The 133,149-nt window shown below is 38.5% G+C and overlaps 3 protein-coding genes across 3 annotated transcripts; 1 reads left to right on the top strand and 2 right to left on the bottom strand.

The window, feature by feature from the left end:
* Nucleotides 1-16,165: 16,165 nt before the first annotated feature.
* On the bottom strand, nucleotides 16,166-124,669 carry SYCP2 (synaptonemal complex protein 2). The gene is given in 46 exon segments (XM_060032888.1): nucleotides 16,166-16,867; nucleotides 17,884-17,940; nucleotides 18,050-18,128; nucleotides 18,273-18,331; nucleotides 18,961-19,060; nucleotides 19,151-19,245; nucleotides 20,438-20,565; nucleotides 21,130-21,282; nucleotides 21,542-21,632; nucleotides 22,559-22,667; nucleotides 22,828-22,886; nucleotides 25,522-25,727; nucleotides 26,970-27,165; nucleotides 28,428-28,592; nucleotides 29,065-29,102; nucleotides 31,041-31,209; nucleotides 31,732-31,789; nucleotides 32,206-32,261; nucleotides 32,741-32,798; nucleotides 32,899-32,969; nucleotides 35,127-35,163; nucleotides 35,956-36,083; nucleotides 42,005-42,444; nucleotides 42,594-42,727; nucleotides 43,245-43,302; nucleotides 43,642-43,705; nucleotides 45,495-45,652; nucleotides 46,505-46,604; nucleotides 49,441-49,587; nucleotides 50,027-50,101; nucleotides 51,281-51,429; nucleotides 58,452-58,512; nucleotides 63,640-63,735; nucleotides 64,277-64,322; nucleotides 65,467-65,519; nucleotides 65,602-65,744; nucleotides 66,554-66,588; nucleotides 66,861-66,946; nucleotides 68,884-68,969; nucleotides 71,141-71,165; nucleotides 71,409-71,507; nucleotides 72,303-72,431; nucleotides 73,719-73,862; nucleotides 74,768-74,829; nucleotides 106,706-106,962; nucleotides 124,395-124,669. Coding segments are annotated over 44 exon segments (4,539 nt in total). The 5' UTR covers nucleotides 74,792-74,829; nucleotides 106,706-106,962; nucleotides 124,395-124,669; the 3' UTR covers nucleotides 16,166-16,792.
* PPP1R3D (protein phosphatase 1 regulatory subunit 3D) lies at nucleotides 90,888-94,182 on the bottom strand. The gene has a single exon (XM_060033319.1). It carries the CDS (start codon nucleotides 94,112-94,114, stop codon nucleotides 93,215-93,217), a length of 900 nt encoding a protein of 299 aa, XP_059889302.1. The 5' UTR covers nucleotides 94,115-94,182; the 3' UTR covers nucleotides 90,888-93,214.
* FAM217B (family with sequence similarity 217 member B) lies at nucleotides 95,124-101,239 on the top strand. The gene is made up of 4 exons (XM_060033318.1): nucleotides 95,124-95,374; nucleotides 96,231-96,342; nucleotides 96,479-96,564; nucleotides 98,158-101,239. Exons 1-4 carry the CDS (start codon nucleotides 95,124-95,126, stop codon nucleotides 99,314-99,316), a joined length of 1,608 nt encoding a protein of 535 aa, XP_059889301.1. The 3' UTR covers nucleotides 99,317-101,239.
* Nucleotides 124,670-133,149: the final 8,480 nt, after the last annotated feature.

The following is a 133,149-nucleotide window of genomic DNA, read 5'->3' as shown; positions in this document are numbered from 1 at the left end:
ACTAAATAAGTACATGACATGGCATCTCAAATCTCTCTCATCCTAGTTAGCTGGAGGAACAAAATTAAAAAGCAATTAATAAATCACATGGTACTGGTGATATACATGCATATGTATATGAATTTAAATATGCTGTATAAATTTGAAGAGAAAGTTTATATTCTTAGGAGCCTGAAGACTTAGAGAAAACAATTCTGCTTTCTTATTCATAACAATCAGATATAGTATCTGAATTATAAGAATTCTTCATGAGTGCTACTAGTAGTAGTCGTTAATGAGGTTTTTGTGCATTGACTTTATAACTTATTTTTATTTTAACAAAATAAAATGACAAAGTAAACAAAATTAAGTCATTAAAGAAATTGCTTTTAAGGAGTTTAAAAGACTTTAAAAACTTAACTGGTAATTTTGTGACAGGAAATTGAATCGCGTTTCGAAGCATCAGGTTTTAAGCCAGTGTGATAGGGAGAACAGTACATTGTGTGACTTTGTAAAAAAAGTACATTTCAAAAATTTTAAAGAGGCTTTAAAATTATGTAATTTTTGGACAATAGAAATGGATTAAAAAACACCTAACATCAAGAGGTCCACCGTGTGGAAATATATGGTAATTACAAGTCTAAATTTATTCTAATATATATTGGAAGTTTGAAAGTCAGTTTTTAGCTACATATCCACAGTTCTTCAATAGCAAAGTGCAGAAATGCAAAATTCTAATTATACTGTTAAAATTACTAGTCCCACATTATTCCAATACCCATTTACCCAGTTTTTTTTCCAGAATTTTTTTTCAGAGTTTTTCACGTGAAAGAAACATCTCAGAAGATGCTCATAAACAGCTGAACTTACGGAAAGTCAAACTGACTTCAGGTCCTTCCTGTCAGGAAGGACCTAACAGTTTGCTCCAATTTTTACATTGCTCAGACTTCTATTTTAGGTGTTTATTCATAGCACTTATGATTCTTCCATGCTTACATTTTAATTCAATATGTTAATGAACCTAGACATAAATATGAACTCACGTATGATAACTCTGACTGGGTTAACTGTTATTAGGTGGTGCTGATGGAATGGCTGAAGAAATATCTCTAGCAACTTGGAGAGCTTCACCCTAGGCCCTGAGGTGAGAGACAGCAGAATTCGTCACCCTAGACTGCCAGTTTAAGGAAGAATTAAATGCTAGACGAAAACCACAGTCTACTGCCCCCTCAAGGATGTGCTGGGCATCTATGGTATCAGGATTGGGTGGCATTTAAGTCTCTGTAGTGATGTCTGTAGAGTTTAGTATTTAAGTTTCTGCCTGGCTATACTAATGCTGCAAAATTTTTTCTCTCTTCCGTGACCCTTCCCATGTGTTCTTCTGGAACAGTTAACCATTGTACAGCTCCATTTAATTGAAGTGTCGTAAACCTGCACCAACATCGTGTTAAATTGTGATCCAGGTAAGACGTATAAGTCATTAGCAACAATGCTTATTTATTTTTTAGTATGTTTGAAATAGGAAAATCAAGAAATGTTAGCTATATTAGTTATTTAACATAATCATTAACATCTACTAATGCAAAATTGATTTAAATCACTATAGTAAGATAAATTGAGGAATAAATTTTGTAGTAAAGAACAGAGATCTGATCTTCAAAATGTTTCTTCTAAACTAGGGGTCTTGCAGACTACAGCCCACAGACCAAATCTGACTTTTTTTTTTTTTTTAATGGTCTGCAAGGTAAGAATTGTTACTTTTTTTTTTATTATCTAGAGTGGGATTTCTGGGATATATGCTAAATATATGTTTAAGTTTTTAATACATGTTAAATTGTTTTCCAAGGTGGCTGCACCACCTTGCATTCCCATTAACAATGAATGAGAGTTCCATTATTCCATATCCATGCTAGCACTTGACATTCTCAGTCTTCTTCACTTTAGGCATTCAAGGAGTTGTGTATTTGTACAACATTGTGACATTAATTTTCCATGCAAATGTCTTATTGTTGGCTCATTTGAGTTGTACTGGTTCTTTCTTTGTGTGTGTGTGTGTCTGTGTGTATTTATTTTTGTGGGGTTTTTTTAACATCTTTATTGGGGTATAATTGCTTTACAATGGTGTGTTAGTTTCTGCTTTATAACAAAGTGAATCAGTTATACATATACATATGTTCCCATATCTCTTCCCTCTTGCGTCTCCCTCCCTCCCACCCTCCCTATCCCACCCCTCCAGGCGGTCACAAAGCACCGAGCCGATATCCCTGTGCCATGTGGCTGCTTCCCACTAGCTATCTACCTTACGTTTGTTAGTGTATATATGTCCATGCCTCTCTCTCGCCCTGTCAGAGCTCACCCTTCCCGCTCCCCATATCCTCAAGTCCGTTCTCCAGTAGGTCTGTGTCTTTATTCCTGTCTTACCCCTAGGTTCTTCATGACATATTTTTTTCTTAAATTCCATATATATGTGTTCGCATACGCTATTTGCCTTTCTCTTTCTGACTTACTTCACTCTGTATGACAGACTCTAGGTCTATCCACCTCATCACAAATAGCTCAATTTCGTTTCTTTTTATGGCTGTGTAATATTCCATTGTATATATGTGCCACATCTTCTTTATCCATTCATCCGATGATGGGCACTTAGGTTGTTTCTATCTCCGGGCTATTGTAAATAGAGCTGCAATGAACATTTTGGTATACATGACTCGTTTTGAATTTTGGTTTTCTCAGGGTATATGCCCAGTAGTGGGATTGCTGGGTCATATGGTAGTTCTATTTGTAGTTTTTTAAGGAACCTCCATACTGTTCTCCATAGTGGCTGAACCAATTCACATTCCCACCAGCAGTGCAAGAGTGTTCCCTTTTCTCCACACCCTCTCCAGCATTTATTGTTTCTAGATTTGTTGATGATGGCCATTCTGACTGGTGTGAGATGATATCTCATTGTAGTTTTGATTTGCATTTCTCTAATGATTAATGATGTTGAGCATTCTTTCATGTGTTTGTTGGCAGTCTGTATATCTTCTTTGGAGAAATGTCTATTTAGGTCTTCTGCCCATTTTTGGATTGGGTTGTTTTTTTGATATTTAGCTGCATGAGCTGCTTGTAAATTTTGGAGATTAATCCTTTGTCAGTTGCTTCATTTGCAAATATTTTCTCCCATTCTGAGGGTTATCTTTTGGTCTTGTTTATGGTTTCCTTTGCTGTGCAAAAGCTTTGAAGTTTCATTAGGTCCCATTTGTTTATTTTTGTTTTTATTTCCATTTCTCTAGGAGGTGGGTCAAAAAGGACCTTGCTGTGATTTATGTCATAGAGTGTCCTGCCTATGTTTTCTTCTAAGAGTTTGATAGTTTCTGGCCTTACATTTAGGTCTTTAATCCATTTTGAGCTTATTTTTGTGTATGGTGTTAGGGACTGATCTAATCTCATACTTTTACATGTACCTGTCCAGTTTTCCCAGCATCACTTATTGAAGAGGCTGTCCTTTCTCCACTGTACATTCCTGCCTCCTTTATCAAAGATAAGGTGACCATATGTGCATGGGTTTATCTCTGGGCTTTCTATCCTGTTCCATTGATCTATCTTTCTGTTTTTGTGCCAGTACCATACTGTCTTGACTACTGTAGCTTTGTAGTATAGTCTGAAGTCAGGGAGCCTGATGCCTCCAGCTCCGTTTTTCATTCTCAAGATTCCTTTGGATATTCGGGGTCTTTTGTGTTTCCATACAAATTGTGAAATTTTTTGTTCTCGTTCTCTGAAAAATGCCAGTGGTAGTTTGATAGGGATTGCACTGAATCTATAGATTGCTTTGGGTAGTAGAGTCATTTTCACAATGTTGATTCTTCCAATCCAAGAACATGGTATATCTCTCCATCTATTTGTATCATCTTTAATTGCTTTCATCAGTGTCTTATAATTTTCTGCATACAGGTCTTTTGTCTCCTTAGGTAGGTTTCTTCCTAGATATTTTATTCTTTTTGTTGCAGTCGTAAATGGGAATGTTTTCTTGATTTCGCTTTCAGATTTTTCATCATTAGTGTGTAGGAATGCCAGAGATTTCTGTGCATTAATTTTGTATCCTGTGACTTTACCAAATTCATTGATTAGCTCTAGTAGTTTTCTGGTAGCATCTTTAGGATTCTCTATGTATAGTATCATGTCATCTGCAAACAGTGACAGCTTTACTTCTTCTTTTCCGATTTGGATTCCTTTTATTTCCTGATTGCTGTGGCTGATTGCTGTGGCTAAAACTTCCAAAACTATGTTGAATAAGAGTGGTAAGAGTGGGCAACCTTGTCTTGCTCCTGATCTTAGTGAAATGGTTTTTCACCATTGAGGATGATGTTGGCTGTGGGCTTGTCATATATGGCCCTTATTATGTTGAGGAAAGTTCCCTCTATGCCTACTTTCTGCAGGGTTTTTATCATAAATGGGTGTTGAATTTTGTCGAAAGCTTTCTCTGCATCTATTGAGATGATCATATGGTTTTTCTCCTTCAATTTGTTAATATGGTGTATCACATTGATAGATTTGCGTATATTGAAGATCCTTGCATTCCTGGAATAAACCCCACTTGATCATTTTGTATGATCCTTTTAATGTGCTGTTGGATTCTGTTTGCTAGTATTTTGTTGAGGATTTTTGCATCTATGTTCATCAGTGATATTGACCTGTAGTTTTCTTTCTTTGTGACATCCTTGTCTGGTTTTGGTATCAAGGTGATGGAGGCCTCGTAGAAGGAATTTGGGAATGTTCCTCCCTCTGCTATATTTTGGAAGAGTTTGAGAAGGACAGGTGTTAGCACTTCTCTAAATGTTTGATAGAATTCGCCTGTGAAGCCATCTGGTCCAGGGATTTTGTTTGTTGGAAGATTTTTAATCACAGTTTCAATTTCAGTGCTTGTGATTGGTCTGTTCATATTTTCTATTTCTTCCTGATTCAGTCTTGGCAGGTTGTGCCTTTCTAAGAATGTGTCCATTTCTTCCAGGTTGTCCATTTTATTGGCATAGAGTTGCTTGTAGTAATCTCTCATGATCTTTTGTATTTCTGCAGTGTCAGTTGTTACTTCTCCTTTTCATTTCTAATTCTATTGATTTGAGTCTTCTCCCTTTTTTTCTTGATGAGTCTGGCTAATGGTTTATCTATTTTGTTTATCTTCTCAAAGAACCAGCTTTTAGTTTTATTGATCTTTGCTATGGTGTCCTTTATTTCTTTTTCATTTCTTTCTGATCTGATTTTTATGATTTCTTTCCTTCTGCTAACTTTGGGGTTTTATTGTTCTTCTTTTTCTAATTGCTTTAGGTGCAAGGTTAGGTTGTTTATTCGAGATGTTTTCTGCTTCTTAAGGTGGGCTTGTATTGCTATAAACTTCCCTCTTAGAACTGCTTTTACTCATCCCATAAGTTTTGGGTCATTGTGTCTCCATTGTCAATTGTTTCTAGGTATTTTTTAATTTCCTCTTTGATTTCTTCAGTGATCACTCCATTATTAAGTAGTGTATTGTTTAGCCTCCATGTGTTTGTATTTTTTATAGATCTTTTCCTGTAATTGATATCTAGTCTCATGGCGTTGTGGTCGGAAAAGATACTTGATACAATTTCAATTTTCTTAAATTTACCAAGGCTTGACTTGTGACCCAAGATATGATCTGTCCTGGAGAATGTTCCATGAGCACTTGAGAAAAATGTGTATTCTGTTTTTAGATGGAATGTCCTATAAATATCAATTAAGTCCATCTTGTTTAATGTATCATTTAAAGCTTGTGTTTCCTTATTTATTTTCATTTTCGATGATCTGTCCATTGGAGAAAGTGGGGTGTTAAAGTCCCCTACTATGAATGTGTTACTGTGGATTTCCCCTTTTATGGCTGTTAGTATTTGCCTTATGTATTGAGGTGCTCCTATGTTGGGTGCATAAATATTTACAATTGTTGTGTCTTCTTCTTGGATCAATCCCTTGATCATTATGTAGTGTCCTTCTTTGTCTCTTGTAATAGTCTTTATTTTAAAGTCTATTTTGTCTGATATGAGAATTGCTACTCCAGCTTTCTTTGGTTTCCTTTTGCATGGAATATCTTTTTCCATCCCCTTACTTTCAGTCTGTATGTGTCTCTAGTTCTGAAGTGGGTCTCTTGTAGACAGCATATATACGCGTCTTGTTTTTGTATCCATTCAGGCAATCTGTGTCTTTTGGTGGGAGCATTTAGTCCATTTACATTTAAGGTAATTATCGATATGTATGTTTCTATTCCCATTTTCTAAATTGTTTTGGGTTCGTTATTATAGGTCTTTTCCTTCTCTTGTGTTTATTGCCTAGAGAAGTTCCTTTAGTATTTGTTGTAAAGCTGGTTTGGTGGTGTTGAACTCTCAGCTTTTGTTTGTCTGTAAAGGTTTTAATTTCTCCCTCAAATCTGAATGAGATCCTTGCTGGGTAGAGTAATCTTGGTTGCAGGTTTTTCTCCTTCATCACTTTCAGTATGTCCTGCCACTCCCTTCTGGCTTGCAGAGTTTCTGCTGAGAGATCAGCTGTTAACCTTATGGGGATTCCCTTGTGTGTTATTTGTTGTTTTTCCCTTGCTGCTTTTAATATGCTTTCTTTGTATTTAATTTTTGACAGTTTGATTAATATGTGTCCTGGCATATTTCTCCTTGGATATATCCTGTATGGGACTCTCTGTGCTTCCTGGACTTGATTAACTATTTCCTTTCCCATATTAGGGAAGTTTTCAACTATAATCTCTTCAAATATTTTCTCAGTCCCTTTCTTTTTCTCTTCTTCTTCTGGAACCCCTATAATTCGAATGTTGGTGCATTTAATGTTGTCCCAGAGGTCTCTGAGACTGTCTTCAGTTCTTTTCATTCTTTTTTCTTTATTCTCCTCTGCAGTAGTTATTTCCACTATTTTATCTCCCAGGTCACTTATCCGTTCTTCTGCCTCAGTTATTCTGCTATCGATCCCATCTAGAGTCTTTTTCATTTCATTTATTGTGTTGTTTATCATGGTTTGTTTCATATGTAGTTCTTCTAGGTCCTTGTTAACTGTTTCTTGCATTTTGTCCATTCTATATCCAAGATTTTGGATCATCTTTACTATCATTATTCTGAATTCTTTTTCAGGTAGACGCCTATTTCCTCTTCATTTGTTAGGTCTGGTGCATTTTTATTTTGCTCCTTCATCTGCTGTGTGTTTTTCTGTCTTCTCATTTTGCTATCTTACTGTGTTTGGGGTCTCCTTTTTGCATGCTGCAGGTTTGTAGTTCCCGTTGTTTTTGATGTCTGTCCCCAGTGGCTAAAGTTAGTTCAGTGGGTTGTGTAGGCTTCCTGGTGGAGGGGACTAGTGCCTGTGTTCTGGTGGATGAGGCTGGATCTTGTCTCTCTAGTGGGCAGGTCCACAGCTGGTGGTGTGTTTTGGGGTGTCTGTGGACTTACTATGATTTTAGGCAGCCTCTCTGCTAATGGGTAGGATTGTGTTTCTGTCTTGCTAGTTGTTTGTCATAGGTTGTCCAGCACTGTATCTTGCTGGTCGTTGAGTGAAGCTGGGTGCTGGTGTTGAGATGGAGATCTCTGGGAGATTTTCCCCGTTTGATATTATGTATTATGTGGAGCTGGGAGGTCTCTTGTGGACCAGTGTCCTGAAGTTGGCTCTCCCCCCTCCGAGGCACAGCACTGACTCCTGGCTGCAGCTCCAAGAGCCTTTCATCCACACGGAAAAAGAGGAAAAAGTCATAGATCTTGCTCTCATAGTCCACCTCCTCAATTTGGGATGATTTGTTGTCTATTCATGTATTCCACAGGTGCAGGTACATCAAGTTGATTGTGGAGCTTTAATCCGCTGCTTCTGAGGCTGTTGGGAGAGATTTCCCTTTCTCTTCTTTGTTCTCACAGCTCCCAGCGGCTCAGCTTTGGATTTGGCCCCTCTCTGCGTGTATGTCGCTGGAGGGCGTCTGTTTTTGCTCACACAGGACGGCGTTAAAGGAACCGCTGATTTGGGGGCTCTGGTGCACTCAGCCCGGGGGGAGGGAGGGGCACGGCGTGCGGGGCGGGCCTGCGGCGGTAGAGGCCGGCGTGACGTTGCACCAGCCTGAGGCGCTCCGTGTGTTCTCCCGGGGAAGTTGTCCCTGGATCCCAGGAACCTGGCAGTAGCGGGCTGCACAGGCTCCCCGGAAGGGGGGTGTGAACAGTGACCTGTGCTCGCACACAGGCTTCTTGGTGGCGGCAGCAGCAGCCTTAGCGTCTCCTGCCCCAGAATTGTTACATTTTAAAAAGGTTACATTTGACATGTTCAAACAAGTACCTACATGATACCCTCAAATTTACCTTTTTGACCTAAAACATTTACTGTATAGCCCTTTAAAAAAGAGTTTGCCAACTCCTGGTCTAAAAAGTTTTTTTAACTTTTAAATAAATATATAATAGAAAATGTTGAATTACACAGAACAAACAGTTAATTTTGTTTCTAAATAAGCTTGAAATTTTAATAAATCTGTTACAAATTTCAGACTCATAAGCTCACACTGACAGTAGTTATTTGACGTGCGTAGAATGCACATCAAGTTAGGTAAAACTAACACAGGCCCTGTTGGTATTAAAGGCACATGTGTCATTAGTGTGACAGTGAAGCACACTGCTCCAACTTCCGTTTATTTCAAATTATTGCTATCACAGCATAAACCAAAATTATATTATCTACAGTTCAAGATAGTACAACATACAGATCTCATTCAACACATTTGTATTCCTGAAAAAAATAGAGTTATTTCCCTCTAGATGTTGTTTTAGAATATTTCCATTGGCTCTTTTGACCTAATATGTTCTTTTGTTTTTTGTTTTGTTTTTTGCGGTACGCGGGCCCCTCACTGTTGTGGCCTCTCCCGTTGCGGAGCACAGGCTCTGGACGCACAGGCTCAGCGGCCATGGCTCACGGGCCCAGCCGCTCCGTGGCATGTGGGATCCTCCCAGACCGGGGCACGAACCCGTGTCCCCTGCATCAGTAGGCAGACTCTCAACCACTGCGCCACCAGGGAAGCCCCTTGACTTAATATGTTTTTAAAAAACAGAAACTAACCATTACAAATATGACATCGTCTTTGGTAATGCAGCCTGTGTACCTCTGATTTGCCTACACAATTCTTCAAAGGTGCCAATAAAAAAGAAATCCATATGATTCTACATGACCGCTTTAAAAACAGATAGATACCATTTTTAAGTACAAGGAGAGGGTTCATTTCTTACCTTTGTATATAGAGCTGAGCACAGTACATGTCACATAATAGATGGCTCATATGGCTGGTTGACTAATACTTTATCAATTTTAATAGAAATACCAACATTATACGGGATCTGAGGATCTGAAGAGTTTTAGGAGGCACATTGGCCCTCTCTGTACTTAGCAAATTCCTCCCTAGAAACACTACATCTGTTCACTCACTTATTCACACTGTGCAAGCCTGCTTTTCCAGGCACTCTTTTTAGGTTCTGGAAATAGTGATGAACAAGGTAGACAAGGTTCCTGTCCCCATAGAATTTTTGAAGTATACTGTACAAGAAGAAAGGAGTAGGAAATAAGAGTGAAGAAAGAGGCAGATGCTAGCTCATGTACGGCCTTTTAGGCCATGATATAAAGGTTGGGTTTTACGGGCACAGAAAACCTCTGGAGAGGTTCTTTGTTGTTGTTTTTTAATTCAGGTGAAAAGGAGATAACATGAAACTAACAGTGTTAAAGAATACAGTTCAGTGGCATCTAATACATTCACAAAGTCATACGGCCACCACTTCTGTCTAGTTCCAGAACATTTTCATCACACCCGAAGAAGACCCCATGCCCTTTAGGTAGCTACTCCTCGTTCTCCCCTTACCAAACACTAACCTGCTTTCTGATTCTATGAATTTATAATTCCTGGATATTACATGTAAATTGAATCATATGTGACCTTTGTGTCTATTTTCTTTCACTTAGCCTAATGCTTTTGAGATTCATTCACACTAACATTAATCAATACTTCCTTCCTCTTACGGCTGAAAAATATTCCATTGCATAGATTTACTACATGTTTGTTTATCTGATGGCCATTTGGGCTGTTTCCACCTTTTAGCTATTGTGAATAGTGCTATTGTGGACATTCTTTTACAAAAGTATTTGTTAAGTATCTGTTTTCAATCCTTTTGGGTATATAACTAAGAGTGGAATTGCTGAGTCATATGATAATTCCTTGTCTAATTTTTTTTTAATTGTACAATTTTTCTTCTTTTAAAAAATTTATTTTATTTTTGGCTGCACTGGCTTCTTCATTGCTGTGCAGGGGCTTTCTCTAGTTGCAGCGAGCAGGGGCTACTCTTTGTTGCGATGCGCGGGCTTCTCATTGCAGTAGCTTCTCTTGTTGCAGAGCACAGGCCCTAGGCGTGCGGGCTTCAGTAGTTGTGGCGCCCAGGCTCAGTAGTTGTGGCTCGCAGGCTCTAGAGCGCAGGCTCAGTAGTTGTGGCGCATGGGCTTAGTTGCTCCATGGCATCTGGGATCTTCCCAGACCAGGGATCGAACCAGTGTCCCCTGAATTGGCAGGCGGATTCTTAACCACTGCACCACCAGGGAAGCCCCCTTGCTTAACTTTTTGAGGAACCACCAAATTGTTTTCCAGAGTGGCTGCATTATTCTACATTCCCCCAGAAATGCACAAGCGTTCCAATTCCTGCACATCCTTGCCAACACTTACTTTCTGTTTTTTTGATTCTAACCATCCTAGCGGGTATAAAGTTGGGATCTCATTATGGTTTTGACTTCCATTTTCCTAATGACTAATGATGCTCAGTATATGTTCATGTGTTTGTTGGACATTGGTATGTCTTCTCTGGAGAACTGTTTATCCAGTCCTTTGCCCATATATTTTAATCAGATTGTCATTTTGTTGTTGAGCTGTAAGTATTTTTTGTATATTTTGGATACTAGACCCTAATGAGATATATGATTTGCAAATATTTTCTCCCATTCTGTAGGTTGTTCTTTTTTCCTTTCATGAAAGTATTCTTTGATGCACAAAAGTCCTTTTTTAAAAAAATATTTTGATGAAGTCCAAATTACATTTTTTTTCTGTTGCTGGTGTTTTTGGTGTCATATCTAAGAATCCATTGCCAAATCCAAGGTCATGAAGATTTACTATGTTTTTTTCCTACGGGTTTTATAGTTTTAGCTCTTACTTTTAGGTTTTTGATCCATTTAACGTTAATTTTTATATATGGTGTAAGGTGAGGTGGATGAGTCCAGTTTTATTGTTTGGCATGTGGCTATCCAGTTGTCCCATAACCATTGGTTGAAGAGACTATTATTTCTCCACCAAATGGTCTTGGCACCCTTGCCAAGGTTTCCAGGCACCACCTTGAAACTCAACTGACCATAGATGAATAGGATTTTTGCTAGACTCTCAATTCTGTTTCATTGCTCTGTTATGTCTATCCTTCTGTAGGTACCATACTGTTTTAATTTAGCTTTGTAGTAAGTATGAAATTGGGAACTGTGAGTCCTCCAACTTTATCATTCTTTTATCAACGTTGTTTTGCTATGTTGGGTCCCTTCCATTTCTGTGTGATTTTTAGGATTGGCTTTTTCATTTCTGCAGAAAGGGCTTGGAATTTTGATAGGGATTGCATTAACTGTGTAGAGTGCTTGAGAGAGTATTGCCATTTAACAGTGTTAAGTCTTGCAGTCGGATGGGATGACCATGGGATGTCTTTTCCACTTACTTAGGTCTTCTTTCTTTCAATAATGTTTTGTAGTTTTCAGTGTTCAGATCTTTCAACTCCTTCATTAAATATACTCCTTTTAATATGCTTCTGGATTCAGTTTGCTAGTATTTCGTTGAAGATTTTACATTTATATTCATAAGGGATATTGGTCTGTAATTTTCTTGTGACGTCTTTATCTGACTTTGGTAGCAAGGTATTGCTGGCCTCATAGAATGAGTTAGGAATGTTCCCTTTTCTGTTTTCTGGAAGCATTTGAGAAGGACTGGTATTAATTCTTCTTTAAATGTTCGGTAGAATTCTTTGCTGGGAGGTTTTTGATTACTGATTAAATCTCTTTACTTGTTGTAAGTCTGTTCAGATTTTCTGTTTCTTCTTCAATCAGTTTTGGTAGTTAGTGTTTCTAAGAATTCATCCATTTCATACAAGCTGTCTAATTTGTTGGCATACAGTCGTTCATAATTCTCTTGTAATCCTGTTTTTGTAAGGTCAGTAGTAATATTCCCAATTTTCATTTCTGATTTTAGAAAGTTTAGTCTTCTGTTGCTCTTAGGCAGTCTAACTAATGTTTTATCAATTTTCTTGATCTTTTCAAAGAATCAACTTTTTCCCCCTTTCTAAATTTAGTTTATTTTAAAATTTGCTATTTTGTTCATCTTGGATTTTTGGCATTGATTTTGATTTCTTAAAATATTGCATTAAGATATTATTTATCTTGACTGATGAATTTTTTTGGCATCCCCTTAAAATTCTGCCCCCAAGGCAAGTGCCTCATTTGTCACCTTAGTCTTGGCCCTGGGGACTGAAGCTGTAGTTGGAGGGAGGGAGGGAGGGAGGTTGGTTAGATCTGGGGGAGGGGGGAATTGGGGGTGGGAGACAGCGGTGGAAGCGGGGGGAGGCAGAGGCACCAAAAGACTTCCTTAGATTCTCTGCTTAGATGACTTCCTCAAGTCAAAGTTGGGATAACTTCCATAAGTTTGCTCATGAAGCCCCATGGCTCAGATTTGCAGTACTCCAGGAGGTGTCTTCCAGATTTTCTCCTTTTAGGGTTCCATTTCCAAGGACCTCAGACCTAGATAGGAGGGGGTTATACGCTGAGCGAACACTGACATCACGTTTCCCAAAGGACACATGGGTTTTGCGCAAACTTGGCCTTGGGCTGCCGACAATATTGACCCCATGGTTCAGGGCTGTTCAACCAAAGGGAGGCGATGGTGGGGGAAGAGGGCAGAGGTCTAGAGAGGACCCAGTCTCAGAGCAAGTACCTGCCTCTCCTCACCCCAGGCCTTCCTTTTCTTCTCCCTGTCCCACTCAAGTGGCCCTTGGCCAGTTCCAGCTTCCAGACAGGACTCCTGGTTGGAGCCCTGGGGGTGAGTGAAGGGAAGGCAGCCAGCTCGGAGCCATGCCTATGCCTCCCACCATGTGTGTGCCCACGGGTGTCGCCTACTTGCTGACTGAGAAGTGATCTGTCTCATCTCTTGGAGCGAGGGCAGAGGGAGGAGAGGTGCAGGTAAAACCCAGGTCTTTATTAGCCATAAGACCGGCAAAGATGGTTCTGGGAGGGAGGAGGGGGCCTCAGCCTGGCAAAGGAAGAATCATGATGTGTGGGATGGACATAATAGCTCAGTCTCCCTAAGGAGGCTGTGAGGAGAGAAAAGTGGGCAGGGCAGGCAGGCTCTGTGTCATCTGGGGTGTCAGTCAGGGTCCTGGCAGGAGATAAAAGACCCACTCAGCTGTCTGTGTTTGCATCACTAAGACTTAATGAAGAACTTTCAAAGAATCAGCTTTTGGTTTTATTTATTTTCTGTTTTCTATTCTTTTCAAAAAAACTCTAATATCTATTATTTCCTTCCTTCTGACAGCTTTGGGTGTAGTTTGCTCTTTTCCTAGTTCTTCAAAGTTATAAAGTTAGGTTATTAATTTGAGATCTTTCTTCATTTTTAATGTATATAAATGCACAGCTGTAAATTCCTCTGAGCACTGCTTTGAATATGTTGCATTTTCATTTGTCCCCAAGTATTTTCTAATTTACTTTGTGATTTCTTCTTTGACCCATTGGTTAAGAATGTATTTTCACTGGAGAGTTTTACATACGGAGTCAGAAGCATGGTATGATTTATGATTTAGCAAGAACATATTGGCTGCTAAGTGCATAACGGGTTGTAAAAAGGCAAGTATGAACACTGGAAAGCAATTTAGGAGGCTGTTGAAATTGTCTATGTGAGAAATGATGTTGACACTGTCAAAGGTAGTGACAGTGGAAGTGACAGAAAGTATACATATGTAGAACATATTTTTGGCAGTACAATCTGCAGGACTTGTTGATTGATTAACCGGCCAAAAGAAACGGAGCAATCAGGAATTACTTCTAGGTTTTGGCTTGAATAGTTGGGTGGATAAAAGTGACATTTACTGAGATGGAAGGACAGGTTTATTTTTTCTTTTCTCTGGTGGTGAGAGGGACTCCTGCTGAGAGAGAAATCGAGTTGTTTGGAGAATTGAGATGTTTATTAAAACTATCAATAAAGTAGTGTATATGACATTCTGATGTCCAAAGTGAAGGTCAGCATGTTTCTACATTTGGAAGTCATCAATACAAAGATGAAATTACCTAAGGAGAAGGTATAGATTGAAGTGATAGACTAGGATTGAGCCCCCTATTAAGGGAAGCCAGAAATAAGCCAAGAAAGGGTGGAAAATATGTGCCAGCCAAGGGGGTTTTTAACTGTGGAATGGCACTGAGAAGCTGCGTGAGAAGTACACAGAGATAAGATTTGGTAAAATAACTGGTGATTTTGATAAAAGCTGTCTCAGTGAAATTGTAGGGACAGAAGCTGGACTGAGGGGAGGTAGGTAAGGGGCAAATAAGAAGTGGGTTGAGATAGTAACTCGCGAAAATTCTTTTGATACGTTCTGTGTGAGGGTGAGTAGAGAATTACATAGGGAGGGCAGCAGTTAAAGAGGAACTTGTTGTCAAAGTCCTTTTTAAAAGATAAAAATAAATAAGTGTGGGCTATACACACCAGTAGAGAGAAGTCAGACAACAGGATTCAGAGCACTAGCCAGGGGTATTAGATTGTCCTGAAATAATGAGGCTATTCTGCCACTGGAACATGTGAGAAATCAGAAATGCCAGTATTGATGCAGGTAACATGTTAGATTTTAGGGAGAAGAGATGAGGAAAGTATGAGGTAAGTCCATCCCCTAAAAGGTAAAGAATTAAGGAGGTACTGATATACAGTAATACTCTGGAAACACGGCGAAGGCAGTTGAACAGGGCAGAATAAGGATTACTGAGCAATGCTGTGTAGCCACTTGAAATAGGTAGTCATAGGGCTTCCCTGGTGGCACAGTGGTGGAGAGTCCGCCTGCCGATGCAGGGGACACGGGTTCGTGCCCTGGTCTGGGAAGATCCCACATGCCGCGGAGCGGCTGGGCCTGTGAGCCATGGCCGCTGAGCCTGCGCTCCGCAACAGGAGAGGCCACAACAGTGAGAGGCCCGTGTACCGCAAAAAAAAAAAAAAAAAAAAAAAGAAATATGTAGTCATAAATTTAAACCTTGATTATACTTCTCAAGTGATGTTCAGGTTGTGGAATGAGGGGTATGAACTAGTGGATAAAGTTGAGGAGAGGAGAGAGGGCAAGAGACTTATTTTGGACTAAGGACTCTAGAATCGGTAAGGAAAGAAGGACGGACAAGAAGGGTAACTAACAGGCATAGCAGAAGAGTGGTGGAGTAAACAGCCTGGGACTACTCTAGAAAGCGGGCTGGGGTGATGATGTTTGAAGTTGAGATTCAGGGCACAGCTATGGTCATGACAGGGTCACAGCAGAACGGTTTAAAGAGCTGGGAGGAAGTAGGAACCTGGGTAGGATTACACATACAGCACAGTATAGGAATTAGTATAATGTATTATTTAGGAGTCTTGGAAGTCTGGCCAAGGATGAGGCAAACAAGGATGTGTGTCACGATGGGATTGATTCTAAAGAAGTAAGTCTCACAGGGCAACATGGAGTTTCAACTCCTGAGTAGTAGTTAATAGAATCCCTGCTACCATATCAATCAATCAGTAAATCTTAGCTGATGCTAGCAATGGGATAAAGCTAAGATGTGAAGGGTCTTCCTTTGCTTATCTAGACTAAGCAGCCTGTACCACTGTATTTAAATATCGGTAATATCCAAATACTCTGCTACCATGAAGCAGCTAAGTGCGACAGTGAGTGAGGCTGCGTGGTGGTACACTTCAGATGTCTGATTGATTGATTGGAGGATATTTTGCTTGATCCAATGTTCATAAAACAGGAAAATGACTTATAAAGTAAAATAATTGTATAAAATCCCAGTGACAGCATTTATTTCAACTTTATTATATAATTAAAGCAAATAAATGTATATTCATTTTTATACATTAATCTAGCAAAATATATTATTACAATGAACACTAGGGCTTAAAAAGTACTTGTCAAAACAGCCTGCTGCGAGTTAATACCATTTTAATTCTAGACAGACATGTTAACTATTTTAGGCTAGTTAGTGCCTTCTAATACAATGGAGCCATAACTGAATAAATATACTCTCCAACAGTGTGCTGAAAGTAGTGATTTACACTCAGGGAAGCATTTTAAATCAGACTCCTCCCCCTTCTATGCATCACTAAATTTTTATTACTTGTAGTATATTCTGAACTAGTAAATTTTAATAATACTTTAGTTCAGACTTTTAAAATACATTTTATATGATAATTTTAGTTTATTAGTTTATGAGTATAGTTAACTTGGCAATATTTGTCTCATGCAAATATTACTATAAAAACAAGCCAATTTCTTTTACTGATTGGTTTCCCAAAGCTTTCTAAAAAAAATAGTATTGTACAGACAAAAGTCTTTGGGTCTCAAGAGTCATGTTATAGTGACTGTAGGTTCTTTCTCACCCATTAGAGGACATTTCTTTGAATTTAGAGGTTCCTACAAAGGTACTCTTGCCTGGGTGACATGTATTTTCTTTGTAGAGCTACTCTGGTATTCCCCAGCTATACACACAAAGGAATAACTGGATAAAACTTGTTGATAACAACTAGACATCACACATTGTTTCTTTCATGAGCCATGAATAATGACATCAATCCTCTGCGTACATTAAGAAGCTGCTCTTCTTGCTATGGCCAAGAAAAAAAAATCACACTTTGGTAGTTTTACAGTGAAACTTTAAAATCTAATAAAACAGTAAAAAAAAAATCAAGATATTAGATACTATGAATAAAGATTATGTATCAGTGTTCATTCTATCCAGTTCACCAGGGTCCATTCCTAGATCTCTACAGAATTATGTGCTTATTACTGATATTTTAGATATATTTAGATGAATTTAGATGATCAGTTGCGAGAAGACCTCATCTTTTAAACCCCAAATCAATGAAATTTATTTTTTACTTTCTTCCTTTAAATATTAAATCTATAGTCTGGAGAAGAACTTCAGCAAGAATCAATCAGTCTAGTTAGTTAGCTTATGTGCTTTAAGCTGAACTGGCTTAGCCACACATCCTGATCCTCTGCTATATATCAGCATACTAGTTCTATTAAAATTTAATAAAAGTGTATTAAAATATCCTGTATCAAAGGTTAGTACTAAAATACATACAGAAATGCCTCCACCTTTGAGAAAACACCAAAGGCATGTTCACTTGGAGAAGTACCTTTAGACACCTTCCCCCCTCCCCAACCCCTGACTGCAGTTGCTGGTCTACTAGACCTTTGGAAAGCCAGCTACTTTAATCCCCAAATCTAAGGAAATGAAGTCTTGTCCAAGTAGACAATAGTTCTTTCTGGGTAGTTCTGCCTGACACAGGACTTCAGAAGACACATCAGGACTGTTGCAGTGCATCGTACTTAGATGCATACAAAGAAATCATGCTTCTAGCTTATTTTTAAATTTCTAAATCCATCTTTTCTTAGGAGACAGACTCATTATTTAAATCACCCCTATTTTTCTACTGTAAATTTGCTCCCATTTTAATTTTAAAAACTTAAAGAACTAAACCCCAGTGGGGCTAAAACTGGCTTCTCTCAATCCAAAAAGACAGAAGAAAAACCTGTGGAAGAATTTCCCATTTAAATATATAAAAGCATGACTGATCATTCCATTTGAAGAACCCAAACTAGATAGCTGATTTACCATTTCCTTAAGAAGTCTGTCTTGCAGCATTTTCATGTTTTCTTTCATCAAACACATCTGTGAATAAATAATTTCCCCCATGAAATTTACTATAAAATTTTCACAGCAAAAAGACAAGTTAGACTGACTAATATTGAGATTATATATAAAAATATAAAATTTATACCTCAGATGTAAAAATAGTTTCTTCATAATCAGTGTTGTAGAAGACATTCTTTTCCAATGAAGCTTTTAAAAGGTGAAGTCTAACAAATAGAATAATGAAAGTTACCTTTGTATTTTAGTTAACAAATTAAATTGCTATAACATAGTATATATAATTTTAATTTTAAACTATTGTAATAAAATCTAACGTTATAGATTCTAATCATTAAGAATGTCATACTAACCTCTGCTGTTCACTTTTATGATAGGCACTGAACTTCTGAAATACCTTTTCCCAAAAGCCCTAAATTTCAAAATACAAAACTGATTATAGTAAATTACGACTAAAAATTAAAACTTAGCAGAATTTACTATATATTATTCCTAATTTTAAAAACTTGGCTATATGCTAAGAATATTGCAGATGTCCTATACTCGTACGGCTAAAAAAAAAAATTGAAAGCAAACTCTTTCAGACTTTCTCCTTTATTATCGAAGGTATTCATCATAAACTTTATATATATATTTACTGAAATATAGTTGATTTACAGTGTTTCAGATGTACAGCAAAGTGATTCAGTTATACATACATATATATATATTTTTTTTCAGATTCTTACAAGATATTGAATATAGTTCCCTGTGCTATATAGTAGGTCTTTGCTGTTAATCCATTTTATATACAGTAGTGTGTATCTGTTAATCCCAAATTCCCAATTTATCCCTCCCCCGCATCATAAACTTAAGTCTGTATTTTTAGTGTATGTATGTATATGAAACTAACTAACTAAAAATCTAAGATTAAATTATGTTCTAAAAAACAAAAACATTTATGGTGTGGTCTACAAGCAGAAGGTTAACAGAAGTTTTCCTGAGTGTAGCTCTTTAAAAATGAGGTTTTAAAATTATTTTTAAACTCTTAAAAGCACAAACCACAAATTCCTTCTCCAAATCTTTTAAAGACTGTGAATCTTTTTCAAAATTCTCCAGCTCCTCTATGATGATGAGTTGGAATTTGTCAAGTTTTTTGATCCTATTAAAGAAACAAAAAGATTATTTTTTTTAATGATAGCACTTATAGCACAGCACTTGGAATATTTCAGAAGGGATTTTTAGCACAGACCTATACTCCTGAATCTGATGGTCCACTGTTTTTATATGTTGTTGAGCCGTTTTCCAAGACTGTTTAGTAAAATAATCCATCATTTTGTGGCGGATCTGAAAAATACTCATTTTTAACTTGAAAAATCTTTACAAAATAATAATCTAACCAAGACTATATTAAGGCCAAAGCCTTTTCCATGAAATATAAATACCTAAGAAGAACTTAGAAAAGTGAAAAATTAAAAACTCAGTGATCTCAACTGAAGTGTTAATAAATAAGCTCAGAGCAGGGCCTAGTTCCACCAGGAAGGCTCTGAGTGAGGGTTGGAATTGGTAATTACTTTCATAAGTACATGACATTCTACATTTACAAAAATGCTAGTGATTATAATTCTCTTCAGGAACACAGCGTAAGAGCCACACTCAAAGTTATTTATTACCATTTTTCATAAAAACATATATTCGCAGCTAGTCACAGATGTGTAACAGAATATATGAATCAGGGCTTCTCTGTTTAGATGAGACTGACCTTGGATAAATCAAATCAAAACAAAAGAAATATACAGAATCTTAAATAATTTCAGATTTTACCCATGAAGAGATGAAAAAGGCAAAGAAGAGATAGGGCTGATAACCTGTGCAGAAAAATATCTTAACAGGAGGGCAAAAAGAACTGCCTACTCTAAATATAGGCATGTGAGAAAAAGAGATAGGTGGAGAAAACAATAATAATTAAAAATTATTTTAGAAAGTGTTTTTGTAGGAGAAAACAATAATAATTAAAAATTATTTTAGAAAGTGTTTTTGTAAACATCACCTCGTTGGAACCTCAGTAACTAAGGATATGTAGGTACAGAACTGGTGAAACAAAGTGAAATGGATTTCTCTGAGGCTGCTCATCCTCTATACTTTAATATAGTACCCTCAACAAGCAGTCACTGCTGTGGAGATTAAAGAATGTATTAAAAAGACTAGGCATGAAAAGAAAATCGTTCAGAAAAAAAAAAGAAAATTCACAGAAGACTCAAAATGTTAAACTGAAAAGGAAAATAGGACAAAGAGAACCCATAGAAAAAGAAAGAATACAAGTAATGCACAGATTTTAGAAAAGGAACTGGGCTCATGAGATAATAAGGCTTTTCGCCTAGGAATCATTCCAATTTTTCACCAGTACATGAGGAAAGGTGAGTTCACGAAGAAGTGTTTTGTTGCCAAAGGGTCAAACTGACAGTCTAGTAGAAAGTGTGCCATATTGTCATGTTATTGGGTGCAAATATAAATCATAATTTAAAGAATGACAACTCACATGAACTTTCCTCCTAAATTCTGTATTGAACTCCTCACACATCGTCCCTATACCTGAAATTTCAGTTTCCCAGTTCTCCCCAGGAATACAAAAGTCATTTGTTGATAATGGAGATAAACTTTCAGACACTAAAAAATGAAGACAATCAGCCAAAATTAAGATATGCATTGTTATAAATTCAGCATTATTTGTCATGAGGCTGCGAACAAATCTATCTTATTTTTAGATTCTATATGTAATCTAAGGATTATAAAATCAAAGACAGACTATATTTTTCATTTAAAATATTATTTTGACTTAACTAAAAAAACCTTCTGGCATGGGAATTAAGGCAGAAACAGTAACATTAAAATAGAACATACTTGGACTGATTTTTAAAAAAAACTAGTTCTTAACTACTACATTATTAACCCAAGTATTTAGTGACACACTCATCTATCAGTAAATTCATACTCTAGTAAAACTTGTCTGTGGTAATCAGTGATAGAATGATAAGGGAGATTTATGAGTAAAAAGACCCTTACTATAACATTATTCAGGTAAAGTGAACTTTGTGATAAAGCATTATCCTTCTTGGATTTATACAAAGTTCTCTTTACAAAGGAATTTGTTTTGTGAGTAGAACCACTCAAGATCTAAGAAACCATTTTCAAAAATAAATGCATTTTGACATAGGCATTTGCTCTACCTACCTTTCCAAGTGTGATGATCTGCACCTTCTCCTTTAGACACTTTCTTGGGAAGCAAGTTTGCTCTTTCTTCTTCTTCTTCCAATTCTGCTTCACCAGGATTACTTAGATTGTCTTCTATGTACATTCGTTTGCGACTAAGATGTTGTGTAGGGCCTTAGAAACAGTTAAAAAGTAATTAACAGTGCTACAATCTTAATTACAAATACCTAATATATACTTGCTTTTATAAAAAAGGCCTTTGTTTCCATTATCTGTATAGTTTTAGGTAACTGTGCATTAAATTCTATTGTACTTACTTTCATTTTAACATTAACTAAATTGACTTAAAATATATAATTTCCTCAGATGAAATTTTACAGCAGTATTTTGGTGATTAACACGTTTTTTAAAAAGCAAGTCTTTGAATACAAACCTGATACATGAGTGGAGTCATAGGACATGCCACACCATATTTTCCCTCTTCCTTCACTAGACATGGATAATGGAGATGCTGAATGACTTTCCTAAAGTATATATCAGAAATAGGAAAAAATATTCTGTAATTACTCTTGGATTCACCTTTGACCATCTTTCTCAAACTCTAAAGACAGTAAACTGCAAATGCTATCAATTCCTTTTTTTCAGATTGTTTTGTTTCTATACCTTTTTATGTCTCATACTACCATACATTTACCTAAATTCTTATGTTAACCTCAATCTTAAATTACAGCAATAGTTTTGAGCTGGCTTTTTTAAACTACTCCTACTTTTCAGTTCTTCCTTATTAGGATTTTGATTTCTTTATTTGAGTCAAGAAATGGGAAGCCATAGAAAAGAAAAGTCTAAACTAGTTCTTTCAAGCCGTATCTTTAAGCCATATCTTTGTCCTCTAACCTTATGTCTTACTGTTTCAATACACAAGTTTGTTGTTACAGTCACATTAGTCTTTTTCCTGTTTTATGAAAATGCATGTCCACTTCCGGTAGCCTTTCTGTACTTAGGTTACTGCTGCTTCTCCAGTCAGTCTGTATATATACCAACCTATCCACTTAGGTCCAGGTCAAAACCCAGCCCACTCCAAGCTGTAAAATTCTACCTTAACATTCTGTATTTTACAGGTTATTAAAATATTTTTGTTGAAGGATTGGTGGACTTCTATAGTGGAAAAAAAGCTCACCCAAATTCCTGTATGATCATGAAACCAGAAAGTCCTAATTATAAATATGTCAGTGGTTTAGCAGTGATAGCCTATTTAAGACCATCTCATTTTAAAAATTTCAACTCCTTTTCTATGATCAAACCATCCTACATATTTTAAACATCACATTTTCAGATAATAACCGTTAAAAAATACTAAATTATTATAACTATTATTAAAGGCCCATAATCTGATTCTTATAAGAACCAACTTAGTATAAGGAAAGCTTGACAGATACACTACCATATATACCCCTCTTTTGCTTCAAATATGATTTTCATATGTGGAGGTTCAATTTCCATAAATTTTTTCTGAACTGTAACTGCTTACATCTGAATAGCTGTTGCAATTTTTGTATTTCCTGTATAAGTACACTCCTCCCTCAGTATCTGCGGGGCCAATTCGGTTCCAGGACCCTTACAAATATCAAAATCCACTGATGCTACCGTCCCATATATAAAATAGTGATCCACAGTTGGTTGAGTCCACAGGTGTGGAACCGATGGATATGGAGGGCCAACTGTACCACAGAATTTATTTTGTTTCTATTCACAATAGTATTATTCTTAACTGGGCTATGAATGAACAAGACACACAGAAACCCAAAGGAAGTTAGAAAACTAAAGTAAGAAAAACACAACAACATTAAACCAAACTACTTAAATTTTGAGGGAGTAACTCATTCCCTACTAAAACTCAACACCCATTCATAACTGAAAAAAAGGCACTTAAACAATTAGAACTTTAATCTGATAACAAGTATCTACCAAAAACTATCGATAAGCATGCATGCTAGCATGGTATCTATTTAGCACTGCTCTACAGGTCATAGTAACCTTAAAAATGAAAAGACCATGCAGTATAAGGACTGGAAGAGAAAATGCAAAAATTACCATAAAAAACAGTTTATGATTATCTATATTCAAAATACAAGAGAATCTAGGCAGGCGATTATGAGAGAATTTGCCAAGGGTGTGGGGACATATAAAAATCAATAGTGTTTCTACACAAAAGCAAAAAGTTAAAAATCCAGAAAACAATTGTTTTAAAGTTTTTTTTTTTTTACATACAGTAAAGAAAAAGGCCCATAAAACACTGCAGAAGTACAACTTTCTTTGTGGAAGATTTGACACAACTTTGTTGGAAATAAGACCAAAAAGTAGAAAAATGAAATATGTCGATGAGAAATCTCAGTAACGATACTGGGAAATGGCAATTCTTCCCTTACACAAATTTTATTGGACAAGTATAGGGCCAAGAGAATTTAGAAGCAGAATGAGATGAGGGTGAGGATGGCGGTGGTGAAACCCCTGTAAGCATAAAACTACACTAATTGAAGCAATGTTGTATTAGCTCGAAGATAGGCACTGTTCTATATTCTACTGGCCAAACAGCTGACCCATGTGGTTGCCAAGGCTGTGACCAGACTGGCATCACAAATGATGGAGAAAGGAGGGGTATCCAATGCATGATGTTGCACTAATTCACTAGCCATATGCAAAGAGGAAGCCTAGGAAGATGGAAAACCTCAAAGTTAAAACTAACATTTGTACAAGAAAGGAAAATATTTTTATGACAATAACTGAGGGAAGGATTTCTTGAAGAACAAAAGATTGGTAAATTTCATTACATCACATTTTGATTTAACTAAGTGAAAGACCGCTACATACTAGAAAAAGAACGTCTGCAATGTATATAACCAATAAAGAATTAATCTCCAGAATATAGTAAGAACTCCTACAAATTTATAGGAAAAATCAAACTATGCAATTTAAAAATTAGAAAAAACACAATTTACAAAGTGGCCAAAAAATATGAAAATACTCACTGATGCTGTTAATCTGAAAAATGCAAATTAAAGTCAGACACACTTTACACTCATCAGATGGGCAAAAAACTGTAGAAAAATGGGCACTATCACATAGCATTGTTGGAGAGTGTAAGCTGGTACAACTAATTTATATAGCAAATTTCCAATACCTAATTAAGAGTCAACAGTAAATGGGAAACACAGTGTCTCCTGTAAATGTCCAGCCAATAAATATGTTACAATTAAAATTCCATCTAGCACAGATAGCATCAAAGTAGGTGGGTGGGGATGACCTAAGGTGTTGAGATTTGCAAGATGGGATACTAAAGGGAGAAAGGATTCAAGGAAAGGAGGGATGATAGAGCAATACTGAGAAAGGACCATGGGATGATGGTCTAGTGGGAAATGGTTTCAAATTGTGGTCTGCAGAAATTAAGAGTCTTGCAAAGGTGCTTTTGGGGGGTTATCAGAGAGGGAGGGAGGTGTGTAGGCGACAGTTTAGACCCATCTGCTTTAAATAGCATAACTGCATTTTTATTTTTATGTTTGGCACACTGAAGGTTTCATATAAGATTCTGTTTGGCAATCAGTTCTGTAGCTTTATCACTACTTCAAAATTCTCCAAATTAAGCCTTCTATACAGCCCAAGCCAAGGAGGTGAGGTGGGTTTTGTAAACTGGTACCAAAGTACAAACAACTTAAAAAAAAAAAAAAGCAGAATTCAAACTACAAACTACTCCTCATAGACATTATATTTTTATCTACACTCCCTCACTTTGACCCATAATTGATTCCTTTCTCTAATACCTTTTTAAAAGACTTTTGAGCATATGTATGTATTTTATTAATAAGAAATGGTACATATAATAAATGAGCGGCAGAATAAAGACTTTTTCAATATACCATTATGTTAATATTCATGCCATTTAACTATTAAAGTTCCTTTACAAATCTGTAAAGCAAATGCTATAGTCATACTGTTTTCAACTATATTCTTTGTCAGTTTGCTTTGCCAACTTGTGATTTAGTAACTAAAAGGTTACAGACTTCGAGTTATGGTGAAACCGGAAAGAAGCGCCTGTGTTGCAGGAATAAGCCTGTTCCAATCTAGGAAATGTAGTTCTGACATGTAGACAAATAAGCAGTACCTCTTTGGAAGTGACTGTTCCTATCACAGAATTCTTATCAGTACTCTGTACTTCTCATACCACTACATCTTTCTCCTGTGTGTATCAGTCTGTTAGTTCACTGAGGCTGTTTTACTTATTGGTAGGTTCCTTCTCTCCCCCAGACCAAACTCAAAACCTTAAATAGACAAGCACTGTACATTTGATTAAGATTAGAGGCAAATGATTTACTCCCTTCAGGTATATCTAATAAAGGAAAAAATATATATACATTATTTCCTTACCAAAAAGAATGATCGTGGAATTGGTGAGCAACTTTCTCTTGTACATAGTAAATTCTTCTCACTGTTCTTGGGTGACTTTACTGGACTTCCATCTCCACTGTTTAAGGATTCAGGTGATGAAATTTTTGGATAAGGTGATACTGATTTTGTTATACAGCCATAGTCCTGAGAAAAATCCCTTTCTGTTATTTTCTCTATACCTATATTGCCTCACAAAACACAAACAAAAAGAGATGGCAGGTGTTAATCACTGACATCTTTAGAAATAGTATTATTAAATTCTAAAAAATACAGTAATTTATCAAATCCTCAAATCTTAGCTGTATTTAGAAAGGATAAATGTTCAATAAATCAAGATAAAATTAAGTGTAAAATATTTTTATAAGACTTTGAATAATATTAATGTCTCAATTTAAAACAAAATTGTAACTATAAGAACTTTCAAAACATTTTCAAACACAAATATCTGTAGTATGGGCTGCACTATAATGATCAACCTAATTATTATCTTGAGTTATTTTGACAGCAGTACTGATATATATTAAAGTCACAGAATTTTATGGTTAGAAATGGCTTGGGAAATCATCTGGTCTACATCCTTTATATATAGATGAGAAAATTCATGGCTGAAATAAGTCTTAGTATAAATGAATTCTCAGACAGTTTTCAAATCAAATCAGGGCATGTGCATCTGTCTTCTAAGTGTGTGCTTATCTGAGATGACAGTGGTCCCAAGCATTATGAAAATATTCTAGAAAAGAACAAAGTAGCTACTTTAGAGGAAATGTACATTAACTGGTGTTGAATGGTCTTGAATTTTAGCTAAAATGACAGACACTTAGAAATGCTTTAAAATAGCCATAAAGGGAAATGAAAAATATACTAAAAGTAGAAACTTATTCTTATAGTTTCTATACTAGAAAAATATATACATATGCCAGAGCTCCAAAGAATAAATTTTCTCTTTCCCAATTATTTTTAAATAAAAGCAAAACTTCAGTTGTTTATGAAGATAATCCACTACAGCTCCAAAGATTGACCATGATATTCCTTGGAGAATTTTGTCAATGAAATGTAAAAATGAGAAAATAGAAATCCCCATCATTATTTCCCTCTTATTAAATATATTTTGAGCTAAAAACATAAGTGTTTATTCAAGCTTTCACATTATAATTTTTAAGTATACATTAAATATTTTCTATATTGAAGCATTTGGTCTTTAACTTCCTAACATGTAAAACTTCAGTGTCATAGTAATATTGTTCCCAAGTCTACTTAGCAAAGACCAAGTTACTAGCATTAACTAGTTTAAAAATGAAGTTTTGACTACTGAAAATCTTAAAACATATCCCTCAAAATTAGTCTTCAAATTGTATTTTCACATAATTAGTTATAAAAGAAAGTTACTGAACATTCAACTAAAAGAAAAAAATGATACTGACATCTCATTACTTCTATAGATGACGGACTCCCAGATAAAGTTACAGGAGATAGATCAAGGTTATTATCTCTTATAGTATCTTTCAGTAGAGGTGAGTTTTTCCATTCTTTTGATACATCCTCTTGTGTTTCGGCAGTGAAGGGATTCTGCTGTTTCTTTGGCAGTTTCATGGTTTTGCGTCTGGAATGGATCTTCTCCTAAATGTATTGATATCTTTCAATTATACTCGAATACAAATAACTTATACTTGGACACATAAAACAATTTAATTAAATTACATTGAATTATTTATTAAATGCCTTGTATCACTACATACAGGCATAACAGGGGCCTCAACATGAGTAGTGAAAGACCTTCTAATACACAAGAAAGCATATGACAAATTCACAGGAAAATATTATAGACTATAATAAATATCCTAATAGATACAAATAAAATGCTATGACGGTTCAAAAAAGATGATTTCCAGTTTAGGGAAACCAGAAGGAATTCCCCGATTTCATGGTACTCAACATGCTCAGGAGTTTGTAAAAGAAGATGGCAAGGGAACATACTGAGAGTATGGAGGACGACTGATATGAGCAAAGGTAGCGAGAAGCACAGCTCTTGTTTGGCAGTCACAGGTTATTCTATTTGAATGGTACAGTTCTGTGTATATACTGGGGAAGTGAGAAAATAAGCTTGGAAAGGTATTTTGGTGTTTTGAATGTCTATTTGGAGATTTTCAGGGTTTTCCTTTGAAGAAGGTAAGATGAGAGGTGGCTTGGTAAGATTTACCTAATTATTTCCATAGTAAATTAAAGTAGGAAGCGATAAGAAAATGTGGAGGTAAGTTATGAAGTCCTTAAGTTCTTCCAGGTAAGAGATAACAGAGGGTGATGGAGGTTTAATGATTTAAAATGAGAACAAAAAAACAAAAAACAAAACAAAAAAGAACAAAAAATAATAGTAATAAAATGAGAACAGTGTAATGATCAGAGACCTGCCAGACTCTTTTGAGTTCAAATCTTTTTTTTTTTTTTTAACCTTTTCCTAGCTGTGTGACCTTGGGTAAGTTCCTTCATCTCTCTAGAAGTCAGGGGTGAACAGAGGTGGGGCAGGGTATGGAAAGAACCTCAGATCCAATATTTTTGCTTTTATTCAAGAAAAAGATCCACAGCTTCCCAACAGTCTGTAGTTTCTTGAAGCATAATTTTGGAAAGACCAAGTACTTCTCTAATTCAAAGATATTAAAGTTATAATTTTACTAGAGTCAAACATCTCTTTTGTAACAATAATGCCAACTTATTATAAATTTTAACATTATATTGCCTAAGGATCAATTTTTAGAATTGTTATATAAGTTTTCTCATATAAAAAGAAGTGACAAGATAAATCTGACATTCTTACAAAAATATATTCTATATTTAATATTTTAAAAGGCTTTTAGAAACTATTAATCTGAATTGTATCTATTTACCTTTACTATCTCTTTAAATGAATGTGAAAATTCTTGTTCACTCTCTGATTCTGAATTTGAGAGATCTTTATAATTTTTTTTGGTTTCTGCGGCTCGTCGTGGAAGTCTCATTCTCCCCTCTGGAACTGTCTCATCTACCTTTTTGGTGATGTTTTTGTTGGGTGTCTTTTAGGAGAAAAATTCCTGAATATATTAGATCAATATTTTGAGATACAAGCTATTTGCTACAAAATTGGCACTGTGACAAGATCTGTATATTTGTAGGAATAAAAAGATTCCTGATTAATACTTTTAAAATGACTGGATTTTATCTTTCCATTTCAAATATATCTTTATCACCTTTTTATCCTTATCATTAAAGCTCTGTGAGGCCTGATATATATTACATAACTAAAGTAAGAGAGAGAGAAAGGAAAAGATATCAAAAATACCTACAACCACAGAATAAAATAGACTTAAAACAAGTCAACATGATTCAAAAAGGCAGAAGGTAGAAGTAAGTGTGCAAAGCTTGGAACAATTATAGAAAACAAGGAACTGATAACAAGGATAAAATTAGGGGACAAATGATATTTTTTCATTACAAGGAGAAAAATAATTTTAAAGGGATGTTTGAACACAGACTTCCTGGTTTTACCATTTTAGATCTTGGCTGTCCCCTTTCCAAAGATGGTCCTGCAATTCAAGAAAATAAGGTTAAATTTTTCAAATAGATAAGAACTGCCATTAAAATTTGTTAGAATACTTCTGCATGTAAGTTAAAATCATAAAAACAATAAGAATATACCTTTAAATTCATTCAAAATTTTAAGTTTCAAGATAAGACTAAACTGACATTGATAAATTGTACAGTATAGTTTGGTACAACATGAATTACCAATTTCCATTCTCCTTTATTTTATAGTATACACTTTTAAACATACAATATGTAACATACATTATAAAGTTACACCCATGAATCTACCATTCCACTAAGAACCAGATTATGAATAATACTGAATCTACTTTGTGTACTCCCTCTTACACGATCCTCCATATCCCCTCTGCCAAAAGGTCATCGCTATCCTGAAATCTGTTTCTTAGTCACTTGCTCTTAAAGTTTTACTTCACAGATATATATCCCTAGACAATATAATGAACTTTGTAAAACAGTATCACATTATATGAAATATTCTATGATTTGGTTTATTTTTCACCCATCATTATGTTTCTAAGATTTACCCATATTATTAAGAGTTGCTTCAGTCCCTATTCCCTTTTTTGCATTTCCAGGACAATTTCCTCTTTCTAAATATTCACTGAAGCCTAAGAACTGGGCTTATCCCAGCCAAGGAAATAATAATGAATTGGGATTATCCAAGGTCTTCCTGGCAATAAACCAGCTCGTACATACTGGCTGTCATTCAACCATAAAAACAAAACAATTCACTCAGAAGTGTTCTATTTTAAGAGTATTTACTGACTTCAGTATTCTAACCTTTAATAACTTCCCATGTCATAAATGTCTTTACTTATACATCTTCCTACTAGACTATAAGGTCCCTGAGAGTATGTGAATCTTATCATGTTTCTCCTTGGCTTATAACACACTGCTTCAAAGTCCACACACTGTGACTAGACCCAGCCACATTTTTCAACATTTTGCCACAAGTCTGATCTACATTCCAACTACCCTGATACTGCACTTCCTAAGTACACTATGCTATTTCCTACTGTCTCTTATATATATGATAATCCTATTACTTCTCTTCCTCATGTATATGATTGAACTCTCATCTGTTTTCAAGATTCAGCCTCATTTCTAAACACACGCCAAAGTTCATTTCCTATTTCCTCTATTTTTACTTCTTTTTAAGCCATCGTTCCCTCCCCCAGCTCCCACAGGTCACTAACAATTATTTTTATCCTGAAAGAAAATAAAAACTGATTCCTTAAAACAAATATAAAAGCTCAGAGTTATGTTACCTTCTTTTAAAAATGGAATATATAAAATCTCTGTGGTTTAGTAAACACTGAAATTTATCTAAGCTATGAAAATGGCCATTATGTCTAGCCAAAAATGCATACCTCAAACTCTTCTTGTCCAGCTACTTCAAGAAGCAGAAGACTTATGCTGGGAAAACATTTTATAAAAGATTTTGGCAAAAATATTTCTGTAAGAAAATTGTTTTCCTTTCAATAAATTTTTATTGCATCTATATGAATTCCTAAAAAGCAGAGAGTGGGGTGTTGTCCAAGCTTTGATTTTGTTTACAGTGCTGGGTTCATAAGTACTTAATACATTACTCACTGTAATTAGCTAAATAACTGAATAGTAGGCCATGAGTAGAGAAATGATGAGAGTGTGTCATGAACCAAAGATTATGATAAACCATATTTTGTGTCCCTAAAGATTCCAATAAAAAAGAAATTTAAATATAACCATATTACCAAAAATAATAAAAACCGCTGTAGCATTTTGGTGTTTTTACTTTCATATTTTTCCTATTCAAAACAGTATGTAATTATAAACACTATCTACATAACAAAAACACATTTATCAACCAACAAAGTATTTCATACAGTTGAAACGGTAAAATCATTTACAGATTTCTCTAAAAAGTGATTTCTTACTTGATTTCCCACTTTTATGTTTCTTCACATTTTTATTTCTGCTGTAGTCTATTAGCTGTGGTTTTGATTTTGGTTCTCTTAGCCAGCTAATATCGGTCTTGCTGTCATCACATTTGTATTCTGTGTCACTATCACTAAAGAGATTTTTCTTTTTGTGATTAGTTACAGTCTATAAAAACAAAAAAACACAATCCTTGTAATAGATGAAGGAATCTGGCTTATTATATGTCATACAAAGGAAGTTAAACCAAAAAATAAAAAAACCCACCAAAAAACTCAGAAAAACTAACTTCTCATTTTTTTAGCACACTAAATCATCTATCTGGCATTAAGGACCTACCCAATAAAATCACTCAGAAACCCAGATCAGAGGTTGAGATTTATATTTTGCTGTCAATGTTGCTGTTAATTAAAAGTTAAATCAAAACAGCTTACTTCATAGAGACAAAACCTAATACCATTGAAGAGAGTAACTAAGGTTGTCATATTTTCTATTACTAGATGATTACAAATAGCTCAGACACTATAGGAAAAGTCAAAATAGGAACATGGATAATCTCCAGAGTAAAAAAAAAAAAAAAAAAAGTGATCCAAATATTTTTGTTTTTCAGTTCTGAGATAATCTTTGGCATTGAAAAATTAGTAAAAGAAATACTGATTTTAATAGACACATTACGATATTATAACTTACTCTTTTATCTTTTGTTTTGAGAGAAGGTTCAAGTTCATCATGATTCCTTAAACCTAACCTTAAACAAAAATATGCATTAATTTAAATCTTAATTACTTGTTTTTTTAAGGTAGCATGCAACTGGACAGTTAGACCTGGGTTTTCTGCCTTAACTCTTTTACTACGTCCCTATATAAATGTGGCCAAGTCACTTATTCTCTCTGACCTCAGTTAATTATAAAGTAACAAGGTTAGATGAAAAGACTAGAAAAGACTAAGTCCTTTCAGCTTACAACTAATATTAAGTGTACAGAATCTGCAAATCAATTTTAGAAGTAAATGCTAAAATAATAGAATAATAGTAGTTATGACAGCATTTTTATTCTCTCTTTTGATATGTTAAAATGTCAAACTGGGAGGAAATATTTAAGAAAAAGAACAACTGAGAAAACTGTATTTTAAACTGATCCATCTAATTATAATAAAAATACCTACAATGTCACTGAACTATCCACGCAGGTTTCTCTAGCTGTAGTTTGAAATTCTTGGATCTATATTTTGAATAAGCATTAAAAAAATTTTTAGTGTTAAAAGAAGGTAAACAACAATTAAATTAACATAAAAATCTTGTTTCTATAACTTCATGTAAGATGTGACAATAAAATTAATCTTACTAAAATGTTTTTATATTTAAGAAGAAAGCTAATAATATAAACTATATTAAAAACAAAATAAGATTAAATATGTTGCATCAGTAAAGAAAGTGAATTTCTTGTTGCCCCAGTTACTCATTTTTCTCTACTTCAGTCCAAAAGATTTGAAAGAAAACCAAAAATACCTAGGTTGGTACCAAATAAATTTTGAAGAATTTAATAATATATGTTAAAATATTTTAAAGCATATCTATAAGAGGATGGAAATTAGAAAACATGCTCTAATAACTGCATGGTAAATACAAAATAAATACTGAATAACTAAATACAAAATTTAGTATTTTGTACAAAATACAAAATTCTGATTTCTGGCTTACTCCAAGCTTTATAATAGGCTCATCAGCTCCATTCAAATTAAAATTGTAAACATCATTCCTGTAAAAATGAAGAGAAATATTAACTTCATTATACAACAAATACATTTATTGTCTTCAAATATGAAGAAAACTTTTAAGATTTATGAAAAATTACTTACAATGGGCATTCAGCAGTAACATTAACAAAAGTAGTCTTCAATTGTCTATAACTTTTTTTCTGAACCTTTTCCTAAATACAGAAGAAATTTACATAAAACCATTCAAACTTGTACATCACTTGTCAAACAAATAACAGATGCAACTAAATTTTCATATATTATCTAGTTGTGTTTCTATTAATATAAATTTCACATTTGTGAGTTTCTTTATAAACATCCACACTTTAAAAAATATTGACGACTTAAGTGTTAACTGAGAACATAATAGAAAGTATTGCAAATCAAATACAAACGATCCTTATATCTTTAATATTTATTGACATTACTGTACATAGGTAAATGACCTCACTGGTATTCTACAAGCTGAATTTAGTGATTCTAGGATCACAAAACAATCATGCTTCTACTTTTTCCCCCCAGTATCTCATTTGCTTTAAACTGTTAAATAGAACAATTTCAGGAGAGGCTAGGTTTATGTAAAATCTCATGTGAAAGAGACAAAATTGTATCAATCAACTAGTATTATTAGGGAAAGATGTGTGTACATTTATTCCTATAGCCCACTGCTCAAAGTATATTCAATCTGATCAAAAAGTAGGCAGAAAAGTTAAATAAAATTTTAACATACATAAGTGTGTAATTACGTTATTAAAGTAATTTAACTATAATTAGTACACAAATACCACTGAATGATTGATTACTGATCAGAAATAATTAGAAGTCTAATTTAATATCTGGAAGTTGGAAATATTAAAACTAAAATATTCATTTTAGTTGTGATTCATCTTCAATTTTATTATTTCTTTTGGCTGTTTTATAATAAAATAGTTTACATTATTCCAAAAAGTTTATCCTTCAATATTTTACTCCTCTAATCACTGATCTGACTTGTTCTTTCCAAAATGATTTTTACCATTGTTTAGATACATTTGCTCAATTCATCTTTTGCATGCCAGTGTTTGCTAAGTTTTACTGAAGATCCAAAAATGAGCAGATATTAAAGAAGATACGAAGGTCTTACTTATATAGGATACAAAGATGATTCTAAATAGTTGCATTCTAGTAGAAAACAGAAGAGAGAAAAAAAGAACTGCAAAGTTAATAAAAAGGTACAAAGACATTATTGCACAGATTCAGAATTCTTGCCCATTTGGATTTTGAGTTAGGGCACCTTAGAAAGTTTTCATAAAGAAGGTAGACTCTGAAGCAAGGCTTCCAAGGAGGAATAAAGTTTTGACAAGGAGAAAAGAGGGTGAAAGAACCTGGCGACTCGCTTCGCAGTTCTTTCCAAAGGGGGAAGAAAAAGAATAAACACTTAGGAAAGACACTTCAAGGAATCTCAATTTATTATGTTTCAGCTAAATAAGACATGTCTAGGGAACTAATTTTAGGAAATAAGACAGACTTTTAAGAGGTCTAGGGAGCCAGCTTAAGTCTCCACTTAATTCAATAAGGAGGAGAGGAGATATGGGGATATATGTATCCGTACAGCTGATTCACTCTGTTATAAAGCAGAAACTAACACACCACTCTAAAGCAATTATACTCCAATAAAGATGTTAAAAACAAACAAAAAGCAACAGAGACCAAAGAAGGATTCTCAATAAGAGAATGACATGATTGAAGCTGTGTGCTTTGGAAAGTAATAAAGCTAGTATTGAATGTAATGAATGGATTGGCACAGAGAAAATACTAGAGACAAAAAGAATTACATGAAGGATATTATAATAACCCAGGGATTAGAAATTAGAACTCAAAAAAATAGGAGTTGGCACAGGCAGGAGAGGGAAAACTCAAGAGGAACTTACAGAAGGTAAAGCTCAAAACTTGAAATTAACTGGAGATAACTGTGAGGAATAAATCAAAGATAACTGATATTTTAAACCTGGATGAATAATAAATGTTTTTAACAAAAATATGGACTTCAGGATGATCTTATTGTCAAGAGAGATGGGATAAGTTAGGAAAAAAATGGTACTGAATCATGTACCAAAAAGTAAAAATATCACACATGTATGTAAAAGAAGCATTTTCTTTGAAAAGCAGAACAGAAGTTTAGGGGGCTTTTCTGAGTACTTGCCACTAATCTGGTCAGTTGTTTAATCCATTTTTCAATATGCTGAAAACATTAAATCTACTTCCATCCTACTACTATTCTATTTTACTGTAAAGTCAAATATCATAGAGTTTGACTATACATTTGGTGTAGTTAAATACATGAAACTTACCTTACTGAGCTGTAGATCAGATTTGTTTGAAAAACCACTATAGAAAAGGTTTTGTCAAAATTAAAAAGGCAATTAAATGTCAGTAGAATGTTTTTCATAAAATCCATATTATATAAGGTAAAACATATTTGGATCACTAAGTCTACATTCAATATGCTACAAGTAACTGAAATGTGACAGTCCTAGTCTGATATTTTTGCAACTCCACACACAGTAAACAGCAACAAAAAAACTTAAGTCTAAGTTGAATCACTTATGCAGCAGGAGGTGCCAGACAATTTAAATGAATGGTTCTGCCATGAGAGTAATTTTTTTCATGCCATATAGAGTCAGAATTAACTTAAACATGAATTAACTACCTGGAAGCCTATAAAGAAACATTTTGTAATAAAAGAAAATCTTCAGAAGGACTGCAAACAAGGAATACATATATACAATACAAAATAACTCATTTCAGGTCATTTAAATTTCATATTTTATTAAGCAATATATGTAAATATATTTAGTCTTACTCATCACTAGTCTCAATAAATAACATTTCTAAAATGTCTATATCCTAAAGATTTATTTCTGAAATGGTATGCTGTATCAATATGGTGCTCTTGATACTTTATAAAATGTAGTCAGATACTAGAATGACTAATTTCAATTGTAGTTCCCTTTCTATATAATTTAAACAGATTCTATTTATAAAAGTAAATAAGTACCTGTGTTTTCTAATGGAAAGTTACATTATTTGGACATATGTTTAAAACTAACCTTAAAACTAGGTAAAATAATTTAGTTGTATCTCTCAGAAAAATATTCATTTCTAAATTTAAGAACATACCTGTCAATCAAAGACTCCTTTAATTTTCTTGTAGACTTTATGCCATCCTTTGGTTTGTATCTCTTATTAATTTGGCTTATCAAAGATTCTGCTGCATCAGTAAATCCTTTCCCTTTTGACTTTTCTCTCTGAAACAATTTGTTAGCTACTTAAAAACTCTACCAAGTTAACCTTCAAAGGAAAAAAAAGGCTGAAAAGAAAATTTAAGAAAAAAATCTGGTTCTATAAATAACTACAAAGAGAAATAAAAGGGGTCAGAAATTTTTTTTTAAAAAAACTTAATAAGTTTGCACCTTGTTAGGCATTACAACAACTTAGGAAAAGTCTTTTAACATATAGAAATGTGCAGAGTGCTTTGCAGCTATTAAAAAAAGTTTCTATCCATGGGGGAAAAAATCATAAAAAACTGAAGGAAACCAAAAGTTGGTTCTTTGAAAAGATCAATAAAATTGATAAGCCTCTAGCCAAGTTCATTAAGAAAAAATACAGAAATTACCAGTATCAGAAATGAGAGGCTATCACTATGGATCACATGGATAAATCACAAGGATAATAAAAAAATATTATGAACAACTCTATGCTCATGAATTTGATAACCTAGAGTAAATGGACCAATTCCTTGAAAGATAAATTCTACTAAAACTCACACAGGGAGAAATAAATCATGTGAATAGGCCTAATCTATTAAAGAAATTGAAACAATAATTAATACCTGCCAAAACAGAAAGCAACAGGCCCAGATGGGTTCACTGTTGAGTTTTATCAAACATTTAAGGAAGAATTATACAACTTTTCACAACCTTTCAGAAGACAGAAGCAGAGGGAGTACCTCCTAACTCACTGTATGAAACCAATATATCCTAATACCAAAATCAAAGGAATTACAAGAAAGGAAAGCTGTAGACTAATATTTCTTATAAACATAGATGCAAAAATCCTCAACAAAAAATTTAGCAAATTGAATACAATAACATATAAAAAGAATTATGTGCCCACAACCAAGTGGAATTCCAGGTATGCAATGTTGATTCAACATCTGAAAATCAACTAATATAATCCAGGTTGGGCTTCCCTGGTGGCACAGTGGTTGAGAGTCTGCCTGCCAATGCAGGGGACACGGGTTCGAGCCCTGGTCTGGGAGGATCCCACATGCCGCGGAGCAACTAAGCCCGTGAGCCACAACTACTGAGCCTGCACGTCTGAAGCTTGTGCTCCGCAACAAGAGAGGCTGCAACAGTGAGAGCCCGTGCACTGCGATGAGGAGTGGCCCCTGCTCGCTGCAACTAGAGAAAGCCCTCGCACAGAAACGAAGACCCAACGCAGCGAAAAATAAAATAAATAAATAAATAAATAAAATCCAGGCTAAGGAAGAAAAATCATATGATCATATCAGTAGATGCACAAAAGCATTTGATGAAATCCAATACCCATTCACAATAACAATTCTCAGAAAACTAGGAATGGAGAAGAATATCCTCACCTTGATAAAGAACATCTAAAAAAAAAAACTACGGCTAACATTATAAATTAATGGAGAGAAACTAGATACTACCACTAATATCAGAAACGAGGAAAGGATGTCTGCTCTCACCACTCCTATTCAACATCATTCTAGAAGTCTTACTAATGCCGTAAGACAAGAAAAGGAAATACACTACATACATATTGGGAAGAAAGAAATAAAACTGTCTTTGTTTACAGATGACATCACTGTCTATGTAGAAAACCTCAAAAAAATCAACAAAAATATCCTTGGAGCTAAAGAACAATTATAGCACAATTGAAGGATACAAGGTTTATATACAAAAGTCAGTCACTTTCTTATAAACCAGTAATGAACAACTGGAATGTGAAATTACATTCCACTTATATTAGCACCTCCCAAAATGAGATATTTAGGTATAAATCTAACAAAACATGTACAAGATCTATACGAGGAAACATGACTGATGAAAAATCAAAGACTATCTAAAAAAAAATGGAGAACAGATATATGTATATGTAAAACTGAATCACTTTTCTGTACACCTGAAACTAACACATTGTTAATCAACTATACTCCAATATAAAATAAAAATTTTTTTAAATAAATAAATGGAGATATTCCATGTTCGTGTATTTTAAGAAGCTCAATATTGTCAAGATGTCAGTTCTTTCCAACTTGATCTATAAATTCAATGTAATCTCAATCAAAGTCCCAGCAAGATATTTTGTGGTTATCGACAAAATGATTCTAAAATTTACAAGGAGAAGCAAAAGACCCTGAGTAGCCAACACAATATCAGCAGAGAAGAACAAAGTCTGAGGATTGACCCTACTTTAAGACTTACTGAAAAGACATTGAATACAATATAGTGTGGTATTGGTGAAGGAACAGACAAATAGAATAATGGAAAAAACAGAGAGCCCAGAAAGAGGCCCACATAAATACAATTAGCTGATCTTTGACAAAGGAACAAAAGGCAGTACAGTGGAGGAAAGTTAGTCTTTTCAACAAATGGTGCTGGAACATACCATGCCAAAAAAAAGAATCTAGACACAGACTTTATACCCTTCATGAAAATTAACTCAAAAGGGATAACAGACCTGAATGTAAAGTGCAAGCTATAAAACTCCTAGAAGACAACATAGGAGAAAATCTAGGTGACCTTGGGTTTGGAATACCTTTTTAGGTACTACACCAAAAGCACAATCCATGAGAGAAGAAACTGATAAGTAGGACTTCATTAAAATTAAATATGTCTGCTCTGCAAAAAGCACTGTTTAGAGAATGAAAAGACAGACCACAGATTGGGAGAAAATATTTGTAAAATACATACCTAATAAAGAACTTGTATCTAAAGTACACAAAGAACTGTTAAAACTCACCAATTAGGAAGCAACCCAATTAAAATTGGGCAAAAGATCTGAAGAGACAACTCACCAAAGAAGATATACAGATGGTAAATAAAAATATGAAAAGATGCTCAACATCATGTCATTAGGGAACTGCAAATTAAAACAACGAGATACCACCAAGCACCTGTAAGAATGGCTAAAATCCAAAACATTGACAATACCGAATACTGGCAAGGATGTAGATCAACAGGAACTCTCTTACTCATTGCTGATGAAATGCAAAAATGGTACAGCCATTTTTTCCACTTTTGGAAGACAGGCAGTTTCTTACAAAGCTAAACATACTCTTACCACATGACCCAGCAATCATGCTCCTTGGTATTTTCCCAACTGAGTTGAAAGTTTATGTCCACACAAAACCTGCACACGAATGTTTATAGAAGCATTATTCGTAATTGTCAAAACACGGAAGCAACCAAGATGTCCTTCAACAGGTAAGTGGATAAACAAATCTTGGTACGTCCATACAATGGATTCAGCATTAAAAAAAAAAAAAAAAAAGAGCTATCAAACCATAAAAACACACGGAGGAACATTCAATGCATATTGCTAAGTGAAAGAAACTAATCTGAAAAGATGACATACTATATGATTCCAACTCTGGCATTCTGGAAAAGGCAAAATTATGGAGACAGTAAAAAGATCAGTGATTGCCTGCAGTTTGGCGGAGGAGGGAGGAAACAAGGGAGGGGTGGAGCACAGGGGAATTTGGGGGCAGTGAAACTATTATGCATGATACTCTAAGGGTCAATATCTGTTGTTATACATCTGTCAAAAAAACATGGAATACACAACACAAAGAGTGAACTATAATGTAAACTATGGACTTGAGTTAATAATGTTTCAGTACTGGCTCATCATTTGTAACAAATCTACTAGCGTAAGATGTTAATGATAGAGGAAACTGGGATGGAGTGAAGGGGTATATGGGAACTCTTTGTATAGCTGTATACCTGAAACTGCTCTAAAAAATTCTATTAATTTTTTAATGGAAAGACTACGAAGTAGGAATATTATCTGCATAATTTTAGATTATCTGGTTAAAAGAAAACTTGAACACTCTTACTAAAGATATGAGTTCTCTTGCTTTTAGTTTTATTTTTTTTCTGAGCATCATGCATATGGGTTTTTTAAATTATGGTAAAATATAATATAAACATAACATGACATAAAATTTATTATTTTAACCATTTTTAAGTTCATATGTTTTTATATATAATAGATAATAAGTTATTACTTACTATCCCTTCTTGAGATTACCAGAAGACAGGGTATACCTGCCTTGATAAAAATGTAGCAAAAACAAACCTCCCCTAAAACAGTGTATAATAATATAATATTATTAAGAACTCTGACATAATTAGAGCCAATGTGGGAAATCTGTACCACTGAACTACAGAGGTTCTATTTCTCTGGGTTTATCCAGTGAATAGAAAGACATGATCAGACAGATGACTACCTTAGAGGAGAGTCACCCATGAATGAGAGTGGCAGGAAATGCTGCACAGTAATAAAGAGAGTGACGCTATGAAAGAGCAAAGAGAACTTCTGAAAACGGGAAGTTGATTTAAAAAAAAAAAAGCACAGCTTAGAAAAGATCAAGTTTCTGTGCTCCCAGGAAAAAAATGACTAGATCAGAAAAATTCTGTGGAATGATTCTAAATTCCAAAGAAAACAGTTTAAAATTAAAATTGAAGGACAGATCAGCATTCAGACAAAAAGAAACTTACTTCCACTGGGTCTGAAGGAACTAAATAGCAGCTAAGACTAGAAAGAAGAGAGAATAGCGTACTGAGAATCAAGAAGAAAGTGACCCAAAAGGATCTGGTTAAAAAGGAAAGTAGCCAAATGAGGCAGAAAAAGGGAATTGCAGGTTAAAAACAAAATAAAGAGTAGCCTGGTCAAGACAAATGAAATAATATCTAATTATATAAAACAACTGCAAAATTGGCTATTAAGTATTTCACTTGCACACTAAGATGCTCCAATATATGAACATTTTACACTGACTCTAGAAATTTGGCCACCCAGGTATTAGTAACACTCTGGAAGATAAATGAAGGCCTGTATAACCTGGATCTTTTAAGGCATAGTGCAAAAGCGATTGCATTACTGGCAGTGGAAATGTATTCTGATTAGAAAATTTTCTTAATCTGAATCTTGGTAGCAATGACCAAAGAAAAGGTTTATAACTTTAACTGCTACAAAAAGTAAACTTTCAGTCTCAAAGTATGGTGCAAACTAGCTAAAACTCTCCTGGAGATGTTCTACAGATGATTAATTTGAAGAAGTGGAGTCTGCAATGAGGACAAGTAACATTTACAATAGAAGATAAGTCTCCTCCACCCCACTTACATACTTTCTTGAAAAACCTCGTCAAACTTTAAGGCAATAATCCAAGAAATGTTTCAGATGCTACTACGTGCAAAGCTGTGCTAGGCCATGCAGGAAAACAAACGTTGCATAAAACATAGTCTTTACACTCTAATAGGTTAAAACGGGGGGAAAGACCACACAAAATAACCATTTATTAAAAAAGAAAGGTAAGCACCATAAGAGAGGCACAGGCAGTTCTATATGCATGTTCAGAAGAATCTAAGGGACAGAGTGGGAGAGACCCAATAAGAGGAGACAAGGAACTGCAGGGTTCATTCATGCTATACCTATTTACATGCCAGCTATGTGCCAGCAGGCACATAGGTTCTATCAGGGCTGGGACTGGGGAGAGGTCAGAAAGGGGTTCAGGAGGCATGCACTCTCAGAGTCTAAGCCTGAATTAAAGAACATGGTATTACTAGTGGTTACCAGTGGGGAGAGGGAAGAGGAAAGGGGCAAGATAGGGGTATGGGATTAAGAGATGCAAACTACTAAATATAAAATAGATAAGCAACAATGGTAAATCGCACAGCATAGAGAAATACAGCCATTATTTTGTAATAACTTTAAATGGAATATAATCTATAAGAATATTGAATCACTATGTTATATACCTGAAACTAATGTAATATTGTAAATCAACGATACTTCAATTAAAAAAAGGATAGGGTATTACAAACACTAAATTTGTAGCAATTAATCAAGCTTCTTTCACTTTATGTTATTAAGTAGGCATATTATGGGTGTGCAGAAATAAAATATACTGAAAGCTCACCATTTTTTTTTGTTTCAAATCCCAGGAATTAAATTCAGATGTCAGTCTTTCCCCTGATTTTCTATGACTTTCTGCATTTTTTCTAGGAGAAGGGCTTTTATCACAGATAGCAGTATTCACATCTTTTGACAGTATATATTTCTTCCTACAGATCACAGATTCTTCAACTTTCTTATTTAGGAGAACTGATTTTAAAGTAGTTTCAGATTCAATATGCCAATCACTCTGCTTTGTATTTTCAGTATTTTTCTCCTCCAAATGTTTAGAATGATTTAGTTGTTGTTGTTTGTTTCTTTTGCAAACTTCTACTTCTGCTTTATGTATTTTGTTATGCTGCATTATTTCTTTCCCATACTGCACCTTTCCCATTTCCTGAGAATTATCATCTGATATTGAAGAGGATGATTTTTGTTTAGTAAGTTTTTTGTTGATAACAATATCTAATGGGAAAATGAGAAATTAATCCTTATTAAATTTATAAACTGATCATATACAAAATTTGTTAAAACCAAAATATTTGTTAAGACATTTCAAGAAATGAGTATTTCCTTGAACAACTATTTTATATACAGAGAAAACTGTGTTTCACCTTGAGTAAATGTGTCTCCTGATGAAGTACTTGCTCTTTTGTTATTACACAGATTAATATTTGTTACAGGTGGCCAACGTGCCCATTTGAAGTGCATTTTATTTCCACAGATGTTGTCTAAAACACCAGGTAACCTGCAAAATAAATTCATTTGCTTATCACAAAACATTAGCCTATGACTGATATAAGGCCTTGATTCTTTTTATTTAGTCAATGTTTACTGACAGAAATTTAACAGTCAAGTATGAAAAGTCCTGATGAAAGTTAAAATTTACTATATAATTGATCAAGATTAAAGAATATTATTTTAAAAGTTCCATTATTGCTACTATTTTGATATCTACCTAAATACATCTCACATATCTTACACGTCTTCATGTATATCTAAACTTGGTTAATTTTCTTCACATTCATTCTTTATTGTTTTAAAATCTCATTCATTTTAAGTCAATTTGAAAAGAGTTACGTTGGTTGAAGAAACATATAGGCTATTCCCCATTGTGCGATCATAATAATACTTGAAAGATGATAAATTCTATAACCAATACTACACTCTAAGAATATAAAGGCCTTGTCCTTTAAATTTGTTACACTCATCTAAAAGTAACATTATTATAGGCTAAATGATTTGATGGGTTTTCTCATACTTACACAGGTTTATCTATTTTTCCCACTGCCTGTGAATCAGGAACAATTTCCTGGAGTTCACCTAAATAAAACAAAAATTATGGTATTTTCATTTTTTCGTGCAGTTGGCAGGGTAAAATGAAAGCTAGAATTTGATCGAAGTTCACATACTGGGATGGAAAGATTGACTGATCTCATCTTCCCTCTCCCAGACCCAAACTTCTTGGGAACCAAGGCTGTATTATATTTTCTTGTAACCTCTAAGTTCTTTGCATAAAGCTGAATGTATTCATTATAAATCTTTTTTTCAAATAAATGAAAGGGAAGTATAGAGAGGAGAGTGTGTGTGTGTGTGTGTGTGTGTGTGTGTGTGTGTGTGTGTGTATAAAGGATGACTAAAATTAAACCAAAGATTACTTACTAAAATTTTGGTTTGGGAATTCAATGTCCTTATTTTCTGTCTTTTCTCTATCAGTTTCGATATGCTATAAACGGGAGAAATTTTAATATAAATTTGAATTAAGGCATTATATGAAAACAACTTTTAAAAGTCAGAGTATTAAAGTTTAAAACTTTTTTGCCTTACTATTAAAAGTTGGATAGTATTTCTATTTATTTCATACGATTATGCCCATTCTAGAATATTGCCTATCCTAAAACACAAGAAAGTAACTTTCATTGCAGATAAGGAGGCAGAAGATCCTACAAATTTTCTGATCTCAGCCACAGCTAGAAAAATAATTCAATTTTCCTCTCTGAGAATTTCTAGCACCTCCATGGCGTATCTTCTCTTGCTATTGATCTCATAGCCTGCATCTATTCTGTCTTTTCACTAACATACATATGAACCGGAAATTATGAAATATTAACTTATTTTATAAAGTTTTGGCCACTGCACAAGTAACTTCTTGACTGCAGCAAGCTTCCCTCTTTCCACAGCCACAGATACATACCTTCCCGGACCAAATAAAAATTTGCCATCACTATCAGAAAAATATACCCTCTAACTAAGATATTTTGCCTCGTCCTGGCTGTCTTCCCTACTGGAAGAGGAGCAGTATGAAAATGTACAGGTGTGTTTTTTATTGTCACAATGACAGAAGGGCTCTCCTGACAATAAGTAAGCACAGGCCTAGGACACTTCTCATCCTACAACATTCAGAACCACACTGCACAGCTAAACAATATTGCCCCTATTAAGAAACACTTAGCTAGACAATTTGAACCATTACTTTGACTATTTTTTCCTAATATCTTCAACTCTTGCACCCTTTATCTTTCAGCCTCATAACCATTAAAAATTTTTTTACATCCACCATCTTTCTTTTTTTTACTGTAACACCAAGGCTGCTAAGCTTTATTTGAGGAAATTATACTTACTTCTAAACTAATGCCATGATAAGCTTCATAGTCTTAAAATTGAACTGGGCCCTCAACACTGCCTAACACTTGTACTTATTCTTCCCCCTCTCCATTCTCTCTCAGTAGTTATTCCAAACCTCTGTGTGTCTCTGAGCCCTCTACTTCAAGGCTCTGTCCCCAGGAGAAGCTCACCATGCTCACACTTCAGAGAAAACAAAAGCTTTCAGGTGTTCCTCCTCATCTACAAACTTATCTGTATCTCTGGTTACCTATTTCTCCAAGACACAACTTTCTCTCATCCATTCCCTGCTCTGTCCCCCCTTCAACTTCCTGAAAAGAATGCCCTCCTCGATGTCCATGTGACTAATAACCTTTATTGACCCTCCAAAAATCAACTCTTCTCCATCTCCTAAAAGAGCATCTCCTGATCTTCAGCTTCCCCTCCAGCTCTGGGATTAGGCACTTGCCCCTCTACTAGGTTTCTATTGCATCCTGTATGTACATCTGAGAACACATACAGTATTATAATCATCTTATTAATTTGTCTAATTCCCATGCTAGACTTTGAGATACTAAAAGATTCCACTTGTGTCTTATATTTCTAAACCAGAACCTTCCCCATAGCAGACACTAATTTGTATAATAAACTAAAGAATGATGGCAAGTCCATTTCTCCTAGTGAAGGCATAAATCAGTTACACTGAATGAATGTTTCTAAATTTTACTGTTAGCACAGTAAATGATTGATAAGAACTTACTTTCAAGGACAATAAATGATATCTAAAAAATTTAAAAAGCAATACTGTAGGAAAAGTGAAACACTCACTGCTTGCAAAAGTAATTAGCTCAATTATGTATTTCTACAATAATTTGATAAAAATTTATTTAAAAATGCTTTCAAAGTAAAGTTACTTTGTCTGTATTATCTCCTCTATTTCTTTCTTCAGACGGTCTAGATTTAAGTGATACAGCATTATCCACTCCATTTTCCAATGTTTTAGAAGCACCAGGTTTTTCTGTAGAACTCGTCATTTGCAGTGGTGGTTTAATTCTTCTTCTTCGTAGTGTTGCTAAAAAGGAGGACAAAGGACTGCTATATTTGTAGGATTTTCTGTGTTGTTCTCACTGAGACACTTTTTGCTGAGGAAGGTTAAAAAAGGGGATTCTAAGATGGGTCCCAGGTTTCTGATTTAGATGAGTAACTGGATATGGACGCCATATTCCAAGGTAAGAAATGGAGAAAAACTGGCAGGGAGGGTGGAAAGATGAATTTATTTTGGACCTGTTAAGTTTGAGAAGTTTGTCAAATATTAGATAATTTCCCAGTAGGCAATCAGATTTTGGGAACAGAAGGTCACTATTAAATTGTCATAAAGATTAAATAATACTGTGTTTATAGCAACTAGTACACAGTATCAGATTATTTTAAAATTTTTATTTAGCTCTTAGTATGTACCAGGCACTGTCTAAATGTTTCACAACATTTGTTTAATGAATAATTTTTATTTAATCCTTTAAACAGTTTAATTTGATGAGGTTAGACACTTCAGTCCCATTTCATAGAAAGGAAACTGGTTCTAAACTTAGCTATAAAGTACATACCCAGGAGTGGGGAAACAAGCCCAAGCAGCCTGATTAATTTAATGCTTTATCCACTGTGTTATGCTGGCTCTCACTTAAAATTACAACAAATTATTAATGCTGGATATTAATATTCTGAATGATGTTTATATGGATACCCATTAAACTTCTCAGACATTTGTAATTTTTTGACAGAAGACATTTGTGGTTCATATTTTATTAATTTTTATATCCCCAAATTATCCTCTAGATAAATTAGGTCCAGAATACTCCTGAATTTAAAAAATGCCAGCTTAAAACAATAATACTTTTTAGGAATCTTCAAAGGCAATAAAACTTACATGTATTGACTAAAAATATTGGACTTCTCACAGTGTATCTATCTGAGCCAGGAACAATCATTGATGCTTCAGACATTTTTCTTTTGCTAGGAGTAATTATCTTAAACCATGAGAAAAAAAAACCCACAGTAAATATACATTCTCTTTTGAAATTAAATATCCTGTAATTTTATTCACAACATTTCACCTTGACTACACACAAAAGACATATGGTATTTTATAAACAATATGATATCCAGAAATATCTGCAGTTTAGCCTGACTTGAGGGATTTTATCCTAACGTTTGGTATTGAATAGATAGCCGAAACAAGTAAAGGATGTTGTTTTAAAGAATATTTAAAGAATATCCAGACTTGGAATTATTGTACCTTTATATATTAGCTGAAAATATTTTATTGACACTCAGTTTATCTAGTTAACCATTGGCTCACAATTTCCTATTGTATTTCATAAGGATAATGTTTGGAGCACGTATTTATGTAAACTTGTTTGTGAAAGTTTTCATAACCTTAAGCCTTGTTCAAAACTTTCACACATTTAAAAAATTGTATTAATATTCTGTGAAGACTAAACTGCCTTTGGAGTAAAACGCAGCTACAGGAGTTCAGAGACTCAGTGGCACACAAGCTAGTGTTCCAAAAAAGATGTGCATTTTCTAACTTTAGCCTAGAATGACTGATAAGAGCAGAGGAGGGACTACAGGAGACAGGAGTTCCAGAGGATGCCCTACAAAGGAGTACATGATGACAAACCATAAAGAGGGAGAAGACAGCTGTTTTGAAAAAGGCACCTGCCTCTAAGACAGAGAAAAAAATATTGATGGAGTTTTGAGTAGGTATGTATATAGGGCAATGGAGGAAAGGTGGGGAAGGACAGGAGAAAAGTGAATTCTAAGATTAACCAGAAAATCAGCTACTGAATCAGCAGATTCTTCTTAAAGAAATTACAGTTCTAGTGGTATATAATGAATGAGCTCCAAAAAGTTACTTATTCATATAAATGCTTCAAACAGTTAGTCCTTATTGAAAACACAGTGGGTATTTAACAACAGTGCAATGTTTTTCAAACTTTAGTGTGGTTAAGATCTTTTCCAGAGTTTGTGTTATGATTCAATAGGTTTAGGTGGGGGGGGGGGGGCTCTAAGAATCTGCATTTTTAGTAAGTACTCAAGTTATGATTCTGATATAAAGACCAAAAAAGGCTTTTATAATCTAATCATCTGAGGGAACTACAGTTGACAAAAATGATACTTTTAATTTAATGAAGGACACAGACTACAGGGAAAAATAGTAACACAATGTATGGAAGAGCCTGTGAGAGTTATAGTTGCCTGAAGGTGAGAGATTAGTAAAAACAAATAATCGGGAAAAGCTCCATTAAGAAAGTAAAAATGAACAAAGATTTACAAATATAAGTACACTTTAGATAAGTAGAGGTAAAAGCAGCATGAATGAAAGTACAGAGGCAAGAATGAGCATGCCATAAAAAAAGAGACAGTAAAGCAACTGACCATACTAAAGTGGAGGGTATTTTGATAGAGTAGTATTAAATTACAGAATGTCTTCAAACTAAGTCAAAACTTAGATTTAATGGGATAAACACAGAGATGACAAGGCTTTCTGAGCAGAAGAATGCTATGAGGATACTGGTATTAAGAAAAATCAGTGGTGTACGACACAGGGTAGCTCACAAAATGGAGCAATAGTGTCAAAGACACTATTAGAAGGTTACTGTATAACCTACGTATGCTAAAATGAGTAACGGTAAAGGGAATAATAAGGAGGAAACGATGTGAGAGATACTATGAAAGAACAATCACTAGCACCTTGGTTCTAGGTATGGGGGGAGAAGAGTTTGGAATCAAGGATATCATCAGAAAAATGAATGGTAACATTACTGAAGTATGGAGGCAGATGCAAACTTGAGGCAAAAGATAAAGAGTTTGAGGTAGACTTTAGGAAAGGGCTTGAAGAGACACAACCAAGGGAAATATAAAAAGAGTAAGTGGAGGGCTTCCCTGGTGGCGCAGTGGTTGAGAGTCCGCCTGCCGATGGATGGGACACGGGTTTGTGCCCCGGTCCGGGAATATCCCACATGCTGCGGAGCGGCTGGGCCCGTGAGCCATGGCCGCTGAGCCTGCGCGTCCGGAGCCTGTGCTCCTCAACAGGAGAGGCCAAAACAGTGAGGTCCGCGTACCACAAAAGAAAAAAGAAAAGGAGTAACGTAGCTATAGAACTTTGAACAGAAGCCTGGTACATTTTAAGAGCTTAAATTATGCACAGGAAGGAAGCTCTCTAAGGGAGAAGGCATAGACATGTTCAGAAAGCTGGGTATCAAGCTTTTAGAGCAAATCTACATTTAGGAGACAGTGAGAGAAAGTATCTCTGATGTAGTAACAGAAGTAAAAAGAGAATTAAAATGCTAACATAGAAGACAAAGGAGAGGACATTAAGAAAGAGAGGGCTGTTAGCAATGTCAAGTGTCACAGCAAGATGTGGAGAGGCGGCTGAGAAATGGTTCTATCACATGCAGCCTAGAGGAGATCCTCAATGGAGCAGGAGGAGGAGGAGAAAGAACCTAGTATTTTGCTTTCTTTCCTCATGCCAGTAAACAGAACATTACATTATAAATTTGTATTGGCCAGTGCAGAGACAGAACAGAAAGGATAAATGCAAAAAGTGGTAGTTACTTTCCTATATATCTCTAATTTGAAACTTACAAGTGTATAGTATACCTTGTCCTAAATCCCTAAACCTTACATATAAACACAGTCTGCTGAAACACTAACTCTTGTTTGCATTTGCAAAATGCAGGGGAAATACTCTGAAATGTTACTGATGAACATATGAATTCTAGATGCTTATTTCTGTAATTATATATAGCAATGATTTGACCTATGCTATTTTATAAATGACTATTTTGATGCCATATATACCTTAGGCTGACTATTTTTTATGTCTCCTTGATTACTGTTTTTGATACATTTTGGAGGTTTAGCAAATTCCTCTTGGGGGTTAGCTTTTTCTTTCAAACTAACAAGTTCTTCTTCGACTGGTGAGATTTGACTTTCTGGGACTAGAATCTGTTGGAGAATAAGGAAAAAGTGTTTAAAACTGCAAACCATAGGAAGTTCTCAATCACTGGATGACTTCGTAAAGCGCTCATTCATCTCACACTCATAAAGGTCAATTCTTTTTGTCTTACATCTATGTACTGTTATAATTTTTAGTCCTTTTTCAAATGTTAATAGACATAATACAGGCTTTGGCTTTAGTGGAAGAACATGTACTTCTGATTTTTATTTAAAGTTACCAAAACTGGTATTAATAACAATCTACCTTCTGTACTGAAATAAATGATTATTAATGTGTTTAAAAAGTATATACATCTTATTGGGGCATTATGTTGAGACAATTTATTTTTTAGATATTCACCCTCCAAGATGAACTTTATTACTGTGCTCTCATTATTTAGGGTTAAACTTAGCCCAGTGGTAAAAATCAAGTAAGTCAGACACATACCTGTGATCCACTTGCATCAAAAAGAATATGCACAGATGTTTTGGCAACGGAAATGCCTTGTTTTCTGGTAAATTCCTGAAGTAAAATTAATTCAAAGGGATGTCATTTTCTCCCAGTTCTTTCCATTTTAATACAATTATTTCCTATACCTGTTTCCTTCCAAAATTGCCAAATTATCTTAAATCATTATTATTTATACATATAAATACTCTTTTCAGAATAATTCAATGAGTCCCCACTAACCACGGTCTTAGCCTATTTTGGTAAGGGTTCCTCACAAGCATATTATCTGCTATTCTTCACCATAAATCTTTTGCACGCTATAGACTGAATGTTTCCCCCACAATTCGTATGTTGAAACGTAGTCCCCAAGGATGGTATTAGGAGTGGAGGCCTTTGGGGGTTGCTAAGGTCATGAGGGCAGAGCCCTTATGAATGGAATTAGTGCTCTTATAAAACAGACCCCAGAGAAATCCCTCACCCCTTCCACCATGTAAGGACACCGTGAAAAGATGGCCATCGATGAACCAGGAAACAGGCCCTCACCAGACACTGGGTCTGCTGGCGCCCTGATCTGACTCACAGCCTCCAGAACTATGAGAAAAAAATGTTTGTTGTTTAGGCCACCCAGTCTATGGTATTTTTGTTACAGTAGCCTGAACAAACTAAGACGTGGACCATCCAAGCTTGTCAACTGAACATCTCCCTAAACATAACATGAATTGCCACCTTGATTCCCAGTTAAACAATATCCGACTCATATCGTCTTCCACAGTCCTGGAAAGCATCTTATCTAAATTTCATTCATTAACTTCAAAGGCCATTTCAAGGCCCACCTCCATAGCCTTTCCTTCAAATCTGACTCTTAATGGGCATTCTTTCTTCAACATCTATACTTCATTTTCTATATGCCACTTACTTCTTCCGAGGCACATTCTATAATTCTCATAATGTTTAATATCTTGAAAACAAGTCTTTGTCTCATTTCACTTCTTAAACACCTCGCAGAAATTCATTAAATGTTTTGAGTAGGTGCTGCTAATTCTGTCATCTGAGATTCTTTCTAATCGGTAACTGAAAGGGTATGGCTAACAATCTGATGGCCATTCCACAATACAAACTTAAAGGACTAAAAATCTACATGTTATTTTATAAAGAATTGTAGGAAAAAAAAATCAATGAAACTTAGTCCCAAGTAACTGAAAGTTTCCAGAATTATGAAAATAAATGTTTATTAAAAAGAGTTTAACTTACCCTATACTTATCTGCACCAAAAACTTTTTGTGTCACATTAGTGATTTCTAACGATGCATCAAAATACAAAAGCAATTCTTTCCCTTCTCTTTTACTAATTTTTACTTTATTTTTCAGAATTATAGTCAGTAGCTTCTTCGATTCTCTCACTGTACACAAATGAATCACACTGATTAGTTTACATTAATTCCTATGATACCACTCTATAGGTATACTATAAATAAGAAAAGCATGCAGCATACCAATTAAAATGAACTGAAATAAAATTAACTTTTAGGATTTAAAAGTATTTAAATTAATCAATTCTGGTACTAACTACTTACGTAAAGAAATCAACAATTCAGTTTATTTTTCAAAGTCTCAGTTTCCTGATCTATAAATTACAAGGTAATACAATAATTAATGAACTAAAGCCCTGTGTACATCCTGGACACTAACAGGTTCTTAATAAATATTCTTTGAACACATCTGAGAAAACTATTTTCTTAATTTAAAACAGGCAAAAAAGAAAATAACTTTAATTCCATAACTATTCCTAGGCATAAGCATCTATTCAGACATTTCTATTAAATCCACAGTTACAAACGTGTTGACAATGAACGTCTGATAAAAACTTGAGTACCAGGATATTGTGAAGGAAGGATACAGTGCTAATCCTCAATGAATTCACCAATCCAGTGAAAAGAAAATACTGTTAAGCGCCAGTTTATATGAAGTATTCACCTCCCTTCCTCCAAAAAGTTACAGAAAATTACCTGGCACCCAATTAATGTGCCTGTATTATGGACCGAAGGCCACTATGGTCCTGTCCTACCTCTGGTGCTGCTCCTGTTGCTGACTGAGAAGTCTCCACACCTGCCCCCAGTGTTTGCTTTTGGGCAAGAGGAAAACATCCTGAGGGAGAAGGACCACACCAAGGATAAAACTTTGTGTCTGCATCAGGAAAAGCTCCGCTGGCCACTCCACGCTCTACCCTAGAGGACAAATGTCCCTATCGGCTCTAAAACTCTCTGATCCTTGTAAGGCTTGCCCAAGCAGAAAGTGTCTTATTTGCTTTTGCAGCTATATGGTCATGACACTTCCTCTGTGATGTCCTTTGATGGTACTAAGAAGTATTAGTTGCCTGAAGATAGTGGTAACGCAGTTTCTAATCCAAAATGCTGGCAGTGTTTTTTTTTTTGAAAGAAAAAGAAGTCACAAGTCTCAACAGTAAAAGTTTTCAGGCCTTAGAGATGAAAGATCAGGTGACGTTGAAAATGATAATGTTTCAGATTTTGATGATGAAGATTAGAACACTTACAATCTTTATGAATATTTTTGTTTATTGTTATATCCCTCTGATACGCATTTGAATTTTCTTCTGCAGCTTGCTGTGAACTTAGAGTAAATGCAGTATTTGCTTCACTGCTTGCATGAACATGGTATTAGAATTACTTCCAATTTATTATTTTGCTGAATGCTTTGTACCTTTTTCTACAAAGCATTCTCCACATGTCATGACTATCTACATAAGAATTTGTTGATATTTATTTTATTGCTGACTTTGTTGAAATTTCTGATATTTGCTTTGACTGCCTAGACTATATCGTGGCTTGCTTTCTAGTTAGCAATATTACTGAAATACCAGAAAACCTCCTATTTTGTTGCTTCCTATAAAATCCAAGTATTTATAGATATCAACGTATTTGGATCTTATAATGTTATCTAGATATTTCTGTAGGATTCCAGTATACCATTCTTAAATGAATAATGTTTTCTCCTGCAAAGCCATTCAAAATAACACTTAATTGTCCATGGAGCCTTTATTTTATATACTCCTATAAACTGAACATAAAAGGGTCTAACCTCACCCTATTGTGCTGCGGCTTCCCCTTTCCTTCAGTCTGCAACTGTAGATGCTCTTTTTCACTAGAACTACTGCTTGATCTCCAGAGTCCACACTTTTTTTTAACTTCCATTGAGTGCCAGTCATATAAAAAATTCAGATCTTGCCTGCTCCACATAGGTAGACCACATCACCACTTTATTACAAAGGATATTAAAAGATACCAATGAACAGCCAGATGAAGAGAGATAGTGCGAGGTCTGGAAAAGTCCTGAGCACAGAAGACACTATCCCTGTGGAGTCTGGGGTGTGCCACCAAGGGTCAGTATAAGGACTGAAGTGTGTATACTGATATTGATAATGAAAGAGTGAATTATTATCTTGACATCTGAAATTTCAGTGGAAATTTTGGTGGAGTGGGATGTAAAACAGAAAGTAGAAAAGAACAGAAATGAAGAGCAAGAAAGGGAAAGATTTAGCAAAAACTATTCTCTCAAAATTGGCTATGAATGGAAAAAGAATGAGATAGAGGAAGACATAGGATCCAAGTAGACTTTTTTAAGATGCAGTGACAAATGTACCATAAAAATGTATGATGTTAAAACTACAGGAGAGGACACTATGTTAAGTGAAATAAGCCAGTCACAAAAAGACATATGCTGCATGATTCCACTTAAAATAGTCAATTTCATAGAAACAAAAAGTAGAATGGTGGTTACCAGGGGCTGGGTGGAGGGGGAAAAGGGGAACTGTTCAATGAGTATAGAGTTTCAATTTCTCAAGATGATGAAAGTTCTGAAGATCTGTTTCACAATAATGTGAATGTACTTAACACTACTGGACTATATACACTAAAAAATGGTTAAGATGGTAAATTTTATGTTATGTGATTTTTACCACAATAAAAAAAATAAGAGAAACCGCGTGAGGGTGTATGTGGAAACTTTCTACACTATTCTGGCAAGTTTTCTGTAATCTAAAACTATTCTAAAATTTAGAATTTATCTTTAAAAAAGACCCAAATGAAGGGCTTCTCTGGTGGCACAGTGGTTGGGAATCTGCCTGCCAATGCAGGGGACGTGGGTTCGAGCCCTGGTGTGGGAATAAAAGTTATAAACTATTGATACATGAAGTAAGTTGGATGAATTTCCCACATGCCGCGGAGCAACTAAGCCCATGAGCCACAACTACTGAGCCTGCACGTCTGGAGACTGTTCTCTGCAACAGGAGAGGCCGTGACAGTGAGAGGCCCGCGCACCACGATGAAGAGTGGCCCCCGCTTGCCACAACTGGAGAAAGCCCTCGCACAGAAACAAAGACCCAACACAGCCAAAAATAAATAAATAAATAAATAAATAAAGACCCAAATCAAACTTCCCAAGATGAAAAATATAATGCCTGATAAACATTACACAGGATAGAACAGAAGCAGGTTACACACTGCAGAAGAAAATATTAACTAGCAACAAAACAAAGCAATATAAAACTACCGAAGTGAAAAAAGAGAGTGGAAATAAAAGCCTGGAGTTTGGGTGGAGAACCCAGAGAATCAGTGAGCTATGGAAGAACTTCATATAGCTTAGTATATATGTAATCAGAGTCTCCAGAGAGGAGAAAAAAGGAGCAGAAAAAAATATTTGAAGAACAATGGATAAAACTTTAGAAGCAAGGAAGCTCAATGAACCTCAAGAATGAACAATATGAAGAAAATTACACTAAAGCATTATAATCAAATGTTTAAAACTACTAATGAAGAGAAAATCTTAAAATCAGCCAGGGGAAAAAAGACTAAACAAAAAGGAGCAAACATGAGAGTGACAGACTTCTCATCAGAAACAATGCAAGCCAAGAGAGAGTAGAGTAACCTCTTTCAAGTACACTGAAAGAAGACAACAGGCAATCTAGAATTCTATATGTATCAAAAATACTTTGCAAAATAAAAACAAAATAAAGACTTTCTGACATAAAAAAGCTGAAAGAGCTCATCACCAGCATATTTGCAGGACAAGAAATATTAGAGAAGTCACCTAGGCAGAAGGAAAATAATACCAGATGGAAATCTGGATCTATACAAATGAAAGCTGAACACTGGAAATTGTAAATAGGTGGGTAAATACAAAATACTTTTTAATCCACTTTTTACATCTCGTTAAAAACTAATTGGCTGCATAAAGAAAAATATCATTACACATAATATGAGGTCTTTGACACATTCAGAAGCAAAAAATTTTTACCATTATTGGCAGCAATGGCACAAAGGCCAGGAAAGCAAAAATGGAACTTTACTACTACAAGGTTCTTATACTATTCATAAAAGGGTATAATATTACTTGAACATACACACTATTAAGTTAAATATGTATAAAATAAACCATAAATCAGCCACTAAAAAGGTGGATATAAAGCCAACAAAAGAAATACAATTAAACCACTGAAAATGAATTAACACCAAAGAAGAAAAAGAGAAAAAGAAAAGAAACATGGCAGATGGGATGGCACGTAGAAAAAACAAAAGCTAGATGATGAATTTAAAGCAAATCAATAGTCACATTAAAAACCACAAAAGGCAGAGACTGTCAAATTACACTGACAGTCTCTGATATGATGCCCAGTATCAGTATATGATGCCTATAAGAAACCCACTTTAAATACACAGACACAAAGGACTTAAAAATAAAGAAAAGCTATGCCATGCTATAATTAACCAACAGAAACTTGGAGAGAGTATACTAATATTATATAAAGTAGACTGCAGAGCAAAGAATATTACCACAGGAAAAAGAGTCATTTCATAATGATAAATTTATGAAGAAAAGATAATACCACTAAATGTTTATAAAACTAATAACAGAAATTCAAAATATCTGAAGCAAAAAAATAACAGAACTGAATAAAAAAAACCCACAGCTCTAGTGGTGACTTCAATACCCCTCCCTCAATAAGTGATAGATCAGGAGGCAGACAATGAGGAAGGATATATGACAACACTATCAACCCAACCCTCCACCCAACAACAGCAGAATACACATTCCTTCAAGCGCACTCACACCATTCACCAAGACAGACCATATTCTGGGTCATAAAATAAGTGTCAATATACTGAAAAGGATTCTCAAAGATCATACAAAGTATACTCTCTCATAACAATGAAATTAAATTAGAAATCAGTAGCAGGAAAATATCCCTGAAATCTCAAGTATATAGAAACTAAATAAAAAACTTTTAAATAAACCTATGGCTCAAGGAAGAAACCAAAAGAGAAATTTAAAAAGAATAAATTAATGAGAATGGAAACACAGCACATGGCAATTTGTAGGATGATGCTAAGGAAGTACTTAGGGGAAGAATTTAAAGCACTAAATGGCTATATTAGAAGAGAAAAAATGGTCTCAGGTCAATGACTTCAGCTTCACCCTGAGACGCTAGAAACAGGAAAGCAAATTACAACTAAAGTAATCAGAAGAAAAGAACAGCTATAAGAGCACAGATCAATTAAATTAAAAATCAAAACACAAAAATGAGAAAAATCGATGAAACTAAAGGCTGGCTCTTACAGAATATCAATAAAATTGATATAACTCTCATCAGACTGATTAAGAAAAAAAGATACAACTTAGCAGTATCAGCAGCAACAGGGGGACCATCACTACAGAATCTACAGACAGTAAAAAGATAAAATGGGACCATTATAAACCACTTTATGCCAATAAATTTGACAACACGATTACTTGAAAGACACAAATTACCAAAGTTTACTCAAGGAAAAAAAAAGATAACCTGAAAAACCCTTTATCTATTAAATTAATTGAATTTGTAGTTAAGAGCCTTCAGCAAAGCAAAGTAAAAGTGCAAGCCCAGATTGCTTCACTGGTAAATACTACCAAGTACTTAAAGAAGAAACAATACCAATTCTACACACACTCTTAGAGAAAATGGAAGATTATAGAATACTTGCCAATTCAGCCTATGAAGCTAACAACGCCCTGATTCTGAAACTTAAAAAAAAAAAACAAAACAAAAAAACCAGACATTACAGGCAAAGAAAACTACAGACCTTCTAGAACATGAAATACCAAATTCCTAACTAAATTTTGCAAATCAATTCCAATAATATATAAAAGAATAATACATCACAATGAAGTGTAACTATTGTTACAATGTTATTTCTCCAGATATCAAACTACAATCCCAGTTGTAATTCTAGCAGGCTTTTTGTAGCAATTGATAAGCCAATTTTAAAATTTACATGGAAATTCAAAAGGTCTAGAATTTCCAAAACAGTCTTGAAAAAAAAAAAACCCACAGTGTTAGAAGACTTACACTATCTCACTTTAAGACTCACTATAAATCTACAGTAATTAAAACAATGTGGTACTGGCATAGGGAACAGATCAATGGAATGGACTACAGCATCAAGACCTGCACTTCTACCCGTCATTTGATTTTCAACAAGGGAACCAATGAAGTCCAGTGGGGAAAGGAAAACCTTTTCATCAAATAGTCCTGAAATAACTGTATACCCATATGAAAAAATGAACCTAACTCCTATATTACACCATAATCAAATATTAATTTGAGATGGATCATAGTCCTCAAGCTAAAAACCATGAAGTTTTTACAGAAAAACAGGAGAATGTCTTTGGTACTTGGTAGTAGGCAAAATTTCTTAGGTCACACAAAGCAATAACCATGAAAAAAAAGAAAACTGATCATATGGACTTCAAATTTAAAAACTTCTGCTCATTAAAGACACCAATGAGAAAATGAATAAGCAAGATACAGATAGGGAGAAAATACTCACAGAACATATATTTGTCGAAGGATTTGTATCCAGGATACATAAGAACTCAAAAACTTAATAATAAAAAAGACAGTCCAGTAAAAAAAAAAAAAAAGACAAAATATTTAAACAGATACTTCACGAAGAAGATATATGAGTAGCCATTAAGCACATGAAAAAGTGCTCAACATCACTGGTTATTAGGAAAACGCATATAAAAGCTATCATGAGATACCACTACATGCCCACTGAGGTAACTAAAATACGTCTTGATATCTGAATTTGGAGTGGTGCCAGTCTGCCAAGGTATATGATTTTTGTCCAGCACGTATTGACAAGAAAGTGACTGACCATGGGTTTTAGACTAGATAGAGAAGGAAATAAATATAAGATATTGGGGGAATTGTGGGGGCAGGGAATTTGATGATATTGAACTATCAAATTTATGAATGTGAACATATGGAAATGTTGATCTGCTTTCATCAGTCCATTGTGTTTTTCCGTAGAGTGTGCAACTTCTACTCAAGCAGAATCAAGAAGAGAGTTATCAAAAACAAGTTTAATACCTTCAATGCTGTATATTTGTACTTCTTCCTCAGGCACAGTGACTGCTTCCCACTGATGATTCTTAAATTTAAAAACAGGTTTTGATCATAAATAATAATTTATTCTTGCTTTAAAGCTCCTTTAAACACCATTTTAAGTTATACAAACAATAAAGGTTATTACTATTTTCTTTTACTAAGTATCACTAAGTAACTGGTTGATATAACACATTTCTTGCTCCATCAATTGACTAGATAATATATTATACTTGCCGCATTTAATCTATTCGTTCATTCTTAAAAGTAAATGACAGTATTGACTACTTTTATGGTTTCCTATTCTTAACCAAAAGCAAAGAATGACTAGCCATTCATATTTATTAGAGTATACACTTTTAAAAATATTACCAAATCCTGTCATTTCTTCCTTTGAAATGTTGTGTGATCATATTCATCCCCCAATTCTCACTCATTAATTGACTGTCCTTAGATTCAAACACTGAATGCATGAGAATAATAACCTAAAATGTGTTCCCCTTCCAAGTATTTTCATTGAAAATTTGTATAAGTGAATAAAATAATATGAATTCACACAAAAAAGTCATGGTAAAAATTAGAACCATTCCTAAAAGATGGGATCCTAAAACCTTCAGTAATCTTATGATGAAAATAGATCCAATTCTTTTGCTATTTAAGGACCACTCATTGTATAGAAATTCTGCCAAATCCTCAATCTCTTCACTAACTCCCTCCCTTATTTGCCTTAATTGGAACCAGTCTATACTCTTGAGGGCACCACTACTATTATAATTACAGCCTTCTCCAGTTAAGGTGCTAATTCTCCCAGACCTCAAAACCTCAGGGTTGGCAGGAAAGGGCTGGTCTCCTCTCTCCCCAACACTTTGAGCAGCTTCACATTTCTCTGTGTGTAAAAGTCTTGCTCCTTTGTGGCACATGCCAGCTGGCACACATACCCATCGGTTATCATCTACTAACTTTAAAGTGACTCTTCCTCATACATGGAGGCACCTGGTTCAAAGCTTTCCTTTTGAAAAAATGTCTACATTATAAAAATTTTCAAACAGATTATAAAAAATAGAAATCACAGTATAATGAATCCAAAATATGCCCATACCCAGCTTCAACAGTTACTGATATATTATGCCCACTTGTTTCATCTTTACCCCCTACTTTCCCTCTACTACACTCTCCTCCTCTTGACCTCAGTTTTTTATTTAACCTCTCTGTCACCCCAGCCATCAATTTTAAAACTCTTATCATTAAAGTACCTAACAAAAACCCCTCCCTGGAATCCACATCTCACTTTAGCTTCTACTGTTCTCTTTCCCTTGTCTTTACTTCCTCTACAAATATTTCAACTTTCCAGGAATGCTTAAATCCTCATCACTTAAATGAAATTGCTCTTTCATGGATCGCCAGTTTTTATTTATTTAACGTGTTTTGACAGTGTTCATCATTTCCGCTCATAAAACACCCTTCCTTTGTCTTCTATAACATGATACCCTTTTAATTTGTTCTTTTTTGGCTGATTCGTCAAGTATCCTTCAGGCTAGAGTCTCTTCTACCTATCCTGTATAAATTTGTGTTTTTCACAGTTCTGTCATGTAGACACTCATTAAATCCCATGGTTTTATTTATCATCTATATACAGAGAGCTTCTAAATCTCCATTTACAGCTCAGTTCTCTCACCTCAACTTCAGACCAATATATCCAACTGCCTACAAGATATCTTCAGCTGAATACCCCACACACACCTCCAAATCAAAACATCCAAAGTTGAGCTCATCATCTTACCCTACAAAACTGATCCTCCTGTGACAGCATCTTCATCCATCCAGTTACCCAAGTTTTATTAACCTCCTCTTTTTACTACAAACTACCAAGTCTGCTCAATTCTACCTCCTCAAGTTTTTCTGGAATCCATCCATTTCCATCCATCCCCACTGTCACTTTCCAAAACTGTGCCACCATGATTTCTCTCACCCGGATTACTGCAAGTCTCCTAACTGCCTCTGGTCTTGTCCCTTTTTAATCTGTTCTCCTTGAGGCAGGAGATAGGTGGGCCCCAAGCTAGACATTTACAACTGGCCTCCTGTTCCAACTTCCTGGGGTGAGAAGAAGATGGGCTCCAGGCTGGACATTCATTACAACCCCCAACCCCCATGTTTACATTTCCTGAGGCAAGAGACAAACCGGCTCTGGACTACATATTTATGACTGGACTCCAGTCTATATTTCGAGATCTGCACTTCAATATAAGAAACAACAACAGGAATAGGGTAGATAACTGGACATTGGACACTTTTATGGCAGGGACAGAGAGGGGCTGAACCCTGTTAAAAGATCAAGACATCATGCATTTCCCATACTTGGTGCAAGGGAAACATTGCACACGCACAGAAAGGCTCCTTGGGGTTCAAAAAGGAGGGGGCACCACCCCATAATACGTGATGCTAAGGCCATCCCCTAGGCCTCTGGGCTGAAATCCATCTTGGAAAAAAGTTGCGCATACACCTCGGGGAGGGTCCTAGGGCAGGTCAGGTGTTGAGAAACCAGATAATTGGCCAAAGGTAAACAAAGACCCGGAAGAACTGCCCTATATAAATGACTTAACCACCTCTTTACTGCGCTCCTCCTCATTAGGGAGGAGGCCCACACCCTTGCTCTCCGGGTGTGCATCTCTGCCTTGTTTCCATCTTACCTAAACAAAGTGTTTCTCTGTGTGCTCTCCCACTAGTTGTTGTGCAATGTCTCTAAATAATAAACTTTGTACCTGTTTTTTTTTTTTTTACAGTTTTTGCCTCCGTAAGAAATGCATTTTTCACTGGGGGCAAGAGCCAGGGGGTCTGATGGCTAGGATTCCTGGTTTTCATCCAGGCTACCCAGGTTCAATTCCTAGGCAGGGAATTAAGATCTCGCTTCACGCCACCACTCACTGCTGCCTCTCCGAGATCATCCCCACCAGGAGAATCTTTTACATGAATGTGATGCTCAGTGTCTAGCATATATCTGGCACACAGTAAGTTCTTATTAAATATTCACTGAACTGATGTTGCCTCCTACTTACAATCCTTCTTTGGCTCTATACTGCCTGCCTTATTTCTTTCCAATACCCTTTGAACTCTATGCACTAACCATACTATGTATCTTTTAGTTGAATATTCTATATATTCATTCTTAAAATAAATACGAGCCCTTGAATAGCCATAAATGAGAAAAGACATGTCCCTGGTTTAATAAATTTTATGTTCTACGAGGGGGAAAACAGAAAAAACAACAGATAAACAAAAGGATTTTAAGTAGCAGTAACTACTATAAAAGAAAAAAAGAGGCCAGTGTTATATAATGTGGCTGGGTGGCTACTTCAGACTGAGTTACCAGAGAATACCTCTAGGAGATGACATTTGTGCTGAAATCTAACTGGGAAGGAACTAAGACGCAAAGATCTGGAAGTTCCTAAGCAGAAGAACCAGCAAGTAAAAAGACTTGAAAAGAGCGTGATCTAGAGGAAAAGAAAAAAAAAAATTAATGTGGCTAGAACACAGTAAGCACAGAGAACAGTCTGATTATCAGAGAAATAGTCAGGGGCGAGGTCATAAAGGCCCTCAAACACCATGTTAAAGAGACAAAGGGAGGGTTTTAAGCAGCCACAATATGGAAGAATGGCTTTGAGGAGAGTAAGCCTGAAGACAGGGAGAAATGCACTACTGCTATAGAAATCCAGAGGGGAGAGGAGTCTAAATATCTCTGTGGGAAGAACTCTCTCCCAGCATCTCTAGATCAGTGACAGGAACATAGGAGGCATTTAATACTTATAAATGCATTTTATACTATCCCTATCAAGTATAATACTAAAATTACTTATTTTCTTGTCTGAATCATCCATTAGACCAAGTGAGTGAAGTCAGGAACCACATCAGTCCTATTCTATCCTCTTTTCCCAAAATGAAAGTCCACTTCCTGAAGAAAATCCAGTTAAAAATACACCTAAAAACGCTGCAAGAATAAATACACTAATGAAAACCATCAGTACCCCTGAGAAGTAGTGCTAGTTTTTGGAACTCAATTTTAATTAAGCATTCTAAAAAGGTACTCTAAAAAGAAATAAAGGTACGTGGAAATCCTAAGAGGCATTTGGTTAATGTTCGTCTAAAAAGAATTTACCTGGAACAAAAGGCAGGATTTTACAAGAGAGAGACTAAAAAGACTAAAGCCTCTTTGTATTATCAGCAGCCGCAATCAGATTAGTAAATGCAAATCAACTCTTACTCAGATCTTGGCCATACAGTTTGAGCTAGAAGTATGCAAATGTAGCAAATATTAAGTGGTGGCTATTTGGAAACAAGGCCTCAAGAATTTTCCTCAGGTTAAAGAGGTCAGTAGAAAACATACCTGCCTGGTTGCAAAGTTTAAACATAGTTACAATATAGCACAGAAAGAAAAGAACTAAAATTCACTTCTAAGTACCACCATAAGAATCAATCCCTCACAACCAAATGTAAAATAGCTAGCTAGCTGGAAGCAGCTGCAAAGCACAGGGAGATCAGCTCCATGCTTTGTGTCCAACTAGAGGGGTGGGAGACGCAAGAGAGAGGGGATATGGGGTTATATGTATACTGATTCACTTTGTTATACAGCAGAAACTAACACACCGTTGTAAAGCAATTATACTCCAATAAAGATGTAAACAAACAAAAAAAGAATTAATCCCTCACTATTTTCAAACAGAAGATTCTATGAAAGAATAAGGTAAGACCATTTGTCATCATCTGTTAATGTTATTTTTAACTGAATGCTTCTGTACTGGAGTAACTGCTGTCTTTTCTAGATTCAATTCACTTTGTTCATGTGAATGTTAAATTTTAATCATTAACATGTAATTAATTTCTGAAAAGCTCATATTTAAACACTAGTATTAAATTTTAGCATTTTTCTCTTGCAATAAGACATCAGAAATAATTTTCGATTCTAATTAACTTGATAGGTTACCATGCTCATCAAAACTACTAGAGCTAACATTGAAATCTATTAAAATAGCGAGAAAATAAATATCAAAGAAATCCATATTCTTAAGTTGAATTACAACATTATACACACACACACACACACACACACACACACACACACACACACACACACACACACACACACACACACACAAATGGTACAGAGGTATCTAAAGCTTACATCATTGTCTTCGGCAATGTAGAATGATACAGTCTGGCTCCCGAGATTAAAATCTATCCAAAATCCCTCAAGTTTTTCATCTGATGGTATTTGCAACTAATAAAATAAACATATAAAACTAGAATATACTATGCTTTTAAAAGTGACAACAGAAAATTATGATGTTATATTCATGGTTGAGTTTTTTTGAAAAATAAAAGAGTAGAGCTGGAAGGTATGGGAAGATAAAGAGCAGGCAAGTACAGCATTTAAATCAATTTAGAAACAATCAAAAGAAATGCTGCTTAATATTTTACATAGAAATTAGCTAGCTCCAAAATATCACAAATATTCCAAGTACAAATAAAGGTTGAAAATATTTTCATGTTTGAATATATTCATGAATGATAAACAATAACGGGCTTGATTAAGGAAACATAAGAAAATTTGAAGTACAACCTTTATATTTCACTTATCCTTGGCTACAAATGTGCCATTTCATAAAATGTCACTTAGATCCAGAATACCAGACCAGCTGTATTTGTGATCTAATTATGACTAACATTAATGTTCTTGTCAATTTGTAACCTACAATTCACTTAACCTTTCCATCAAAATTCATCTAATAACTAAAACACATACTAAATTAAAAATTTACCTCATAATTATCAAGAAATGCTGATAAACAAGGAAATGTAAAGACCCTGAAATAAAAAGTAGTCTGAATTAAAGAAAAAATTAATAAGCCTTCACAACATAATTTTGACTTGCCATACAAATCATACCTAGGATCAACAGGAAATCAGGCAGTAGTGACAACAATTTAAATAAAATCATATTTCCTTCTTTATTACTCTTTAAAGTGAGAGTTCACGGGAAATCTGTTTCTGAAAGACAGCATATTACTTTGAGGATACTACTCAACCTACCATTTTGACTAAAGTGACTGAACCAAATTACTTTTCATGTTATTGACTATGAACAGAGATTCCTAATTTAGCTTATACTAGTGATATTGATACAGTGGAAGTTCCCATAAGATTATATGGGAAAAGAAGAGTAGAAGTGAATAATACTGCTAATAAAAATGGCTGAATTCATTGAATACTTTCTTGGTCAGATACTACTATAATTACTAAGTGTATAACCATCTCATTTAATCTTTACAACAAACATATGAGGTAGGTATTATTAGTATTCTTGTTTTACAGTTAAGGAAACTGAGGCGAGTAAGGTTAAATAAGTTGTCCAACATTAGAACAGGAAGAAGGGGACCTGTTATTCAAATCCAAATAGTGTGACTCCCTGCACACAACCCTCACCGTATCTTTCATTTCCTTAGCAGGTAAACTAAATGTGAACTCATTCAATCCAATGTGTCCTGAACACCTATAAGGTGCTAGGCACTGCACTGCAAAAATACCTCTTCTGTCATTGTCAAAAGTGATAAAAATTTATATTACCTAGCCTTCCATGACCATTCTTGAGATTAAATAACTGCAGAAAGAACATCCTTACAATATGTTAATTATAAAAGAAGATGATTTATGTTTGCTATATATTTTTATTCCAGTATATGTACGAAGGAGGTAGCTCAAGTAATATTTATACCTAGATTTTTATTGTTCCTTAAACACCAAATTTATAATATATATGCAATTCTGAAATACAGTAAACCAATTTTAGACAAAGTTATTAATTAATATTAATTAAATAAAAATGTATTCTTTCCTCTAAAAAGTACAAAGCAAAATAAGACCAGTGGAGGATTATTTCAGCCTACCATTGTGTGCCCTTTCTTGAGCTCTGTTTCTTTACCATTAAATGGTTGTATTTTGCATTGTTTACCTTCTTTTGTCTCCAAGCATGCCATTTACAAGGTTGAGAAATATCCTGCAATCCTAATTTTTAAAAAAGAGAGAGCTTTTAAAAAACACAGTAATTTTAAAAAACTTGTTAATTTGTTATTTTTACACTACTTACTGTTTCAAATTCAGAGACTTTAATTCCTTTAAATGCATTAGCAATAAAATCCATTGAAAACCACTGACATGCCAGTTCTTCTCTTTGTTCTTCTGGGGTCATTCTACATAAAGCTTCTACGATAGCCACTTGTAAGTCATAATCTTTAAAAAAAAAAAAAAAAATTAATGTATTATTTGAAATTATGAAAATTAAAGTTTATAAAAGTCAATACATTTCATAAGTTGTTAGAACAAGCAAGAGTAATAAGGAACGTAGTGTAATTTACTCATCTTTTGCCATTTTCTTCATAGAGATTAGAAACATCTCATCATTACAGGCGTGAATATAGCCCAAATAACAAAATAAGTTTACTAACAGAAGAAAGGAGTAAAAGAATATTTTTAAGGATATTTAAAAGAAACTCCTAAGTGTTCAAAGATTCCTCCATTCCATAATTAAAGTTGTGAATTGCAAAATAACTCATAGAAAAGTCTATAAATCACAGGTAATCTTTGTTTTCCTTTTGCATATCATGATATTTACAGTTATTTTAAAGTACTTTAAACCAGTGGTTTGTTCTATATGTAAATCACTACATCAAAATTTTCTCATATGAAACTTAGGAAAGAAAATTTGAGCTCTTTTAATAAAAACATTGTTTACAAACAAATCTATCAATCCCAAGAATACTAAACCTCCTAATTTCATAAAATACATTTAAGAAATTTCTTCACAAAAGGAATCCAAATCTACTTGAAAATTAAGTTATTATTCAAAAACCTACCACTAGGCACAAATTATATTTGACAACTCCTGTTATCATACTTAATTTTTCAGTTTAGTTTAGAATTCCCTCGCATAATTTCACTACATTACAATGTTAATATTATTTTGACTAATTAGATATTATAGTCTATTAATAAATTTGGAGTAATTTCAAATATGAACATTTTGAAAAAAACAGACTTACCTCCAGCATCTAAAATCCTTTCTCCCATACTACTCCTGTGAATCAAAACAACAGGTTATATACTAGACAAGTATCAATTAACTAGAAAGCTCATATGTTTGGGGGAAAAAAACTTCACCAAAATTTACAATTGATTAGTATCACAGACTTTGGCAGAAAACATATATATAAATTATATTAGAAACCTACAAGAGCTTATCAGTTTTAATTCTTAATGCAACTCATGGTTGCCTTATTTGCCTTATAAAACATCCTTTAAATTCTTGGCTTGAACCACTAATTAAAGAAATATAGTACAAGTTATTACATGAGAATTAACATTTCTTGGTTAGAGAGTATTTTCCTGGCATCTTCAGGCATTTTGTCCAGCATAGCATTCATTTTTTTTAGAGCCTAGAAAAGAAAAATACATAATCCATTAACTTTATATATTCAGTGAAACATTAAGTACTTAGAGATATATTATAGGTATATAAACTTAGAAGCCTATTTTTTCTTAATCACAGCATTTTATGCAGGGAAAGAAGGGTGGAGGAAAGAATATAAAGCATAAAATAATGAATATAAGAAAACATAAAACACAGGATATCAAAAATAGAATATACCATGATTCCTGTACTTAAAGCAGTTATACTCTTTGCAGTATGACATATGTTTATTATTACTCTACGAACTAAAGAAGCAAAAAATATTACCCTATTAATATTTGTTCTTATGACTACACACATGTACACACATATATATACTAATACAGGTTATTTTTAGCATTTAAATACTTAGGAACTACTAATACCTACATGGTATAGTTTATTTTCATATGAGCTATATATGTATACATAAACCCACATGCTTATGAATTTTCAATACATATTTAGGTAATACTGGGTTGGCCAAAAGGTGTGTTTGGCGTTTTTTTCCCATAAGATGGCTCTAGTAGCACTTAGTTGTCTTTAACTTCATTTGGAACAATTTTGTTAGATTGTATTGTGACAGCTGTCATATCAGCGTGCATTTAAAAAGAACTTACCAAAATTAGTGAATTTTTGTGTAGCCATTTTAATATTGAAGATGGAAGAAAAAAGCAACATTTTTGGCATATTATGCTTTACTATTTCAAGAAAGGTAAACATGCAACTGAAATGCAAAAAAAGATTTGTGCAGTGTATGGAGAAGGTGTTGTGACTGATGAAACATGTCAAAAGTGGTTTGTGAAGTTTCATGCTGGAGATTTCTCCCTGGATGATGCTCCATGGTCGGGTAGACCAGTTTAAGTTGACAGCAATCAAATCAAGACATTAACTGAGAACAATCAACATTTTACCACGCAGGAGATAGCTGACATACTCAAAATATACAAATCAAGCGTTGAAAATCATTTGCACCAGCTTGGTTATGTTTATCGCTTTGATGTTTGTGTTCCACATAAGTTAAGCGAAGAAAACCTTCTTGACCCTATTTCCACATGCAGTTCTCTACTGAAACATAACTGAAATGTTCCGTTTTTAAAACAAATTGTGATGGGCGATGGAAAGCGGATACTGTACAATAATGTGGAACGGAAGAGACACTGGGGCAAGAGAAATGAACCACCACCAACCACACCAAAGGCCGGTCTTCATCCAAAGAAGGTGATGTTGCATATATGGTGGGATTGGAAGGGAGTCCTCTATTATGAGCTTCTTCCGGAAAACCAAACGATTAATTCCAACAAGTACTGCTCCCAATTAGACCAACTGAAAACGACACTCGACCAAAAGTGTCCAGAATTAGTCAACAGAAAACGCATAATCTTCCATCAGGATAACACAAGACCGCATGTTTCTTTGATGACCGGGCAAAAATTCTTACAGCTTGGCTGGGAAGTTCTGATTCATCCGCCATATTCATCAGATATAGCATCTTCGGATTTCCATTTATTTCAGTCTTTACAAAATTCTCTTAATGGAAAAAATGTCAATTCCCTGGAAGACTGTAAAAGATACCTAGAACAGTTCTTTGCTCATAAAGGTAAAAAATTTGGGAAGATGGAATTATCAAATTGCCTGAAAAATGGCAGAAGGTAGTGGAACAAAACAGTGAATATGTTGTTCAATAAAGTTCTTGGTGAAAAATGTAAAATGTGTCTTTTTTTTTTTTAACTTAAAAACCAAAGGAACTTTTTGGCCAACCCAATATATTTCATCGTGTCAGACAATGAATTAAGACAACAGAGACACAGTACATGATAATTTAGTGCCAAGATAAAATAATTATTCAATCTGATAAATTGCTACCAAATTGTCTTCACCTTCTCTTTAAGTTTTCAAAGAAAATCTAAAAAATGACTTTACCTCCTGCTGAATACAAATATTCACTCTTGAGTCAATAACCAGGGCACAAATTCGAGGTATGAAACTTTCCACTACTTGCCTTCTACCTGAATAAAAGTAAATTATTGACAAATGTGTATTTTAAACTCTTTTCAATGACAATCTTATATGTGTTAATGGAAATCGGACATACTAATTCAGTTCAGACGAAGGCCCATGGACTGGCCTGGGCACCAGGAAGCTTGAAATTCAGTCCTGGTTCTGCCATTAACTAGCTATGTAACTTCGAAAAAACACCGTTCAAACAGATGTGACTGATTTTAACTCTGGCAAAGGAATAACCCCAGATCCAGCTTCTCCTTTGAGGCACTTAAAGCAGTATTACTTTTTTGGATAAATAAATACAGTCCAAAACTGGAAACGTCTAATTTGAGGTTTTTATGAAACTGGCCTCAGTAATTTATAGTCATACCTCCAAAATTCCATAATGGCCATTAACACCTCCGGACTTCATGAAGATCTAAATATCTTGTCCTATTTCTAAAATTTGACACTATTCTCTCAAAAGACAAGCTTTATTAATACTAAGTATATTAAGAGGAATTTGCTTCATGCTAATTCATGATGCAGAGTTCTAAAATAAGTTTAAATAATGGCAACGCTGCAACAGAAAATGCACTTTACAAAGTGACTATGTTAAAAGAAAAAAAAATCACTGAATCACTTGAAAAGATAAAGTGATTTACTTAAAAAAAACAGTTGGATCACTTCATAATCACTGGTGCTTTAGGACTGTTTTCTCGCTTACAAACTTAAGAATTTAGACTAAATTGTTATGTTAATTGCAAAGAAACCAATGAAAAGGTAGCATTAACTACTACTGAAATAAATAGCAATTGATATTTTTAAATGTTTTGGGAGCAATTAGCTGTTCCTTTATTTATAAACAATTCACCGGCCCCAATTACCAATCCTAGGTAATTCTTCCTCAACCAACACAGAGATAAAATAACTTGAGTTTATTGTTTGACATAAGGCACTGCCAAGCACAAGTGAAATGATGAGTTGTAACATGTTCTATAGTCTCCGTGTACTACTGAAAATTTTGTTTCATTAGATCAAGGACAAACTATGGCCCACAAACCAAATCCAACTCACTGTCCCTTTTTGTATGGCTGTATTCATCAGCAGGTACTCTGTGGAAATACGTGAATCTATCATGATTTACTGAACCAGCAGTCTCAGGTGAATTTCATTCATTCTTATGAACTTAGCCATCATTAGCCACCACTAAATGAATGGCTTTGGTAATTAGCTTGGGCTGCAGAGTTGATAGTGTTTCTTAATGAATTCAACACCAAAGTCCAAGGCAAAATTAGTGCGTATATGAGAAACTTATACTTCAGTAAAGTTATTTCAATGAAACAAAGGTCATCTGAATCACAAGTAATGTCCAGCTGCTTTATACATCTCCTAGGCTGTCAAAAGCTGAGACAAGAAATGACATCTCCATTTCCAACAACAAATTTATAGGGGATATATTTTTTCCAAGATCCAACTACAGATCCAGCAGCGTTTCTGGACGTTGATATAGGTGCAAAGGAAATTTCCCTATTTCAAAATTCATTTTAACTCTGCAACTGAGGAGCTTCCACCTAACCTTCAACTGGAAGTGATTAATCTGCAATGCAATGGCATTCTAAAAAGCAAATATTAAGAAAAAAGTCTAATATAATTCTATAAATGCTTTCCAAGTGATGAATATGCTCAATTAAAAATCATGCTCATGAACTGATATCAGTATTTGGCATTATCTGCATGAAAAGACGTTTTCTAATGTAATATACACAAAATTTCACTACAGATAAGCATGAACAAATGAATATTTGCAATTAATTTTTATAACAGCAAACACTAACTCTGAACCTTAAGAGAAACGTCATCTTCTCAAAAAAGAGTGCTATTCTCCTCATTAGTAGACCTGTATTACAAAAACACTGTACTCAATTATTGTTATATTTTGAGTTGCATCAAAAAAACATTTGTGGAAATTTGTTTTCTTTCTTGTTAAATAAGTACCTACATAATACCATCAATTTTTTTCTTGGCCCACAAAGCCTAAAATATTTACTATCTGACCCTTTACAGAAAAAATTTGTCGATCCCTGAATTAGGTAATGAATTCCTAATATTAGGACAATACTACAAGAATTGCAACATTATACGAAAACTCTAACAGCAAATTATTGTTCCAGTAGAAATAAAATGTTTATTATACCTTCATCATCCATGTCATGTATGACCTGAAAGTGAATAATATTTAAAACTTACTATCTTATATTATAAACCATTACAAATAGTATTAAAATAAGAGGTTACATATGAACTCACCACATAATTATTTAACTTTTATGTATTAACTAATTAATCAGGATAAATGCACTAACCAATCTGTTAGTGACTTTTAGTCTCAGGGCATATAGAACACAAATTGTTTTTAAATAAACACATGCTTTATAACATCAGTGAATCAATATGATTGTTACCATCAAAAGCTCAAATAAGTCTTCTATCATAACAGCTTCATCTTTTGAATTTCCTTGACTCAGAATAATCTCCTTGGATTTTTCAAACCAGGTAACCATGTAGAAAAAGAAATGTAAATACATTAGTTACTTTGAATTCAATTTTAATAATTTTAAGAATGTACTCATACAAACAGTAAACCTAAGAATAAAGAAACATTAAAAATTAAAATTCCAGTATTGTACTAAATAAGTTTATGCTCTTAAACACCATCATTGTTTTTGCTTTTTAGTAACTCACTATATGTTCCCATTTTTTAGATGGGAATGGATGAAGTTAATCCAATTCCAAGTAGAAAATCTTTACTTCCCCCCCTTCAAATTCTTAGTTCATGTACATTCATATTCATAGGTAAAGAATTATCATTACACATTAGATTATTGTGGCATTTTTACTATTTGAAATATTTTGGTATTATTTTATTTTTATTAACTCAGACATTTGAGTACACACTATGTCTTAGGCACTGTTCTTGGTGCTGGGTATACAACAATGAACAAAACAGACAAAAATCAATATCCTACATTCTAAAATGGGAAATAGATAATAATAAACGATATAAAAAGAAAAGTAAATTAAGTTAGATAGTGATTAAGATGAGCTAAAGAGAAAATAAAGCAAGTAAAGGTCTTAGGGAGTCTTGTGACCTTAAATTCACACAATTATCAAGGACCCTGTATACAGTTCCCTTGTGATCTTTATTTTTCTAACATATACCACAGGTTATAAAAATATTTTATCTGTTTTATATACAGTTCTCAAATTTATTTTCCAACACTTTGAACCATTTAATTAGAAAACACACCTTTAATCATATTTCCCTCAAAGAAATATGTTACATATTCTATACTCATCTTTTGTACTAGTCCTTGTTTTATCATAGTTAGAAGTCCAGCTTTCCCCAATATACTGATATTTTTGCCACATCTTCCAAAAGAAACCAAAATGGTTGAAACAGTTTGGATATCCTTTTTATTCAGCTCCTGAAATGCAAATTATACATTTAAACATCTGTAAATACAAAATAGAATGGAATTGGCATTGTGCTAGGAGCGTTGTAATCCTCACAAATCCTGAGTGTTACTCATTATCATAATCATAATCTCCATATTGCAAAGGACAAAAGTGCGGTTTAAAAAAGGCAACCGGGCTTCCCTGGTGGCGCAGTGATTGAGAGTCCGCCTGCCGATGCAGGGGACACGGGTTCGTGCCCCGGTCCGGGAAGATCCCACATGCTGCGGAGGGGCTGGGCCCGTGAGCCATGGCCGCTGAGCCTGAGCGTCCGGAGCCTGTGCTCCGCAATGGGAGAGGCCACAACAGTTAGAGGCCCGCGTATTGCAAAAACAAAACAAAAAACAAAACAAAACAAAAAAAAGGCAACCTGCTTACAAGCACTCAGCCAGTGAATGACAAACACAGTACAAAATTGCAGACATGTATAAACTCAAGAAACTTTAGACTTATGATGCAATGAATCAGTTACCTTCCATTCTAAAAAGCTTTATGTATTTCACTAAGGGATACAAGACTTTTTTTTTTTTTTTGCGGTACGCGGGCCTCTCACTGTTGTGGCCTCTTCCATTGCGGAGCACAGGCTACGGACGCGCAGGCTCAGCGGCCATGGCTCACAGGCCTAGCCGCTCGGCAGCATGTGGGATCCTCCCGGACCAGGGCACGAATCCGTGTCCCCTGCATCGGCAGGCGGACTCTCAACCACTGCGCCACCAAGGGAGCCCGATACAAGAAATTTTTACTCACTCTTCTAGATTCGAAACAAACATCAAATTCTGGTGGAGACTGTCAATAATCACTTTTTTCTCACATATAAAAATACTTTATACATGACAAATCAAGTACAAGGTTTTTGATGATTTTTATTTGTTTTTGTTTGTTTTATTTTTTGTAAGCACCAAGCACTGTCCACACAACATGAAGAATATGCTGATAGGCTTTTAAAAAATAGTTCAAGTTGTTTAAACTTCAAACAGGTAAGCTATTTTTCCCCGTTTAGATAACAGTTAATAATGGTAACACTATGTAAACACACATTTTTTATATATTATTTAGAAAACAACAGTCCAACATGTTATTTGGGACTCCTCAAACAAACACAGACAAAAAGCAAGTGGTGAAACAAGCATTTATTTAGATAGTTATAAGTGAGCTTGCCAAAGCCTTTTTATTCATTCCTTCCAACGGAGTATCTCTTCCTAAAAAGTAGAGTGGTATCTAATAACTGCAATGCTCATTCAACAAAAATGAAAATTTACCCTGCACATAAGGTCATCCAACTTGTGGAAAAACTGTTTGCTGCATTTAATCTTCACATCTTCACAAATATCAATTTGTAAAAGTGTTTTCAAAGGTTTGAAATCATTTTTTCTTAAAGCATTATCAATGCATTTTTCCAACTGCTGAAATATAGAAAATGGCAAATATATTGAATCAAAACCCGAATAGTCACCTTATGAAATCAAGTAATTTAAGAATTGTTTTCACATTTGAAAATTCTCAAAAGAGCTTATATAATATCAATTCATTTATTTAAAAAAACTGTCCACTATTAAATTCAGAGTAACAATTAGAGATTAAGTGTTTTGATAATAATAAGCTCTATACAAGAAACATATATTTTACTAATTTTCCACTTCATATTTCTTATTGGAAAGTCATCATCATGCGAAACTCAACAAAAACCTGTTAATGAAGGAAATAAAAATCAACTTTATAGTAACTAATACTTAATACCATGGATAAAACCCTAACATATCTATCAACTTCTTCACGAAGTTTAAATAGTTAAAAAAAAAAATTGCATAAAGACAGGTAAAAGCACTTTTTTAGGAACTATACCAACCAATATAACTTAAGCATTACATACACATATAACTTATTATTTATTATATTTATAAGCTTTATAAAATCTGCCATCCCTGCTATTAAAGTACACCACCATTAATAAGGAATTTTCATACATTAATATGATTCTCCTAAATGCAAGTATCTCACAATTTTAAGCCTTGATATAAAAGTATCCAGCCATAAATGATACATAGATCAGTGTATGATTCATTTCTATGTAAGAGGTATATATAAATCATCTTCAGTACTTTATATTCTTAATAAAGCTTTTGGAAACAAATCTATTGAAAAAATAAAAGGATAACATTTTTATTTCAATTATTTGACTCTTGACCATTTCATAAAAACAAGTAAGCTTTGTCTTTCCTAAAACGATGGCATTTAATACCTATAAATAAACAAAAAGTGATTTTAGGAATTAAAATAAAAGACTTCCTTTTGGTCTAGGACTACATACCTGGAGATTTGGTCTTATTGGCATTTTGACTTAATTTTAAAACAGGTGGACAAAACAAACACCTACAAAAGAAAGCATATACTTTCTGAATCTTACAATCTATTTTATATGTTTACAGTTTTAAAGTCTTAACACACATAAATAAGCATTACTGCTTATACCAAAGGCAATAAATGTTGTTTCTTCAAGTTCCTCACTGCTTATGAAATTACTCATTTGAATCTGTCCATAGAAGTTTCTGGACGAAAGCCTGAAGATCATTTATTCAAGCTTTCCCTTTTCATAAATGACTTAAATAAATGTCAAAGTCCTGCCAAAAGGTCACAAAACTAGTCACTGAAAGAATATAAATGTGAACCTCCCTCATCAGAGATTCCAACTTTGGGAACAAGAAGAAAAATAATCTTGAATTAATGCCTAAATGAAATTTAAGCTAGTAATACAATATTTAAGAAGGGAAGTATATGCAAGTATACTGCCAAAGAACAGGATATGTAAGAATATACAAATATGCAATGAAAGGAGGAAAAGATAACCTAAACACATTTTTCCCTTCAAAAGAGAATGGAAACAGGAAACAGCAGGGTTACATTAAGCACCATCTTAACAAAAGCATCTAACATTTGCAACTGCAATTTGGAGGTTTGGAGGTTAGTCCTATAAAGGAAAAGAAATAAAACAATCTTTTCTAGACATCATAACTAGAACAATTTTAAAATAATCTGTACTATGAAGAGCTTTGTAATAGAACCTCAGGAAATTCAACATAGAGGGGAAATTAATTACTTAATCCAGGAGGAATACAGGACTGTGTATCTTGAAGGCAACAAGAGGCACTAGTCAGTCTACTTTCTTGCAGACTTGCCAGTAGAGATATTTAAGTGCCAGTGAGGACATACATAAGAGGCATACAAAAGGGATGAGCAAAAAAATATCCTGCATTTCCAAAGATTAACTCCAGGGGGAAAAATCTGATCCACAGAGAAACACTGATTCCACATACATAGGGAGCCAAGTATAAAGATGCTTCTGCAGCATCGTTCTGAGTGAGAAAATTCAAAAGTACTTAGATGGGAGCTACGAATGGGAGGGAGGGTAAAGAATGAATAAACAAAATGTGGCATATGCTAATCAATTTTGTAAAGATAACAGTTAGATAAAATGAACCAGAATTTTAGATATTTGCAGCCAGTTTTAGTGATTAAAAAGCATGTTGCCAGATGATAAACACAGCATAATGCCACTTATATGCAAAAAGAAACTTTGTATTATTTATGATTATACCTCTAGGTACACATAAGTATACACATATTTGTGTGCATGCGTGCACCTGTGTGTGTGTAGAGTGACATTCACCTACACCACTCAGGACACTCTGTCAGCTTATTGGGGAGGAAGAGTAGAGAGTTGCACAGAACCATAATCAGCTATTTGGCAACGGGAAACTTCAGTTTTATTTGTAATTTATACTTACTTAACCTTTTTAAAAGTAAATTCATACTAAAATGCAGGTAGGTGGGGTCCAAAACTTGGGATCAGTAAAATGTGGGTTTGGGTTATTGTGAGGGAAATGAAATCACAAGGCCAGCCTCTGCAATTAAGCAGCTACAGTCCAGCTGCTCCATCCAAATCTATCCACGACTTAGCTGTGGTTTTGCCCCATCTGGTTATGGTTGTCTGCTCTAGCTTAAATATTAAATGGGTGACTCTAGGTCTGTGGCTAACTGGGGATTCCAGTATACCAGCAATGATTCCAAGATCTCTAAATAGTTGGTAGTTGTTTTATCATTTTGCCTGGGAAACTGGGAATGCAGGGACCCACCAGTTTGCTTTCCCAATTCCCAACAAGGGGTGTACCTATTTTCTGCTTGGCTTCAATCTTTCTCTCTTTCTCCCCAGGCCATCACAGAAGATGGAAATTTAGCCTGTATTAACTCAATTATGGAGGTAAGAAATAAGTACTGAAGGTCAGCAACCAACAGGGGGATTAATGAGGAAACATAAGAGGAACAAGGTAGGCTAGAGAACCCTGAGCATCCACCACTGCCACTACACAATAGGCCTGAAAGCTGCAGGAGGGAACATTCCTTGGAATAAAAAGACAAAGTTGAGGATATCACAGGATCACAAAGGAACAAAATGTATAGAATAAAAAGTTGAGATATGAAGAAGAGATTCACACATTCCACTACCTATTCAATGAGAAATCCAGAAAAAAATTTTAAATAAAAAAGAGCAGTGGGATGGCAACAACTGAATAATAGCCAAGAACTTTCCCAAATAAATATAAACATCCACAAGTTGAAAAAGTCCATGGAATTCCAGGATAAATAAGAAAAAGTACATCTAGACATACTGTGAGAACATTTCTGAGTAAGAATACAAGAGAAAATCTTAAGTCACCACAGCAAAAACAAAACTCAAATGCATGCAAAAGAATAAACATAATAGATTCTCTGTTCTCACAATGCAATAAATTTAGAAATCAGCCACAAGATAGCTTCAAACTTCCTATATATTTGGAAATTTAAACACATACATGTGAATAGTCCATGGGATACAGAAAGATAGAAATGACAAAATACTTAAGTGACTAAGAAAATGTGAACATATAAAATCCTATAGGATACAACCAAATCAGCAGTTAAAGTACAATTCATACACTTGGATGAATTAATTAAAAGGTGAGAAACAGAACTAGCCAAAAGAAAGAGACCCACAGGACCTCCAAATGGTAGTTATTAGACAAATACTTCAAAATAACTGAGTATTGTGTACATAATGATTATAATACAAGACTGAGAATTGTGGCAGAGAACTGGAAACTGGGGTGGGCAGTAAGGAAGGCCACAGAAAGTCTGAAAGAAGATCAAATAATCCTAAAAACAAAAATAGTCAATAACAAGATTATTAAGAAAAAATAAAATGGATGGTTTTAATAGCAGATTAGACACAGATGAAGTAAAAGAGAAATGGAAGTGGTATCAGAAGATAATATCTGGAACGAAGCAGAGACAAAAATATGGGGGGGTATCAGAAGTCAGATCAAGAACACAGAAGAAGGAGGAGCTTCAAGATGGCGGAAGAGTAAGATGCAGAGATCACCTTCCTCCCCAGAAATACATCAGAAATACATCTACATGTGGTACAACTCCTACAGAACACCTACTGAACGCTGACAAAAGACCTCAGACCTCCCAAAAGGCAAGAAACTCCCCACGTACCTGGGTAGGGCAAACAAAACAAAACAAAACAGAGACAAAAGAAAAGGGACGGGACCGGCACCAGTGGGAGGGTGCTGTGAAGGAGGAAAGGTTTCCACACACTAGGAGCCCCTTCACTGGCAGGGATGGGAGGTGGGCAGGGGGGAAGCTTTGGAGCCACGGAGCAAAGCACAGCAACAGGGGTGCGGAGGGCAAAGCGGAGAGATTCCCACACAGAGGATCGGTGCCAACCAGCACTCACCAGCCCGAGAGGCTTGTCTGCTCACCCACTGGGGCAGGCAGGGGCTGGGAGCTGAGGCTCGGGCTTCCGTCGGATCGCAGGGAGAAGACTGGGGTTGGCGGGGTGAACACAGCCTGCAGGGGGTTAGTGCACCACGGCTGGCCGGGAGGGAGTCCGGGGAAAAGTCTGGAGCTACCAAAGAGGCAAGAGACTTTTTCTTCCCTCTTTGTTTCCTGGTGCGCGAGGAGAGGGAATTTAAGAGCGCCGCTTAAAGGAGCTCCAGAGATGGGCGCGAGCTGCGGCTATCAGCACGCAACCCAGAGATGGGCATGAGACGCTAAGACTTATGCTGCCACCACCAAGAAGCCTGTGAGCGAGCACAGGTCACTGTCCACAACTCCCCTCCCGGAGCCTGTGCAGCCCGCCACCGCCAGGGTCCCGGGATCCAGGGACAACTTCCCCAGGAGAACGCACGGCGCGCCTCAGGCTGGTGCAACGTCATGCCGGCCTCTGCCACCGCAGGCTCGCTGAGCGTTCCGTACACCTCCCTCCCCCAGGCCTGAGTGAGCCAGAGCCACCAAATCAGTGGCTCCTTTAAACCCGTCCTGTCTGAGCAAAAAACAGATGCCCTCAGGCGACCTACACGCAGAGGCGGGGCCGAATCCAAAGCTGAACACTGGGAGCTGTGCGAACAAAGAAGAGAAAGGGAAATCTCTCTCAGCAGCCTCAGGAGCAGCGGATTAAATGTCCACAATCAACTTGATATACCCTGCAGCTGTGTAATACATGAATAGACAACGAATCATCCCAAATTGAGGAAGTGGACTTTGGGAACAACGATATATATATATTCTCCCGTTTTCTCTTTTTATGAGTGTGTATGTGTATGCTTCTGTGTGTGATTTTGTCTGCATAGCTTTTCTTCTACCATTTGTCCTAGAGTTCTGTCTGTCCGTTTTTTTAATAATTACTTAAAAATTTTTCTTAATCATTATTTATTTTACTATATTTTATCTTCTTCTTTCTTTTTTTTTCTCTCCCTTTTATTCTGAGCCGAGTGGAGCACAGGCTCTTGGTGCTCCAGCCAGGCGTCAGTGCTGTGCCTCTGAGGTGGGAGAGCCAAGTTCAGGACACTGGTCCACAAGAGACCTCCCAGCTCCACGTAATATCAAACAGCAAAAATCTCCCAGATATCTCCATCTACACAACCCACTGAACCAACCTTAGCCACTGGGGACAGACACCAAAAACAATGGAAACTACAAACCTGCAGTCTTCGAAAAGGAAACCCCAAACACAGTAAGTTAAGCAAAATGAGAAGACACAAAAACACACAGCAGATGAAGGAGCAAGGTAAAAACCCAACAGACCTAACAAATGAAGAGGAAATAGGCAGTGTACCTGAAAAAGAATTCAGAATAATGAGAGTAAAGATCATCCAAAATCTTGGAAATAGAATGGAGAAAATACAAAAAACGTTTAACAAGGACCTAGAAGAACTAAAGAGCAAACAAACAGTTATGAACAACACAATAAATGAAACTAAAACTTCTCTAGAAGGGATCAATAGCAGAATAACTGAGGCAGAAGAACGGATAAGTGACCTGGAAGATAAAATAGTGGAAATAACTACTGCAGAGAAGAATAAAGAAAAAAGAATGAAAAGAACTGAGGACAGTCTCAGAGACCTCTGGGACAACATTAAACGCACCAACATTTGAATTATAGGGGTCCCAGAAGAAGAAGAGAAAAAGAAAGGGACTGAGAACATATTTGAAGAGATTATAGTTGAAAACTTCCCTAATATGGGAAAGGAAATAGTTAATCAAGTCCAGGAAGCACAGAGAGTCCCATACAGGATAAATCCAAGGAGAAACACGCCAAGACACATATTAATCAAACTGTCAAAAATTAAATACAAAGAACAAATATTAAAAGCAGCAAGGGAAAAACAACACATAAGGGAATCCCCATAAGGTTAACAGCTGATCTTTCAGCAGAAACTCTGCAAGCCAGAAGGGAGTGGCAGGACATACTTAAAGTGATGAAGGAGCAAAACCTACAACCAAGATTACTCTGCCCAGCAAGGATCTCATTCAGATTTGAGGGAGAAATTAAAACCTTTACACACAAGCAAAAGCTAAGAGAATTCAGCACCACCAAACCAGCTTTACAACAAATGCTAAAGGAACTTCCCTAGGCAGGAAACACAAGAGAAGGAAAAGACCTACAATAATAAACCCAAAATAATTGAGAAAATGGCAATAGGAACATACATATTAATAATTACCTTAAATGTAAATTGATTAAATGTTCCAGCCAAAAGACACAGATTGCCTGAATGGATACAAAAACAAGACCCTTATATATGCTGTCTACAAGAGACCCACTTCAGGTCTAGGGACACATACAGACTGAAAGTGAGGGGATGGAAAAAAAATATTCCATGCAAAGGGAAATCAAAAGAAAGCTGGAGTAGCAATTCTCATAGCAGACAAAATAGACTTTAAAACAAAGACTATTACAAGAGACAAAGAAGGACACTACATAATAATCAAGGGATCAATCCAAGAAGAAGATATAACAATTGTAAATATTTATGCACCCAACATAGGAGCACCTCAATACATAAGGCAAATACTAACAGCCATAAAGGGGAAATCGACAGTAACACAATCATAGTAGGGGACTTCCAACACCCCACTTTCACCAATGGACAGATCATCCAAAATGAAAATAAATAAGGAAACATAAGCTTTAAATGATACATTAAACAAGATGGACTTAATTGATACTTATAGGACATTCCATCCCAAAACAACAGAATACACATTTTTCTCAAGTGCTCATGGAACATTCTCCAGGATAGATCATATCTTGGGTCACAAATCAAGCCTTGGTAAATTTAAGAAAATTAAAATCGTATCAAGTATCTTTTCCGACCACAACGCTATGAGACTAGATATCGATTACAGGAACAAATCTGTAAGAAATATAAACACATGGAGGCTAAACAACACACTACTTAATAACCAAGAGATCACTGAAGAAATCAAAGAGGAAATCAAAAAATACCTAGAAACAAATGACAATGAAAACACGACGATTCAAAATCTATGGGATGCAGCAAAAGCAGTTCTAAGAGGGAAGTTTATAGCAATACAATCCTACCTTAAGAAACAAGAAACATCTCAAATAAACAACCTAACCTTACACCTAAAGCAGTTAGAGAAAGAAGAACAAAAAACCCCCAAAGTTAGCAGAAGGAAAGAAACCATAAAGATCAGATCAGAAATAAATGAAAAAGAAATGAAGGAAACGATAGCAAAAATCAATAAAACTAAAAGCTGGTTCTTTGAGAAGATAAACAAAATTGATAAACCTTTAGCCAGACTCATCAAGAAAAAAAGGGAGAAGACTCAAATCAATAGAATTAGAAATGAAAAAGGAGAAGTAACAACTGACACTGCAGAAATACAAAGGATCATGAGAGATTACTACAAGCAACTCTATGCCAATGAAATGGACAGCCTGGAAGAAATGGACAAATTCTTAGAAATGCACAACCTGCCAAGACTGAACCAGGAAGAAATAGAAAATATGAACAGACCAATCACAAGCACTGAAATTGAAACTGTGATTAAAAATCTTCCAACAAACAAAAGCCCAGGACCAGATGGCTTCACAGGCGAATTCTATCAAACATTTAGAGAGGAGCTAACACCTATCCTTCTCAAACTCTTCCAAAATATAGCAGAGGGAGGATCACTCCCAAACTCATTCTACGAGGCCACCATCACTCTGATACCAAAACCAGACAAAGATGTCACAAAGAAAGAAAATTACAGACCAATATCACTGATGAACATAGATGCAAAAATCCTCAACAAAATACTAGCAAATAGAATCCAACAGCACATTAAAAAGATCATACACTATGATCAAGTGAGGTTTATCCCAGGAATGCAAGGATTTTTCAGTATACACAAATCAATCAACGTGATACACCATATTAACAAATTGAAGAATAAAAACCATATGATCATCTCAATAGATGCAGAGAAAGCTGTCGAAAAAATTCAACACTGATTTATGATAAAAAACCCTCCAGAAAGTAGGCATAGAGGGAACTTTCCTCAACATAATAAAGGCCATATATGACAAACCCACAGCCAACATCGTCCTCAATGGTGAAAAACTGAAACCATGTCCACTAAGATCAGGAAGAAGACAAGGTTGCCCACTCTCAGCACTATTACTCAACATAGTTTTGGAAGTTTTAGCCACAGCAATCAGAGAAGAAAAAGAAATAAAAGGAATCCAAATTGGAAAAGAAATAAAGCTGTCACTGTTTGCAGATGACATGATACTATACATAGAGAACCCTAAAGATGCTACCAGAAAACTACTAGAGCTAATCAATGAATTTGGTAAAGTAGCAGGATACAAAATTAATGCACAGAAATCTCTTGCATTCCGATACACTTACAATGAAAAATCTGAAAGTGAAATTAAGAAAACACTCCCATCTACCATTGCAACAAAAAGAATAAAATATCTAGGAACAAACCTACTTAAGGAGACAAAAGACCTGTATGCAGAAAATTATAAGACACTGATGAAAGAAATTAAAGATGATACAAATAGATGGAGAGATATACCATGTTCTTGGATTGGAAGAATCAACATTGTGAAAGTGACTCTACTATCCAAAGCAATCTACAGATTCAATGCAATCCCTATCAAACTACCACTGGCATTTTTCAGAGAACTAGAACAAAAAATTTCACAATTTGTATGGAAACACAAAAGAACCCGAATAGCCAAAGCAATCTTGAAAGAGGAAAATGGACCTGAAGGAATCAGGCTCCCTGACTTCAGACTACACTACAAAGCACAGTAATCAAGACAGTATGGTACTGGCACAAAAACAGAAATATAGATCAATGGAACAGGATAGAAGGCCCAGAGATAAACCCACACACATATTGTCACCTTATCTTTGATAAAGGAGGGGAGAATATACAGTGGAGAAAAGACAGCCTCTTCAATAAGTGGTGCTGGGAAAACTGGACAGCTGCATGTAAAAGAATGAAATGAGAACACTCCCTAGCACCATACACAAAAATAAACTCAAAATGGGTTAAAGACCTAAATGTAAGGCCAGAAACTATCAAAGTCTTCGAGGAAAACATAGGCAGAACACTGTGACATACATCACAGCAAGATCCTTTTTGACCCACCTCCTAGGGAAATGGAAATAAAAACAAAAATAAACAAATGGGACTTCATGAATCTTAAAAGCTTTTGCACAGCAAAGGAAACCATAAACAAGACCAAAAGACAACCCTCAGAATGGGAGAAAATATTTGCAAATGAAGTAACTGACAAAGGATTAATCTCCAAAACATACAAGGAACTCATGCAGCTCAATATCAAAAAAACAAAGAACCCAAACCAAAAATGGGCAGAAGACCTAAATAGACATTTCCCCAAAGAAGATATACAGATTGCCAATAAACACATGAAAGAATGATCAACATCATTAATCATTAGAGAAATGCAAATCAAAACTACAATGAGATATCACCTCACACTGGTCAGAATGGCCATCATCAAAAAATCTACAAACAATAAATGCTGGAACATGGAACTGAGTGAACTGATGAGGATGATTATAATTTTTGTGACTTTCTGTTTGAATAAAAAAACAAAAACAGGGCTTCCCTGGTTGCACAGTGGTTGAGAGTCCCCCTGCCGATGCAGGGGACACGGGTTCGTGCTCTGGTCTGGGAGGATCCCACATGCTGTGGAGTGGCTAGGCCCGTGAGCCATGGCCGCTGAGCCTGCACATCCGGAGCCTGCATGTCCGGAGCCTGTGCTCCGCAACAGGAGAGGCCACAACAGTGAGAGGCCCGTGTACCACAGACACAAAAAAAACCCCAATAAATTCTGGAAAGGGTGTGGAGAAAAGGGAACCCTCTTGCACTGCTGGTGCAAATGTAAATTGATACAGCCACTATGGAGAACAGTATGGAGGTTCTTTAAAAAACTAAAAATAGAACCACCATACGACCCAGCAATCCCACTACTGGGCATATACCCTGAGAAAACCATAATTCAAAAAGAGTCATGTACCAAAATGTTCACTGCAGCTCTATTTACAATAACCAGGATATGGAAGCAACCTAAGTGTCCATCAACAGATAAATGGATAAAGAAGATGTGGCACATATACACAATAGAATATTACGCAGCCATCAAAAGGAACGAAATTGAGTTATTTGTAGTGAGGTGGATGGACCTGGAGACTGTCATACAGAGTGAAGTCAGAAAGAGAAAAACAAATACCGTAGGCTAATACATATATATGGAATCTAAAAAAAAGAAAATAAAGGTCAGAGGAACCTGGGGTTGAGACGGGAATAAAGATGCAGCCCTACCAGAGGGTGGACTTGGGGATACGGGGACGGGGAGGGGTAAGTTGGGACAGGGTGAGAGAGTGGCATGGACATATATACACTACCAAATGAAAATGGACAGCTAGTGGGAAGCAGCCGCTTAGCACAGGGAGATCAGCTTGGTGTTTTGTGACCGCCTGGAGGGGTGGGATGGGGAGGGTGGGAGGGAGGGAGATGCAGGAGGGAAGAGATATGGGGACATACGTATATGTATAAGTGATTCACTTTGTTATGAAGCAGAAACTAACACACCATAGTAGAGCAATTATACTCCAATAAAAACGTTAAAAAAAAAAAAAAAAGAACACAGAGGATAAGTTATAAAGCCCTACATATGTGTAACTATAATCCCAGGAGAGAAGATAGTGAATGTGACCAAAGCAATATCTAAGAAATGATGACTGAGAAGTTCCCAAAACCAATAAAATACATCAAACAATAGATTCAAAAAACCCCATGAACCCCAGCAGGGGGAAAAAAACACCCAAACCCTGGTGCACCACAGAAAACTGCTGAAAATCAAGATCAAAATCAAAATCAAATATCAAACTGCCGTCAGAGAGTAAAAAAGACAGGTTACTTTTAAGTAGCATCAATAAGACTAGTAGATGACCAATAGAAACTATAAAAGCCAAAAGATTTAGAATAATAACTTCTTTAAAGTGCTCTAAAATTGGACTTAAACTACACACTGGACAGATGGACCTAACAGACCTATACAGAACTTTTCATAGAACAGCTGAACACACATGCTTCTTAAGGACGCATAGAATATTCTCCAGGATAGATCATATGTTAGGCCACAAAACAAGTGTTAATAAATTTAAGAAGACTGAAATCATATCAAGCATCTTTTCTGACCACAAATTGGGCAACCTAGAAGAAATGGAACCTAGGAGAAACATACAACCTATCAAGACTGAATCATGAAGAAACAAAATCTGAACAGACCAATTATTAGTAAGGAGACTGAACCAGTAATCAAAAACCTCCCAACAAGACAGGTCCAGGACCAGACGGGTTCGCCAGTGAATTCTAACAAACATTTGAAGAACTACTAACATCAATCCTCAAACTCTTCCAAAAAATAGAAGAGAAAGGAACACTTCCAAACTCATTTTATTAGCCAGGCTTATGCTGATACCAAAGCCAGACAAGAACACTATGAGGAAAGAAACTAGAAAGTTCTGAAATAAAAAACTGCAAGCTAGAGTTCTATAACCAACAAAAGTACTATTTAAAAATAAATGGAAGAATCATCCTATTTGTTATTAAAATGTATTACAAAGTTGCAATTACTAAAAACAGTATTAAAAATGGGAAATAGACAAATGGATCAATAACCAAAAGAGAATCCAAATGCATACCCAAGTATATATTGGAACTTCATATATGAGTAAGAAGGTTTTGCAAATAGTAAATGTAAATTAGTCAGTAAATGCTCCCAAATGCGCAAAACTGGCACTGGGAAAACTGACTCACCATATAAAAATATAACATCAAGCCCCTTATTTCCCGCATTCACAAAGCAAACTAGATGAATTAACTACCTAATGTAAAATGAAAATATTTAAAAACCATTAGAAGGAAACACAGGAGGATATCTCTATGACTCTGCAATGTGAAAACATTTAAAACATAAAAAGCACAAAGCATAAAAAGTAATAGATATGAACTTTCTGTACATCATTGTCTCCTTCTCTCACACACACATATATAATTTCATTAAGGACTCTCTATTCACTCTTAATCCAGTACTCAGTATTGCCCCAGCTGGTCCTATAACCGTGAACACATTCACTGGCATAACTCACACCCTTCAAGCCCTAGAGAAACATTTCCTTTGCCTATGCCTTTAAAAGAAGGGGACTGCAGTTAATTACACTATTCTGTTTATTTTGTATGTTAGAAATCTTCCCTAATAATAATGTTTAAGGGACTCAGGGCGGGGTGGGCGGGGGTTGGGGGGGAGGGTAGGCTGAAACAATGCAGAGAAGATTGCAGGTTGTGCTGATACTGACATTTTAGTCTCTGCTTCAGAAAGGAGGTAAAATTTGAGCAACCTAAGTGCTCAGGTAAGAGAAAAGACATTAGTTAACTGTCAAATCCTTCCTCTGGCAGAGCAAAACTACAGTTGATTCTTGCATAATGAAAAACTGCTTCCTAATAGTGCCAAACGTCCATTTTCTTGCTTCTCTTTGTATTCCAACTTGTGGCTCTGGAAGTACTAGCAACTAAGTGCACAGTATTTGCAACAATTGCACATGGTGACTGAGAAACATTCTGTAGTTCTAAGCAATTGCTATTATTCTTTAATTTGTATATATGTAAATCTAGACAACCGCATGAACATGACATATTTACAGTTAGATGGCAAGCAAACACTAGAATAATGACTAAGTTTATTTTATAAAAATATTTAATAAGATTTATTCAAAAATAATTTCAGTGTTATCAGAACGATTTTATTTAGATTAATGTTCGTTAGTAATTTGTATCTACCTTAATTTTAAGAAGAATTTAGTATTTCAGAAAATATTAAAGAAACAATACCTTTTAATTTTTTACACTTATTTCACGTTTCTGGTAAAAGTACTCAAATTAGTACATTTTGAACAAAATTACATGTTGTTTTAATCCTTAAATCATACTATCAATACAACAGAAAATAAGTAAAAATCTTGACTATACTGATTTTGCTAAAATGAAAAGAAATTTATGAAATGTGTACTAATTTACGAATTATATAGGTCATTATTACTTATCCAAAATTCGGCAGTCCATCATCAAATATCCATAATAAATGCGTTCAATTATCTTTGATATTTTGCCAACACTCGGTCATAAAAATAATAGCTTCACACAAACTTTTCTATTTCATTACGATGAAGGTATGTGTGAAACTGAAGACTTTATTGCACCACTTGAAAACTCGATTGAAAAGTTTAAGCACTTAAAATATTTCAGGGGCCTCTGTTTGTACTCTTTCCCTAGGGTCAGCAACTGTTGGGGCAGGCCTGCCTATGGCGGAATGCTTCGCTGCATCACAGCTACAGCAACCTGAGTGTGAATTTGCCATGTCATTTACAAGGTTACTCTGAGATATGACATACAGTGCAGAGGAATTACTTACGGCCAAGAGGCCACAAGGCTCACAAGACGGCTTAGTTCCTAGTCTACTTTTGTGCAAGAAGTCCGTCAAGGGGAAGGAAAATTAATGTCTACCCAGGCAGAGTTATTTTTTAAGAAAAACTGAACTAAACAATCCAGCGACTCCTCCCTCCCTTCCAAGGCTGAATGCATACTGGCTCTAACAGAGCCCCATACTGGGTACCATCCATGATACAAGACAAACATCTGCGACTGAGAGGGAAGGCTAAGTCCTGAGGGAAACGTAAGCAACACACTCATCTTTCCACCGCCCTGAGTAAACAATTAAAAATACCTTGATGAAGTGCTATGCACGAGCACAAGGAACAACAGAACGACCTGAGAGACCCAGCACAGAATTATACTTTTTCAAGAGGAGTCTGGGGGGCGGGGGGTGGGGTCAACTAAGCGGGCTTGGCGCTCTGGTTTCCTTACAGGCAACACAGACCTTGGGACAAGATGAATGTGCATGCGCAGGCGGATGGCAGGAGGAAGGTTTAAAAAACACCCAACAGCTTGACACAGGCATACATTCTTTCCCCAAAGCTGAATGAATGAATGCAGCAAAGCCCTCTGCGCCACCAGAGCAGACGTCCAACAGTTGGGACTGTGACGCCGGAAGCTGCCCGCGAGCCGGGGAGGAACCACCACCTTCTCCTGTCACCACTAAACAGTTACCACAAGCTACTTCACGACACCTGTAGCGGCATCACCCACGACACCCAGCGCACAGACCCGTTTCATCCTCCTTCTGCGACCGGGGACATCAGGACATGTGGCTCCCCCCGGAAAGGGGGACCATGGAGAACGCGCTCGCGGCAAAAGGCTGCGGGACAGGGGCCGGGGAGGAAGGGCGGTGGCGAGAGAGGAAACACGTGTGCGCACTTGGCTCTCCGGAGAGCAGAGAGCACGGGCCCCTGCGAGGCCAGCTGCTAACCCCTCCCCGCCCCCCACACACACCTGGGCTCTGTTACATCGTTTACGACGCTAAGCTGTGGGTTCCGCGCCCGCTCCGGAAGCCCCGGCCCGCCGCGTCTCCACCCGCGTCGCCCTCAATTTCGTGATTCCGGCCACTGCTCGCATCCTTGGTCATCCCCCGACCAGCGGATACGCGCTCCCCCCGATCCCCCCAACCCCACCCGGGCCCCGGACACCCGCCGCAGGCCCCTCACGACCGCACGCCCCGCGACCCGTCGGCGCGAGGCCCGCACCGCCCATCGGACGCCCCGGAGTCGGCCCCCCTCAGCCCCGGCGGCGCCGCCGCCCCGGCCGTTTCCTCAACGGCTTGCCTCAACCGTCCGGAGGCCGCTCTCTCGCTCGCTGGCCCGCCCGGCCCCTGAGGCCCAGCCGACGCCGCAGCTCCACTCGCGCACCCCGCCGTCAGGGAAGTCCTCTCCGGCGCCCAGCTCAACCTGCCGGCTGGAGTAGGCTGCCGCTGCCGCTGCCGCCGCCGCCCAGCTTCGCGTCTCCCTTAAGCGAACGCCGCCGCGCCTCACGCAGCCGAGGGAAGGCGGGAAGTGCCAGTCCAATCGGCGTCGCGTGCGGTCGGCGTCGCGTGCGGTCGGCGCCGCGTCCAATCAGCGCCGCCGGCCTGACAGGCCCCGCCCCCCCACGCCGGCGCAAGTGCCGCCCGAGGCCGGAACCAGGGCCGCCGAGGTGGGCAAGGCTCAGGGCCTCAGGTAAGTGGGCCGGCCGCGCCCCGACACCCACCCCTGACCCCGGTCGGCCGGCGGCCGCGCCGCGAAGCTCTCCCCGCACGGACGCGCCGCGAGAGAAGACGACAGTGTCCCTCGTCTGCCTGCAGGACTTGAACCTGGAGGGCCGGAAGCGCCGGCGGCTCAAGAAGACTCCAGGGCTCCCGACAGCCACCCGCGAAGGCTGGAAGGGGCCGCAGTGACACGGGGGCACTCGGCGAACCCGCGGGGACACGATGGTCAGAGTGCCCTAAGACAGGCGCACGCTGCGGGCCAGCAGAGGGCAGCGTAACCACTCCGGGCCTGTCCCCGCTGACAGCCGCGCTCCACCCCGCCCCGCCTTATGTTCCGGCCCCGCCCTGCCCCGCCCTGCCCCGCCCCTGCCAGGGTTTCCTAGAAGCAGCGGCTGCGAGTGCTTGCCCTCTCGTTAGCCTGAACCCCAGACCCCTGGGGCACAGAGCGCTGAGGCCATCTAGGCTTGGCACTGAGGGGACTCATCAACAGTGTATTCCCAGGCTTTTTAGAATGTTTCAATTTAAAGTATCAGTTTAAATGATAAAAGCAATGGATGCTTGTGGTGTAAACTGTGCAAGCAACTCAAATAATTACAGCAGACAAGCACAAAAAATTAAAAGTTAGTGATTTCTCACCTTGCCACTTTTTAGTAGAGAGAAGAAAAATGTCAGAGCCCTTTTCATTATTAATTATTATACAATTCAACCTTATTTGAATTGTTTTTAAATAGGTTTTTAGATTATGATGTCAGATGGAAAATCTTATCACTCAATCCGAATGGGCTTTCAATTAAATGTAACAAGCTCTTACTGGGTACATCTCATCACATGGCAGAGAGAGATTGGGCTTTGGCGTGGGTTCGAATGCTAGCTTTGCTACTTACCAGCTGTAGGGCTCTAGGTGAGCTCCTTAAACCTCCCCAAGCTTGATTCATTTCAGCTGAGAAAATGGGGAAATTATCTACCAGGTACTGCAATTTTCAGAATTAAATGAAATCAAATACATACAGCACCTAACATTTTAGGCAAGCAAATAAGAGAGGACACAATAAGTGTTAGTTTCCTTGCCCTGTGTTCAAAGCTTTGTAATTGAGTGAGAGTCACGATCGGGGTGCTGGTGGGGGGAAGGCAGATACACACTAGTTATTCCATATACAGGCTTCAGTAAGCACTAAGGAAGTACAGTAACTGTCCCATCCCTTATGTCCCACTAGAGCTTTCTTCACATGTAATACTGACGTGGCATAAAAGGGTGTATTTCGGTTTCTCAAAGACATACACAACTGTGCTACTGAAGATGAGGTACCATCATACGATGCATTTATTTACTTATCTAGCCAAGATCCTAAATGTGACAGCCTTTTAGGAAGGATGAGACTTATGTGTGAAATGACAATCAGCATGCTTCTAAAGCCTTGTTTCACAGTAATTAGACCACAAGAAAAACACACTTCAACTAACCACTTGTGCACATATACTTTAATATTTAGGCTTAGGTGAAGACACCTTAAATGGCAGGTATTAAAATATGTTTGGGAAGACAACCCAAGAATTGCACAATCCACAACAAAATTCGAACGTCTAGGCCACATAACTGTGTTTTCAGGCCTGAAAATCTCCTGAAGCTGTTCCAAAGCTGCTTTATTAACTGGACAGGTATATTTAAGCTTTAAAATTTTTTAAACGTTGATCTTTTTTCAAAGGCACATGGAGATTCTCTTAATATTAAAGATATAACATTTACTTCATATTCCGTGACCAGACCTTTTTGGTAAGTGACCTTCATATGGATTATAAGATTCTCTACATGCCTTTACACAGCAATACATTTGCCAGCTCTAGCTCATACCTGAATGCTGTGGACAACTGCCTTGCACGCTGGGCTGGGACCCAGGCCCTCACAGGCTTGCTGAACTAACTGGACAGTTTGTCAAATAGCAGGAAATGCAACCTGGCTTCTCTCCCTCTTGCGTGTCAATGGCGTACACAGTGCTAACAGCCAACGATTGTTCAATTTAGTCACAATATTTTAAATCAAAGTTCCATATTCTTAGATCAGAAGGTACCAAAGAAAGCCACCCCTATTGATGGAATTTTAAAAACTACACAGTTGCAATTATAAAAAAGAAATTGGTTAAAAGGCAAAATGTGTCCTTTACATACTTATTTGACAAATGGCAACAAACATTCAAAAATTTAGAGTCAGTGCATTGGTGACAGCTATCACAAAATTGATTACACTGGTTTCAGCTGTCTCAGAAACAAGCTTCCTAAGTTGGAGACCGTGTCCATCTTAGCTGGGTTTTCACACCTCAGTGCTAGCACCTGCCGTCAGACCACCACTCAGCACCAAAAACAATCACCAGCCCCTCACTGAGGTTTTAAGTTCTTCTGGCAGTCTGCAGGGGACAATGGCCTTGACTTCTTGGTTAGAGATTTAAAAAAAAAAAACAGCATTTAACATTTTAAAATTGGGAAACAAGTCCAGATGAGGTTATAAACTTTTCTATCTGAAGGCGCAAAGAACAAAGTTGGCAGGTAGCTGATAAAACCAGGCATATATAAATACAGTTTAAAACACTTAAAAAGTATAAATATTTGTGTATTGTTTTTCCTCCAGTCTGGCTGTTGCTGAAAATACCTGCTAGTTCCACTTGGTAACGTTATTTCTGAAAGATGACTGCTGGAACCTTTGACGCTCAAGAAGACATAGAGTCACCTTAATTCATCAAAAAGGTCATCGCAAAGGGCATCGTTGCCCGAAATTCCATAGAGTTGCCTGAAAACTGAAATAACTTAAGGCAGAATTTTTTAAAATATTTAGGTAGTTCAAATCTAAACAGAATGGCCTGATAAAGTGCAGATACATAATTATCAAACATGTACAAGAATAATACATGACGTGCGAAAAGAGACTGCAGAAAGGGCTGGCTCTTTTGCTAGTTAAAAGTTTTAAGCATTTTCTTCCTTCGCAATTGCTGATGCAGGAGACACACAGCCTAACCGGGCAGCCTGAACTCCCAGGAATGGTTGTAAGATGACCAGATGAGGCATAAATTTCTTGCCTATTAATAGTTTCCCGGCTGTTAGAAGCCTACAGACATTGGCAAGCAAATGTGATCACAGGTTTTTCTTGTCCCAGGGCAGGAATGCCACAAGGGACCACAATGGGGGTCACACTGTACATTGTTTACAACGGGCACAAACACACAAAATGACTTTTTTTCTTTTTTAGCTTATTAAATCCAGAATGTTCCGAAGAAGGCATCCACCAAGGGTAAAAAGTCCCAATGTCACAATGATGACAAATAACAGCTATATTCACAGAGACCCAATCAGGACACACGCAAAAGCCACAGGCTTTCCCAGCGGGAGGATGCAGGCCTTTCCAAAACCACCTGCCTGGGCCTTCTTCAGAGGGGCCAAAGCACCCATGAGTCTACCCACCCAGCACCCCGCCCCAGCATAGGACACAGCTCGGCCTTCTGGCACCTGAGCTTACTTTTTAGACCAAGTGACACAGACGATGCAAGTAGAAGACAGGACGGGCCATGCCAGCACACCTTACAGTGGGAAGTGAGGTCAAACGACCTCGGTTAGGAGATGGGGTGTGAGAAAGGGCCACTGCCCAGATGCGAGAGCCCAGCCAGGAAGTGAGTGCGGGTGCGGCCTGCGCGCGGAGTCTCAGATGAAGTGAATCCAGCTCTCCTCGCACTCCCCGCGCGGCATGTGCAGCGCATGGTTGCGGCACGTGAGGCTGTAGTCGCGGCCGTCGTTGTTGTCCCAGTACTCGGCGCCGGCCACACAGTAGCGCAGCGCGAAGTGCACGCGGGAGCCGAGCTCCAGCAGGAAGGGCGGCACCGGGAAGCCGAAGGTGAAGACGTCCTCGGCGCCCTCAGTGCCCGCCGGCCCGCGCCACCGTGCCACAGCCTCGTGCACGCTGCGCCAGTCGGAGAACGTGTAGCGCACCACCACCTGCTTCTCGAAGGCCAGGTTGCGCACGCGCGCCGTACCGCTGATGCCCAGGTCTGAGCAGGTGACGCGCTCCAGACACACGAGCTGCCGCCCCAGGCGCTCGCCGAAGTCAGGGGTCTCGACGGGCGGCGGGAAGTCAGGCACCAGGCACTGCAGGGTGAACTCCAGGTCCTGGCTGCTGCAGCACAGGTCCGAGTTGATGTCGAGCCGCGACAACACGTGCAGTGGCACGGACGGGTCGTCGCCCGCGTTGAACACCTTGACCTGCGCCAGCTCCAGGCCCAGAGCGTCGGCGAAGCGCACGCGGTGCTGCCGGCTGCAGCCCGGCCGGCACGCAGCGCCCTGCGCGCCTGCGCCCTTACGGCGGCGCTCAGGCAAGCTGGGCAGCGAGCGCGCCCGCCTTAGGATAATGGGCCGCAGGCAGGGGTCGCAGCCGGACGGCGCGGGCGGCGGCGGCGGCGCGCTGCCCGGGCTCCCGGGGGGCCTGCAGGGCCGCGACTCCCGGGCCGCGCCGCCGTCCAGGTCCGAGAGGCAGCTGAGGCTCCGCGGGGCGGGCTTCCGGAAACCGGCGGCGGCGGGGAGGACCGCGGAGCCTGGGCCTCTGAACATGGCCCGGCCGGCCGTCGAGCGATGGGGAGGTGGAACCGAGGGGCGGCCTTCCGACCCCGCGTCCGCTCCCTCGGTGTCCCCGGCCGTGCTCAGCTGCCCCTGGGGAGGGTCCGCCGGAACCTCTGACTGCAGGGGATCCAGTGGGCCGGCTGCGCCCTCCCCTCGACAGCCACTTCGCCCCTCGAGTCCTCGCCCCTCGAGTCCTCGCCCGGGTTTTTCGCTTTGGGCAGCAAAAAAAAAAGCTGATTTCAATCGAGTGCTTGCTCTCGTGGAAGCTTTTCGGGGCCACCGCGGAGCGCGGGGTGGCGCCGGCCTTCTGCTTCCTCCCGGGTGCCTGGGGGAAGGCGGTGTCCGCCCAGCGGCCGCTCCCACCCCCGGGGCCCTGGCGTTACTTACACGGCTGCAACTTGTCGGTGCAACTTCCCGGCGAGCCTCCGCCCCGCCCCTCGTGACGCGGCCGCGCGCTGACTCCCGCAGCCCGAGCGCCGCCGCCGCGCTTGCAGCAGCGCGCCGCAGTCCGGCCTCCCGCCCGGGCCCGGGAAGGAAGGCCGGCGGCCGCGTCAAGTGTCCTCGGCGATCGCGAAACAGGTCTGATCAATCTCTGTCCGCGTCTGCCTGGCCCGCCCGCCGATCGATCATAGTTCCGCGTCTGCACAAACGGAGGACCAGGAAAGTGCATGCTGCTGGTCCTCGGATTTCTGGGTTAATGGGGGCGGGGGAGGCGTGCAAAGCCCGGCCTTTCCAGGAGCTCGTTCCCAGGCTGACTTTAAGCCTCGAGGCTAGCCAGCTCTTTGGACGTTTGCACTGCAGCATGTACCCTAGGCCAGACCGAGGGAGCCTCGCTGCGTAGAGGAGAAGCGTCCTGTCCCCACGGCACCCACAATGCTTTGCCGCCCGGGACCGTCCCCGGGGGTGGGGAGCAGGCGGCGTGGCTGCGGCTGCGGCTGTCTCGTGGCGCCGCGCCGGAGAGGAAGATGTGGGAGTAACAGTTCATACCCTGGGGTGACATATGCGGTTGCCTTTAAGCAAGCAGCCTCTGGCGCTTGGGACGCGTTTCTGGAGCCAGAATCTCAGACTTTTAGCTTTGTTCCGATGGGAGCCGGAACCGTCAGGGAAACCGGAGCTTGTTTTCTGCGTCCTTAGGGACCCTGCAGGCTGTCATCTGTCTCTAATTTGGTGCAGAAAACGGCACAGCCTAGGGTGTAAAGCTTGCCAGGTGAAGGCGAGAAGATGGGAGTGCACCAGGCTAATTGGAGGAGGGTTAGTAAAGAACGTTTTCTACGCCCAAAACGAATCAAGCCGTTGATTATGGTATAATTCATTCATTGTGAGGGCCCGCATGTGTTTTTTATTCCCATCGTATGTACACTGACCAAAATGGCACACGTGCTTCTTTTGAAAAATAACACAGCAAAGTTTTAGGAAGGAAATAAAAATCTTCTATAATCCCACCTCTTCCATTTTTCAGAGGCAGGGGATATTATGGAAGAAAGAAATACGTATTCACGTTCAAATGGGGCACTTTTAGTAGCCCACTCAAAATAAGAGGCGAAAAGCAACCTTGGGTGGTACAAATCAACAAAATGTCACAAAGAGATAACATCGTGTGACGTGTATGAAGATACTGATATGACTTTTTCGTGGATTGATGTGATAGTGAAGGCAGGAGACTTGAAAGAGAGCCTCCACAGCAGAGTTTAAGCTCCACAAGAGCAGGGCATGTGTGTAATCCTGCCGTTTTCTAGGCACTCCTGTAAGTGTTTGTTGAAAGAACGAACGAATGAATGAATGAATGGACATGGGAACTTCGGAGCAACACCCGACCTTAATTAGCCCCACAGATTTCCACAGCATGTTATTTCCAAGGGGATTTTGTGTGTGGGTATGTGTGGGTATGGGGAGAGAGAGAGAGGGAATCCATTTGTAGTAGTGTGATCTTGTATCTAATATCCACTGTGAAAAACAAACAAGATTAAACCGTAAATAGAAGGCAATATCCTTCCACCAGTTTTTCTATACAATTTGAATATTTAAGAACAAACAAGTGAAAACCAACACAATACTGGTGATAGGACCGTTTGCAGTCAGTACTTACCGACACTTCTATTGCTTCTAGTTCCGGTGGTAAGGAGTCCTTTCCAAATATAAGAGGAATAAAGAAGTTACTTCCCCTGCTGCCATCATCTCCCAACAGACTGAGCAAGAATATTTCGAGCGCTACAGCAAAGGTGATGTAAACTTTGAAGTAAAATCTTATTTAGATTTGTTGGGTTTCTTTTCCTGTTTGTTTCTTGTGTGTGTGTATGTGTGTGTGTGTGTGTGTGTGTGTTCAGGGTATTTATTAACTACGTGTCTGTTTTTTAGACAGTCCATCAAACCCTAGATGATGATCAGCCGTGTGACTTTTTCAAGAAAGGGAATAGGGTGAATAAATCTTATCAGAAAAGCAGGTAAATCGTTTTTCATGTAATTGCTTTATCTTGCAAAAGGCACGTTATCTCAGTTCTCCAGATTGATATGTGTGGTTGGGAAAAAATATGTCTGTTGATAGGAAATATATATTTCTTGTCTGGCAGAAATGATTTTAAACATTACTAGTTGGTAAAAATTCCAGAGGTCATAATTCTTGCACTGTTAGCAGAATCCACAATTTTGGGTAAATCCCTTAATCATCTGTCTATGTTAGTTTCCTTTTATATAAAAAGGATACTGTTAACGTTTATGGATGCACACAGACAGCTAGAGGTAAATGAAAGTTTTAACAATATTGGCTATGAGTTCTAAATAATGGCAATTCCTTTATCCATTTCGTCAACATTTACTGAGCACGTGTTATGCTACTGGCAATGATTTAACCTCCAACGTGTTTATTTGTTAAGAAGTGACACATTTTCAAGTAATTGCTTAGTGTGGTGGAAACACAGACTAATGTAAACCAGACAAATGAACCTCTGAGGTTTCCACAAAGCATGTTTACCACCCAATTCTTTTTTTTTTTTTTTTTTTTTTTTTTTTGCGGTACGCGGGCCTCTCACTGCTGTGGCACAGGCTCCGGACGCACAGGCTCAGCGGCCATGGCTCACGGGCCCAGTCGCTCCGCTGCATGTGGGATCTTCCCGGACCGGGGCACGAACCCGCGTCCCCTGCATCGGCAGGCGGACTCTCAACCACTGCGCCACCAGGAAAGCCCTACCACCCAATTCTTTTAAGCCCACCAGACTGATATTGCTGAGAAGTATTATTCATCTTGGCAAAATGCTACGTTCTTGGTAAATAAGTCAAAAAGAAAATATTTTCAACCCTGATATGAGACCCTGTCTCAGAATAAATTAGAGGAAGGATCAGTTGCCATGCTGGTAATGCACACGGTATTCACAACGTCTACTTCCCCGCCATTCGAAGGATTGCATTAAACCTATTTTTTAAATTCGTATTGTGTTAAAAGGTATGATTTTATTCCTATTCCTCTAAACAGTTTTTCTGAGTGTGTTTTCTATTTGAAAACACTTTGATAAGCTTTTGGTTTAAGGTGTAGGTTGTATATGCTACACTTTTCCTTAAGATTTTTGTCAGCTCAGAATTACCACCAATCAGTGATTAAGTTCTGTAAAACTTGCATTTTACATCCTGTTTACATTTAATTGAAAATAGGTATATGAAAGAAAGCTGTGGATTTTACTTGTTCGTGTTATTAAACACTGCTCATCATTAACAGGACAGAGTCCTATGAGAGATGTTACTAATGTTTAAAATGATAATATAAGCACTTTATGAAATGTTAGTGTTTTTCTTAAAAGCTAGTGTTTGATGTAAAATGGAGTCCATGCATGGACTCTGGCACCTGCTCTATGATGTTTCCTAAGTAGAGTGTGAAGTGGAAAATTGTCCTGTAACAACTTCTGTGAGTTTAAAGGCCTCACATTTTCTAATGCCTCGCGATAGCTGAAATATACCACCAGGGGGTTCTTTTGGTTCCGTTGTTCAATCATTGGCTGGCCAGTTTTTGTCAGATGGACTAAGAATTGCAGGTTTATTTCTCGCAGCAATATGAATGCAGGCCCCTCTTGGAATAAAGTACAGCGTCCAAAGAATTCAAGAAAAAGGCAGAGTAAATCCCAAGTCCCCCATCTCTCGTCCCAGCCGAAAAGCAGTCTCGGAGGATGTGTCCCCCAACCAACTGAGGATAAACTGAAGGAAAGCATTTCCCCGGAAGGAAACCCCAAAAGGAGTCCCCTTGGCTACAGGTGTCGGGGGTCCTCAGGGAACAAGTTGTTTCTGGACTTTCAGACGATGAAAATTATCAAAGAAGATGCTGAGGAGGACAGCGCCAGTGACCTCTCTGATTCAGAAAGAATCCCCGTCCCCCCTTCTCCCCTCACGCCTCCAGATCTTCATCTTCGGGCCGAAGAGATCGATGCGGCTCACTTCGATCTGCACCCAGGGCAGGGTCCCACCCAACAGCCCGAATACTCCTACCCTGACTTCCTCCCGGCCCCGTGTAACTCCTGGGACCTGCGGGACATGGCTGTGCTCTTGCACTCTGAGCGCAGGACAGAGGCCGTGCCCAGAACCGGGGGGCTGCTGGGGAAGTACATCGACAGGCTTGTCCAGCTCGAGTGGCTGCAGATCCAGACTGTCCAGTGCGAGAAAGCAAAGGGGGCCAAGGCGAGGCCTCCCACTGCCCCTGGGACCTCGGGGGCTCTGAAAAGCCCTGGGAGGAGCAAGCTGATTGCCAACGCTCTGTCCAGGCCTCAGCAGGAAGGGCCTCCGAAGTCAGGCCCTTCACGAAAGAAAGACGTGCACCGCAAAGAAGTCCATCCATCCTATTACACATGTGAGGCTTCCACCAAACCCCTCGATGTGCTGAATAGCAGCAGACTGTGTTCTCAGAAGCAAACCCTGGACGTGCAGACAGAGGAGAAGAAAAAGAAATCCAACAAGAGCTCCAAGCTGCAGCACTGGGATCTGTCCTGTGGGGACAGCGGTGACCCTAAGATCAAGAGTAGCGTGAACCTTCGCCTTCCCAGGCAGCCAGCAGTGATCGGGGACTCCACGGACACCTACAAGGCCTCCAGAGCGCCAGCACATGCAAGTCTTAAGCAAAAGGGAAATGCAAATAATTGTGCTCGAGCCACTGTATCCAGCGAGAAAAAGCTCAAAACAAATGGAGTAAAACAAAACACACACAAATTCAAATCATAACTGAGACGATGAATTGCAAGGACCTGCAGGTGCCTCAATATTAGAGCTCTTCCAAAAGTTACAATACTGTGAATTTTAAGAGACTTTGGGATTACTGACACTGAAGAGGTTGACCAGTTCTTTAGTCCACGCCACGCCCACCCAAGCCACAACAGGGTGGTTTCCAAAGAAGGGTGTCTTTCAGTAACCATATTTTGCGTTGACAGTCTTAGGCAAATGAGAGCCCTTCAGATAAAAATTAACCAAGGTCTGTGCCGTATAAAGAAATAAAACGACAGCTCTCCAAGGGAAGAGTAGACTAAACTTCTGAAACCTCAGCCAGGCCACGTACAGCGCAGGTAAACTAGTGCGTACTGCTTCAAACGGTGTAGAATCCTGAAGGTCTGAAATAGGGCTCTCTGCATCCTCATCCTAAACTATTCAAGCAGAAGGTCCGGGCATCTCACTCCTGGGGAAGCTTCGGCTCTTCCTCGAGTTACGGAGCAGCTATTATGAGCAAAGTCATTTATCACTAAGCTGCCTGTTCCTTCCAGACAGTGGAATCTAGTGCTTTCAAACACTTTCCCTGATATGGGTTTAAAAAAAACAAGGCCGGGCTTCCCTGGTGGCGCAGTGGTTGAGAGTCCGCCTGCCGATGCAGGGGACGTGGGTTCGTGCCCCGGTCCGGGAAGATCCCACATGCCGCAGAGCGGCCGGGCCCGTGAGCCATGGCCACAGAGCCTGCGCGTCCGGAGCCTGTGCTCCGCAACGGGAGAGGCCGCAACAGTGAGAGGCCCGCGTACCGCAAAAAAAAAAAAAAAAAAGGCCTTTTCAATTTAGAGGTGGTGGCGAAGTCCATTTCTGTATTCTCTAAGCTGAACTTAAAATAGCGTGCAGGCTTCGTCCCAGTGGATGTCGGCGGGTCTAAGCACAGTTGTTAGCACGTGATGGGAGGAAGAATGAAACAGTTGGCACCAGAATCCCCGGCGTGTGTGGCTTCTCTGAAGAGGTGCCGTGGGAAAAATCATCAGAATGATGATCTGTCTTCATTTGCAAGAGCAGGACTTTATAATCTTGCTGGGAGCAAGGAGTGGGAGGGCGGACCATGGATAAAGTTACTGAATGTCTTAACCTCCTCACCTGGCCCTGCGGCTTCCTGACTCCCCTAAATGCTTCTTATTTAACTGCTGTTAAGTCACATCTACTTGTCCCTATGGTTGTGCTGAGAGATTTCTCTTGATATTATGGTGAATATCCGTAGAACCTTTGCTTGACTACTTCTTGATGTACAGTATGTTTTAATGACTGTAGCTGATTTTATCCCTTCAAACGATTATTCTATTTGTTTTTTTACATATATATTTGTTTCTGTTTTCTCACCTTTGGGACAAATGAAAAACTCGGCACTTTTCATCTGAAAATATTTACTAACTCGCAGACTTTTCACCCAGTAACTCAGTGTCATCCAAGGCACTGTTTAAGTTAACATAAAGACAAGATGCGTTTATAAATAATTAAAATAATAGGCCGAAGTTGAATATTAAGATGCCCTTTTAAAATCTGATTTTAATTGTATTAAACAACAAAAATTTTTACGGTAATTTTTTTTCTTCTAAGACTGTTTTTTACAGAGTCCCTCTTATATTCTCTCTCACACCACCCTACTGGAGAAAGCACTGCTTACAATAAAATCTTATGCATTTTTATAAATGAACAAACGATGTACATCTGGCAGGCATTACTTCCATGGTTCGCAATTATACTATAACTTTTGTACTCAGTATAAGTATAGTGTTTTGAAAACAGTGCTAGTCTTACTTTTCCTTTCTGTGGTTCCTGAGTGGCACCCCACATGTCCCTCGACGGCCCTGCTCCAGTGAGTACAGATGGGTTAGTCCTATATACACTGCCGGCATGTATATAGGACCCAATTCATGAGTCGTTCTCTGCTAGATTTTTTTTTTTTTTTTTTTTTGCGATACGCGGGCCTCTCACTGTTGTGGCCTCTCTCGTTGCGGAGCACAGGCTCAGCGGCCATGGCTCGTGGGCCCAGCCGCTCCGTGGCATGTGGGATCCTCCCCGACCGGGGCATGAACCCGTGTCCCCTGCATTGGCAGGCAGACTCTCAACCACTGCGCCACCAGGGAAGCCCTCTCTGCTAGATTTTTATGCAGCTCTTTATGAAGTATTCCGGGTCGATAAATCTCTGTAAGCACATTACATATATTTACACACATCTATATACACATATATACGCCTGATGTTAATCCCACAGGGTTTATGCTGAGCTGCCGCCTCTACCAGTAATGCACCTGTGCAGGTACCCTCAGAGACCTTTCCCGGCCTCGCGTATGTCTGAGCTGATTGAGAAATGCTGAGGTAATGCCTCGAATGTTCCATTTGTTCCTGGCTCTTTGACTTGAAGTTGGTTGCTTAATTTGGGGGGATAGCTGTAATGTCACATGTTAAGACAGTTTTAAAAGCCTGAAAAAGTGGCTTGTTTACTTTTTTGCCTCGGGTTCGTAGTTTATTTTAACCAACATTATTGTGATTGGATCAGAGCTCCTAATGAATACAGGTTCATTATGGAAGATAAGCACAATTTTATGATTTCTGATGCACACATCTTAATGCACTAAACGCGGCAGATAAAGATCTTGCCATTCAAGCAGACAACATTGGAGAGTTGAGTCAGGAGCTCATTCAGTTCATCAAATCGAAGCCATTGAATCTTGTGACATGAGTCATTGCATTTCTAAGAAGTGCCTCTCATTTCTGTGGAGTTGTTTACATACATGTTGCATTTAAACCAATTAAAATGATCCAATAAAATAAAATAAATGGTAGCAAAAAAAACCCCCCAAAGTTTAGAGACTCTAAGAAGAACTGCTTCAAGCTTAGGATCAGGGGAAAAAGTTGTAAAAACAGTACAAAAATGAATTACAAATATAGATCAGTATTAGCTACAATTGTTTAGGTTGAGACTACTTCTCAAATCTTTAATGACTAAACTGGCTGCAGGTTTGTAACTTAACTGGAATAGGGTGGGATTGGTGGCTATGACAGAAAAGATGGGGGAGAGGATATCATTGATTAGTAGTGGTTCCTAGGCCTATTTGGTTAGTTTCCAGAAGGAAGAATTTCTACCTTCCATGTTTAAATATTATCTATTTCCTCTTTCCTTTGTGCTCATTTACGTGAGTAGTAAAATAAAAATATAAAACTCTTGGTGGTACCGTATTTCAAGGTAATAGAGAAGCAGCACTTATTACTTATTCATGTACATGTACAGAGCACCATTCAAAATGGCCTGAAAATATTCAGCATGTTATTTGCTGTGTAATTATTGTATGCTTGGTTTTGTATATAATAAAACAATACACGTAGGTTTTTGTGAATCTGGACTTTTTCCTTCCTTGAGATCAATTAAACACTAGAAAAATATTGCCTGGATTTTTCTGGTATGGTTTTCATTTGCCTTTTATGCAGTTTTATTTCAGAGTTTGTCTTATTTCTCTCCCTGATTAGTTCAAAAAACTACTTGAGGGGGAAATTCTGTTCCAATTCCTTTCTTAATACTGAGCAGCGTGCATGGCAGCAGTACTAGAGGCATCTGAGGAGCACCCCTGGCTGTACCTTTCTTGGGTCCCTCTTCCTTTTATGACCCCCAAAGGTGGTTAGGGAAGCAGATGAAAATGCAATAAAATTGACATAACGCGGTAGAAATCTATTGCACGTGAACTTACGCATCCAGAAATGAGTCCCGTGTCTTTTCGAGGAAGCCCCCCGGCTGGGAGATGGCAGTTGTGGGCAGCTACTGGCGTAAGCATTCTGAAAGGTTTCCTGCCCCTCCTTCTAAACTCACTCTGACAATGAGGCGCCCTCTTTTGAGTCTACCAAATAGTGGCAGTTTAAAAAAATAATTTTGGGGTGTAAAAAAGCAAGTTCACTGAGTAAATTTCAATCTTACTGACTTTATTCTGTGATTCACGAATCAGCAGCATGGAGTCCAGCAGCTAGAAAGGAGCTCTGCAGGGCTGTATAAAATGGAACTACAGGCAGAAGGGAGCCGGACGAGAAAGTTATACCAGCAAAAAGCAGATTGGTGGTGTCAAGGCCGCCTTCCTTTAGGGGCCAGGATGGCAGGGGGCGGACCAGGCAGGCGGCTGAACGAGTCCCGACTGGGCTGTTCCGACAGACTGGCTGAAGATTCCGTCTGGGGAGAGCTGAAACTAAGTCTCGGTTTGGTGAAGTGGGGCTTAGCATAAGCGACTCATTTGGGGCCTGCTGTCTTGTTTTTAACGGGGTTTACAAATAATTTTTTGATAACTTGAAAGTTAACCATGCTGGAGGTTTTAAATCATTTGTTTGTACAGAAAATGGTAGATTATCTTTGGATGCGGCTCTTTTCTTATCCACGAGGTGGCATGTAAACCTTTTCGGGAAGCACTGAAGCGGTTCTGTGAATGCCTTCTGCCCAAATGGAGACATTTTTCTTGTAATCAAAAAGACATGGGGAGTGGGGAGGACTGTTTGATTTCAGACACAAGAAGATTAAGACTTTTCTCTTTGAAAGATTTAAGGATTGATTTGAGCAAAAATCAATTCAAATTGAGCAGCAGCAAAGCCTTAGAGGTTCGGAGCACTACTTACTTCCCAGACAGGAGCTGAGGGCGGAAAATTTTATAGAGAGGATGCAGAAGCAAGGAAATCATTTGATTGGCTGTGGCTTAGGTGGTCCTGCCATTTGGGAAAGCCTGATTGGCTGCTGGTGAGTGGGTTGTTTTTCCTGCTCTTGAGGCATTTGCAGGAAATACTCCGCTTAGGGTTTGGTCTGCTTAGGTAGGCGAAGAAGGGGTTAAAACCACCTCAGTCCAAAAGCCTCCCTGCATCGACTTTGATATCATAAAACACTATTTATAGCATAGAAACAATGCTCCATGAAGGAACATAAATCATTCGTTTATAAAAATCTTCAGAGAGACCCTGTTTCAAAAAATACCAATCGTATATCTGTCCTCAGCAATTTGGTATTTAAGGAATTAACTGTGATAACACTGGAAAATATATATGGAACTTTAAAAATGGGAGAGTCGTACATAGAACTGTCCCAGCTTGCATGATATTTTAGAGAAAACTAATGATGCATATTTAACTTTCGATCCCGTTCAGCTAGCACAATTTTAGGCCTTACTCCTCGTATTGTGAGCCCCACTTCAGACCCACTAATGGTGAAGGAGTTCAGAACACACCACCCCGAAACACGGCGCTCTGGCGTTTGGATGATTTTGAGTTAAAGGCACTCGAAAAACAGCAGGTACAAGACCAAACACTCCTACCTTTCTGCATTCTCCTAAAAGCAGGAAATTACATTCCTCTATGAAAGATGTGCTCCTTATACCAGGAGGAAAGTAACGTTTCTCATCGTCAGGGATGAGAAGTTGAGACCGAGAGAACTCTACACAAACTTGAGTTGTTCAATGATTCTTAACTTCCTCTAGCCGTCCACATCGTGGACGACAATTGCCCACTTTGTTCAACCTAATATAAAAGCAAGTTAGTGTCACCATTTCTCTGGGTCTTCATTCTTTATGAAGGCTTCTGGGTCCTGGAAGACCCGTGTTGAATAAATTGGTGTGCTTTTCTCCTGTTGATCTGTCTCATGTCAATGCAGCTGTCAGGCCCAGCCAAAAATAACCCTAAGAGGGTGGAGAGGGGCAGAACTTGCCGCCACAAAATATGCCTCTTTGGCATGAGGATTTTTTTAGGCTGATCATTTTTGAGAAACAGCAGACACTGGAGAGGCTTTGAAAACTGAGACGTTACCCTTTTGTAAAAAGATATTTACATTAAGGGAAATCTCCGTCTGTAAGGGTGTCTTCCTCTCTGTGCCTGGAAGAGGAGGATGAACTAAATCTAGAAATTCTTATCAGTCTTATCAACTCTTATATTAAGGCAGGAGTTAAACCTGCATAACAACGATACTCCCGTTTCCTGTGCTTTTCCTGACAACTTCCTTTTTCACTCGCTCTCCCAAATCCAACATCTTTTTTCTTTAGCTGGAGATGGTATTTATGGCGGCTGGGCCGTGTCTGGGAGTTCCTCACTTTTCCTGGGTGTCTCCCATGTATGCAGGGAGCATACAGGTTATTCAACTTCTGTTGGTTTTCCTTGTGTTAATCTGTCTCTTATTACAGGGGATGTCAGCCAAGAGGCTAGAGGGTAGGGGAAACATTATTTTTCCTTCCCCATGTCAACTACAAATTGGCGCTTGCCATCCACCTCTACAAGGGTTAAATCACATGTTGCTGCAGCTGCTGACCATCGACACCCCCTGAAAGGAGCTCAGGGTGGAGAGCAGAGATGAGGCACTCTGTGCTCTGAAAAAAACTAGCACAACAGGTCTTCAGATAGTTAGATATTTCCATGAGTCATTTTTAAGAGCCCACTTCTTGTATCTCCTCGTATCTAGAAAAGCACTAAAATCCTTCATGGTGACATCTGCTCCTCGTTGACTAGCAGAAACCTTCTGCCAAAAGATATGTGTTTGACTGCATGTACTCCCCCCTTCACCAAAATCACATCTATACTGACCTTCCCCCCAACCTCTTTGGAGCGACTTCTCAGAGCTCTCTGAGATGCTGTCTCCCAGGCTACAGTCCTCATTTTGCCCCCAGTACAACTTAACTCACGACTCTCACATTGTGCTTCTTTTTTTTTTTTAAGTTGGCACTCACAAGGGTAAAGGTAAACGCTGGCCTCCAGAATCAGAGTCTGTGTTTTAACAACATCTTTGGAGGTTAAAGTTTGAGAAAACTGCCTTTATGGCGCTTAAAGACTGCAAGGTTGAAGTGGCTGCTTTGATAGCATCTCACCTGCTGGACCAGTCCCCTCTCATGCTTTGGCCACTAACAAAGCCTTTTGCTTACCCCCGTCTACTTTCTCCAGGGCTTAAAGGCACTTAGCTGGCTCTTCACCTCAAGAATAGGTCACTACTCAGCCATCAAAAAGAAGGAAATTTTGCCCTTTGCAACAACATGGATGGACCTGAAGGGCATTATGCTAAGTGAAATAAGTCAGACAGAGAAAGACAAATACTGAATGATATCACTTACATGTGGAATCTAAGAAATATAACAAACTAGTGACTATAACAAAAAGGAAGCCGACTCACAGATATAGAGAACAATCAAGTGGTTAGCAGTGGGGAGAGGGGTAATATAGGGTAGGGGATTCAGAGGTACAAGCTGTTATGTATAAAATAAGCTAAAAGGATATATGTAGGGAATATAGCCAATATTTTATAATAACTATAAATGGAATATAATCTTTAAAAATTGTGAATCACCTGTAACTTATTAATATTGTACATCAACTATACTTCAATAAAAAAGAAAATAGGACACTAACCTGCATGCTTCATGGCTCTGATGACCTGTGCCACAGGTGGGTATGAAGGAGTGGAGGTTTCTCAGAACACATCCACCTTGAGTATGTTTTTCTTACATCCACACTCTTCTATTTTTAAACTCCAGGTGTAGAGAACTCACCCTCCCTTCAGCTGACTTTTTCACATTCTTCATTCAACATTTTGGCCAGGTTTGGTAGGGTCACCACTTCCTGTCACCAAGGTTTTCCTCTGAACTCATCTCTCTGGAGATGTCCACCTTAATAAAGGAAACAGAAAGAAAAGGAAGGCTTGGCCCTTTTCCTGTGTTGTTCAATTTTCTAAATACTGAAATGAAATGCTTTTTGCTAACAGGTCTTCTGCAATAATGAATGATCTACCAAGTTTAACTGAAAATATTCTAATTTAAAAAAGAAGCATATATTTTTACCTCAACAGGATAGCTTATGTGGGGAGACAAAGTAAATAGCCTCAAATCTTTACCTCCCTTCTTCTTCCCTAAAAAAGCATAAAAACATTTACATACATAAACAACTGAAGAAAGAGCTTGGTGATGCTACTATCAGAATACTTGCACAAAGCGAAAAACGCTCCAATCTGTTGTGTTTGGCAGCATCCCCCCCCCCCCAATTGTTCATCTACAATGATTAGTTGAACAAATAGGGGCAAGAGATTAAAATCTCTCAAAGGCAATTTTCTGGCCAGCTCTTGGTGGCGGACTCAAAATACTGAAACGTAAGGGACCACTTCTGATCAACCTATGTGACTACAAAGCACCCAGATAGGAGACAAACATTTGTGAGTCACTGAAAATAAGACAGGAAATACAAGTGATAAATTATTTTATTCTCTCATGAAATCTAACACATTAGATGTGTTCCCCTGTATGTGTGTTAGATATTGGGCTACAACTGGATACGTGATATTAACATTGGAGTAAAACTACACTTAATAATAACTTGGATTTTTTTTATTTTATTTTATTTTTTACCGCTGGAGTCAAATTCACTCCAGTGACTTTTTTCACCAATATTGTATTGTAAAACATTGTGAACATACAGAAAATTTGAAAGAACTGTGCAAGGAACACCCACATGCTCAGTACCCAGATCCTGCATGAACACCTGGCTCTCGGCCCGTCTGTCCATCCTCCGTCTGTCCGTCCTTTTCTGGGCACCTGGTTCCCTTTAGTTTCTGCGCCTTTGGTCTCTCTCCAGAGGCTCCAGGCAGTTGTTGTTTTATGTTTTGTTGAAAGGTGATCATTCTATAAGGCAGGGCTGGGCTTGTGGGAACCACTTCCCCATTTCTGGAAGCACAGCCCTTCCTTGGGTTGTCTTCTGTTTTGTCTCTTGGAGACTGCTCTCAGAAGTTAAGCTTTTCCCATGACTATGAAGAAACAGACTCTCCCCTCTTCTCTCTAGCTCCCACCAGCACAGTAGGGCATGGCTGTGGGTCCCACTGGGACACCTTCCTTCCCTCCTTCTTCTGTTTCCAGGTGGTCGCTTAGGTTATCTCACCTCCGTGGAGAAGGCGTCCAAATGTCCGACTCTGGACTCCTCTATGCATATGAGGTATCCCCCCCTCCCAACCAGCAGCATCCCACTGAGGGGGCAGGAAGAAGGCTCATACCCGACCATTTCCCTTCTTTGATGTTGACTTGACCAACGGGAGAAATTCGGTTTCCTCGCCACACTCAACGGAGGAAGTGATGGGCACTTTTCCGTTATCCTTCTCTGAGTCCTGCTGGCCACCACAAGGCCCTTTAACTCAGCTGGGCACAGGGCTCGGCCAGCCAGCCACTGTCCGAGCAGAAGTCTAAGCCAGGCTGGGACGCCAGGGCCTCGGCTTGCAGCGACCCTCGTGCTTGACCAGTGATCCGCAGGAAGCTCCCGTCCCATTCACAGGAAAAATCCAACTCACTGATTTCCTGAAGTGGAAAGAAAGCATCCCATCCATCTGCAGCAGGGAAGGTGGGATCAGCTCTCACTGCAAATGAGGCCCAAGGAAGCCAGCTGACACCCGCCCCCCTGGACTCCTCACCAGTGGGTGGGCTGGGACCAGGAGACTGGGCTGTGGTGCAGGTTGTGGGCCACAGGGTCAGTCCTGCCATTTGGGGGAACGCTGAGGTGTCTGGTCCTAACTGTTGGTATCTCTTTTTAGAACGTTGTGAACTACTGCTTCTTTATTCTCAGTTAATGACTCTACTCACCACTTCCTGGGCCAGTAGAAACCTCCCATAAAACATGCTTTTCCCTGAAAAGATGGAAGATGAACATGTTTCAGTCGTCTTGACTAACAACCCTGAAAATGAAACTCAGTGAGTGCCTGGCAACTGTAGGAACCCTGGTTGACAGGGAGAATCCAAGACAAAATCCTTGCCTAGATGCACTCACCATGCGTTTATCATTATGAAAAACACTGAGAAGACTCTGGGAGGGCTCACGCCAAGGAGTACTTCCCAGAACTTCTGCTGCCAGTGTCCTTGTCCCCACGGTGAAACAGAGCCACCCCCTACCTCTGTAGGAGTCCCTCTAACACTAGCAGATACACCAGAAATACATCTACACATGGAACAACTCCTACAGAACACCTACTGAACGCTGGCAGAAGACCTCAGACCTCCCAAAAGGCAAAAAAGTCCCCACGTACCTGGGTAGAGCAAAAGAAAAAAGAATAAACAGAGACAAAAAGATAGGGACGGGACTTGCACCAGTGGGAGGGAGCTGTGAAGGAGGAAAGGTTTCCACACACTAGAAAGTCCCTTCGCGGGTGGAGACTGTGGGTGGCGGAGAGGGAAAGCTTCAGGGCCGTGGAGGAGAGCGCAGCCACAGCGGGGCCGCGGAGGAGAGCGCAGCCGCAGCGGGGCAGAGGGCAAAGCGGAGAGATTCCCGCACAGAGGATCAGGGCCGACAGGCACTCACCAGGCCGAGAGGATTGTCTGCTCCCCCGCCGGAGCGGGCGGGGCGGGGAGCTGAGGCTCGGGCTTCGGTAGAATCGCAGGGAGAGGACTGGGGTTGGCGGCGTGAACACAGCCTGCAGGGGGTTAGTGCACCACGGCTGGCCGGGAGGGTGTCCGGGGAAAAGTCTGGAGCTACCGAAGAGGCAAGAGACTTTTTCTTCCCTCTTTGTTTCCTGGTGCGCGAGGAGAGGGGATTAAGAGCGCCGCTTAGAGGAGCTCCAGAGACGGGCGCGAGCCGCAGCTGAAAGCGCGGACCCCAGAGACGGGCAGGAGACGCTAAGGCTGCTGCTGCCGCCACCAAGAAGCCTGTGTGCGAGCACAGGTCACTCTCCACACCCCCCTTCCAGGGAGCCTGTGCAGCCCGCTACTGCCAGGGTCCCGGGATCCAGGGACAACTCCCCCGGGAGAACGCACGGCACGCCTCAGGCTGGTGCAACGTCACGCCGGCCTCTGCCGCCGCAGGCTCGCCCCGCCCTCCATGCCCCTCCTTCCCCCCGGCCTGAGTGAGCCAGAGTCCCCGAATCAGCGGCTCCTTTAACCCCGTCCTGTCTGAGCAAAGAACAGACGCCCTTCGGCGACCTACATGCAAAGGCGGGGCCAAATCCAAAGCTGAGCCCCTGGGAGCTGTGAGAACAAAGAAGAGAAAGGGAAATCTCTCGCAGCAGCCTCAGAAGAAGCGGATTAAAGCTCCACAATCAACTTGATGTACCTGCAGCTGTGGAACACCTGAATAGACAACGGATCATCCCAAATTGAGGAGGTGGACTTTCGGGGCAAGGTTTACGATTTTTTCCCCTTTTTCTCTTTTTGTGAGTGTGTATGTGTATGCTTCTGTGTGAGATTTTGTCTGTATAGCTTTGCTTACACCATTTTTCCTAGGGTTCTATCCGTCTGTTTTTTGTTTGTTTATTTTGTTTTTTCTTTTAAAAAATGTTTCTTCCTAATAATTATTTATTATTTTAATAACTGTATTTTATTTTATCTTCCTTCTTTCCTTCCTGCCTTCCTCCCTCCCTCCCTTCTTTCTTCCTTCCTTTTCTTCCCTCTTTCTTCCTTCCTTCCTTCCTTTCTCTCTCTCTCTCTCTCTTTCTTTCTTTCTACTTTTTCTCCCTTTTATTCTGAGCCGTGTGGATGAAAGGCTCTTGGTGCTGCAGCCAGGAGTCAGTGCTGTGCCTCTGAGGTGGGACAGCCAACTTCAGGACACTGGTCCACAAGAGACCTCCCAGCTCCACATAATATCAAACGGCAAAAATCTCTCAGAGATCTCCATCTCAACACCAGCACCCAGCTTCACTCAACGACCAGCAAGTTACAGTGCTGGACACCCTATGCCGAACAACTAGCAAGACAGGAACACAACCCCACCCATTAGCAGAGAGGCTGCCTAAAATCATAGTAAGTCCACAGACACCCCAAAACACGCCACCAGACGTGGACCTGCCCACCAGAGAGACAAGATCCAGCCTCATCCACCAGAACACAGGCACTAGTCCCCTCCACCAGGAAGCCTACACAACCCACTGAACCAACATTAGCCACTGGGGACAGACACCAAAAACAATGGGAAGTACGAACCTGCAGCCTGCAAAAAGGAGACCCCAAACACAGTAAGTTAAGCAAAATGAGAAGACAGAAAAACACACAGCAGAAGAAGGAGCAAGATAAAAACCCACCAGACCTAACAAATGAAGAGGAAATAGGCAGTCTACCTGAAAAAGAATTCAGAATAATGATAGTAAAGATGATCCAAAATCTGGGAAATAGAATAGACAAAATGCAAGAAACATTTAACAAGGACCTACAAGAACTAAAGATGAAACAAGCAATGATGCACAACACAATAAATGAAATGAAAAATACTCTAGATGGGATCAATAGCAGAATAACTGAGGCAGAAGAACGGATAAGTGACCTGGAAGATAAAATAGTGGAAATAACTACTGCAGAGTAGAATAAAGAAAAAAGAAGGAAAAGAACTGAGGACAGTCTCAGAGACCTCTGGGACAACATTAAATGCACCAACATTCGAATTATGGGGGTTCCAGAAGAAGAAGAGAAAAAGAAAGGGACGGAGAAAATATTTGAAGAGATGATAGTTGAAAACTTCCCTAATATGGGAAAGGAAATAGTTAATCAAGTCCAGGAAGCACAGAGAGTCCCATACAGGATAAATCCAAGGAGAAATACGCCAAGACACATACTAATAAAACTGTCAAAAATTAAATACAAAGAAAACATATTGAAAGCAGCAAGGGAAAAACAACAAATAACACACAAGGGAATCCCCAAAGGTTAACAGCTGATCTTTCAGCAGAAACTCTGCAAGCCAGAAGGGAGTGGCAGGACATACTGAAAGTGATGAAGGAGAAGAACCTGCAACCAAGATTACTGTACCCAGCAAGGATCTCATTCAGATTTGATGGAGAAATTAAAACCTTTACAGACAAGCAAAAGCTGAGAGAGTTCACCACCACCAAACAAGCTCTACAACAACTGCTAAAGGAACTTCTCTAGGCAAGAAACACAAGAGAAAGAAAAGACCTACAATAACGGACCCAAAACAATTAAGAAAATGGGAATAGGAACATACACATCGATAATTACCTTAAATGTATATGGACTAAATGGTCCCACCAAAAGACACAGATTGGCTGAATGGATACAAAAACAAGACCCATATATATGCTGTCTACAGGAGACCCACTTCAGACCTAGAGACACATACAGACTGAAAGTGAGGGTATGGAAAAAGATATTCCATGCAAATGGAAACCAAAAGAAAGCTGGAGTAGCAATTCTCATAGCAGACAAAATAGACTTTAAAATAAAGACTATTACAAGAGACAAAGAAGGACACTACATAATGATCAAGGGATCAATCCAAGAAGAAGATATAACAATTGTAAATATTTATGCACCCAACATAGGAGCACCTCAATATATAAGGCAAATACTAACAGCCATAAAAGGGGAAATCGACACTAACACATTCATAGTAGGGGACTTTAACACTCCACTTTCTCTAATGGACAGATCATCCAAAATGAAAATAAATAAGGAAACACAAGCTTTAAATGATACATTAAACAAGATGGACTTAATTGATATTTACAGGACATTCCATCCCAAAACAACAGAATACACATTTTTCTCAAGTGCTCATGGAACATTCTCCAGGATAGATCATATCTTGGGTCACAAATCAAGCCTTGGTAAATTTAAGAAAATGGAAATTGTATCAAGTATCTTTTCCGACCACAACGCTATGAGACTAGATATCAATTACAGGAAAAGATCTATAAAAAATACAAACACATGGAGGCTAAAGAATACACTACTTAATAACGAAATGATCACTGAAGAAATCAAAGAGGAAATAAAAAAATACCTAGAAACAAATGACAATGAAAGCACGACGACCCAAAACCTATGGGATGCAGCAAAAGCAGTTTTAAGAGGGAAGTTTATAGCAATACAATCGCACCTTAAAAAGCAGGAAACATATCGAATAAACAACCTAACCTTGCACCTACAGCAATTAGAGAAAGAAGAACAAAAAAACCCAAAGTTAGCAGAAGGAAAGAAATCATAAAAATCAGATCAGAAATAAATGAAAAAGAAATGAAGGAAACGATAGCAAAGATCAATAAAACTAAAAGCTGGTTCTTTGAGAAGATAAACAAAATTGATAAACCTTTAGCCAGACTCATCAAGAAAAAAAGGGAGAAGACTCAAATCAATAGAATTAGAAATGAAAAAGGAGAAGTAACAACTGACACTGCAGAAATACAAAAGATCATGAGACATTACTATAAGCAACTCTATGCCAATAAAATGGACAACCTGGAAGAAATGGACAAATTCTTAGAAATGCACAACGTGCCAAGACTGAACCAGGAAGAAATAGAAAATATGAACAGACCAATCACAAGCACTGAAATTGAAACTGTGATTAAAAATCTTCCAACAAACAAAATCCCTGGACCAGATGGCTTCACAGGCGAATTGTATCAAACATTTAGAGAAGCGCTAACACCTATCCTTCTCAAACTCTTCCAAAATATAGCAGAGGGAGGAACACTCCCAAACTCATTCTATGAGGCCACCATCACCTTGATACCAAAACCAGACAAGGATGTCAGAAAGAAAGAAAACTACATGCCAATATCACTGATGAACATTGATGCAAAAATCCTCAACAAAATACTAGCAAACAGAATCCAACAGCACATTAAAAGGATCATACACCATGATCAAGTGGGATTTATTCCAGGAATGCAAGGATTCTTCAATATATGCAAATCAATCAATGTGATAAACCATGTTAACAAATTGAAGGAGAAAATCCATATGATCATCTCAATAGATGCAGAGAAAGCTTTCGACAAAATTCAACACCCATTTATGATAAAAACCCTGCCGAAAATAGGCATAGAGGGAACTTTCCTCAACATAATAAAGGCCATATATGACAAACCCACAGCCAACATCATCCTCAATGGTGAAAAACTGAAAGCATTTCCACTAAGATCAGGAACAAAACAAAGTTGCCCACTCTCACCACTCTTATTCAACATAGTTTTGGAAGTTTTAGCCACAGCAATCAGAGAAGAAAAGGAAATAAAAGGAATCCAAATCAGAAAAGAAGAAGTAAAGCTGTCACTGTTTGCAGATGACATGCTACTATACATAGAGAATCCTAAAGATGCTACCGGAAAACTACTAGAGCTAATCAATGAATTTGGTAAAGTAGCAGGATACAAAATTAATGCACAGAAATCTCTGGCATTCCTATACACTAATGATGAAAAATCTGAAAGTGAAATCAAGAAAACACTCCCATTTACCACTGCAACAAAAAGAATAAAATATCTAGGAATAAACCTACCTAAGGAGACAAAAGACCTGTATGCAGAAAATTATAAGACACTGATGAAAGAAATTAAAGATGACACAAATAGATGGAGAGATATACCATGTTCTTGGATTGGAAGAATCAACATTGTGAAAATGACTCTACTACCCAAAGCAATCTACAGATTCAATGCAATCCCTATCAAACTACCACTGGCATTTTTCAGAGAACTAGAACAAAAAATTTCACAATTTGTATGGAAACACATAAGAACCCGAATAGCCAAAGCAATCTTGAGAATGAAAAACGGAGCTGGAGGCATCAGGCTCCCTGACTTCAGACTATACTACAAAGCTACAGTAATCAAGACAGTATGGTACTGGCACAAAAACAGAAAGATAGATCAATGGAACAGGATAGAAAGCCCAGAGATAAACCCACACACATATGGTCACCTTATCTTTGATAAAGGAGGCAGGAATGTACAGTGGAGAAAGGACAGCCTCTTCAATAAGTGGTGCTGGGAAAACTGGACAGCTACATGTAAAAGTATGAGATCAGAGCACTCCCTAACAGCATACACAAAAAAAGCTCAAAATGGATTAAAGACCTAAATGTAAGGCCAGAAACTATCAAACTCTTTAGGAAAACATAGGCAGGACACTCTATGACATAAATCACAGCAAGATCCTTTTTGACCCATCTCCTAGAGAAATGGAAATAAAAACAAAAATAAACAAATGGGACCTAATGAAACTTCAAAGCTTTTGCACAGCAAAGGAAACCATAAACAAGACCAAAAGACAACCCTCAGAATGGGAGAAAATATTTGCAAATGAAGCAACTGACAAAGGATTAATCTCCAAAATTTACAAGCAGCTCATGCAGCTCAATAACAAAAACACAAACAACCCAATCCAAAAATGGGCAGAAGACCTAAATAGACATTTCTCCAAAGAAGATATACAGACTGCCAACAAACACATGAAAGAATGCTCAACATCATTAATCGTTAGAGAAATGCAAATCAAAACTACAATGAGATATCATCTCACACCAGTCAGAATGGCCATCATCAACAAATCTAGAAACAATAAATGCTGGAGAGCGTGTGGAGAAAAGGGAACACTCTTGCACTGCTGGTGGGAATGTGAATTGGTACAGCCATGATGGAGAACAGTATGGAGGTTCCTTAAAAAACTACAAATAGAATGACCATATGACCCAGCAATCCCACTACTGGGCATATACCCTGAGAAAACCATAATTCAAAAAGAGTCATGTACCAAAATGTTCATTGCAGCTCTATTTACAATAGCCAGGAGATGGAAACAACCTAAGTGCCCATCATCGCATGAATGGATAAAGAAGATGTGGCACATATATACAATGGAATATTACTCAGCCATAAAAAGAAACGAAGTTGAGCTATTTGTAATGAGGTGGTTGGACCTAGAGTCTGTCATACAGAGTGAAGTAAGTCAGAAAGAGAAAGACAAATATCGTATGCTAATACATATATATGGAATTTAAGAAAAAAAATTTCATGAAGAACCTAGGGGTAAGACAGGAATAAAGATGCAGACCTACTAGAGAATGGACTTGAGGATATGGGGAGGGGGAAGGGTAAGCTGTGACAAAGTGAGAGTGGCATGGACATATATACACTACCAAAAGTAAAATAGATAGCTAGTGGGAAGCAGCCGCTTAGCACAGGGAGATCAGCTCGGTGCTTTGTGACCACCTAGAGGGGTGGGATAGGGAGGGTGGGAGGGAGGGAGACGCAAGGGGGAAGAGATATGGGGATATATGTATAACTGATTCACTTTGTTATAAAGCAGAAACTAACACACCATTGTAAAGCAATTATACTCCAATAAAGATGTAAAAAAAAAAAAAAAACCACCGAGAACTTGAGGTGGGTTGGGCACCCCTCAACACCCAAGGTGTGAATGTAGAGTCTAGAAAATTAGTTCTCACCCTCACCTTCCTTTTAATCAAGAAACTTTTATCTCACCATCACTTTCTTCATTTCAGCTTACATTGAGCTGGGAGCTGCCACCTTGTGGCCGTAAGGTATTACTGCACTTCCAAGGACACAGGAACACTGATGGTCTTTCCCCGGAATTGTGGATACACAGAACAGAGAAACTTGACATCTTCCAGCTCTGACTCACCTAAGACATGAGGCAGGTGAAGCCCAGAGTCACCAGCCGAGTGAGTCACAGCCTAACTGAGAAGGACTGCCATATGGGAAACTGGCTTCTTGCTCAGTTAGTTTTAAATGTTTGAGGATGTTGAAAATTTGTTTGCTTTTTAAAACATTAAAATACTAATTTTCTTCAACTTAAAGCAAATATAAAAGTGGAACCCTTCACTCGCATTCCCCAGCCCCTCTCTGGATCTCTGGAGGCCAACACATTGTGTTTCTTTTTATTTTATTTTATTTTATTTTTTGCGGTACACGGGCCTCTCACTGTTGTGGCCTCTCCCGTTGCGGAGCACAGGCTCCGGACGCGCAGGCTCAGCGACCATGGCTCACGGGCCCAGCCGCTCCGCAGCATGTGGGATCTTCCCGGACCGGGGCACGAACCCCTGTCCCCTGCATTGGCAGGCGGACTCTCAACCACTGCGCCACCAGGGAAACCCCACACTGTCTTTCTTGATCAACATTTTCAGCGCCAGCATTAGGAGTGTACGACCTGCATCTCTCATGAACATTCCACATGGTTTAGTTTACCTCACCTATAAATTCTGAATTAGTGACTCTAACTTAATCAAGTTTTTGAATAGACTTACATGGAATCAAAATATCCACTTTGAGGGGCTTCCCTGGCGGTGCAGTGGTTGAGAGTCTGCCTGCTAATGCAGGGGACACGGGTTCGAGCCCTGGTCTGGGAGGATCCCACATGCCGCAGAGCAACTGGGCCCATGAGCCACAACTACTGAGCCTGCGCGTCTGGAGCCTGTGCTCTGCAATGAGAGGCCGCGACAGTGAGAGGCCAGCACACCGCGATGAAGAGTGGCCCCCGCTCGCCACAACTGGGGAAAGCCCTCACACAGAAATGAAGACCCAACACAGCCATAAATAAATAAAATTTTTAAAAATCCACGTTGAAAATAAATGCAAGGTTGTAAATTTGATAATTATTGTTATGCTTCTCTTTATGCACAGGAAATACAGAGAAGTCTTAAAATTACATTAGTTACTCTTTTCAATAACAAACTATTAATTTGGATTCAGATTATAAACTATTCGAATTAAAATGTGCAGCAGCCTCTCGTGGAGCTATGAATGTACGGTAAGGCAAGAAAGCCTACCTTCTATTTCACCTGCTCAAAAACTGTTTACTATTTTAAACAAGGTGATGAGATAACAAGGTAATAGGTTAAGGTAATGAGGACTAATGGATGTCAGATTGTGTTTTAAACTTGGTCATTGCAGCCTTAAGTATTGGTATGGTAGAACCTCAACTTGTCTTTTTTTCAGAATTCTAATGCAAAGACCCCAGGTTGGTACAGAGACCCCACCCGTAGGGAGTCTCTTTCCCATCCCTCCTCCCTCTTCCTTTAACCCCAAACTCAAAAAGCCAGACACATCTAAGCATAAAAGAGATTTTGGTAGAAAAAGTCTACAAACCCCAGAGCCTCGAGACATGGTTGGGATAAAGATTGTTAGTGCTTTGCAAAGTAAAAAGTATACTTTTTCTTTTTTCCTTGATAAAGTTATCCTTTCCTTTTCCAGTTCTTTGGTTTCAAATGATAGAGACTATAAGGAAATAAATATTAAAATACCCTGCTATAGAAAGAGATCACTGGGCATTTCACTGATTTTTGGAAACTAAAAATAAAGAAACTAAACCCCTAGTTCCTCAGAGCCACTGGTTTCACTTTCCTCTGACTGAGCCCTAATCTCCTGGGGTCAGATTCCCAGCCTCATGTCTGCTGTATGTGTGGCAGGGGCAGTTTTATTTCCGTCCACTCCCTTCCTAAGAATTCTGCTTGTAGCCAATGAGGTTAAAGGCTAAGGCTCAGCCCACCCCACTCTGATAAACCAAGAAAGGCCAGGGATTAGTTTGCCTAATCCACCAGAGGGAGGACAGCAGAAGCAAGAAGAACTACAATCCTGCAGCCATTGGAACAAAAACCACATTCACGGAAAGACAGACAAGATGAAAAGACAGAGGGCTATGTACCAGATGAAGGAACAAGATAAACCCCAGAAAAACAACTAAATGAAGTGGAGATAGGCAATCTTCCAGAAAAAGAATTCAGAATAATGACAGTGAAGGTGATCCAGGACCTCGGGAAAAGAATGGAGGCAAAGATCAAGAAGATGCAAGAAATGTTTAATGAAGACCTCGAAGAACTGAAGAACAAACAAACAGAGATCAACAGTACAATAACTGAAATGAAAAATATACTAGAAGGAATCAATAGCAGAATAACTGAGGCAGAGGAACGGATAAGTGACCTGGAAGACAGAATGGTGGAATTCACTGCTGTGGAACAGAATAAAGAATGAAAAAGAAATGAAGACACCCTAGGAGACCTCTGGGACAACATTAAATGCAACAACACTCACATTATAGGGGTCCCAGAAGGAGAAGAGAGAGAAAGGACCCGAGAAAATATTTGAAGAGATTATAGTTGAAAACTTCCCTAACATGGGAAAGGAAATAGCCACCAAAGTCCAGGAAGTGCAGAGAGTCCCAGGTAGGATAAACCCAAGGAGAAACACTCCAAGACACATAGTAATCACATTGGCAAAAATTAAATACAAAGGAAAATTACTGAAAGCAGCAAGGGAAAAAGGACAAATAACATACAAGGGAACTCCCATAAGGTTAACAGCTGATTTCTCAGCAGAAACTCTACAAGCCAGAAGGGAGTGGCATGACATATTTAAAGTGATGAAAGGGAAGAAATTACAACCAAGATTACTCTACCCAGAAAGGATCTCATTTGGATTCGACAAAGAAATCAAAAGCTTTACAGACAAGCAAAAGCTAGGAGAATTCAGCACCACCAAACCAGCTCTACAACAAATGCTAAAGGAACTTCTATAAGTGGGAAACACAAGAGAAGAAAAGGACCTACAAAAACAAACCCAAAACAATTAAGAAAATGGTAATAGGAATACACATATCGATAATTACCTTAAACATGAATGGATTAAATGCTCCAACCAAAAGACACAGGCTAGCTGAATGGATACAAAAACAAGACCGATATATATGCTGTCTACAAGAGACCCACTTCAGACCTAGGGACACATACAGACTGAAAGTGAGGGGATGGAAAAAGATATTCCATGCAGATGGAAATCAAAAGAAAGCTTGAGGAGCAATTCTCATATCAGACAAAATAGACTTTAAAATAAAGAATGTTACAGGAGACAAGGAAGGACACTACGAAAGGGATCAATCCAAGAAGAAGATATAACAATTATAAATATGTATGCACCCAACATAGGAGAACCTCAGTACATAAGGCAAACGCTAACAGCTCTAAAAGAGGAAATCAACAGTAACACAGTAATAGTGGGGGACTTTAACACCTTATGTACACCAAAGAAAAGATCATCCAGACAGAAAATTAATAAGGAAACACAAGCTTTAAATGATACAATAGACCAGATAGATTTAATTGATATTTATAGGACATTCCATCCAAAAACAGCAGATTACACTTTCTTCTCAAGTGCACACGGAACATTCTCCAGGATAGATCACATCTTGGGTCACAAATCAAGCCTCAGTAAATTTAAGAAAACCGAAATCATATCAAGCATCTTTTCTGACCACAACGCTATGAGATTAGAAATCAGTTACAGGGAAAAAAACATAAAAAACACAAACACATGGAGGCTAAACAATACACTACTAAATAACCAAGAGATCACTGAAGGAATCAAAGAGGAAATCAAAAAATACCTAGAGACAAATGACAATGAAAACACAACGATCCAAAACGTATGGGATACAGCAAAAGCAGTTCTAAGAGGGAAGTTTATAGCAATGCAAGCCTACCTCAAGAAACAAGAAAAATCTCAAATAACCAATCTAAACTTACACCTAAAGGAACTAGAGAAAGAAGAACAAACACAACCCAAAGTTAGCAAAAGGAAAGAAATCATAAAGATCAGAGCAGAAATAAATGAAATAGAAACAAAGAAAACAATAGCAAAGATCAATAAAACTGAAAGCTGGTTCTTTGAGAAGATAAACAAAATTGATAAAGCATTAGACAGACTCATCAAGAAAAAGAGGGAGAAGACTCAAATCAATAAAACTAGAAATGAAAAAGGAGAAGTTACAACAGACACCGCAGAAATACAAAGCATCCTAAGAGACTACTACAAGCAACTCTATGCCAATAAATTGGACAACCTGGAAGAAATGGACAAATTCTTAGAAAGGTATAACCTTCCAAGACTGAACCAGGAAGAAATAGAAAATATGAACAGACCAATCACAAGTACTGAAATTGAAACTGTGATTAAAAATCTTCCAACAAACAAAAGTCCAGGACCAGACAGCTTCACAGGTGAATTCTATCAAACATTTAGAGAAGCGCTAACACCATCCTTCTCAAACTCTTCCAAAAAATTGCAGAGGAAGGAATACTCCCAAACTCATTCTATGAGGCCACCATCACCTTGATACCAAAACCAGACAAAGATACTACAAAAAAAGAAAATTACAGACCAATATCACTGATGAATATAGGTGCAAAAATCCTCAACAAAAGAGTAGCAAACAGAATCCAACAACACATTAAAGGGATCAAACACCATGATCAAGTGGGATTTATCCCAGGGATGCAAGAATTCTTCAATATACACAAATCAATCAATGTGATACATCATATTAACAAATTGAAGAATAAAAACCATAAGATCATCTCAAGAGATAAAGAAAAAGCTTTGGACAAAATTCAACACCCATTTATGGTAAAAACTCTACAGAAAGTGGACATAGAGGGAAACTACCTCAACATAATAAAGGCCATATATGACAAACCCAGAGCAAACATCATTCTCAATGGTGAAACACTGAAAGCATTTCCCCTAAGATCAGGAAGAAGACAAGATGTCCACTCTTGCCACTATTATTCAACATAGTCCTGAAAGTCCTAGCCATGGCAGTCAGAGACAAAAAAGAAATAAAAGGAATCCAAATCAGAAAAGAAGTAAAATTGTCACTGTCTGCAGATGACATGATACTATACATAGAGAATCCTACACATGCCACCAGAAAACTACTAGAGCTAATCAATGAATTTGGTAAAGTTGCAGGATACAAAATTAATGCACAGAAATCTCTTGCATTCCTATACGCTAACAACAAAAGATCAGAAAGAGAAATTAAGGAAACAATCCCATTCACCACTGCAACAAAAAGAATAAAATACCTAGGAATAAACCTACCTGAGGAGGTACAACACCTGTACTCAGAAAACTGTAAGACACTGATGAAAGAAATCAAAGATGACACAAACAGATGGAGAGAATACCATGTTCTTGGATTGGAAGAATCAATATTGTGAAAATGACTATACTACCCAAAGCAATCTACAGATTCAATGCAATCCCTATCAAACTACCAGTGGCATTTTTCACAGAACTAGAACAAAAAATTTCACAATTTGTATGGAAACACAAAAGAACCCGAATAGCCAAAGCAATCTTGAAAGAGGAAAATGGACCTGAAGGAATCAGGCTCCCTGACTTCAGACTATACTGCAAAGCTACAGTAATCAAGACAGTATGGTACTGGCACAAAAACAGAAAGATAGATCAATGGAACAGGATAGAAATCCCAGAGATAAACCTATGGTCAACTAATCTATGACAAAGGAGGCAAGGATATACAATGGAGAAAGGACAGTCCCTTCAATAAGTGGTGCTGGGACAACTGGACAGCTACATGTAAAATAATGAAATTAGAACACTCCCTAACACCATACACAAAAATAAACTCAAAATGGATTAGGGACCTAAATGTGAGACTGGACACTATAAAGCTCTTAGAGGAAAACATAGGAAGAACACTCTTTGACATAAATCACAGCAAGATCTTTTTTGATCCACATCCCACAGTAATGGACATAAAAACAAAAATAAACAAATGGGACCTAATGAAACTTCAAAGCTTTTGCACAGCAAAGGAAACCATAAACAAGACGAAAAGACAACCCTCAGAATATGTGCAAACGAATCAATGGACAAACGATTAATCTCCAAAATATATAAACAGCTCATGCAGCTCAGTATTAAAAAAACAAACAAACCAATCCAAAAATGAGCAGAAGACCTAAATAGACATTTTTCCAAGGAAGACATACAGATGGCCAAGAGGCACATGAAAGGCTGCTCAACATCACTAATTATTAGAGAAATGCAAATCAAAAGTACAATGAGGCATCACCCCACACCAGTTAGAATGGGCATCATCAGAAAATCTACAAGCAACAAATGCTGGAGAGGGTGTGGAGAACAGGGAACCCTCTTGCACTGTTGGTGGGAATGTAAATTGGTGCAGCCACTATGGAGAAGAGTATGGAGGTTCCTTAAAAAACTAAAAATAGAATTACCATATGACCCAGCAATCCCACTACTGGGCATATACCCAGAGAAAACCATAATTCAAAAAGACGCATGCACCCCAATGTTCACTGCAGTACTATTTACAATAGCCAGGTCATGGAAGCAACCTAAATGCCCATCGACAGACGAATGGATAAAGAAGATGGTACATATATACAATGGAATATTACTCAGCCATGAAAAGGAATGAAATTGGGTCATTTGTAGAGATGTGGATGAATCTAGAGACTGTCATACAGAGTGAAGTAAGTCAGAAAAGAGAAAAACAAATTATCGTATATTAACGCATATATGTGGGACCTAGAAAAATGGTACAGATGAACCGGTTTGCAGCGCAGAAATAGAGACACAGATGTAGAGAACAAACGTATGGACACCAAGGGGGGAAAGCAGCGGCGGGGTGGGGGGGTGGGATGAATTGGGAGATTGGGATTGACATGTACACACTAATATGTATAAAATGGACAACTAATAAGAACCTGCTGTATAAAAAAATAAATAAAATAAAATTCAAAAAAAGAAAAAAGAAAGGCCAGGGAGAAGGGAGGGGAGAGTTGAGATGAGAATGCCTGGGACAAAGTGACCGAAGAGTGACTGGAGGAGAGGGCCTGCTGGAAAGGCTGGGCTGCAGGTGAGCCCACGGCCCGGAGGACTGACCATCGCCCGCAGGCTCTGGGTGTATCCCAGGCATCCCCACATCGGCATGAGCTCCAGGGCCCAGTCCGTGCTGCTGCTGCTTCTCGCACTGCTGATGCTGCAGGTGAGCAGGGACGGGTACCCACAACCTGGCGCGTGGGATCTATCTGCCAGGTGCCAGGAACGGAGAGCACAGCTCCAGCTGGCTCTGCCCCTTCGAGGATAAGGGGTCGGGGGTGGACTGCATGTGATCGGCTGCAGCTGAGAGCGAGGGGGCTGGGAACTTTAGTACCGGGGAGGAAAAGGCTTTTCCAGAATTTATACAAAGGAGGGGTTTAGCGCCGTGCTCTGTTTGGGAGAGTAGTGGGAACAGGCTAAGGGGACTCGCCTTAAAACCGGTGTACACAGTACACACACTTTTAGATTTGTATCAACGCATTTCCTAAGGATACGTCTATTCACCTTACATAAGACTGAGAAAATCTCAACTGAGTATGTCAAAGACGGTTCGAGCAAACCGATGGGGGTGGGAAAGCTAAATCCCCCCGTCCCCCACCAGTTGCCTCGGCTCAACTGGGAAACAGTAGAATCAAGGTGAGAAAAGTATGGGCTTGTTCTGTTTGTACTTACAGTGGACGGAGTTAACGCTGCTGCATATGCTTGTGGGTCACGACCTGCTTAGTCACGCTCCTCAGAGTGGGAAGGAGAACCGTGAGACTCTCGCGTTGCTGCTGAGTTCCTCCTTATAAACCCGCCGAGGGCAGAGGCAAGAGGCCCTGCAGTGGGCGGGGGTCAAGATGCTGGGCCTGCGCTGGGTTAGTGGGGTGTGGCCTGGGCGTCCGGTTTTTAAAGGTTTTAACTTCACCTTATTAAGCCTCATTTCCTCCACCTGAAATTGGAGCTAATGCTTGTCCTTTTCTGCGGGAGTCAATGAGGTAATACAGAGAATCTGCATCTTTCTGTTTTCGCAGCCCTGGTGAAATGGTGGCTCTGTTTACGCAGGGCCGGGGCTGCTACTACTGATTGGCTACTCGTTCTGAGCCAGGTGCTTTCATAGCCACTGGGGTGTAACAGTAAACAAAAGAGCATACAAAAAGTTCCCAGTCCTCTAGCCAGCTCTGCTTCTGAAATTTGATGCCTCATTTGGCACCCTTTGCTTGGTGTTCGGAGGACTTTCTTGGCTACTTTTTAACATGGAAGAACCTTTTTTTATAAATTTATTTTATTTGCTTTTGGGCTGTGCTGGGTCTCATTGCTGCGTGCGGGCTTTCTCTAGTTGTGGCGAGCGGGGGCTACTCTTCGTTGCGGTGCGCGAGCTTCTCATTGTGGTGGCTTCTCTTGTTGAGGAGCATGGGCTCTAGGCACACAGGCTCAGTAGTTGTGGCACAGGGGCTTAGTTGCTCTGCAGCATGTGGGATCTTCCCGGACCAGGGCTTGAACCTTGGTCCCCTGCATTGGCAGGCGGATTCTTAACCACTGCACCACCAGGGAAGCCCTCTTGGTTACTTTTTGCCATGAGGAGTTGTGTGTTCTGGTAGAATCCTGTTTCAGTAGCCCATGTTCACCTGGATTTGAATACATCACAAATCAAACCCTGTCTCCATCTTTGTCTTGCTCCTGCCCTCACCCCTAACTGGACTCATTAGAAAACAGAGGTGTATTTTTTCTCCTTTCTGTTGTGTTAGCACAGAGCCCAGGCAGGTCAATTCACGTCGGAGGGTGTGGTGGGTTGGCTGGGCAGTAGGACTGGACTGTGGGTAGCAATTCCGTGTTTGTTGAAAGCAGCTTTATATAGATTCCAGGGTATCAAGGCCAAGGGAGAGAATGGGATGCAGCAGGATTCAGAGGTTTTGAGCAATCCACACTCTGGACCCTTAATTGACGAAGGCCTTTGCACCTGGGAGGTGCCCAATTATTTGCTGAGCGGGCTGTAAGTAACCTATTCCTTTCCACCCCTACCTTTTCCTCCCACACTGGCTTCTGACCAGCTCTGACATGCAAAGCAGGCACCCCCTCCCCCTCCTCTGATCCAGATTTAAAACTGGTACCCATTCTGCTGAAGAGCTGCAATGTCTACGACAGTTTTCTCCCCAAATCCCCTCCCCTTGCTTTGTCATCCTGACATGAAGCAAAGGACAAAGCTGTGACTCTGCTGCAGGTCTTTGTCTCAGATTCCACGACAAGCCACAGAAGCAGGGTCCTGCTCCCGTATTTGCCATTTCCAGTCCTGAGAGCCTGCACATCCTCAGCTTTGGGCTGTGGCAGCTTCCAGGACCCAAGAGAAGGGAGGGTTTGGGAAAGAAGTTAGTGCACAAAGTCTGTTACGGTTGGTTGTTGTTTTTAATCTGGGAAATTCTGAGTCGAGTTATCTTTGAAAAGTTTGTTAGCATTTATGCTCTGCCTGATTAACTCACTCAACCACTTCATTCAAGAACAACAGAGCTGGCGGATTGCAGGAGGTGAGGGGTCATATGGTCAGAGGTGATGCTGAGCCCTCAGCAGGGGGCAGAGTGGCTGGTCTCTGTCCTAAGAGCCCTGAGAACCCCATTTTCTGTTGCTCTATGCCAAATCCGCACCTGTAAACGATCAGCCAAGCTTCCATATGCAGAGAATGTGTTTGGACCCGTGTGCTCGTCTCCAAGGGCTGTTATTACAAAGGACAAACTAGGTGGCTTAAAGCAACTGAAATGTACAGCATGGCGACTCTAGTTAATAATTCCAAATCGCATATTTGAAACTTGCCAAGAGAGTAGATCTTAAAAGTTCTCATCACAAGAAAAAAAAAATCTGTTACTATAAATGGTGACAGATATTAAGTAGACTTATTGTGATGATCATTTCGAAATACATACATATATGGATTGAATTATTGTGTTGTGCTCATGGAACTAATATAATGGTGCATGTCAATGATACCCCAATAAAAAAAATTGTTCTTGAATTCCAGTGTGCTGTGAAAAATATTTTCAGGAAAGAATTATTTCCATATAGGTCTCTTCGTTCTTTACGACCTTCTATAGACACAAAGCCTTCATTTACTGAGAAAACGTCTCCCCAGAGTTGCCACGGCTCCTCAGCCTGGCCCGCACAATGCCGGTGACATGCCCTCAAGTCAGCAGCAGCTATTATGTGATGGGCAGGCTGGACCTTACAGTGACCGCCCACCTGCCACACTCCCATAAATAGGTGGACAGTGCAGCTGGAGATGCGCTTGGAGAAAGTTTGCTCCCCAGTCGCGTTACAGAAAGCATTACGTAAATCTTTTGAATGGCATCCTCTTTGGACAAACAGCCTAAAATTGGCAGGGATGGGAACTATAATAAGCATACTTACAGGATCATTTCGACAAATATAACTGTTTCCAGTCTTCCTGCCTCACCAGTCGAGACAGTGCAAATGAATTCCAAGTGGTGCATAAAGAGAGGAGAAACAACACACATGTGCACACAAGGATGTGAAATTTCAGGTGTCTCTGGGCGAAGAAATACACTCTTTCAGACCTCTTTTCCAGCGCTCCAGCCGGCTCCTAGTGACTGTCGGCTGTGCTGTTTATGTGCCGTCATAGGAAAATGAAACTAGAGCTTTCCTGTTGAAAGGGCCCTACACCTCGCTTCACACCCTTGCTCACAGAAGGGGAAACTGAGGCCAGAGAGGAGACAAAACCTTCATGTATCCTTGTTCATGACCTGGGCCACCCGGAAATACACCTGTCTTAGAAATGGAATGAATTTCTTCATTCTGTTGCAAGACCTGCAATTTTCTCCATTTTAAAATTCCACATGCGGTTAGGCTCTTAATTTAAAATTAACAACATTAATCAAGAAGCATTTGTTGTCTGAATAAGTCGATGTTTGAGATTTTGGAAAGAGTTTAAAAAAATTCTTTGCCTTTAGGGAAAAAGATAGAAATAGAGTCTGTGGCAGGAAACAAATACGTTTATATTTGACATTAACAAAACCAGATGACCCAATAATATACCCCACTCACTGGAAGGGTGGCCGACCACAAGAAATGAAGATTTGGAGAATGTTTCTTTACTTTCTATGACGCTGTTATTTACTACACAGTCCTTTATGCTGCGACAGATCCTTATAGTGGGGGGGAGGCGACCACAACAAGGGGTGTTTGGCAGGCTCTAAGTGGGCTGGTGAGCTCTTACCCTGTCCCGGGAGATCTTAGGTATAAATCCTAGAGGAGCAGCTATCAAACCTCTTGCTCTAAGATGCCTTTCCACTCGCAAACTTTATGCAGAACCCAAAGAACTGTTGCTTATGAGGTTATATTTACTGATGCTTACCATGTTAGAAATTAAGACTGGGAATTATTTTTTCGGCCACGCCATGTGGCTTGTGGGATCCTAGTTCCCTGACCAGGGATCGAACCTGGGCCTCCTGCAGTGGAAGCATGGAGTCCTAACCACTGGACCGAGAGGGAATTCCCAAGACTGGGAAATTTTAAACATATTTCTCAATTCATTAAAGTTAATGATAAGTCCATTACATGTTAATATAAATCACACATGTCTATGAAAAATAAACGTTTTTCAAAATTCCATTCAGTTTGAAGAATGGCACTCTTTTATGTTTTTTGCAAATCTCTTGGCTGTCCGGCTTAAAAGCAGACAGCTGGATTCTCCTCTCTGATTCCGAATTCAGTCTGTTGTAAATGTTGTTTGGTTAAAGTATGTGAAGCAATTCTGGTCTCACATAGGTATATATGGAAAGGGAGGAATATTTTAATCGCCTGGAACAGATAATTGTGGGTATTCTTTTTGACATCACACCAAAACTTGACAAGTGGTCCTTTTTTAACACTTACTTGCAATGTGGAATCCAAAAGCATATTAATGAACTTTCCTTACTCTGTTCCATTAAAACCATTTGTGTCTCTTGCATTGCAGATGACTCTCACCTGTGCATGATTTTGGACCGTGATGTCTTAATCAGTAGGAAACTCAGCTCTCGGAGCAACGAAGATCTTCCAAATGTTGACATTTTTCATTCTACAAAATCAAAAAATCACATTCATCCATCTGTCCACCGATATCAGCAGAAAACTCTTTACCTGTTGGGAAGCTGTCAAGCTCGGAGTAGCAGACACAAATTTTCCAAAATTCTAATTTTTGCTTGAGAGCTTAAATTTTACTGTCGGCAACATGACTGTCCATTGTTTTTCTCGAAGTGACGGGTTGACTCTGTTCATTACCAACGACCTGTCAAGTACCTGATCCCGAACAGCCATGGTCAGGCAGTCATTCTTTCGAGGAAAATGCTGCTTCAGAAAAAAGTGGCCTGGGGCTGCCCTGGTGGCGCAGTGGTTGACAGTCCGCCTGCCGATGCAGGGTACACGGGTTCGTGCCCCAGTCCGGGAAGATCCCACATGCCGCGGAGCGGCCGGGCCCGTGAGCCATGGCCGCTGAGCCTGAGCGTCCGGAGCCTGTGCTCCACAACAGTGAGAGGCCCGCGTACCGCCGGAAAAAAAAAAAAAAAAAAAAAGGGGCTTGTTCAGCTGTCAACTCTGATAATCACAAAGGTGTTCTTCTTTGATTCAAACCTTCTACACTGATGGGCAGCACAGGGGTTCATGCATCCTTCCCATGTAGACCCAGAGTGCTCAAAAGATAGACATGCAGGTGTGGCAATGGGATAAATTAATAACATTTCCTGCCTCGCCCATCCTCAAGTGATTTCAATAACTAAGTGAATTCACCAATTACATCATTCTTAAAGGAGACTGGCTTTTTTTCTTTTCCTTCCTCTCTCCCTTCCTTCCTCTGTCCTGCACGTGCGCGGTGATGAAGAATGCATGACTATCAGAGGAATTTGTGCCATGGCCTCCAATGGTGCTGAGGCATCAGCAGTTTTGTCACCAATCTTTGGTACCATCAGTGCAAATGTCACACAGCAAAACAAATAGTATCTTAGATTATTATGTACGTGTTTGGCCTTGTGGAGTCTCTGATAGCATCAGGGACCACAGTGAACCAAAGTGAAAACCAGGGTCCAGAGACATTTTCTATGTGCATATGGGTGTTTATAACATTTTTATTACATTTTATAACATTTTTATAACGTTTTTGTGCGTGTGTAATAACAAACAACTGGAAATAACCTAAATGGCCATCATTAGGAGAATGATAAATAAATTGTCCTCTATTCGTATAGTGAAATGCTACAGGGCAGTGAAAATGAATGAAGTAGAACTATGGGTGTCACACACATGCCCATACATGCACACACATACACATATACATACAGACACACATGTTTTGTGTTGGTTTGACATCCATTGCAGGGCTCGTCTCTTTCTCTTGGTACTTCAACACTCTTACTGTACATGTTTGGGGTTTTTTTTTTGAGGGGGAAATTTGTTGAGATAAAAATGATAAACAATTCTCAATGTAAATAATTATGTAAACGTAAAGTACCAAATTCCTTAATTTTATTGATGACTGTATGATAAAGTCTAAAAATAAGGTAAACATAAAAGAAAAAACAAAAAAAAAGCCCACTTGAATCCCACCACCAATTAACATTTGGTGCTAATTTACATGTGCCCATGGAAATACATTTGTGCTCACCCTGAACAGACAGTTTGATTACCCATTTATTATGCTATGCTAACATAACAGTAACATTTAGGGTTTTAAATGTCCCTACCGTTGGTAATACTTAATCAGAATTCTCCTCCAGTTACAGAAGGGAAGTGGTAATTATGAATTGAGATGTCAAGAACGAGAAATTATAGTTATCAAAACTGAATGCAGTTCTTTTTTTCCCCTTTCTAATTCTAGAAGATTTGTGTGACTTTAGGCAGCTCCTACCTGATTCTGCTAAGTACATTCCCTACTAATTAATGTCATTTTTATTTTTAAGGTCAACAGTGTCCCACCAGAAAATGATGGTCTTGCTAATCGAACAAAGGTGGGGTTTGGAATTCAGTTTCTTGATAAACCAAGTGAGACTGTACTTTACTTAGAAGCTGGATTGCAATTTTGAGTTTTTCAGTGCCCTGTCAATATTTGGTTGAGACAAAATAAATTAGTAACTAGATGTGGCCTTTTAGAATCTCAAAGGACTGAAGAGAATTGCAGACGATGCTTTTATGTCTAATTAGAACACGAGCAATCTGTGAACATCAGGAATCAAGCACACAGTGCTGGCCCAGAGGTTTGCCCACACTCTTTTCTTCTTTAGGGAATTAGAAACAGCAGACTTGCTATTTCCCAGTGTGTGAGCACAGGGCAGTGCAGGGATGCAGTCACCACCACCATCATGAGGTTTTGTTGTATCCTCATCCACCTTATGGTTTCCTTCCTGTAGTTCTTGTGATCTACTCACTTTCTAATTACATAATTTTTTTAAAGCACATTCTTGTGAATAAAAATGAATGTGACTAGAAACCGGCTATACTGTAAAATATATATAAAACAAATGAAACCACATAGTTAAATTCCATCTATATTCCCTTGCCTGACTAATCTCTGACCCTAACGTCTGAGTCTAAGTCTGTTACAAGGGACTTGAGTAAACAGAGGGGAATTCAAGACCCAGCTGCACTGAATGGAGGCTTTCTCACCAAGGATTTCAGAAAGATGGAGAGAGAAATGGAGGGGCAGTAAATCTCCCACTAATTCAACAACGCTGTGCCTGTCTACTTTAGAGCAGGTGCTCGCACACGCTAGGCGATGATCTTCAGTGCTGTGTCTTCATGGCCCTGAAATTATCTCATGAGCCACATAAAAATGTAAAATCCTTGGGTGTCACATGCCCCCCCGTTTAGAACTGACTCTGTGGTTGTAGAGAGAACGGGCACTTGGAATTGCTGAGCATCGGAGACTGTTGTGAGGATGGGAGAGGAAAGGGCTATCAGTCACTGCGCCCCTGGCACCACAAACACCCTCCTCCTCACCACGGTCACTGTGATTTCCGGGGAGACAGCCGGCCTCTACGGCGACCCAAGAGAAGATGGGTTATCACGACCATGGAGCTGGAGGGGGAAGACTCGGGACCCTTTCCCAAACTTGCAGGTGAGGTAAGGCAGCTGCTCTAAGGAAGGGCCCCATCACCCACCATCCTCCCCGATTAAGCATGCCGCTGTTGGCAGGAGGCTACGGAGGCCAGGTAGTGGAGTGGTAGGGGCAGCACTGGCCAGGGTCAGGAGTCAGGAGGCCTGGGTCCTAGAGCCCACCCTGCCTCTACCTGAGTGTATGACTTTGGATAAATCGCTGCTCCATGTGAGAGTGAGCTGAGAAAGTCAGAATCACATATATACACACAGAGCTGATTCACTTTGCTGTACAGCAGAAACTAACACAACTTGTAAAGCAACTATACTCCAATAAAAATTAATTAAACAAAAAAACAAAACAAAACAAAAATATTAATTTAAAAAAAATCACATATGGCAACAGGCTGGTTAGTTCCAGCCTGCAGGCCTGTTTTATACTGTACCATGATTTTAAAAATTGGAAAAAATAGGGTGATTGTATTAAAAATTCTGCACTTCTAGAGGCTTTTTAAAAATGGGAAGATCTGATTCCTTGGAGAGTACATCCCCACATGGTAGGAATTTGCTGGGGCTTGAGTTACCCAGGGCGTCACAGTCCCCACCACTCCCTATTGTCTCCCTCACTTTGAGGTTTGAGTGTCAACTGAAGCACCAAAGAAGTCCCATGGGGATGTTGGATGCCAGGATTTTTATACTCGGCCCCTGCTGTTCATTTCCACCACCTTCCTGACCTCCATGGGTCTTTGAGTTACATACTAAGTCCCCTACAGCTCTGACGTTCTATGATTCCTAGAAAAAATTTTTAAATGATTCATATTTGTTCAATATTTATAAAAATAATATATACCTACTGAAGAAAACCCATCTATAGACAGTTTGGAAGGCCCAGCGGTTAACAGTGAATACTCCCAAGGGTCAGGGGACTCAGTGGGTTCGTATTCCAGAGGTACCACATCCTCACCATACAAATTAGATAGACTTTTTGCCTCCTCATCTGTACAATGGGGTCAACGATAGTACCTTCATTATAGGGTTGCTAAAAGATTAAGCAGGGCTCCCCTGGTGGCGCAGTGGTTGAGAGTCCACCTCCCGATGCAGGGGATACGGGTTCGTGCCCCGGTCCGGGAAGATCCCACATGCCGCGGAGCGGCTGGGCCCGTGAGCCACGGCCGCTGAGCCTGCGCGTCCAGACCCTGTGCTCCGCAACGGGAGAGGCCACAGCAGTGAGAGGCCCGCATATCAGAAAACAAACAAACAAACAAAAAAAGATTAAGCAGGTTAGTGCAAGTAAGGCAATATATAAGCTGGCTCCTTCTAAGCAATTTGTAAAGTTAGCTGTATGATTATTACTCTTCTTTGGAGGAATAATCAGTAT

The sequence above is a fragment of the Delphinus delphis genome, chromosome 15, assembly GCF_949987515.2.
Source record: "Delphinus delphis chromosome 15, mDelDel1.2, whole genome shotgun sequence".
In the NCBI taxonomy this organism is placed as follows: Eukaryota; Metazoa; Chordata; class Mammalia; order Artiodactyla; family Delphinidae; genus Delphinus; species Delphinus delphis.
This window is presented reverse-complemented; position numbering and strand designations above follow the sequence as displayed.

What these genes read in the sequence shown, in the direction of transcription:
- PPP1R3D (XM_060033319.1), bottom strand. Translation starts at nt 94,114, where the DNA reads ATGTTCAGAGGCCCAGGCTCCGCGGTCCTCCCCGCCGCCGCCGGTTTC.
- FAM217B (XM_060033318.1), top strand. Translation starts at nt 95,124, where the DNA reads ATGCGGTTGCCTTTAAGCAAGCAGCCTCTGGCGCTTGGGACGCGTTTC. An exon ending in TTTCGAGCGCTACAGCAAAG is followed by an intron (nt 96,343 to 96,478) that starts GTGATGTAAACT and finishes TCTGTTTTTTAG; the next exon opens with ACAGTCCATCAAACCCTAGA. An exon ending in AAATCTTATCAGAAAAGCAG is followed by an intron (nt 96,565 to 98,157) that starts GTAAATCGTTTT and finishes TATTTCTCGCAG; the next exon opens with CAATATGAATGCAGGCCCCT.